This window comes from Solea senegalensis, unplaced genomic scaffold (assembly GCF_019176455.1).
Source record: "Solea senegalensis isolate Sse05_10M unplaced genomic scaffold, IFAPA_SoseM_1 scf7180000014697, whole genome shotgun sequence".
NCBI lineage: Eukaryota > Metazoa > Chordata > Actinopteri > Pleuronectiformes > Soleidae > Solea > Solea senegalensis.
Window position 1 is genome coordinate 1 of NW_025321098.1, and position 121,450 is coordinate 121,450.

A 121,450-nucleotide genomic window follows, 5' to 3' on the forward strand; every position below is an offset into this window, starting at 1 on the left:
TGCTTGGTGACATTTACCTGTTGTGTCTGGGAAGCTGTCAGAGTGGCGGGGGTTCTTGCTGCGGTGATTGTTTCCCCACTTCAGTGGCAGCTCGACAATGTTAGAGAAAGGCCCGACACCAACCTGATTGGAGGCAGAGATCTTCACCAGGTAGACGTTACCTGGCTCCAGCTTCTCCAGCAAGGCCATTGTGTGGCTCCCTGTGAGTGTCAGCAGGATCAGACAGCAAGGATTAGACACTGATGCACATTAACTAACAGAAGACAAGATATGCCATATCTTCCTATAACAGTATCACCTGAAGCTGAGTTTATGTGATAAACAACGCACAATTACTAGTGGTGAGAGTGAAACCTTTATTCAGTATTATACCACATATCTGTGAAATATTCAGCACATTTATATCTCTATAAGTAGTTAACAACAAGAACAACGGAAGCTATGTTACCTTGTGTCAGTACTAGTTCTAACACATTTCCATTAACTTCCTGGGCTTCACAATTCCTACAGCGAAAATGTACTACTCACCCTCCCTCTGCAGTATTTGCCAGTGTCCTGCCATCCAGGCTTTCTGGGAAGCATACATGATGGTGTAATGTGTAACAATCACATTGGGCTCTGTGGGCTCCCTCCAGGACACCAGAGCAGTGTCATCCTCGATCAGCGTTACTCGCACTCCTGCAGGTGGTTGGCTTGGTGCTGTACACAAAGTAATCACATTCATCACAAACATGTAGAGTACAATTGAGTGAGAAATGTCTTTGTCATAGAGGAAACAGAGGGATACTGAATGATTTAACTTGTTACCTGCAGGCAGGGTTCGATGGTAAACAACTGAACTCCAGGGACTCGACATCTGGTCGACATGGAGACGCACGACAAACTCATAGCGAGTGTTTGAATCCAAATTCTGAACCACCACACTCTGTTTGGTCCTGTGAACAAACAACATTCTTAGATCATGAACAGAGAATAACCCACAGCTACTGACAGTATAAACTGGTCAACTCTGAGGTAAACTCATGTTCATATCACCATCAAAAACAGCCAACAATGAGCCATATGCACATGTTATTTACAGCCATGCAGAGTAGCAACCAAATCAGAATTATGTTTTGGAGGCTTTATTTGTTATTCCAGATGTAAAACACTACATTTTTGGTTTTGCTTCTCAGCTTACGTTTGTATGTAGCGTATAGCGGAGGAGTTGTGTGTGCCCACAGGTGTACAGCGGACTGTATAGCTAACAGCCTTTCCTGAGAGGAAAGCAGGACGGCTCCATCGCAGGGATACTGCAGACGAATTGTTCGCCAAGACAGTCACTTGATCTGGAGGTGGAAGAGCAGCTGCCAGTTGATCTCTAGCCGCTGAAATGATACCAACAAAATGTATATTTTCATTATATTTCTCAGAATTAATAAATCTATTGAATTTTTAATGAATTTATCACACGTATACAATGCACTTACACACACATCCTGGAGTGCTAACTGTTTGGTCTGTCTGATATCCATCTCCAGCTTGACTGACAGCCAGAATCTTGATGTGATATTTTCTCCTTGGATCTGAAACAAAAACAAATGGTTTTCAGCTAAAACAACAAACAGAGATGGCTCCAAATACCATTCCAGTAACAGCACAGCTTCCTCCAAATAAATAATCCCAGAGGCTCTAAATACGATGAGTAATTATACTAAAAGCTGAAAGATCGTCATCATCATTAAAACACCCAAGTGAAAAATATCAAATAAAGGAGCTTTTATTTGTAAAAAGGCAAAGAGACAATCTGAGGGTGAGTTTTTAGGTTGTAACTGGCAACCTCTCCTGCATGGACAACACATAGTCTACTGAATCATAATAAGCTCTCATTTATCATGTGTATCTTTGTAAGGAGCATGAGAAAGACAAAGCAGCTCAGTAAAGACAGTAACATGATCAATAAGCCCTATTAAGTTGATCACAAAATGTGATGTGTGCTTTTTTCCAATGAAGTTGTTACAGGTATAAAAACCTGCTGCTGGCACAATGTTGGCTTTAAACACACTATAAGGAGCATATAGGTGAGGTAAAGTGTTTCTTTGTACATATAGTAATTATGCACACACTGCATTAAGGACTGGCTTAAATACTTTGGAAAGATCAATAAGGGGGAATAGGTTGGAAGCCTTTTGCTAAATATGTGCATCACATTTTGTGTTTTTCCCTTCAAACACTACAACTGCCTCAGCCCTTAAATCAGCACATTTTAGTGAGTGTTAAGATTTGTTTTATGTGTCCCGTGTGAAAGGTCAGCGTGTGGGTATTGACCAGTGAAGGTGGTGTGTCCAGGCCTGTTGTGGGGGTTGGGCCAGGAGGAGCTTTCAGCTGCTGGGTTTCTACGCCCATGGGACTGGGGGGTTTGACTGGGGTCACCAGGTCAAGCCAAGATAGAACAGAAAGAATCTGGGTGCAGGACTGTGTTGGAGGAGCCGGGGCCCCTTTTGTTTCCCCTTTCACATTCTTCCTAGTGGCCTTGTGCTTTAGCCTTCAACTTGGAGCAAACATGGCTCCAAATCAGAGACTATAATGATGAGAATAAAACTTGATATTGTAGAATATGGCTGTAATAGTGATGCCAATTGTTACTGTCAATATGGATGCTGAATTGGCATTCCACAAGCAAGCATTTACTACATAAACACTTACATAAACAAGTTAAAATCACTTACTTACAATCCACCATTTCTGTTTTAGTTCAATCTGGGCTCAAAACAAACAGGGCTTAACTTAATAACTAAATATTGTCATTTTTGCACAGTGTGGTTTATAATAAATCTACTACTAAGTATTGCTGTAGGTTATTTGCATGGACAGCAAAGAGAACCAGATTGGGTTGGGGTCACGTCCAAGACTGCTGTCACATAGCTAAAGGTCAGTTGCCTGGTCCAGCTTTGGCCAATCCCAAGAGTCTTCTTTGTGTGTTCCAGGGTCCAGCTTAAGGGGGGCATTGACCAGAGTCTCACAGGGCAGGCCTGGCCCTGGATACAACACAATGGCCGATAGGGTAATTATGCAAACTGCATGATGGGAAACTGTGGTGGGAGGGACATCTGGACCCTGACCTCTAACCCTGATCTCACACAATACTGCAACCAGACCAGAGTGGGCTTCTGGTTAGGCAAGAAGGGTCAGCCAGGACAGAGAGTGAAAATGCAAATGCAGCATCCAACTGCCCACTGGACGATGCAAATCCAACCAATTTGGTCAGAGGGTTAGAGGACTAGATAAGACAGGAGAGGATCACTCACCAAGGCCACTGATGGTGTAGGTGTTGATTTGAGCCTGCAGTTGAATGTTGGGCTGCTCTGGTTGACCCTCTTCATGGTAACACAGCCGGTAACCCTGGACAACCACAGAGTCTGCAGAGGTTTGCCAGCGAGCCACAATGGAGTTGCAGTTAAGCGGCTCAAGTTGAAGAACAGGGGCTGAAGGCACTATGATGGAGGAGGGGAGACAGCATGCATGGGATCAATAAACACACGCATTTATAATATTGCTGAGCAACAAAGACAGACCAAACCTCCCAACAATACAAAACACTGCAGGACACTAGGGATAGAACAAGATGGATAGATGGAACACTGAAAGTTTCAGCTGCCTTAATGAAAAAAAAAAAACTTTACATTTGCACCTGGGCATGTAGTAACAATTGCCATTATACACATTATCCTCAAATCATGAATCATCAATGTAATACTCTGGGATCTACATGTTCTACTAAACCTACAGCTTAACTCCTAAAAACAAGAAATACAGCTTTGGAGGACATACAGCCTCCCCCAACACACCAGGCCATGAAATAAGGCTATTCTGTGTCCTCCATAGATGCCTGAGGCCCTCTCTTTATGACCCATGACTGAGGCCGCTCTAACATCACTGACAGCAAAGGGCAAAGGTTCCTGGGTAACCAACACAAAGACTGTGGGACAATGCAACAAGAGCAAACTGGAGTCATAAGCTGGCCACTCTGCGTGAGCTCTAGTCATCTACTTGGTATTCTAAGAGCAGGAAAGCACTGATGTGACAAAAGCAAAAGCAAATCAGCCACCATACAATTCTGTTACTCTATAGCACATTCTGCATTTGAGAAATGAATTCAAATCTACAAAATGAGAAAAATAAGAGGAAATCTCTATCACCACATAAAGACATGCAAACAAGTTAAATAAGTCCTCTGCAGGTTTACCTTTGTTGCTGGAGGCCTTGGGTGTGCGATGTGAGGTCCAGGCTGAAGGCTCACACCAGCCCACACGGGTGGCTGCAGCCATACGCAGTAGGTAGATGGTGTCAGGCTGCAGGCTCTCCAGCAGATATTTGGTGCTGTTCTGCAGTAGCTCCACAGAGATGACGCTGTTGTCTGCAGCTGAACGATATGATAGTCTGTATGCAGACACCTGACCACGGCTCACCTTGGCTGGCAGTGGCTGCCAGCTCACCTGGATATCAGTTGGGCTGTGGCTGGTAAGAGTCAGCTCTGGGGTTCGTAAAGGCACTGCAGACAGAGGAGAGCGTCACAAACGTGCTTGACACTAATGTGGTGTTGGACCTTGACTGTCATACTTCTATCTATAAACTACACAAAACTAATGTTAGAGAGAAGATTATACAGGAAAGAATGTGGTACCCCCCTTATTTCCACTTAAAATGTCTTCTGTGCACACATCCCTTGCATGCATGTTAGCTTAACTACCAAAGTGATTTACTGCAAGGAATGCTGCAAGTCTCAGTGTTCCGTACTTACCATCCTCCAGGGTATGTTGACTGACTTGGTCCGACATACGACTGGCTCCCATTGGCATATAAGCCACAATGTAGAAGCTGTAGTTTCGAGCTGATTCAAGGTCATCGATGATATAACTGGTTGTGTCATTGCCAATAACAACTTGGTATTCTTCGTTGTTTAGCCCTGACATGCAACACATCAGAAAACACGTTCAGAAGTAGGTCGAGATTATGCAAAGAAAGATGTGTCAGTGTCGTTTCAGAATGGCACTCATATCATCATAACTGCTTCCGAGCCTCTTAAAACTCAACTAAACATCTAATAATGTCTATAATACAAAAGGCAGAGGTCTGCCATTTCATTGATCTGCTGTAAGTTAAATATCTCTTCACATTACTAGTTTGCAGGACCTTTAAAAGCGACTATGTCCCTTTAACTGCAAGAAGAATGAGTTGGGGGTGGACAATGGGTTGGCTAAGCCCATTGTTATTTCAGAAGTTGCCATTCGCAGTCCTCCTTGACCCCGTGCTCTGTGCAGCATCAACAGATGTCCTCCACAAAGCTGAGCTGATCACATGTGACAGAGTGAGGTTGCTCAGTGTGCTCATCTTGCACCTCCTGACACATTAATCCTCATCCATTCTCAACAAATTTGCAAAACCTGAAACATGTTTGACCGTTCACTCCTCTCAGCCTCACCTTCTGCTTTCATGTAATGTATGGAGTAGGCAATGACTTTGTCTGCATTGTAGAGTGGTCTCTCCCAGGCCAGTAAGATAGCAGAGCTCGAGATGGTCTCAGCGTGGACATTTCTTGGTGCACTGGGCCTGTCCTCAGACATGACAACAATAAGGCGAGCCAAGGACAGCACAGAGCCCTGTTCACTCTCTGCCATGCACTGATAGATGGCATCATCCTCAGGAATGATCTGGGTAATAACCAGTTTACTGTGAACCAATAAAAACATAAAAGAAAAATCAGCACAAGACATAAACAGCAACTTTAGTACATAAGATTTTAATAAATAGACTATAATATACTACGAGTATTAAGTATTTGATTGTGGACAATACCTGTTATACATTTTAATCCTTCCATTTAAGTGAACCTCTTCTCCATTTTTTAGCCAGCTGATGTGTGGTGAGGGAACTCCCTCTGCTTGGCACATAAACCTAGCCGTACCTGCTCTTGGACGAGTCTGGCTCTCAGGCCTCTCCACAATGTTTGGTGGCTCTGAAAATGAGGTGCAAGAGAAAAGTAATGAGAACACTATTTCTTACCGTGTACTTATGCTTAAACATTTACTGTGTCGCATGTTGTACACTTAATCTGTCACCATGTCAGATGAACGCCCAAATGGTTGCAACATGTATTAGTTGTGTTTTTCTAGGTGCATCTGTGCTGATATGTAAACTTTTTGAATGCAGTGACTGATTTCAAAGATCCAGATGAAGCTCCAGAATTGGTTGGTGAATTATAGGATTACCCCAGACAGTCAAAGTTTCTTTCTTTCTCTAATGTATCGAGCAAAGCAAAGCCGGGGTGAAGGAAAGCTGCTGGGGTAATCAATTTTCTTTGTTTATACTTTGTTTTCTTAGTTTAATGCATTAATTCATCAGTGAAGTTGCAGTTACTTTAGTCATCTCTGCAGCTCTGTGGTTTTAGTTGTTTTGTAACTATTGATGCAACAGACTGGATGTGAACGGCTACAACAATAGTACAGAGTCAACAATAGATTTAGATGTGCTGTGGAATGAGGACTTCGAATTTGGGAGAAGATGTGGTGTAAAGATCTACGTAGTTTAACTATACAAGTGTTTACAGTACCTAGAACTGTGATGTTGGCTGCAGAGATGGTGTAGTTGCGGGTTCCAGGAGTGGTGGCTCTGCAGAGGTAAATTCCACTGTGCTTGGAATTGACGTCAGCAATAACCAGGTTCCCATTACCCAGCACTTTAGCTTTGTACACATCAATGGGTTTGCTGTCGGCGCGGCTCCAGGAGATTATGGGGCAGGGGTTTCCTGTGGCCACACACTCCAGAACCACAGTTTGGTGACGAGAGACTGTGACATTCTGAGGTCCAGCAATGATTCGAGGCCTCTGACGTGGTTTAGGGCCTGTACCTTCATAGGAAAGGACAATATATTAAGAATAAAATAAACAAAGGTGGTCTTAATAGTATTGTAACCTGGGGTCTGGATAGGGCAGCATCTCTAGGCTATGGGTTTTATGGGATTAAAATATCACGCAGGTAAACTCATTGCCAAAGTCACGACAGGACGGTTCTAAAGTCCAACTTAATTTCTCCTTTATTTGCAAATCCAGCTGCCAAGAAATGAAATATACATATTATATTACTTATAATACTTATTATATTATTACTATATATTTATATGTATATAATTAGCCAATATACTATATGCCATGCACTCTATATATTTTCCCTATTAAACAATTACATATTATAATAAACTCAATGCCAGAATAGAACACACTTAATATGAAACTGTTTAGTCGTAGATGTGCTCTCTTCACCTTGGTTGACGGTCAACGTGGCTTCTCTGCTCTTCAAGCGGCTTCCAATGTTAGTTGCCACACATCGATATTGTCCGGCATCTTCCAACTGCACATTGTGAATTTGCAAAACTCCATTGGGCAAAACTGTGATTCTACAAACACACAAAGGCAACACTTGTTAGACCAGACAGCAGAAACAGAATTAGGCAGACCATTAATAGGATCAGGCTACTGCAGGTACCTGTCTGTCTGTAGTGGTAATGTGCTTTGGTTGAGCTCCCAGGTGATGGTGGCAGGAGGGTTGGCGGTGACTGCACAGGAGAATCGTGCTACTGACCCCTCAGTCACCGCCACAGGCACAGGATGCAAGACAAACTCTGAGATACCTGTGGAAACATTTATTAATGATCAGCAATCTTTGACTTAATGGCTACTTGTTTTAGTAGAGGATCACTGAAGTTGTTGCTTTAAAAGTTTAACTTTATGGTCACACACTAAATATAGCATTTTCTTTCACTTCTGTTAAAACATCATACATTATGCATGCAAAACAATGACTGTGATGGATGTTAACTGCTTCTATGAAAGGAATTGATCTGTGTAAAGCTCCATGATCTTGCTTTTGTGCAGATGAGCTATCAGCCCCACACTGACCAGCTGGGCCAATCAATCCAATCAATGCAAGAATGACACTGAATGATGCATTGTTATAGATGAAAATTAATCAATCTCCTTTGCATAAGAGGGATTATTAGGAACAACTAGGAGCTGAAAATATCTAGAAACAACTTTGTAGCACAAAAGTAAACTTGTGTGTTGCAAAAGTTGTCCAAATTGGATTTGGTCAGTATCATGTCACACTGATGACACATTTTAAAGTTATATACTGTATGTTTTTATTCAAGACTTCAAGACATGAGATTTTTCCCTAGAACTGTAGACATACTGCTAAACCCATAATCCCTCGAGTATTATATCGCTCCAGGACAAGTGCAATGTACACTGATGTTGTTCTCTATACTGACTGGCCTTTATCTTTATGTATTATTTGATTCTAATGTAATGTCTCATAGTGCAATAACACTATCTATCTAAGTATCTATCTATCTGTCTATCTATCTATCTATCTATCTATCCATCTATCCATCTATCCATCTATCATCTATCTATTTTGTTAAGTGCTTGTTTCGCAATAACTAAAACAGCTAAGTTACACTCTGTTTGTGTGCATTAAATAAGTCTTTCAATGATCACAAATTAGAAACCATTCATCTGCATTAGTGAAGAGTACACTCTGTAAGATATGAACAGTGACCTTCATTCATTAAGGTGATAACTCTCTCTCCCTCCCCCTCACTCACAGGAAGGAAGTCAATATCATGTTAAAGAAAATCAATAGCCTGTTCTCCCACTGAAACTCCACTTTTAAATCCTGGGCTTTAGGGGTTTCCAAATTAAAGAGCAATCCTTTAATTTGAGAGCCAATCTCATCAATATTACACATGTGCACCACCAGTTACCCTGTTTATGTAAAGCATGTTGGGTGGTTAGGCTATACCACAGGCAACAGTTGCAGTAAGTTTTGGTTTAGGGGTAAAGCATGACAACCAAATGTAGGGCTGAACAATTAATTATCTTCAAATCGAAAACACAATTTGAAGTATTTTAATCAGAGAATCGCAAAAACTGTTCTATGCCATTTTGATAAATGCGGTACTTCAATGTTAGAAACAATTCATAGCTTCATATTCTCATTTTGATTTTACCTCTCCATCTTGTTTTAAATCTAATAGTAAACACTGAACTGAAATTGATCATTAATCAAATCACAATATATATATGTCAATTAGATATCATTCAGGCCTAACTGAATCCTAGTGGTAAAACACCTGCAGATCTGGTGAGAATCGTGAGAGGTGTTGGTTAGAAGTTCAAACAAGATGTTGTTTGCTCTCATCTGAGAGATAACAGGCCTTTTTCACTGTTGCTGGGGTAAGATATGTAGATGGTGGGTGTGGACTGCACAGACTGGGCTGCTAATTTGGTCACCTCTGTTATAAAGAACAAATCAATGTCTAGGTCAAAACAGCACATAGGTTTCCCTCAAGAGGTCAGAGTTCACCTCATCCCCCGTGCGTTCTATTTTAGCCCAAACTGGACAAGAGATCTCATACAGTTTACTATGAGCCTCAAAAAAGAGAAAGTTGTGACTCTTATGTCATTTAATACCACTGACAACGCTATAGCTCTAAAAGATATATGTGTATGTGTGTATATATATATGTATATATATATATATATATATATATGTTCACAGTAAGTTATGTACTAGTTTTGCCAAAATTGTAAGAAATACTGTAAATCTGTGATATCTGTATGTATATCTAGGAAGTGTTAAAACTGGTGGTCTTGTCCTAAGACTGCAAAAAATCCAAATATTTCTGAATGTAAACATGCTTTCAAATGACCAACACTAATCATTGTGGGATATAAGGCCTGTCCATTCACTGGCCTTTCTTCAACAAAAGGCCTCTGCATGACAGGGCAACAGAGGGACTGAGCCAATGAAAGGGATTGTGAGTTTGGAGAAAGAACAGCAGGGCAGCCATGGCAGAGCAGGACTGTGACATCACAAAGCCTTTCCCTGCTGACCCCTGACCTCCAGGACCTCTGGACAGAAGGGAAGCAAAGGCGAGGCCCATCCTCCACCCCCCAACTACAGCTGACCAAAAACCTTTAACCCTTTCACTGACAAAGGCTGGACCTCAAGATCAAACTTTACTTTTTAGGGTTTTTATGTGATCATCTCACAGGCAACTTTCCCCCCCATTCAATACATTGGCAACAGTTGAAACAAAACTGTTGTGTGACAACTATGTTGCTAAGATTTTATTTCCTGTTTGTGTTCTTTGTATTTATAACTATTTTCCTGCATGATACTTGTATATAACTCTTAATCATTTTGAATTAGGACTGGGATGCGATGTTTTTGTTTTGTATTTACCTTTTTGATTTCCTGCGATTCTATAAGGATTGTGATTTGATTGCAAACTGATTGCAACTTTGATAACTGAGATTTTCTTTTCCTCCTTACACCAAAATTGAATGATACTTTCTTAATTTTTCATCTTTCAAGTTAGATTTCCAATTGTCCACTCGCTATTTTGTGCTGTTAAGAATTAGGACACAATGCTCATAACTTTCAAAACTTCAGTGTTACAGTCAAAATCAGGACATTTTCAGAGGACGATGGTGATCCCTGACACCAGTCCCTAGATCTGAGAAAAGTGACCATGGTAGACCAGGCCCAGTGAATAGACACAGCTGCCCTGTCCACTGATAAGTGGACAAACAAAATGCTCTGAAAACCTGGCCTTTTCTTCTGGGGCAGTCAGGGGCACTCCAAACAAAGGCTAAAAGGCAAATGGCTTTTCAGGGATTCCTCTGTGTAGCAGACCATTCAGCAATCACATAGCCACAATATGCAGTGACAATGCAATCCCACCAGCATGCAAGAGGGAGAGAAGTTTGATTTTTAACATTTTACCAATGTTTCCTGTGCCCCAGCATGCTGTGTATGTTTCCTCAAAACCAGGCAAAGATATGGCACTCACTCACACTCAGTCAGGGCTGACTATTTATGGAGTATTTACAAGCTTTTAGATAGACTCTACATCTATCTTTAACTGTCTCTTAAAATGTCCCTACAGCTGAACTGACAGCTTTAAACCCAAGCATGGCAAAGTCAGACCAACTTCCAGTTACATGGAATCCTAGAGTTAAGAGGCTTTTTTTTTCTCTGTAAAGAAAAAAAGAGAAGTGTGGGCAACATCTGCTTTCCATCTCCAGGTTAATAACCCATGAACTTGCTATTCTAATGCCTTCATGATGACACCACAGACTAGATATCATCAAAATGGTTAACCCAATTTGTTCTAGGTAAAACACAGGAATAAAGATTTTCTTTGCTTCATACTCACTTGCGATAGTCAGACGTGATCTTTGGCTTAGGATAGCTCCATATTTATTCTGGGAGAGGCACTGATAGAATCCTTCATCTGAATCCTCATTGGTTTGCTTTACCTTTGGTATGTACAAGGAGCCGTTTGGCAGAAAATGTATGTGCTCGCTTTCTGCCAACCGAACTCCATTCTTGAGCCACTTGATGGTGACTGGAGGCTGCCCATGAGCCTGACAGTCCAAGACAGCAGGGTCCTTTGGTAGTAAAGTCACATCACTGGGCTCTGTGATGAACGACAACTCGCTGAAACATAAAACACCTGCAGGGAAATAATCAGAACATTAGTCAACTAAACACCATGGACTAGATATCACCAAGTCATGTATACCTAACTTAATTTGATGCACAGTATGTCATTATTAAAACTATACTGCTATAACTAGATAGATGCTCACACATATAAACAGCCATATTTCATATTTATACACATTTGAAACTCACTAAAACATTACTATTACAGGAAAAAACATAAAACATGATGTTGACGTATGTCTTGACACGATGACCAAAGCAACAGCAGGTTTATTATTTTTTAAAAATGAGAAATATTAATCTTAAGGAATCAATCTGCTTCGAAACATAGAGTTGTTGAGCATCCAAAACCAAACAATTAAAAACTAACACAAGGACAGAATCAGAGGACTAACAGTTACGATGTGCGATGATGCTTCAGTAGTTAAGCAGAGCTCGTTCTATGGTCCGCACACTTTCACGATAACTAACAGACAAAAAGACACAAACGAAGAGACACTTACCCGATAAAGGAAGAAACAAAACAAAAAGCAGCCATAGCTGACAGATTTTCATCTTAAACTTGGCCATATATCCGGACTGTTATCTCATTTTCCTTCGCCGCACCGTGAACCGCCGCTCTCCGGCGTGCTGTCCGTAGCGTAGATCCCCAACACTGAACTGAACTGAAGCGCTTCTGACGCAGCAACCACGGTAGCAGCGGGGGCCCGGGGACCCCGCAAACCCGCCCTCTGACGCATGCGCAGTGTGTGTGTGTGTGTGTGTGTGTGCGTACTCACGCTTGCATTTGTTGCTTCTTTTCTGGCATAAACATCACTTATAAGGCAGAACTGGTTCAGTTTAGGGCTGAGATTTGATTTGTAGTTAGGGTTAGACATGAACTGGAAACGGTTAAGATTAGGGATGAAGTTAATGCAGTGTACTCACAAGAGTAGTTGCACAGCTAGCTGTGTGTGTGTGTGTGTGTGTGTGTTTTCCTTATGTTATGGGGAGCTTTAAAGGTAAATTATGTAGTTTAATGTTAGGGTAATATTAAAATATCAAGGTTAGGTTAGGGCTATGCGTTAGTTCGGTAACACTGTAAATTGTTTCCAGAATAAACAGTACATTTCACAAGAAACTGCATCATGTCATTTCACAGGCTTCATAATTCACAGTATATTACTGTAGTTTTGTGTTTTATTGTGAAATGACTAGAAGTCTACTCCTATGATTCTCTTCTGCAGTTGAATACAGTAATTATAAAGAAAATACTGCCAATTCACACTGATATGACATTACTGTGAAATTACACTCAAATACAATATTTGTACAGTACAAATACAACTAAATCACAGTGTGAACTGACAGTAAACAGCTGTCACGTTGGAGCTATGTCCTGCAGTATAAAGTATACAGTTACCTACTATAAAAGTGTAAATATACACAGTAATTTGCTGTGTAAGCAATGAAAGTAGTTTTTTATTGTAATTTATTGTATTGAATGTAAGGTCAAATATTTTACATTGTAAGCCGGAGTAAATAATACCAAGACCTGTTTGTAGTGTTCAGATGTTAAGCAAATTTTTGTTGTTGTTTTGGGGCTTTTTTGTTTGAAAAAACAAACTCCAGGGAGGGAAAGCAGCTAATATAACTTTCAGCTACAAATGACTGACAGTGTGTTATTGGTTGCATTTGAAGAAGGAAGGTTTTCATCCAGAAGCAATATTTATTCTTATAAATGACGCAACCAATCTTGATTTAAAATCCGGAGTCCTCTAGAAGACTGGATAAAATATGTCAGGTACAAATGTGACCAGTCTTATCTGGAGCATTCATTGGCAGCAAAGGTGTCATCAAGGGAGAGTATAATACTGTAAGCATACTATGCATGTATATTCTGCTGCCTGTCTTATTGAATCTCCTCAGCTTCTAAAGTGCTTCTCTGTTTTAGTTTTTAGTGGACAACCCCTTTGTCCTGACAGAGCCACAGTAGATATGCCTCACCATTTAATTCATTTAGTCAAATTTGTAACACACTGAATGAACATGAACAAATCAAGATGCGATATCACAACATCACACAGCATCCATGGAAACACTGAACCTTTGAATGACTGCTTTGTTTCCAGTGTTGCAACTCGGCTCAGTGTTAGACCTTCTTTTTCTTTAGCATGTTCAGGGCAATAAAAAAGATAAACACAGAGAATTGTCAATAAAGGGCCACTGGTAATAAGGTCACACTGAACAGCATCTGCTCCTACCACAGAACCTGGTAATTATGAAGAGGTATTGATGGCTGTAAGTCAGCTGCCTAATGAATTCAGATATTGATCCGGTGACCATGCCTTTTGACAATGACCCTCTCGTCTGCCGGCTCTCATTCAGCCGCAGTACAATGGGCTCCAGCTGTGAGATCAGTTGTGTTGGATCAGCAAAACACTCCTTCTCTGGCTCAGGTGAAATGCAGTCATCACATTTAGCGTGGGAAATGTGTTTATACATTATGAATCTTATTCATTTTAACATCGATGAATTGCTGCGTAAAGATTTTAAAGAATTACTGTCACAAACATGCACCTCCACACTCCACTAACTAATCAAATGAGGAGACCCAAGTGTAATTATGTATTGATTAGAGCTAACTATTGATTTAATCATCCAAAGCCGTATAGTTATAATTCACTGCTCAGAACCAATGGTCAGGTAAATAATAGCATCTTGTAGTTTAAAGGTACTTTCTTAGGCTTTTTGAGTGAGAAAAAACATAAAACAACAAAACAGAAAAGTTGGTATGATTCCCTATAGATGTTAAAATGACACAGTGTGTGTAATGTGAGATAGTCTGTTGTTGTTGTTGTTGTTGTTGTTGTTGTTGTGCACATTCTCCACTAGTTTTAAATCATTTTGGTTGGTTCAGTTTGTTGTATACAAACAGGAAACGTGTTCACATATTCCTCGTGAAATTTGTCGACTCATGTTGACAAATGTTTTGTGGAGGTCCAGGTTAGCACTGTCCTGGCCGGTGATCAATAGGGTTAAGGTCATTAACATGTTATGAATATCACGGGGCCCTGGGAAAGCAAAGCAAAGGACCAACGAGCCGCACTCTGATTGGCTGGAGCGTGACTCCAGGCGAGGCCACCTCCCCACTGACCTTAGAGGTCATCTGAGGAGCCGATGACCTCTAACCTCATGTCAAGAGGGTGATGGAAAGGCTTTGCGTTTGCATGGAGTTGAGTGTTAAAATATTAAAGGTCTGTGGCGTATGACAAACAAGTAAACATCAGTTTGGAGGATAATGTTAGGAGGATCAATACAATGATGACATATACTGGACCTTCCAATCACAACTTTATGTCTTTAAATTCAGAAAAGTCAGAAAATGATCATACTACCAACTTAGTATGTTTGTACAAGTGTGTAATCACTTTAAAATAGAAATCAGTTTATTTTTGTTGCCTTGTTATAAGTATTTTATGTTATAATAGTAATTTGGATTTATAAAGTGCCTTTCACACTAAGGTACTTGAGGCAAGGGTTTTGCTTTACAGAGGTGACCATGTTTAAACAAGCCAGAGCAGATGATGATGTGCTTTTGAGAGGGAGGCGTCCGCTCTGTTTGTTACAATCTGCAGTCTCACCACTAGATGTCACCAATTCTTACAGTGGAGTTTAAACATTTGTATTGGGTATATCTCCTATTGTATGGTTGTATTTTTACGACACTGTTTATCTAAGAAATCAACCAATAAAATTATGAATGTGCACCATGTGAATATTATTTAACTGTAATGACACTAATTCCTGCAACTTTACTTCTCAAATGTTTATTAACTTTAAGAAAATACAAAAATGTATCAGCACATAAACACACAAAAAGAACATTCTTTAAAAAAGTTTATTGGCTTTTAAAACCACTTTAAAAATCTCACCAGTGAGTACTTTCCATTGAAAAAAAGAAGAAACAACGCATTTGCAATATTAACAAGCTACTGTACATTAAGCAGTACACCAGACAACACCACAGAGGAGGGTTTTTTTACTGGTAGAAATGGACAATATAATCAAACAGAGTTGGTTCTGGGTCAGTCAAAGGTGAAGAATCAGCCACCACTTGATGGAGCTCCTGTACACATTAAGAGGTGCATTTCCTTCATTCATATTCAAATATCAGTGCCTCATTGTTTAAAAAAGATGTTCAATTTCTTCACAAAATGCATATAGCAAAAAAAAAAGGAAGGAAGAAAACAATATGTAAAATCAACAGAAACAGTCAACAAAAACATATAGAACAACATTAACTTAGTAAACAGCAACAACAATTTAATGTAACTCAAAAAACTAGCACTGCCAGTCTGGTTAACAGAACCTGCCCAAATCACAGAAGACAGTGGTTACCAAGAAAACAAAGTACAACATAAGTCATCACACATGCGTGCGTACAATCACTTATCAACATAATGAGCATGTAGGTTTTAAAAGGTTATTTAACTTTTGTCCCCGTCAATGCTTTATATTCTCATGTATGAGAATGAGTAAGAAATGTGTATCTCACTGAGATTAATGCACATTTTGCTACAATTAGTCATTTTCTGACAGTTCAGTTAATTTCCGCACTCGTCATAATTTTCTTTTCTTCGGGCATACGTCGTTACATTTGTCCATAAAGATGTGGCAAAGCCATGTGTCATAAAAATTTAGTGCAATTGTGTGAACCTCCAAAGTTTGTTGAAACATGAGTAATCTTTTTTTTTTTCTCCAGTGTCTGCTGAGGCTTAGAGTACAATGTCTGTCACAGAGATGTTTGCAACCAGCTTAACAGTACACAACTTTTTTTTTTTCACCATGCTATTGATCCTGTTCAAACCACATATCACTTCTGCAACCGCAGAGACCTATTATCTTTGTATAGAAAACAAAATAAATCAGCAAGCGAGACCAGACAGCATTACTTATACGACACATTGAGCCAGAAATGTAACACACAACATACAGTATCTTTTGCCGACTATAGATCTGATAAGCTTTTTTTTCTTTTAAATGGCACATACTTAGCTAGAATAATGGCCATAATATAGTGTCTTGATACATCAAATCTCTATGTATCTATCCTATTTACAGATAGAGCTTAAACATGACTTATACAACATTGACAATAGCCAAAAACTCAAGCAAGCATCCTACTGTTAGCACATAGCCTACCTGACTAGCAGTGATGATTTCAACATGCTTTCAGGTCCATGGTTACCTATAAAACATAGGACAGTGACCATTTCACAAATTTACAAACTGTACATTAAGATTTATGCAACTTAATCCTTTCTGTTAAATGCAACATATTTCAGACGCTGCTGCTTGTTTCCCGCTGTTGTTAACGTTTACTAGGAGTGTCTCTAAGTGTAATAATCTCTTATGTTATCCAAACAAACAAATCATCTTTGGCATGGAAATAAGGCTGAATGAATTTCATGTCCACTTGATCTTAAAATGGCATCAAAACATCAACATCAGCCTTTAGCTTTTTACGCAACTAAGCCTTCTCCATACCATTAATATTCTTATCCAAGTTGGGAGTATAGCAATAAAATTTACAATGTGTGCCTGCCATGGTCTTTATGAAATGATAGCATATTAAATTCCTCTAAATCCATCACTTACAGGGGCACACAGGGTGAAGTCGTTTGCCTATACAATACACGTCCGTATTGTAACTGCAAAACAAAAACAGAATAAGAAAGAGAACTGAAAACATCACAGTAACAGCTGCCTTGATATGATGAAGCTCTGGATGGTTCTGAAGATATCTTAACAGTATACTTTATACAGTCTCTTTAAAGATGGCATAAGGCCTTGGACTTTCGAAATAAGGCAGCAGTTGCCGAATCCTTTCAGTGTCGAGTCCACAAAGAGGCCTAAATTCATCATCTCCCAACTGATTCATCTACTCCCTTTATAAGATATTAAACAGTACAAGAAGTATAGGTTTTTAAGAAAAGTTCACTCTCGGAGAATGCTCAGATGTGAATCAGTTTTCCACTGACTTGGTTTATGATAAATGTATAAAGATTATGTCATAAATTCAGCACCTGGCAGCACAAGATGCTACCTATTTTAATATTCAGATATGGCAGGCAAATGTACTACAGCTATTATGTGCATATACTACAATCCCAATATTGTCTCCATTTGGTTGAATTCCAACTGCACTCACTGAAAATACTACACAACAGCATATGTTTTTCTTTTGGTGAAGTATTTTGTGCCAAATTTCCTAACCGTCGCACTTTCATAAGATGTTCCGTCAAATACAAATATTGCATTATCGATTATAACATGGAAGATTCTGTTTCACCAAATGCTCATACCATATCAGATCAGCTGTTGTAAGTGAATGCTGCCACCAAGTACTCAAACGTTGTTTTTTTTTTTTTTTTTTTAGAAATGCTTACATTTCTGGTTTCAGGTGAACAAGAGAAGTGGTAATGTATTGAAACTCTGGGTGACAAATGGAAAAGGCGAGAAGTAACTAAGTAATCAATAGGAGATTTTCTGGTGAGCCTGGCACTTTTAACACAACGGATGGCAAAGTCCAGACAAATCCCAAATCCCAACAAACTTCAGTTTAAGAACAGATATACTTAGTATGCACCAAACAGACAACAGAACAGAAATCATACAGAGTAAAAGATAACATTAGCCCAGCATCTCTACTGTAGTCGGCTGGTCTTTGCTTTCTAGCCAGTCAAAACCAGAGTTCACAGTATCACCGCAAATCTGCTGAAAAAGCGGGTCGTTCTTCAGTTCTTCCAGTGTTGAATCTTCATATTGTTCCTGCTGTTGATTTGGGTCAAAAAGCAGGTTTGTGTCCAATGTGGTAAGGTCAGTGATGCTACTGGACAGATCTGAGGTCAGTCTGATGTCATTTGAGAAGTCAGATGCCACAGCATTGAGTTCTGAAGCTACCTGACCCACTAACTGGGAACTGGGGTTAAGAGCATCGTCCCCCAACAAGTCCTTTACAGTGTTGTTGATGTCCAGCTGTTGTTGCTCATCTTCTACCTCCTGCTGTTGTGTGCTCTGAAGGAGGAGCTGTGGTTGTGTCTGAACAGGATTCTCCTGCAGCTGCTGCTGCTGCGAGTCTTGCTCACCAGGACCCGCTTGTGCTTGACTGTCCACAGTGGGGAAACTCACCTCTTCTCCACTGCCAGTTGTGAGGTAGCCATGCTGCTGGAGCTCAAAGGCAGCAGGGCTAGAGCTGACGGGCAGCGGAGTCTGGTGAGCAGTTCCTCCGGTGAAGCCTGGAGTTGTCTCCAGTATCTGTGTGAGGTTCATACGGGCCGTATAATTAGAGGGGAGGTTGTTTATGCCCAGACCACGAACAGAATCATCCCCTTCAGCTTCCATCTTGCTGAGAAGGACGTTGGTGATTTTGGTGGTGTTACTCTGACCCTGCACGGGCAGCATCTCACTCTGCATCATGATGTTCAAAGGTACAGACTGACTACGCTGGGCCATGTGGACAGCACTGACTGTGTGGCTGTTGGACAGAATGCTGAGCACCTCGGAGGTGATGGGGGAGTTAAAGGGTGAGACCACAGTACGGGTGACAGTGGTAGTGTTTGTGGTTGTAGAAGGGCCACTGTTGCCACTGAAGTTCCTCTGGCGCACTGCAGGACTAACACTGCGACAACGGAAAGTACTGGATGCAGATGAAGTTGATGCTTTGCTGTCCAACGGAGCAGGCACAGCAAAACTTTCCTGTTTAGTGGGGGTAGTTACACCCGTTACGAGTTGCTGCTGTTGTTGTGGCGTTTGTTGTTGCTGCACAGGAGAAATGGGAGTCAGTCGTCCAAATTGAACAGCATCCTGTCTCGACTGAGCTTGAAATGACTGGCCGGGAATTGCAAAAGCATGCGGCTTACGAAACTGGTCGTCTACCAGGTCTTGGTAGCTGGGCAGAATACCAATACTGTGGTTGGACAACGGGCCGCCGGCGTTGCTATTATAGCGGTTGTTGATCCACTCTAGTTTGGCTTTGTCAGGATGCGTTGCCATGGGCCTCTGCATGGGCTTAACGGGGCTACTGGAAACAATACTGGCATCATGATAACCTGTGATACTGGAGTTTATGGGAGTGAAAGCAAAAGGGTTCCTGCACTCTACTGGGCTTGGTGGGACACTGCTGCTGCCAGACAGAGGTGTGCTAATCGGGGTGTGGCGACCCATGGCTCCGTCCACAGGGGTGATGGGAGCCATGCGGGAGCACGGGCTCTCTCTCGTCATGCTGTGCCCAAGCATCATTTCAGAAGTGGGGGTGGGTGTCGGGGTTGGCGTGGGTGTTGGAGTGGGGGTTTGGACAGGAGTGGTACTACTGTGTGCAGAGTGGTAGAAGGTTGTGCTGGCCTGCTGAGCATTGAGGATGGATCCTTGGTTGCTGGATGACTGGCTTTGTAGAGACACTTCAACACAGCTACTGAAAAGTCCCTTCAGCTTCATTTGCTCCTCCATTTGGACTAGCTCCTCCACAATGCTGTCCTGGGTCATGTCATCATCATTGAATGGGAAGTAATCCATGTTGGGCTGTGAGCCAGCAAAGTCAACCATTTCCTGTGTGAGGGTGAGCTGGCCTGAAGTCTCAGGGGGTTGAGCTATAATGGAAAGTTGGTCAGTGGGGGCTTGTTTGTGTTCTGCTGGTATCTGCTGAGCAAACGCCTGCTTACGAAGCTCATCAAGCTGTCCCTCCTCCCAGATTGTGCTCTTGATGTCACTCATCGCAGAGGCTTCATGTGCTCCTGAGTTGGCTGGTATGGCACGTGGGTCCCCAGTGATCTGCTGTAGCAACACCTGATCGGACGGGTTGTTTCCAGTGCTGGTGTCAGTGCTGAGAGAACTGTCTTCACGTTTTGCCACCAAGGCCTGGGGTTTGACAACAGTCTGTGAGCCCTTAGTGTGTGTTATGGGTGAGTCGGACAGTGCCAGGATCTGCGTGGGCCCTATGGGTGTGTGTTTCACAGTCACTTTGCAGGGGGCACTCTCTGGTCTGGCAGGGGTTCCCGGTCGAGGGATCCTCTTCACTGCAGCACTTACTCCAGGTTTTAGATTGTCAACTATAGTCAGTGGCTGCTGGGAGATAAACACCCTTTTTACAGGAATCACATGGGAGTCCACGCCTGGGCCTGTACGCTTTCTGGGGCTCTTGGCATCTGAGCAGGGATCCTTCGATGGTGGGGTAAGAATAGATGACCCGTTAGATGTTGAGTTACCACTGGCGTTCTGATTATCAACAGTCAAGTACAAAGTACTGTCATGGCAGTTACTGTTGCTGTCCTGAGTCCCAGCTACAGCTACCAAAGGAGAAGATGTGGGGTCAATTTTTATCTTAAACCCTTTATCTAGTCCTGAAGAACATTTAACCAGGAAGTTGGGCTCACTGGCTGCCCTGAACTTGGACACTCTCTCCTCTTTGACCCCAGCAGTACCGGACACAAGGTTATTGTCATTTCCAGCTTCAGACAATACTTTAGTGTCAATGGAGAGGTTCAAGGTGGGGGCTAGGACACTGGATCTGACCATAGGAGACTGAGGCATAGCGGAGTGCGCACCATGTGATTGTTGGAAATCATCCGACACAGTTGTGGTAGTAGTCACACCTGCTGATGCAGGACGCACAGTTGTAGTGCTACTGTTACTACTGCTGCTGCTGGGAGCCAGAGCGATCGCCGTCATCTTTACCACATTCACGGAGCTCACATGCGAAGTAGGCATCACAGTTTTTATGGGACTGTTGGTGATGAGCAGGGTGGGGGGTGAGCGCAGCGTGATGGCACTGGAGGCAGAGGGTTTGGGCAGGATTTGAGCATATCGCGTACTGTGTCGTGCCAGACGGTCACCCACAGGACTGGCTGAGATATTCTGAGGAGTTTTGGGAGACTGCTTAAGAGACTGAGTGACCACTTGGAAGTTCACAGGCAACACTTTCCCTTCTGCTGTCCCCACAGGGCTGGGCGAGGTCATTAACTGCCTGCTTCTCTGTACCTGAGAGAAGAACAGTGAGGACATAAAATCACAATTAAGGCACATTTATCAACAAAATATCCCAAAAAAATATCCAAAAAGTACAGAAAATGTTGCCACGCACTGTGACTGGACTGGGGACAGCTGCTACTACAATTCCAATGGTGGGTTGTGGGGAAAGCAAAGCTGGGCTGCCAGTGGGAATGGTGGGCCCGGGGGTACTGGCCTCTGCTCTCTTGACCTGGGCCTCATTGGGCAGGGGTGAGTGGCGCTTCTGCTCCTGTTGTTTTTTCTGGATTTTTCGCTGTAGTTGCTGCTTTGCATCGACAGAGGGAGAGGGCAGGGTCTTCACCTGTGGCTGGAAAGTGTTTGCCTCAGCTGTGGGAATAAACGCAGAAGGAGTCGGCGTCTTCATTCCTGTCAAAAAAAGAAAAATGCAAATGATTACGGTTCAAAGGCTTGCAGCACTACACAATTAGCAGGCAAGGACAATATAACAGTAATATCAAGTATTTAAAATGGCAAATGCTTAATTTTCTTTCTTTTAAAAAAAAACCACCCCAAAACACATTTTACCGTTAATAGCCTTTTCTGTAGGCTGTGTAATTACTATTCTTTAGTGAGGGGGAATTTCTAATTTCCATAAAGAATGTGTTAGTGGTAATAATTTATTGATTAAAATCATTTCTTATGATGATTTAATTTTACACTGTGTTTTAATGGAGCTACATTTCCATGATTTACTCGAGTGTGACAATGAATTTTCTAAGAAATCATCATTTATTTTAGAATTCTCTCAAATCTACTGAGCACACACAAACTGAGAGTTGCAGACCAATTGATGCACCGAGCACAGAAAGCCTAGAAAAAACAAAAACAAAAAAACAGAACTACTTTAAACTTAGATGTGAGACATTGATTTTCCAAGGGAAACACTTTTAACTTTACGGATGTTAAAACATGACGTCCATTACTGATCATCATGAGCCAAACATAAATAAATAATATTTCAAAAATAACACATACACACGGAATACAAACTTCGCCAAATAGATCGGCGGACATCTTTACCTGTGGGTGTTCCGGTCATAACAGTTAGTGCAGCCATGGACTTGGTACCAATGTAATGGCTATTGAGCAAGAAGCGGGCCAGGTCCTCCACGTTGTCAAACTGACGACTCAAGACCTTTTGAGCCCACTCACACACCAGTCCACAGGCCGCAGACCTCATTTCATCTTCAGCGCTTGGCGACTGGCCTGATGACTCCATGAGCTCACACTGAAGTCAGACAGAGCAGAACACTTAGTGGATGACTGTCTGAATAGTTTAGAAGTAAAAAAAAAAAGATATTTGCTTGAAAGTTTAAACTTATGATGACAACACTGACCCCATCACCAGATTTCTGCAGATCCAGGTTGGGTAAAGACGGCATGTGAACAAAAGCTTTCTTCCTTAACCCGCTATAACAGTATGTGAGAAGGAGTTAAGGGATATAAAATAAAAAAGAACTACAGACAGAGAAATGGTTTTAATTCTGACAATAAGGTGAGTTTGTCCAAATGCTTTTAAGAAACGGTTTCTAATACAACTTTTGCAGCAGAAACGTTTTAGCTTTTCAGCTGCGAGGAGGGTCTTGTTGCCATACTTATTGGTAATTAAAGTAGTAAGTAAATGTTTGAACCAATGGTGGGGAGCTGCTGAGCAGCGAGACCAGAGAAACACCCCACAGTGGAGTTGATGCATCTGAATGTAACAAAGAGTTGTGGCAACACAGAGCTTCATTGAATGGGGATCAGTGTACTCCCAAGTACAAGATGAGTCATTGTCATCATATGTAAATGCATGGAAGCTACTAGCAAACCATAGTGACTTAAAAAGCTATATACTAACATCCTAAATACTAAACTCTTAGGGAGTTTTGCCAAAGGAGGAAAGCAAAAATGGCAACAATATATTACACATGCTAAACATTCAGCTCAGAGTTATTGTGTTTGTAATGCACATTACAAATTTACAAGTTTTACTTTTAAGTAAAGAAAACCAAGTGGCTCTAACTGACAGCAGTGAAAATTCACACTTGGCAACAACAAAGTGGACACAGACAAACGGAGTTTATCAGAATCAAAAGGATATTTGGATTTGCCCCTCATGCCCAGACGACGTGCCTTCATGTTAGGAAAGACATTCTTCATGATCTTTCCAAAGTCTGCGGCACTCAGTGGATTGTAGCCGAGATTGTCACAATAGCTCCTGGAAGAGAAGAGAATCAGCCACAACATTTTAGAAGTAACACGCATCACTGATCTCCTCTCCTTTGTTGCCTTCACTTCTCATGACCCCACACTGAAGGTTACACACTCACTTGTACTCATCGTACACCTCCTGCTTTGGGAGGGAGGTCTCTGGGTGCTCCTCTAGGTGATTCCGTATCCAGTTGAATGCATACATCTGTTGAGTGCGGCTTGATGACATGGAACTCTGATCACTAGGATTGATACATAGGAAAAACCATATCTGGTGAGACAGTGTCTTAGACTTGGATGCATCATTTCTTGTTAATACAGAAACTTCAATACCATAATCCAGGAGTGGACGACCCCCTCTCATTCTCAGTCCAAATGGGCAGAATTTGGGGGTTGGGGTGATGAATAGATATGGGGAAACAAATGAAACACAGACAGCTAGGTATAGCAAGAATCTACATTTAACAGTGGTTTGCGTCATAATGATTATCAATCACATGGCCGAAAAAGGAGCCATTATTCTGTATGAGGAAAAAATAAAATCACCAGTGATCAACAACCCCCCCCAAAAAACCCCAAAAATGCCACAATGCAAAAAATAAAAAGAAATCACTTCAATTTGTTTCCATTTCTATCAGGAGCCTAAACTGTGTGTGGTGGATTGAGGCTTGAACTTTGAAAAGCAATCAGACAACAGTGCCAAAAATGCAATGAGAGCCACAACAAAGCAACACAAGTGCATGCGTGTGTGTGTGAGAGAGACAAAAAGGCCAGAGAGCAATGTGGAATATCATGAGTAGTATGTGTGTGTGTGTGTGTGTGTGTGTGTGTGTTAGAGTGTCATACCTTTTATCATTGCCACTGCTGGGACCAGAAGGCAACTTAAGGTAGAGGTAGAGCTTTTCGATGTCTGTAAACTTCTCAACATCTTGCTGCAAAAATAAAAGGGCCAGAGAGTATTTTAATAAAAAAAACAAGTTAACAAAATGCAGACTGTTAAAGATCCTGTGTATCTAATGAGGACTACATATTTAAGGTCCAGAAAGGAAGAATTAGTGACATCTAATGAAGAGACTGCCAATTTCAACAAACAGGACACACCACACAACTTTCGGAGATCACACATTAAATGGCCGAGGCTGATGAGGAATCACAGACCACATGATTTGTCCAACTGAAACCAATTGAATGCACCAAACTCTTGCGAGAGCGACCAAGTTTTTACACTGTCGTCTTTGTCTTCTGACTCTTTTTCATTGGCTGTTGGCACCAAGTGTTTGCAGTTGGGTCGGTAATCAGCACACAATACTTGATTGTGGCCAGAGTCGGCTCAAAAAATGTAAAAATGTTTGATTTAGTGTGACTGAGGTTGGGTCGGTTAGCCTCACACGCTTGCACATTTCTGTGCCAACTAGCCATGCCGACTGTCCCCAACTTGTGCCGACTGTAAATCATGGCTAAAATTGCACAAAAAATCTTGCAGTGTGTCCTCATGTGGGATGTCGCTGATGACAAGCAGAGAGTATCATCTATCAGATGATGAGGTCCTCCTAGATACAGATGTTTTTAAGTTTGATTATGTATTGAGTTTACGAGGGCCATTCTTCTTCATTTGCACAGTAAACGTCTTTTGGGGCTGCCGTAGAAACATGACGTCCTCCGTAAAGCAAGCCTCTTGCCTAAAGTACATATAAAATACTTTCTCCAAGGCTACAAAAATAAATAAATTCTTACCTTAAGGTAATTATACACTTATACAAATATACGTATGGGTAGTATATTCAATTTCTGCTAATACACGCTCTCTGCTGGCCCGTCACACATCACACACTTGAACTTTAAACCAAGAATGAAGTCAGATTTATCTACATAATCTTAATACTGTTTCAGGTCTGATGGCTACATGTTTACAAATGTACTGATACTGGTCAGAAAAATATGGGTGCAGAGAAAATTTGGTTTAGAATTCGGAGACAATCTCAAAAAACGACATATGTATGACAGCTGCGTAGCCGCTTTACAATAGATCTGAACTCTCTGCTTTTCAACAGGTTTCTAAGAATGGATTCCTATTACCTGTTCCCTTTCTATTTGTCTCTGTGTTGCTAGGGGAACAATACTTGAAAGAATGAGGGGGCCAATGAGCAGTGAATGAAAATGCTGTTTACTACACTCTGTCGCTACAAGCATAGAATGAGTCATTCGCTGGGAGCTAAATTTTCCTTTTCCTTTACGTTTTCTTTTTGTTCGATTTTGAAACGACGGCCAACGCGACCAGTATTTGGATCTAAACCAGTACCCTGGGCAACCTCAGATGTGTGATTTTATTTACAAGAATTTAATTTTTTTGTTTTCAGAGTTGTGTCTGAATGGCTCAGAAATGGAAATTGTAAAAACATAAACACAAAAACACCACGAGGCAAGTACTACAACATTGAACCAACAAAATAATTATTTTCTTCATTTTAACCTTTATTCTTACTAGGAAGTCACATTGTTGGGATTAGAATCTCTTCTGCCAGTGAAACCTAGACCTAGTCATTGCACATTTTGAACCAAATTGACCCAGTTCCTTTCGTAAACTTCCTTTTGAAAAAATAGCATTTGTGCACGCCATCATTATGAAGGACATCAGTAACATCTAGAGAGTATAGAATTTAAGATGCAAAATTACCCAAAAATATTGATTATCGGACTGATCAATATCATTTGTCATGAAATTCATAATAAAACTAGATAGATGATATAACATAAAATAAAACTATTGTGAGTTTCTAACATGTAGTTTCTCCGTGTTAACTATAGAGCCCATCAAAGAGACATATTTTGACCCTTTATTCTCGTCCTCAAAGCACTGGATGGTCTGATGTGATCTGATGTGCTGTGTCCAATCATGTTCACGTGTAAACATCACACAGATGCAAAAACGTTTCAACACGACTTGAAATTGAATGTACCACACCTGCGTGCTGAAATCTGCCCAACACCAAAGAGACATACTGACATTGTCTGTGTGTGTTTTTTTTACCTTGCCACATAAAAATAGACAAAAGCTTAATCACCACTTTTGATTGTTGCTGAAAACAACGTGTAGGTGACACTTCAGCTCAAACAAATCCCCAACAAAACACTTTTATTGGCTGGGGAGAGACAACATACAACCCAATTCAGCTGAATGAAGTCAGAGATGAGTTCTCTTAGTACATAATTAAATATTAGTATCATCCTATGTCATATTTATATGTTGTTTTCTATGTTATAGAGTATAAGCAAATGTCAACATGCTGGAGTGGTTTCAGTTGGTCATTTGAACATTAAATAGCACAAACACAACACCTTATCTTATATGAACATGAAAGACGCTTTCATGATGTAAGGGGACAGATAGTCTGTCCTGAAGTTGGACACTGTGTCATGTATACTCACCAATATGCTGTCCACTTTTGATTGTACAGATTTGCTACAATGACAAACAGAGGAAAGCGTCAGAAATCTGAATGAATAGGACTCACATAAAAGACACATGTGCAGGATCCTTAGATAGTTTAATGTTTTCTGTCTTTTTAAGCACTTTTCCCTTGATGTAACATATTATATTTAGGTCGGACCACACCTGGATTTCATAATAACAATAATTTTTTTATATAAATTGAATTACATGCTTTCAAGAGCTGAACAAATATAAATGTGATTGAAACAAAGTGAATTGTTAAAGTCGCCAGATCTTTTTTCCTGGCGAACTGACTCAAGGTCTCTGCACAGATGTGCTAAAGGAGACAACAACCTTCATTTTCACCCCGACGATGCCATCAAGTGCACTCTGGAGCACATTTTCATCAAGGACCAATCTCTCACTGCAGTTGTACCACAGATGATGATGAGCGCAACCTTCTACATGAACATCTAAGAACCATGGTCCTTTTGCTTGGTTTCAGTTCAGGATTTAGTTAGACCATCAGCTCGATCAAGACTTGTGTGTGAATATAAACAGAAACATTTCATACACTTACGCAGGTCGATGCCTTGTCGTAATTTAACGAGTCTTGTTGTTTATGGCTTGTTTTTTTTTAAGATCTGGGCTGCATCCAAGATGTCTTAATACTACTACTCCAAGGCTATGTTCACATCACCAATCACACTCTATATTTACACATCAATTCTGATTAATTACAGATCAGACTGATGGTTCACATGTCTTGCATCTGACTTTTGGCACATGTGAACACTTCCCTATGGTTGTTTGGCTTTGTTGTGCAACTGGTGCATGTCAATAATGACCTATAATAATAAACATTTTTCACTTTGGTCACATGACTTGGACCAACTCAAATTGATATGTGAAAATCAGAATTAACAATTAGATTTTCTGTGTTTATGTATGTGTCACTTTTAGCCTTGTGATGTGAACTTAAATCAAACAGGAAACAACATGTTAGCTTTTAAATGAACCATTTATGTGTCCCAGTTAACACTGACGGTGAGCCAGCAGTGAAAGAAGACTATAACCAAAGCAGCTAAACAGAATTCAGCCACCCTTCACTTTATTTACACACTGTCCTTTGTCACTGTGACTAGTCAAAACATTCGCAGTAAAAGAAAGAGAGTCTTGTGTGATTTATTGAGGTAATAAATTTAACAATCTTGAAACTCAAATAATGGCAGGCAGTTGAAGTCGCAGTCTCGGAGCGAAGTACAGTGATTTCACCTCATGGTGATTTTAGATTCAGTTATTTGTCCAGGAAGATCAAAGCAGGTGCATTAAAACAAGGAAGCAGATGAATCACACTGTCTCACTTACACACATACACACACACAGTACATGCTGAATGTTTATCCAAATGCAAAAAACTGAGGGTTATTGTAAAAAAGTTAATTTAGTCCCTTTTGTATCATTTCTGTTAAGTGTGGATAAAGAATCAATAAGCCTGAGAGATTAGTTGTATTTTGTATTAAAAAGAAAAAAAAACGAGGATTCCTAAAGCCACAGTGGATTTACTGTAATTATATTACAGAGTCATTAACATAAATTGTGCCATTTAATCAAATTCCCACACACACATCATTTTTAAATCTGTGGATGTGTGTGTCGGTGGATCTGTGACTGAGGCTACATGGAGCTGTGTCAGTGGATCAGAGTGTGTGTGTGTATCTATTTTGTATCTGTAGGTCTACGTCTGTGGATCAGTGATATGGTGTGTGTGTGCAGTAGTGTCAGTGGGTCTGTGTCTGTGGATGAGTCTGCTCTGACACCTGTCATCCTGAGCATCAGCACCACTGCCAGACTCGGTGTCATCTGTAACATGGCCTCCCGTGGCTCCACACACTAATAACCACAGACACTCACACAAGCTGCGGTGACCCGTACTCGAGTATTATTGATGCGTGGACACGCCGTGTATGGTTGACTCTCGGTGGTTATCACGGGAGGCAGCAGCACCGTGTTATTTCCACGGGCTTTGTGCAGCCCTCTGCAGCCTCCCTGCTCTCCACTGCTAGATACGCTAATTATGATGCTACAGCTAGCGAGAAGGACAGTGAGGCAGGCGGCGAGCGAGCACAGTGTCCGTCCTTACCAAATTGAATTCTTGATTTTGAACTGTAGCGCGTTGGCCTCGGGCCCCTGCAGTCCTGGCACCAGCGCTGGAAGAGAGCCTAATCCCGCGGCAGGCTTCTGACCAGGTTGTTGTTGATCATCAGCCATCACGATGGAGGGGTGGTGGGGGAGCTTTAACGAGTAGGCCTCATCCCCGGCTGTGCACTGCACCGGACCCACCGCTGCTGGAGCGGCTCAGTCAGCTAGGACAGGCCGCCGCATCCGCCGCACAGCATGGCTACAAACACTGGGATCCGAGCCGAGCAGAGACGCCGAACAGAACCGGAAAGAAAAATAACACCCGGGCATACAAAAGGCATTTCTCTCGTCGCTGCCGCAAATAGCACGCCTGCAGCAACAGCCCGCATCAATTAACACACACAGCAGAGGCGAGGCCGGAAACGTAGCTTTCAAAATAAGAGCACTATGTCTTTAAGTGGTAACCGGTCAGGTTAGAGCAGAGGGGTCTGAGTGTGTAAAGGTCCCAAGAAAAAGACATCGTAACAATTTTAATAATATTTATGATGAACTTTCACATCGTTTCAAAGTAAGAGTGTTCGTTTTGATATTGAACAATTCATAGTTCACAATATAAACGTTTTTATGATGCTAAATGTATTTATTATTAAAATAGGAACATACGGAAATAACTCATTATAACTTGATATTAAATGGCAGGCCACATTAAATTGATTGGGGGGGCGCATGTGATCCGCGCTGCAAGTTTGAGACCTGGGTTAGACATACTGTATGTGCAAAGTGCTTTAAAAACAATGGCACAAATATATTTTATTTGATGATTAACTGCCTACGAAACCAAAAAAACAAGAACAATTTATTTCCCATAGTGACGATACACTCTTTTATCCCAAGTTTAAATCACAAATTTTGCTCCCAGCCAGACTAACTCAGTACTTCTCAAATAGTGGGGTGGGCAGTGAGGTGTCGGGGCAGGGCAGGGCAGGACAACTCATACAGTGGTTTATACAGATAAATAAATCAAAATGATCAGGTTCTCAATAGTATTTCAATTTGTGACAAAAAAAACCCTTGGCAAACTTAAAACATGCCACAAATTGATTAAGTTCATTCAAAGTTGACAAGTTATATAGAACTGTCAACTTGCTAGAAATACCCTAAATTAATTTGTGTTCCGTCCATCCTCCTATCTCACTTATCCTCTGAAGTCTGAATGTAAATATGATGATAAATCATAATCATCTTTCACCGTGACCTTCTTTATTACCACTTCTAAATAATAGTTCCATAAACACTAATTTTCTGTTGATGTCCTGGACTGTAAATGTGTTTTTAAACAGAGTTTTAATTTAAAAAATCCTGACCGGGGTTTGTGGTTTTCCACTATGTTTAACTTGACGCTGCCTGATGCGCCATGCAGTTTCGTTGTCACCCGCCGGGGGCGCTGCTGCAGGAAGCTGGTTGATCAGATAGTGACAATGACGGGTAAACAGCCAGGATGATATCGCTTGACCATGTAAACTTGTCATTTACCAACGAATGTATTGATCTCGATATGTCTGATCTCGATTTTTTTTTAATGTGATCAGATTCTTGCAGACAGAAAAATCCAGAAAGACGAACAAACTGATTTTCCTTTGCTTCTTTTGCTCATCAGGCTGAATATTGTTTTTCCTCCCCTTGAAAGTTGGTGGGAAAAAAAACTAACCAGAGAGCATTAATGAAGTGTCTGTTTCGATGTAAATATGATGCTCATATCAGTAAACCTGCTATAAATGACATGTAATTCACAAGTGGTCTTAATTTGATTATAATCCCTGCTTTTTAATATGCAGATAATTAAGTAATGATCCATGCGCTTCTTTCACGCAAATATCAATTTGTAAATTCAGAAAAATGAAGTCACCAGGTCAAGAAAAACAAGACCTGTATACATTCTGTCATCATGTATATGTTTGCTGCCATCTATTGATGAAAACAGGAACTGACAGAAGTAGACTAAGGACAGGCCTGTTTATACAAGATACAAGATTCATAATTCATAATTCATAAATATTGCTAGTCTTCCAGACAACGGATTTAAAAATGGAAAGGAAATGATGTGTAAATGCACTAAAATGATAATGAAACTAGCTTTAATCATTTTCAATAAATCACATAAAAATGAATTACTGTTGTAAATAAACTGCAGTGCAACTAGAGTTTGTACCTGATCTCATGAATCGCATTTATTCCTCACAAGTGAAAAGATCACATGGAATACATTTACTATTACTATTGAGTACTTCTTCTTTTTAAAGAAAGCTCATGAAAAATGATTTACGGTACTTTCATTTTGATTCAAACCTTTGAACCTACATTTTTCACTCTTTAGGTAAAGCATGAAAGCTGACTCTGTAAATTTGCACTGGCATGAGAACGCTCGCTGCTTTGCAAAAGATTAGATTGTGTAAATAGTTCAGCTACCTAGATGCCGTGGTATAAATGTTTATATTTATCATAGTGTAAGCCATGTGAGTTTGGAGGGGTTGTTTACAATGGAGAGCATTTTCCAATGTGTGGATCTCTACCAAAACCTAATGACTTCTTTTTTGAGCCATAACTCTCATCTCCAGAAAATGTCAATAGAGCAGTGAGCTGTTTCCTAGAGGGCAGATAACAGACACATGTCTTACTGTTAATGGACAAGAGAGAGTCACGAGGTGAAGCATAAAGATCGGAAACAGTAGCTATAAATATATGATATATCCTACAATTATTCCCCTCCCCACACAACATACAGTATCTTAGGCTGGTGACCTGTCCAGGGTGTGACCTGTCTCTCCTCCAATGTCAGCTGTGATTGGCTCCAGCTCCCACTGCAACTCTCAAAGGATGAAATATGCAGTATGTTGTAGATGAGCTCTGCTCTGCAGCCTCCTGTGTACAAGATCCAAACCAAACATTCATTCAGAACCATACTTTTTAAATTTTATTTTAAACTAAAAAAAAACCCCAGTGTAGAACCACTTGATGCTTAAATCGTGAACCGATAATCATGTGTGATGAAATAGATCTTTGCATCAACGTATAGTTATTCACATTTCTCCTTCTCTCCACAACGGGTCACACACATCAAACCCTGTCATTTGCTGACTTGTTAACAACACCTGAGGTGTGGAACGATGACACTTCATCTGAATCTCAAGAAAAACGCTGTTTCCTTGTTAGTCATTGTTTTCTCACTTTATTTCTGACCTTGGGTTGCTTGCTATTCTGGACTGATTTATTTCACTGTCAATCTTCTGTCACTTCTGATTTGGGCTGGAAGGTCTCATCTCTGCCGTCTTTGCCCTTGTTCATTCCTCCACATGTTAAAATTTACACTCCTTCCAAAGTATCATATCACACGATACACACACAGCGTGTCCTGAGACACTTGTCAGCCCACATTTTTCCACCATTACTGCACATGTCACACCATGCGTTGTTGTGCTCATTAAACATACGCAACATTGTTTTCATTTTAAAGACAAAACAAAGATTAACATACAAAATATGTGTGCCGCACCCTCCATCTGTGAGTGACCTTACTGAGGCAGTCAGTGCGTTTACGTGCACGTTAACAGTCCAATTTTCTCCAGACTAAGACAATAATTTGGTTTTCTTACATGTAAACATGTTAGTCTGACTAAATCGAGCTAGTCTTAGTTGGACTAACACACCTGGATAATGTGATTCATAGTCCGATTACTCCTGCATGTATACACTTAGTCGGACTGGAGTCTGACTTGACGTTCTGCACATGCACCAAAATTTCCTTTCCAGTTTTTGACCCGGAAGTAGATGAGACTATGTATAAACTGCAGCGGCGTCTTTCTTCAGACAGCACAGCAACCGCAGGAGTCATCCTCCATCTAATGTGTATCGTGATTAACATGTACAGCAGGTATGAAACATACCGAGCCATCTCAAACCTTGACCTTGACGTAAAGGTCAACAGGAAACTGTTTCAATTTCACACTAGCTTATAGAGAGATACAGCACCACCTAAGGAGGTGGAGTCAGACGTACATGACCGATAAATAATTTTCTTCTCCGCATGTATTCTCAGACTTGGCAAGTTGTCCGCTTGCCTGTCTTATGTGGACTACAGACCTAGATCCATCAAACTTCTAAAAGCAGTAGAATTCACTTCTGAACCTTTCTGTGTGCACTTCTACAAAGCACAAACGTTTGCATCTGTTTCACTTTACTAGCGCAATGTTCCTGTGTCTTGACATATAATTATCACTTTTTCTGTGTGCAGCCAAAGAATGTTGCCAGGCAACACAAGATCTAAACACCACGATACAGGGGGGAGGGAAAAAAGAGAATCATGCAGAGCTGTTCATCTTAATCAGCAAAGTGTGAACTCATTTGACAACGGTTTGAATGTGGAGGACACTAGTTTAAATTTAAAGGTTACGCACTACAGTTTAAAATGTTTTAAAAGACACTAATTCAATTCTGAAGACGTTGCTATATTGTAGTTCAAATATAAAATACTAACACATTTATTGCCCTGTTTTGTTTGTTATGGAGTTATAATGTCGTGACCTGCTTCCTGAATATTAACCTGATCACACATCAGACTGACAGTGACCTAACGCCGTCCTCGTCTCCTCCTCATAGGTGCTGCCGAATGTGGGACAGCAAGGTCACTGTGGTGCAGAGGTCAGTGAGTCTGGCTCGCACGTGCCCCGTTAATCTACAGCCGATCCAATCCTCTTACAACCCCCTCTTCTCTCAGCACTCAGAGCAGACTATAACATCAGCTCCTTGTGTTCAGGTCTTATCCTAAAGTTGTAGATCCTCAGTGTCATGTGAGCAGGTATCAAACACCACAGCCATGGACACATGTACAGCACAGTACAGGCCTGTTGATGCATTCACTGACATAAAATGACTCTTTTTTTTTTACGGGATTGTATCAGTGTAGTTCTGTTTTGTTTTTCTATGTCACAGATAATCTCATTATAAAGGTCAAAGTTCAGTATAAACAAATTAGTTTCATCAGTCTTATAAAACTAATATTATATTAGCTAGTGTTGAATATCTGACTATCTGATGGCTGCTCTGATGGACAGTAGATCATGATAGCAGAAATTACTGTGGTTTAATCAGTCAATCTAAAAAAAAACCAAAAAAACAAAAAACGAAATTGACTACAATTATGATGATGATTTAATTTTATCCATCACAAGATATCAACCATTTGTTGGTTATCTCATATAGTTTAATACTGAGGACATTTTGGACAAGGGTTCCTCAAGCTTTTGGCCAAAGTCGGGAATTCTGTAACACCTAATATTATTTGATGAATTAAACTTTCTTTTTATTTTTATTATGCGTGTTATTTAAAGTTCTTGGGTAATCTCTTTTAATCTGACAGAAATGGATTACAAAACAATTAGTTTTGAGTGTTTTTTTCACTCTAAGGTCCTTGTACGTGCTTATCAGGGAAGAGCGAGTTGAGAGATATTCCACCGCAACATGCAACTACACTATTACATGTAGCTAAATCCTTCACACTGTATTTGGCACACAAAAAAGTCTCCCGTGTCCCATCTGTGGGTCCCAACCCAGTCTCAGGGAATGACTTCTTAAATCTAAAGCAAATAATTTGCAATCATGGTCCAGGATTATGAGGAATTTTATAGACAATTATTATAAAAATATCACCAGATTAATTATAAATTAAAGGGTTCTTCTGGGAATGCCAAACCTAATTATGAGGATGGGCTTGTGTAACAGTGACCTACAATATTTGCACTAAGCAGGTCATTTCAACCATCTTAGCCCCCAATCTAACCGTCATTTTCTCTGCTTTTTCCCTTATCAGTTTAGTAGCAGGGAGAAATATGGGAGTCCCTGGCTTTGACGTCACTTACATAACCTATCCCAGGCTTCAGACTTGTGTTGCAGATTTTATGCAGCACTCTCGCCTCCTTTTTTTCTTGGCATCCTGTGGAAGAGCGGATGGGAAATTCTGATGTCATCAACCTTGGCACAGCGGGACAGAGGAGCATGCAGACCCTCAGGGCGCCATGATTGGTGCCCGTGTATTTGTGCCCCGTAGATGGTGAAATAGATGGTGTGGTGCTGCCCGCCTGTGCTGCACCTGCGTCCCAGCATGCTGATTGATCAGTTTGGTCATGTGGAATGTCACCATCTGCTCCCTAGTCCCACTCACCCCTTCTTGTGTGAATGCCAATCACTGGCAGGAAGATAGTTATTTAAGCCATGTCAAATCAGGCGCATGACGATGAGGAATATGCCAACAACACTTCAACACTTCACTGCCAACAACAGTGTGTGTTGAAGGCATAGTACGCACAACAGCACATTATACAATAAAAGGACAACCATGACTTCAGACTTCAGAGGTTTTTGTTTTTGCTCTTATTTGACAACCACATCGACACAACTTTCTTTTTTTTTTCTGCACCTCAAACATTTTTATTCCATAAAAAATTGACTTTGACTGCAGTGACGGTGTATGTGAATATGTTTTTATTTATTTGCATATAAACATCCCCATTTTAGGTTGAGCGTGACTTCTTATTTATTTCTCATCCATCCTCTACAGTTGCTAATTTTTTTTTTTGGCCTCTTAATGGCCAACAACTTATCAGGGGGCCATCAGCAGTGACATGTTTCACTGTAGAGCGTCATAACCAATGACATTTCAACCATGGGAAAATAAAGATATGCAAATGTGAGCTCATTAACATTTGCATTACCTGTTTGAATAATCACACTCCTGACAAGACGGCAATTAACTAAGATTGATGCAAAGTTCAGGGTTAGGGGACTGTATATATTTGCTTTTGGATCATTTACCCAAGATACGTGGGTGTTGTGCACGCTTTGCTTTGCCGATAAGAGAAGTGATCGCTGTCAGGAGAAAAGGTCATTTAGTAGCCAGTGCTGTTGCCTCCATCATTAGATAAAGCATTCTTTGGATCTTAATTTAATGAAAAATAAACATCTATTCAATGAAAAAGGATTCCCGCAGGATAGATTGTTCTAATGAGGACAAGGAGACTGACCTCCTAACCCAGTTAACACCAGTGTGGACAGTCAGGATTAGGCTTTGACTTTAAGGAAGCCGTGTGGACAGCTCACCGTCAGGTAGATTGGGACCAGTTGACATGAGTGTTGTTTGTTTCTCTGCTGTCAGATCACTTGATTAGGTGCCGTTTGCCTTTGTAAACACTAATCACTTACTAATAATCAGGCTTCCTCAATAGGCCGGTTCTATTAATTTAGTGATGGTGTTTTTGACTCACATGCTTCACATTTGTGCTGATGTAATTATAAAAATATTTGAGATCTCAAAATAATGACGTACTGTCTCAAAATAATGAGAAAGTTAAAGAAAGAATGACTCACTAAATCAAAATATAACGTACTAACTCAACATAATGACTTTTTTTATTTTGTAGATAGTGCTGTACGTCATTATGGTGAGATCATTGTATTAGTAAGTATTTTAAGTTAGTAGTTTGCGTTAGTATAATTAAGATAATTAAATAATTAATAATAAAAAACATTACAAAGACCTAGATAAATTACCAGAGAATAAACGTAATTAGTTTGTACGTCTCATGTTCAAAAGGAGCAGAAAAGAAGTATAAATTTATCGAGTCATATCCCTTCCCATCATATTTTCTAAAAGTATATTAATATTGAATAATATTATAGCTAATACTGTATATTTTGTAAGGCATTCTTTATCAGTTAGTAAGTCATTTATAGTAAATCATCATAAGTCATCTGTATCTATGTAATCATTGTTAAATAGCACTGACTGTGCATTCAAAGCCATACACTGATCATGAACATTTCATCTCAAAAGATGAATTTAAAAAAGATGCCGTGGAAAGACTCCAGGGAAATGTTGGTTTGGCCACAGTGCCACAGTCTCCTGTGGCTTCAGTGTAAACACTGGAGGCTTTAGTGAGACAATGTGTTTAAGATAAATACTTTGCAGCTGCCGCAGTGGGAATTATTTGATTGGATTTTTGTGAGGTTTCCCCAGGACAGTGTGTCCCCACTGTTAGTCTGTGCTGTGCTCTCTTTTATGGTACATAAACTGCATTATACTGCAGCTCAACACCTTGTCTTCTTTAAACTTTCATATTCTGATGAACCATTTCAACATGAGCAGTGTAGGCAGCTGCAGACAGGTCCTTCCAGTTATCATTCAGAAACTGTACGTCGTTGATGTGCTCATGCAGTAGGGGATGGTTCACAGTGAAGTTCAGCAGAGCAGCAGACACTAGTGGACTTTTGAACGCTTGCTCAATAAGAATTCACCCAGACAGTCTACTGTATAAATACACTTTAAGCCAGCTGCTACAGGAGCGTGCTACTCCTCACGTGCCCACAAACTAAAGTTCTATTTGTAAATGTAGGTCAGACGGGTATATGTGGTATACTGTTTACTGGAAACCTTTACCTGTCTAACAGGAGCTAAGCTTCATGGCATCATCATCACTGCTCACTGAAGAGGAGGAGGAGGAGGAGGAGGAGGAGGAGGAGGAGGCATCTCCTCTGTGCTTGTTGTGCTTGTGCTTTCACACCAGTGCAGGATGTCATGAAAAGAGGATGACACTTGAACTACACAACATTTTACGGGAGCCTTGTGTGGTCATAGGTGTGGATTTCCCTGATCAGTTCAAATCAGGTAAATGTTGCCAATTTGCACAAACAGTCAAACATTATTTTAATTTATAAACATGACTGAATTTCCTCCAATAATAATTATTATTATTATGATTGTAAATAATAAAGAGTCAGTGGGGAGTATTATATTATTCTGGACCAGGCTTGAACTTGGAGTGCAATAATGGCATCAACCCTTGGCCACCCCTCTCCTCTGCCTGGAATGGTCCTGCCCTCATTTGCATAAGTTGTGTGCGGGTAGCTGCGTGACCAGCAGGGGAAGGTTAGAAGAGGGAGTACATGTGGACTGTATATACATGAGTAGACACTCGGACAGAGGAGTTGTGTGTGGATTGTCTTGCACTGAGTCGGGCAGAGATATGTACTGTGCTCATCCTGTCTCTGGAAAAGGCAACAACAACAACAACTCATTGATGTACTGCTACAACATGAAATCAGTGAGTACATTTCTTACATGAATATTATTTTTGAATTTTTATCCTCCAGAGGTTAGACGATGCGATGTGGATGTGATGATGCTCTGAAATCCTCTGCTCAGATGTTTCACTTCTGTGATTCATCACAAATTGTCTGCTTTATCTGTCTGTGCACAGTGGTTAAAACCATTTGTTTTTGACTTACTAAGAGATGTGATTCAATTATAATAAAAGTAAGACGTATTGCAATTTACCTTAGTGGGATTGTTACTGCACACAACATTTGCTGGGGCATAGGATTGTTGCACAAGTGCATTTATATGTGTATGACTGAGTGAGAGAATGAGCTGTGTGTTGTTGTTGTTTTTAATATGTCCATAGTTTGTACTCACTGTGTTATTGTCACTGCTTTGATTATGTGATCATGCTTTCTCTTATTTAGACCAAAGTGATTCCAACAGTGAAAACTTAATGCAAGAGTTTGTTTTTCACTGTTTTTCCTTTTTTTAATTGATTTATTTTGTTGCCTATTGTCTTGGAGTTGGGAGTTTACACATTTTCTAACATTATCAAGATGATCACAAATCACACCCACAACCATTACACACAAACACACACATCTACATTAATGTTATAATTCTATCGGGGGGGAAACCCTACAAGTATTCACTCACTCGGTGGTTTTATGTTGACAAACTCATGTTCAAACGCTCCGATGAGATTCATGCTTCCTGTCCCTGAGCACCATGTAGTGAAGCCTCGCAGCAGAAACCATCTTGACATGAAGCAGATTGCTGCTATTTCTATTTGATTTAACCCTGCTATGTTGAGGCAGTTCCTCCACCACTGCAGCCATTATCAAAGGCAGCTTTGATCTCTGTGAGACTAACCATATCCAGACATCGTGGATCACAGAGGCAGAAAATTGGTTGCATGTGGCCATGGTGGAGCACGGCATATAGGCCTTGAATAGCAAGTTGAATTTGCGTGTGCAAGTTTATCAGCGGTTTTAGATCAAAATAACTTAAAGAGAGACTCAAAGAGAAATTTTCAAAATATGAACAAAAAAGAAAAATGAAGGTTTTATCTTATTTTAATACCCTCTCAGTTGTTGTCTTCATTTGTTGGAAGGAAAAAAAAAACCCAACTCCCTTATCATTTGTGATACCATGATTGATGGTTCCCAAATCAATGCTATGCGAAAAGAGGATACCATGGTGACGGCCCCTCTCCAGTGGGGGCCAGAGAGGGCGTGCTGGGACGGGGGTGTGACCATTATTAACGGGTCGCCTGCTATGCTGATGGTAAGGAGGACAATTGGCTTTATCCTCCACCATATGCTGCCCATGGCGGCTCAGACGGGCCCAGTGTCGGCAGGGGCTCCTCTGTTTGGCCTAGCCCACAATCACCATGGGACTCATGCCAGCCAGGGTCATGGCTGCGAGTGTGTGTGTGTGTGTGCTTAAGTACGTGTGTCTTTGTGTGAGTGTGTTAGAGAGCCTGTGAGTGTGCTTGCACGAGCAAAGACTCAAGAGAGTCTTTAATAACCTGCTTTACAGAAGTTGTCGTCCGGGTAACTGACACCCCATTGATGCTGAGCAGGGAGGTTTATTTTCATTTCCTGGGGCACATCAAAGCAATCGAGGGAGGTGCAGGTGCAGCCCAGACCTCTTGGTGTGTTTGAGTGAGTGAGCATGTGTTGATGTGAAGTGTTGTGTGCATATGGACTGTGTGGAGCCAGTTCCTTACATGCAAAGGAAAAAGAAAACAAATAAACCGACGGCGTCTTTAGTTTAGTTCTTTGATCTGCTTGATATTTACAGTATTTTTGCTTTCCAGCAGGAGAGAGAGAGCATTATGGTGAGACTCACTCCTCTGTTTGGATTCTTTCTAAGGGAAAAGCATGAGGAGGCCTGTAATTCAATTTTATTTCGGAGGGAATTGTATCCCAGTCTTCTGAAGCCAGCCGAACCTGATCATGATTAGGGCAGGGCTTTCTCATGGTGAATGGTTGCTAAATCCGGATGAAGAGGTGCATGGATCTGCAGCTTATGGATTATCGCAATAGCTATAAGTGTGCATCAGCTCTCTGCTTTGTCTTCATAATACTGTTGCTTCAGCCGGTGCTCACACTACTCATGCATTTGTGTCAGTAAGATCAGTCTGAGTCATATATGTGTAATTCAAAGTGGTATTGATGTCTTTCCTGATGGTAAAATATACATATCTGTTTTTAGGTTTATGGGCAGTCTCCCACAAACGATGACATCAACCAGAACTTATCTTCACATCCATCCAACAAGGCCGCCACTGGTGTGTTCGCGAGCACCTTCTTTGGTGAGAGACACAGTTTCTGTCATTAGGATAGTTTTGCTTGGTGAATTACTCACTCACACCCAGTGTCTCTGTACAAGTGCCGTTTTCTTTTCAGTAAGCTCCAAAACAGTCATCAGGTATAATCATAAAGCCTTGTCCTGTGAAGATAATTGTGACCTGCTTTGACTGTTATAATTCAGTGGGTCTTATGTCCTGGCCCCCCCCGCTTCTTTTTTTTTCTTATTCTTCCCTAAAGTCGTGCAATTCTAAATCAGGACACATGTTACTGCAACACCAACCAAAATGTATATTTATTACTATAAATGTAAGCTAAACTGTGAGATTCTATGTTACGCCAATGGTTCTGTGAAGCTAAATGTACTGTAGGTACTGCCGTGCACCAAATGTGATAATCAGCCTTGTGACAATAATGTCATAATGACAATGTTACATGTCGATTTTTCTCTGTCCTCTCAGTTTTAGCGTGATAAAAATAGCTGAAGCGGATAGGAATTTAATGATTCTACAGGTTTTAGTCTTTGAACAACGTTTTAACCTGATGATGCCACTGGAGGAAAAAAAAGAAAGTTATTATTATTTGAGCAATGATATAAAAACTAGAGTTAAGATTAAACTATACAAGAGTTGCATCCTATATTTAAAGGGTCAGTGTGACAGACTTAGTGACATCTAACGGAGCGGATTGTAACAAATGAATGAGTCCTCTGCTTACTCCTCTCTTTCCCAAGTGTGTAAAAAGGAACTATGGTGGCCTTCACGTAGCAGAAAGGATGTCGTAGGATGTTTGTTTGCATAGTAAGCTTCCGCTTCACAATGTGAGATGGTTCGTCCAGTCGTGTTGCTGTAGAAACACGGTGGTGCAAGTACATATAAAAGACTTATTCTCAGTCTCTGAAAACAAAACTATTTCATTGTAAATGATGCACACGAAATGTTACATGCTGGACAATGGATTTATACTTTACTGTCAGTGAACGAGTGAAACTTAGTGATGGAATTCAATTGTTTCTATAGAGACTTTCTGTGGAGCGCCACGGTAGCCTTGACTGTTTGGGATGCTGTTCCTGTGCAGGCTATAACATATCGTTATTCATTTTAGAGGGAATGAGCAATTCGCCCGACATCTGGAATGCTGTAAATGGGCTGAACCAGCAGGGCTATGAAGGTGCACTGGGAGCAGCCACAATCCACCAAACACAGCCAGGGAGCTACAGCAACCTGCAACCACCACACAGTCACCTGGTGAGATTTACATTCAAGAGCCTGGGTGTTGACAGCATGCTATTTGGGGTCTCCTGTGTATTTAACTGTGGCTTTTGCTTTACCACTCAGGACTATGCTTCACATGCAGTGATGGCTCCTGATATGAACAGGGCTCTCCCACCCATGTCCACTTTTCACCGCAACTGTACGACACCGCGCACGCCATCCGTCAACGCCTCAGAGAATTCAACAGGTGAGGAAATTGAGAAACTAATCTCCACCGTTTTGTTTCAGCTCAGATTTCTGAGACGTCTTTGTTCTTGTGTTTTATGATGGCTGTTTTTATTTTCTCAGGGAGAGAGGGAAATGTCTCAGGAGGGTCACAGACGGGCGCTACCCTGGGCAAAGCTCTGGCCTCTGTAAGTATCCTCCATCTCAATCCCATTAGACCAACACATCTATGTCTTATTATGTTCCAACAGTCAGACCGGCACATAAACCCAAGCCCCGAGAGTCTCAGAGGTATAATGCAAAAAGGAAATAGTCGTTCCTCCCTGCCAGCAACAGACAAGTGCATATTAACGAAGGGCTACTTTTGTGCTGCTGGATTTTTTATTGGCTGGTGACTAGTAAAATGACCAGAATTGATGAGTTTAGCTCAGGTTACGAGCCTGTTCCAAAGGCTGCGGCAGCAGCTGTAAAACCTTACGCAGAAATGACAAGTTGTGCTTTTAAAATGATGCATGCCCTGCTCTCACCCCTCCCCCACCATCTCTCTCCCTCTGTCTATGGCCAGATTTATTCCCCTGATCACACCAGCAGCAGCTTCCCCTCCAGCTCATCCACGCCAGTGAGGACTCCATCTCCACTGCCGAACTCGGCTGAACCTGCAGGTAAACTGGAGTAGATGTAGCCCAAGGTGCCACACAGAGAGAAATGTGATTTATTTTAATATGTTGATATCTTCATTTTCTGTTTTGGTTGTTTTCTTCCTTCCAGGCACCAACATGTGGCCCCGGAGTTCAGTACAAGCATCCGTCTCCCCGCACTACGAGTCTTCTCTCATATCAATGGTAAAAACCTAAATTTCATATCAAAATAATGCTTAAAGTACACGAAGTATATTTAAACTCGACACGAATATATCATAAATATTACGTACTACAGAAATTAGGCCATAATGAAAGAAACTTTTTTCTTTGTTTATTATATAATTTAAAGCTTTTGAAACACAAATCACAAATTTGGAAAAATGTAAAGAAGCACAGGGGCTCCAGTGCCACCCACAACCCTCATGTGGAGGATAAAGTGGTAGAAGATGAATGAGTGAATGTAGGACTGAAGGAAAAATGCCTTCTTTAGAAGACCAATTGTGTTAGTTTCTTCCCAAAAAACATTTACCAATATACTAAAATCCTAATTACTAAAATATGTGTCATTAGTTATTAGTTATATCATATACGTCTCAATATCCAAAATGAATGGGACTAATATTTCGGTCACTCTTTAAACTCAATAAAAAACAGACTATTAGATTTTCTCATCTTTTAATGACGTCATCCACTTTACTGTCTCTGCTATAACGTCCAGGTCAAACCCTTATGAAACATCAGTGTGAGGAAGGAAATATCCAGCACTGCTTCTTAGCCAGTGTGTTGTCTTTTGTTCGTTTTTTAAATTAATTTAATTTTGTATATTTGTATCTAAATGATCACGACTACTCGGTGCCTGACCTCATCAAACTCGGCCTTTTGTTGTTGTTTTGATTGAGAGACCCCTAGTGGCAGAAATGACCGAGGATTGATCTTCGCATCTATTTCTAAACGGACTGTTTCATTCATTCGTCAAAATTGTGTCTTTAAAATAACTGTGAAGAAACGTTAAGCACGTTGTCGTGTGGTGTCTGCAGTCTCAGGTGGAGGACCGGCTGGACCGACTTGACGATGTGATCCATGTCCTAAGGAACCACGCCGTTGGCCCCACAGCCAGTCTGCCTGCTGACATCCACGGCCTGCTGAACCAGACCCACCACGGCCACCAGGGCTCTGCCAACACTCTGCAGCTCACCTGTCACACTCCAGCCATGGTTAACAAACACTACTTTGAAATGTTGTGTGTGTGTGTGTGTGTGTGTGGACAGTATAAGTGCATGCTGGTATTCAGTGTTGGGAATTTTCCGGTGGCTATATCTGCATGTTTTCCTCATTTAAAGGTTTGTTGAAAAAGGAAACAGAGCACAATGGGAGAGCACTGTGATGTGTCACCCGTGTATGGAGAGCGTAGTGTGATTCCATGTGGGGATGATCATACACTCCCATTTTTTTCATGTTTCCCTTTCAGCAAACCAAGGGGATTTTATCGCAGCTGGAGTGGAAGTATACGCCATGGAAAGGGGTTTTTAGTCTAATCCTTTGGGGGAGGGGGGAGGGGGGTATTAAATTCTCTCACTTTTTATTTATTTATTTATTTTATAAACAACGCGTCCAGATTTAGGGGGAAAATAATTCCTGAAAAGAATTAGTGGTATGTTTAGGGACTATATGTAGTCTAAAGGGAAGGATTAAAAGTGTCTTAGATTAAATTAATTCTGCAGAGCAAGAGATCTGCGCAGGGTAATGTTGGAAATGAGAGGGCAGATGTTGGTGTTGCGACTTATTCATCATTGGTTGGATCTAAGAGTTGTATAGTGTGTGTGTGTGTGTGTGACTGAGCCAGACTCACTGTCTTAAAGAAACGATTTAAGGCTCCACGCACGCACGCACGCTCAACATGTTTTCATGTGCTCTATGCTCCAGTGCCAGAGACTAATGAACACATGAATACTGCTCTGATCTGATGCATTCTTCCTGTGTCATAAAGGTCGATGCTGTGAATATGAACAGCAACCACTCAGTCTTCCAGAGCCGCACACAGAATGGCCATCCATACCCAGCCAGAGAGAGGGTCACACTTGAGCCTATGCAAGGCGAGTTATTCTCTGCGGTATCCCCGTATTTATTTATCTGCACTTTTCAACCTTTGATCTGTTAGGACCTTTTGTTCATTTGTGTGATATCCCCTTACAGGAGGTCTAGGAATTCAGGGTAACGTGGAGCTGAAGATGGAGAGCAGGGAGAGGGAAGAGATGATGCACACCAACCACAGTCACAGCTCCGACAGCCAGAGATCCGACGACGAGAGCGAACTTAAAGCGCAAGAAGACAACAGCGCAAGGGAGAGGTAACGCAAAACAGACGCAAACAGAAATAAATATCTGTGGTGTGAAGCCGGCTGCTGAGAAGAAAAAGCATCTCTTATTAATTGTGCTGATTATGCAGAGTCAGGCCTCTCTGCTGACGTTTATAGTGTGGATAAAAGTATATTTTATTCTTTTTTGGAGGAAAAATAAATACAATAGAAAACAAAAATATATATATATATATGGGATGTAATGACACAGCAGGTTTCAAAGTAAAAGTCTCACTCAAAGCAAAGGCAAGTATTAGAGCCGTCTTGCTGTTCAGTTTCACTAATTTTAAAAGCTGTCAGACCCCCTTCTGTGAAGGACAGCTGTGTCCAGGCCAGCCCATTTAGCTCTGCCTCATATTTCTTCTTCATGTCAGTGGAGCTTGCAGTAAATTAAAGGATGAAAAAGGAGGGAAAAGAGCAGCTGTTGGGGCATACAGTTAACGGTAAAGACACCACGGTAAACACAGATTTACATTACACGTTTGTGGTGATGGTGGTGGTTTTTAACGGCACTTGGCATCCGTAATGTGGCATTACTGCCTTCTTCTGGTTTAATCATCCAGATCATTACTTCTTCTCTTTTTTTTCTATCTCTTGTCTTTGCACACCGTGTAGTTGTATTTGGTGTTTTACAGCAGTTGGCATCCATATTGTGGCATTACGGCACTCTTTTCTCATCTTCCTTTACTTGTATTTCACAATATGCATTTACCATAGTCCGAATTAAATGTTTGCCGTTTTCAATCCACTTTTGAGTTACTGCTTATAATTATCTCCATTACTGATGAGAGTAACTTAAAATGTTATGTAAAGTAGCTCAACCAACAGTTGTAAACACAAAGATTGAAAATGCAGATTAGGTTTCCGATGCTTGATTAATCAACTCAAAGTCAACTTTATGTCTGTTATGCATTTAAAAATAACCAGGGTTGTGCTTTCATGTCTCAGTCAACCAATTTAATATGCTTAATTGTACCAACAGGGAATTTCTGTCTAAATAAAACAGAATAACAAGACAAATGTTGCACGTGTACTAAAAAATGAGTATTGTGCCTGGCCTAAAAATCATAAAAAAGTAAAAGAGTAGATTAGATTAGACTTTATTGATCCCATACTGGGGAAATTCACATGTTGCAACAATTAAAGGACTAAGAATAAAAATAGAACACATAATAGAAAAGAAATAGAACACAATATAATGCGTTAGAACATACCATTGTGTTCTAATTTATTATAATGTGTCTTCATTTCTTTTGCAAAAGTATAAAATATAATGTTAGGTGTTGTTAGGTGAGCCAATGGGAAAAGCATCATAGAAGTCATTCAGATTTAACAGCATACTGTTCAGACCTCACAGATTAGACTGTATGTCCTGATCTCCCTGAGGTTACTTTAGGACAAACCTCGTCATGACATCAGCTCTGATGTCTGAGTGCATGCTTTCTTTTTATTTAGATCTATAATCGAGTTGTGGAATATGTGAATGACCTGCAGCTACAATTTCCTTTTTTACTAAACCTTGTTTGTTCGGAGTTTTATTGAAACCTAAAGATATAATAATAAGATATTAAGATATACATACGACACACATAGTGTCTTTTGGCTAAAATGTAATTATTCATTTGAAAGATGTTTTTTTAATAAAGTCTTGCGCAGATTATTTATTCATTTAGAAGTATTTGCTTGATTACATGAGCTCACTGTCAATGTGAGCCTCTTACACAGAACAAATGAGAACATGAGACAATGTCAGTGACATGGTGTCGGCTCAGTGACCAGCAGAGGGCAGCGAGACCCACAGTGTTACTCAACACAGTCCAGTGAAACTTCCACTTCCAAGTCACATTCTCCTGGTTTCAGCTGAAAACATGGACTAGACAGGTGTAAGCTCGAAATGATCGAAATATCATTTAAAAATAATTTACATATTCATGAGTATTGTGTATTTCTCCTCTTTTTAGTGCCCATGAAGATGAGGACCTGAGTCCAGAGCAGAAGGCTGAACGGGAGCGTGAGAGGAGGATGGCCAACAACGCCCGAGAGCGTCTGCGCGTGCGTGACATCAACGAGGCCTTCAAGGAGCTCGGTCACATGTGTCAGCTACACCTGAAGAGTGAGAAGCCGCAGACCAAACTGCTGGTGCTGCACCAGGCCGTGGCAGTGATCCTCAGTCTGGAGCAACAAGTCAGAGGTCAGTGTGTCACCACTGAAGAGGCCGCTGTGTGTCCATAGCAAAGACAGGATCTATCTGGATGTGAAATTCTTTTATCAGATGGAGTAATGAAAATAAGTTGTAAAATGAAAACTGCTCTGCCTGGGCTTCAGTTTACATAATTTCATACACAACACTTCTGTTTTCCTTAATTTTTTATACTTCTGCTATGAATGAGTGCAATTTTGCTTGCTTATAACATAACGCCATCTCCTTAATGTGATTTAGAACAGTAAAATAATCATTTGTATGTGTTAAATGTACTTTTTTTTTTAAATGCTCGGAAATTGGACATTAATGCTTACATGCTTGAGTTTGATCTTAAAGATACAAGTTGCATGTTGCTCTCTCCTCACCCTTCCATTTCAAGCATGTATTAGAACCTATTGTAGCCTTTAGTTATTATTAAAAAATATAAAGATTTAGTTTGTAAATTGAACCATGGCAGCCACAGTGAAGAAGACCCATTCATGATGTAAATATAAATGGCACATTATGTGGTAATGAAATCAAACTCCAGTGATTTTACACTCCACCAAAAACACATCAATTATTATTATTATTATTATTATAATTCAGAGGTTTATGGACCTCAATTATGTGTCTGTGTGAGTGATGGAAATGAATAATGTTCCTGTTAAACCAGAGACATAGTCAAGTTCTAACTCGGTTGTTTTTTTGAATCCCGCAGAGAGGAACCTTAACCCCAAGGCAGCGTGTCTGCGGAGGAGAGAGGAAGAGAAAGCCTCTGCCGTCATGACAGATCCACAATCGATGCATCTGGCTTTTCATCCCAGTCTGACTGACCCGGGAAACCCAATGGGCCATCTTTGAGCATCTGACATTATCTACATCATCAAGTAGTTAACATAATCTTATACAGTGTGGTAGCAGTTGTGATCTATTTTTGTTTTATTTGTATGATTATGGGTTTAAACTGTGTGTTTTAGATGTATTCAGTGGTGAATCCGGAGGTTACAGAGGTTATTTCTATTTGGTTGTAAAGTGTTTTTGGAAGAGAAATCTTGTTGATAAATTTATTCCATTTATTCAGTCTGTTCAGGGGTGTTGCTAGTGATTAGCAGATTCAGAAGTTTATACATTTTACAAATTGTATGTATCTCTGCTGTGGCCCTTTTTTTTAATACTGGTGTGGTACAATCTCTTGATTTCTTATTTAAATTATTTTTACACCAACCGTGCATGCTGTCCCTCTCGACTTGTCCTGTAAAATGTTTGCTTTTCACGTGTCAGCCTTTGATGCCACTGTGTTTTTTTCCAGATGTTGACTGAAGAGCATCCTGGGAGAAATCCAAGTGTTTTCTCTGAATTCAGAAGTGGAGCGAGCTCGACTCCTCTGATTGTTACGTATGATGCAGTTGAACAATCATCTCCTCCCTCCCCAAACGGACTTCTAACTTTGTGCCTAAACTTAACTCTGAACAGACAAATGCATTGTAAGCTGCAGATGTTTTTTTGTACATATTTTGTATATTTATTATTGATTATCCTTTATGTTATTGTCATTATATGTGAATGGATGAAAAACCCAGAAATGACATTCAGTGTCATCTGCAGGTTTAATTTGTGCAGGGCCAGATATGTTTCTGTCTCACTTTTACAGCGTATCACTATTTACAACATAACATTTGTGATTTCCACTGAGCTCAGGAGGATTGATGTTACCACACGTGTGTCAAAATGACAGATTTCATTTGTCCTGTGGTTTGTGTGTGTGAGTATTGCAGGAGTTTGACCATTCTGTGAATGAACAGATCTCCGAGAATGTTCCTAACTGTGTGGGCGTCATCTGTTGTTTCTATATTTGTTATAAATCCATGTTATAGCACTGTTTTAACACAATGACACATCTCTTTTCTTCCGGGTGTAATTTTTGCTCGTCAGACGTAGTCAAATCTCTTTGCATGTTTGGGTTTTTAAATAGAACTTTTTTGTTTTATTTTCTAAGTTATGTAACTTATCTTTTATACAGATATTGTGAATTTATCCATGTCACTCTTTACCATTTTCATTCTGATTTTACACAAATATGTAATATTTTTGTGCAGATTTGTTAGACGTAGCCACATTTCATGCCCTGAGCAATACAGTATTACAGAATAAATGTCTTGTTTGCATATCACATTGCTAATTAATAATCAAGAATAATCTGAAATACAGATATTGTAACATGTACAGTGTGTACAGTTTAAAGTAGCCTGCAGGCATGTGTCAAAATAATAATGTAGCAATAAATGTTTCCTTTTTAAAATAGCTCATGTGAGTTTTACATGCTCCTACACACTCACACATTTCTTTGTTAGCAATACAGATACAGATTGTTGATTCTAGTTTTTATTAGTTAACTTTGTTTTGTTGCATTTTATAGGACCAAAATCACTTAGAGAGACAACATCATCACCATTATCAGCAATGTCCATGACATTTTAAATCACTAGGTGGCGTTATGACTCCCCTTCAAGACAGAAGGAGAGTCATAGAAAAACACACACATTCCCTGACCTATTTTTAAAAATAACATATTTAACATATATAAAAAATATCATTTTTTTAATTAGCTCGATTAAGCATCATTTAATTAAGAAAATGTATCATGTACACCATATTACTATTAATAATAATGTTGTTTTGTTTTACGCACTTCCGGTAAACCCTTTTATTTTGAAGACCGGACATAGGTTGAAAAGTGCAGGGTATGTGTCGTAAAGTTGAGAATATTTGCGCACTCACATTGCAGGGGCGGTTGATTTGACCACGGAAATACGATGGACGGTTGACTTTACCGCAGTCAGTCACTGGCCGGACACACAGCGGGTAAGTTTCATCTCATATCGATTTCTTCATAATCACGTTTTCCTGAAAGCAGAGATTCACGTCATTGCTCCTGTAGTGACAGCGTAGCTTACTTTGTTTTTAGACTAATGTTCTCTGCGCTATAGTTAAGAGGAATATTTTCTCATTTTTATCCACTTCATCTCTTCTGTTCCATCTAAGATATCCCGCTTCAGTTGTATTTTCACTTGTATTCGTTAATTTATTTCCTTATTGACCAGTTGAAGTGAATATAATAGTGTGAAGTTGATGAAGAAGCCGAAACTACTTCAAAAACAAGTTTTTTGCCACCGTTTGATTTGAATCTGTAAGTTCTAGCGTATTAATGTTTGATAAATGATTTGTTTTAGTTGTTAGGTGTAAAAAGGGCTCCAGGTGACTTGCCAGATTGTATTTAAATCTCTTGGAGATGAATGGAATAATAATGTGCGGTTGGCAAATCAGTTCATTTTAGGGGATTTTTGATGACGTTTAATTGTCTGCTGGAATGGAGTGGTTGTGTAAAGTTGAAAATGGAATTTTCATCAAAGTGGAAACCCACCCAATTTTTCTCTTAATGATTTCTAACTCATCTATGTATCTGTTTTTATTACAAAAGAAACAACATAAGAAACCAAACAGATGTGAGCTATTATTTATGACTGAGATTTAATATTAAGGATGAGCCTATAATCATTATCAGTATTGGTCCAATAACTGGTCAAAATAACCAGACAGATAAAAAAGTTGTTTCTTCTTCATGAGAGAACAATATTTTTTACACACAATTTTTGTCTTTGAAATAGCTTGAATGTGTCTTTAAATGCTAGATAGTTTAAAAGGTCTACAATTACTGTATCGACCTGATATCGATATCGAGTTTGTGATACCGGTATTGGACACAACAATGTGGTTTTGTGACATCCCTATTCAAGGGTTTAATGGTGACAATCGCTGCACGTCATCTCTTATCGTCACATTTCTAATAAATACATACAATGGCCTTCAAAATTTTATGGAAAATACTTTTATGTTAGAGCTAATGAAAAAACCTTTCATGTCCTGTGCTTCATGTACACCGTACAGAATGGCAGTTTTAATTTTGTGGTATGAACATACAATGAAGTTTGTACAACCTGGCAACTCAGACGTGGCTCTTACTATTGATTTACAACATAACTGATATACTGTATTAGTTAATTATTATTAAGTATTGATAAAATCATTTATTCCATTATAACATATACATATTTTTGCCTCTCCATGTAATAATTATCTTAGTAAATGCACAATAAAAGCTGTTGTGTGTGGTGCTGCACAAGTATCCATGTAGTGGACAGTGCTTTTGATAAGATAAGGTTTTGTCCGCAGCACAAGACCTTCACTGTTCTGGTCTCTCAGCCTCACAGTCACATATTTGTTGACATTTTCCTCATGTGTTCTACCATGACGCGGGTGACAACACCTTGGAGACCTTGTCCAGTTGTGGACGTCATGCAGTTGGCTCCGCTTTGACTGCACAATAGTACACAGTCCTTAGGACACTGAAGGAGCTGTTTTCATTGCACAGCAATATCAGGCTGTTGTCAGTGTGTCTTTATTGTGTCTCTGTTGTGGACGAGTGCAGCTGTGTGACGAGCTCCCTGGTTGTGAGTCATTATGCTCCTCCATGGCTCCGACCCCGCTCTAGTGTTTGGTAAACAGATGCAACCTCAGCATTCATCAGTTTTCATTTTACCTTCCCATGCAGGTTAAGTCTCATCCTGTGCAGTTTTTTCTTTTCTTTCTTTCTTTTTACAGGTAAAGTATTTTAGTTATAAGCTGTTAATTAATAAGGAATCCAGGAGAGTTGTCAGGTTGTACATCTTGAATAAATGATGTTAGTGCTAAATTAGTTCATTTTAGAGGACATTCTTATGAACTCAACTATGTACTTTTTTAATTACATGGGTAAAAAACTGCAGTTTTAAAGTGACCTAGAGGTTTAGTGCAATAGTTTTGAGTCTGGCAAAGATCACTGAATATTGTCTGTTCTGATCACATTTGTTAAGTTAATAGAGCTCTGTATGCATCAATTTTCAGATTTTCCCTGATTTTTTCTTTCCCATGCAGGATTTGCCTCCATCAGTGCAGTTTTTTTCTTTAAACAATTTGTTTTTCTTTTGATAGTTCATCTAATTATCTAGTGGAGTCAGGATGGACTCTCACAGACTCAGTGGCTCTTCAGACATCATGATGCAGAGAAGCTACATGCAGCAACACAGTCCCAGAGGAAGTCAGGAGAACATGTTTGGAGTGAGGGTGCAGGTTCAAGGAATCAAAGGTCAACCGTACGTTGTTTTAAACAGTTCTGGCCAGGAGAACCACAGGGACATCTCTGTTATCACTCACCAGACTGGTTACAACCCAGGCATGGTGAGGAGGTCTGTGGACGAGAGACACTCTCCAGCTGAGACACAGAGAGCTGCAGGCTCCTCTGAGTTTCATTATCAGAAACACCCAGAGCTTCTAAGACCTTATGACCCTGACAATAATAACCTCAACCTCATCATTCCACCACAAACAGCCTCAGTGTCTCAATCAGGACTTTTGCCTGACACGACCCCAACTGTTAACGTGACCAAACCCAGGATCCCTCTGCCGGCTGAGGGTCCAGGAGAAGACCAAGTTGAAGTGGCCCGGAGCAAAACACTTCCCGCATTTGGACACGTCCCTGCAAGGTCCCCAAACTCGGTGGAAACAGACTCCATCATATCAGTGGGAAGGTTAATAAGTCAGTTCAACAGCAGCCAGCAGAGGGGAAGGGGTGGCCGGAAGAACAGGCTGGACCTAGAGCAGTGTCGAAGGTCACGGAGTGTGGACAGCAGTCGCACCTCAGACTCCTCCTCATCTTCCCCTTCCTCCAGTAGACCCTCATCTCTAAAGAGCATCAGGGGGGAGACTCCAGGTGGGATGTATCTGTCTGGGTCAGCAGGGGCTCGAATCCAGAGCAGAGAGAGCTCTTTGACAAGCCAAACGAAGGAGAACAAGCCCAGCACACTGCTCAAAGTGCACAATGGAAAAGTGCTTCATACAGAGAAACCATGTAGTAACCAGACTGATGAAACTGATGATAGAGATGCACAGGTAATGAGATCTGCAAAGGAGCACCGTTGGCTTTGTCAATGTTTTATTTATTCGCTGAATATCCCTTAACCAGGTCACTCCTGATCTTCTGAAAGGACAGCAAGAACTCTCAGTTGACTCAAATGAAGACACAGCAAAACAGATGCTCTTCACTTATCTCAAGGATGGGTGAGTCCCCCTCCACATTCAGCTGTCTTAGTTGAACTAATGTTTAAATATTTTGGGAAATAGAGATTTATGTTCTTGCTGACAGATTCGAACATTGAAATAATTTGCTTTTGCACAGTAAATGTGAAGCTGCTTAGCTCAGCAATTTGTGCATAGCCAAAAGGCAACTTTGTTTATATGTCACATCACAGTTCAGGTTGCCAGTTATGTCCAAGTTTGTCTCAATGTGTCAGCTCTGCGATAGCCTGGGGACATGTCCAAGTGTCCAATGCCTCTCACTCAGTGACTCCACCTCTCCTACCCTCAGGCAATATGCAATACAGCTGATCCAACTGATCCAACTAATAAGCTTTAAAGGTGTTGGAGTTAGTGTTTTTTGTGAGTCAGAGTCAGACTAGCTGATTCCCTCCGCTTCCAGTCGACATGAAGAATATTAAGCATATTTACAAAAACATCAAAATACTCTTCTGAAACAACTTAAAACTGTAGCGTGTAACTTTTAAATATAAACAAAATTCAGTTCAACTTCAAACCATTGTCATATCCCAATCAGTTTCACATGATTCTCTGCTTAGATCTTGTGTCACCTGGCAACATTACTGCACATAGTGTGTTTTGTTTTATGTAAAAAACAGATGCTAGTAAAGTAGGACAGCTGCAATCAGCTTGGAGTATGACTTAAAACACAAAGATGTGTCCAGGAAATGTTTGACAAATAAGTTTTACCGCTAAAAAAAAGTCATTTAGAAGTTTGATGGGATAAACATTTCTTACCATCACCTATGCTGCCGCTGTATACACACAAATGCTTCCTCACTCAGGTCTTATAGTATTGCTTGCAAATATTATCAAAAAATCACTTAAAATTAGGCACTGTAGCTTTATAAATGAGTTACATTTACATTTTCAGCTGAGGGCTCAGGCGTGTGCAATGCAGTCAGATAAGCGTGCACTGATCCAGCTGTGTGTGCTCAAAGACACAGCAGTGAGGAATGCAGAGCATGAACTTTTTCCACTGATAAATAACTAATAAGATCCACTAATGCCTGTTTTCAAAAATGTGCCAAATCGGAGCTATTGTATGCCGAAAACCGATCAATAGAAAACCCAGACACATGTTGTCCACATACCAAGTGGAACAGATACTCACCAGCTCAAAAAATGTGTGGTGTGTTCGCTGAGCCTGGACATAATGGGATTTATGGGATTTTATTTACTATCATTACACTATTACGATATTATGATGATTCATGCTTCACAGGACGACAGATGATGACTCCACCACTGAGAAGAAGGTCAACCTGCTTTTCGAAAGGATCAACAAGCTCAAGTGGAGGACTGCTAAGAATGTGGAGGAGGAGGAGAAGGTAAGAGTTGGGATGATATGTTAGCCAGTGTTGGTATTTGTTCAGCATGATTTTGTCTTAACATCCTGTGCCTCTCCTTTGATGTAGAATTACGCTGCTGAGGTGAAGCAGTTGCAGCAGAAACAGACTGTGCTGGAGAAGGAAGTGTCTGACTTAAAGCAAAGACTGGAAACTGAAATGAAGGTACAGTGTTGTCCCATCCTGCTGACTCACCTCCGAACCACTCACTTCCTTTTCCTGTCACTGATATTGGCCTTCATTCTGTTGTTGTGTCATGCAGAATGAAAAGACTCTCGCCAAGGCATGCGAGAAGGCCAGGACAGAGAAAATGAAACTTCAGGAGGAGCTGATCAAAAGTCAGACAGAGCTCAGCAAGCTGAGAGACAGACTGGCTGAAATTGAGGCACAACTTCAGTCTACTAAAAAGGAGTAAGTTTGACCTTTAATTTGACCTCCTGGTTGTTCAGGAAAGTAGCAGTTCTGGAGTTCATACAATCCAATCCAACCCAATCTAACACAATTTTGTGTTAATCCACAACAACAGCTGAAACAATGTGCTGTACATAAAATAAATAAAATATAAAAACATAAAATAAAACAATAACAGGTAAAGTATAAAAACACAAATAAGTCATGCAATAAAACTATATAAAAAAAGATAAAACCAAGAACTCCTACTGGGTCGGAAGCCAAAGAATAAAAATTGGTTTTAAGTGGCGTTTTAAAAGTGGACAGTGAGGGGGCGTGTCTAACATGCTGTGGAAGATTGTTCCACAGAAAAAGCTCTGTCCCCTCTGAGCTTCCGTTAAGATTTTGGTAAACGTAGGAGCATCTGATCAGCTGACCTCAGAGACTGGGCAGGAGTGTAAGGATGAAGCAGCTCAGAGAGGTAAGGCTGGGCAAGACCATTTAAGGATTTAAAAACAAATGAAAGAATTTTGAAATGAACTCTAAAGTGCACGGGCAGCCAGTGGAGTGAGAGGCTAAAATAGGTGTCAGGTTTTCCCTCTTTGGACAAGCTGGAGACGTGAGAGGGACGTCTGACTGACTCCAAAATAAAGTACTTTGCAGTTATCCAGGCGAAGCGTAATAAAGACGCATTACTGTCTCAAAGTGCTTTTTGGAAAGGATAGATTTCACCTTTGCGTACTGTCTGGACAAAAGACAAAAGCTGGACTTCACTACTGTACCAATTTGACAGTCCAATGACTTAAAATCACTGTCCATTTTAAAACCCAGATTTGTGACTGTAGGCTTAACACGCATTGCCAAAGGGCCCAGGTCAACAGGAAGGGTCTCACAGGAGCCATTGGGTCCAAACACTATCACTAACAGAATAGGCATCCTTCCACTTATTCAGACTCATAAACTCATGGAATTACCACACTCTTCAGCTCAATGCTGTGCTCCACGGTCTCTTACAGGGCATGTACAAAGACTCTGAGGTCATTCAGGTTTATTTTAATGTGTGTTCTGATGGAGGCCGTTAAATATAGTCAAATATCATATGGATTTATTGTGCAGATCTTCTCTTTTTATCTAGTCCTATACAGCAGTGTTCTGCAACTCTAAAGCAGGATAAACCGTCTACATGTTTTTCTCATATGTTGCCAGGTTGAGTCAGATGAAGGTAGAGAGAGAACGATCCAGGATGGAGATGAAAGACCTTCAGCAGCAGCTCTCTGAGATGCACGATGAGCTGGACCAAGCCAAACACGTTGAGGTGATAAACACAGAGAAAGACGTTCTCCTGAAGGTAAATGAAATCAGGTGTAGAAGAGGTGCTCCACAAATCAACAGCAGCTGGAAAGCCTCTTCATTTTGGGCTGTATTTGTGTCAGGAAATGGTACAGATGCGCACAGACTTCCAGGAGATGCTGCAGGTGAAGGAGGAGCAGGAGGAAGTGCTGCACAGCCAGGAAAAAGAGCTCAGTTCCCTCAAGGGGACACTTAAAGAAGAGGTGGAAACTCATGACAAATACTTGGCCGCTCTGAAGAATGAATATGAACAGGAACTTGATAACCTGCTCAGGGAATTGGAGCTGGCTAAAGAGGTAACAGGGAAGGCATGCACTTGTTTTGATTAGTCTTCTATTTCAAAAAACTAGAATATGTTTGTTTTCACTTCTCACAATTTTCTCAAACCTGCCCTTTAGAGCAACGCTGTAGTGTGTCAAGAGAGGGTTGAGGCAGAGGAGGAGAAAGGTGTAGTTAAAGTGCAGCTGAAGGAGCTGAGCCAAGAGAGAGACCAGCTGAGAGGAAAGGTGCAGGACCTCAATAAGAAAGTGGATCAGCTGAGCCAGGCAATCCAGGAGGGAAGGACCACGGAGAGACTGCTGGAGCAGAGAGCAAAGCAGCTGGAGGTGAGATGGAGGTGTGGGTGTGTGAAGAGGAGTGTTTTGCAAGTCGAAGTTTGTTTTATTAAAGATGTCCTTGTCTGGTTCCTCAGAGGGAAAAGCAGCAGGTGGAGGAAATGCTTAAGGATGTGAGAAGGACTGAGGAAGAGATGTGTCTGTCCAACCAATCGCTGCTCACTCGGTTGGAGGATGTGCAGGTATGGCAACAGCCATGTCAGTGATGCATAACAAGTCCATTTTCCTAGTACTACATAAGTACATTATTGTTTTTCATCCCCTCTCTCCTTCCATGTTTCCTGTTCTGAAGAACAACTAACAAAGAGAAACAGCTTGGTTAAGCCTATAGCTAATATCATGACATGTTTTTTGTTGAACTCCTAGAGTTTTCCCTCGTCTATTTTTTTCTGACAGAGTAAGTTGACCAAACTCAATCACGAGCACAGGGACCTGAAGGAGAAGCTCAAGGAGGAGAGGAAACAAAGAGAGGAGCTGTGGAAGACAAAAACTGAACTAGAAGATGAGAGGAGGCTGCAGGACCGTGCTGTAGAGCAACTGCAGAGAAAGGTGAGAGGTGACACAAGAGTCCTGTGGTAAAAATTATGCATTTTTGTAGACAAACATGATCCAAAAAGTATGTTATCTTTACCCTGAAGCTCGTTATCTTCCATCCCCTTTTTCAAATGCAAGGCACTCAACTTATACTGTGGAAGCTCTTTGTTTATCTGTGTGCTCAGATGAATAGCATCATGGAAGAGTGCGAGGCGTCCACCGACGTACTTCAGAACCAGGTCGACGAGGCCAAAGAGAAGAATCAGAGGGAGTTGGCTGAGCTGCGGAGGCAGCTGCAGGAAAAGGGAGCAGAGCTGGAGAAATTTCGACAGGCAGCCAAAAAACTGCAGGAAGAGGTGTGGTCACGCTCTCACCCTCTCTCAGATATTTCAGTTTGTAGGTTCAACTATCTTAGTCATCAAAATAAAAGCTGAATCAAACACAAGGCAAAAAGGATTTATATCCTTTGTTTCATAATTTCTTTGCTATGAAGATCCTCCGGGATTGGCTTAAACTTTCCAATTTACACATTTTATCTCAGACTTTATGTGTTTTTTTAACAATGTCCAATAAACATGCCTTGCCTTATCTCGTAGTATGTGTTTACTCAGTGATCTCTGTCCTGTGCTCAGCTCCTTCCTCTGGAGGAGGATCTGCAGCGGTGTCGCAGGGAGCAGCAGGACGCTCAGCTGCGAGTCCAGCAGCTGGAGCTGAAGGTGAGGGAGCTGGAGGAGAAGAACGCGGCCACAGTGGACGACAGAGACCGACAGGTCAAACTCATGGAGGTAAATGTCCCAGACACATGAAACCTGTTGAGAAGTAGCCAGAACATAAAGAATAGTCTAATCATTCCTTGACACAGCACAAAATGTCAAAAAGACATATCAGTTCCATCAACATAAACAATAAACATGATACATTGTTAATGCTGATGTAAACATCTGGTTAAATACAGTATTTTCTCATTTAGCAGACATCGGAATCAAAAGGATCAAAACTTGATGGTGTTTCTCTCCCTGATTCTTAAACCTTGTCTATAACGCAATACAAGAGACAATACAAGACATATTGTTGTAAGAAATGTGTTTATTTGTGTGTTAATTAAACCACAACATATACTGGAGTTATTTGCATGTAAATACCATTAATATACGGTTCTCTGTGCTGTTCACAGAGTCAAATATGCTTTATCAGTGTGAAGTGTTTATCTGTTCAGGTGCCAGTATTTGCACTCACTTGTTCCTGTGAAGTGTAAGGGCACTGTAATGAGCCCTGGCAACAACATCTCACAGCTCAGCACTGTTTGTCTTGCTGATGACAAAACATTGCACTGTGACTCTGGTGTGCTCACTGTTGACATTGCGTATCAGCCGATGAAGCCCATGTTTACTGTGTAAAGTTATCAGACCTGTCTGGGTGTTTGTTCTCAGGGATCTCCTGTCTGTCATTCAGCCTCTTCAAGGGTCAAACACTCACATCTGCACAGAAATGTTTTAATGCTTCATTTCTTTTCTTTTCCTATAAGCTGGAGACAGTGTTCCACCCACACCCAAGTCGTGTTGTTTGTGTTCTCCTCTCTTCTCAGGGACGAATCAGTCGCCTTGCAGAAGATCTCAATGATGAGCGCGGCAGTGCAGACCGTCTGATGGAAAGATTGGACAAAACCAAAGAGCAGGCAGGTTTACTTCCTCCCTTTTTACAAAAAAAACATGAATAACAACCATTCAGTGACAGAGTATGTGCATGTGGTGTGAACACCCAGCCCTCCATCTGTTTTATCATAAACAGATGTAGAGCTGAGTACTCAGATTTCCCCCTTTGACCCTGAAAGCCGCTGATTGGTGCGTTCAGACCTGCTTGTTGAACAAGTTTTGTTTTTATTTCTTCACTCACTTTGTAACTGCCTGAAAACATGACGATAAACTCCTCTCACTTTCTTCATCCGATGCAGTCATAAAGATCCTCAGTGTGTCTGTAAAGTAGGCCGTCATTAGTGAGAGAATTGTGCCGCAGACTAACTAATACAAGACACTGTTTTTGGTGCAGAGTGAAGACAAATAAGAGCTAACTATTATGAGCAACTATTCACACCCCCTTCATTGGGCCTCTGGATGTTATTAGAGAGAGGAACTAGCCTTCAATTCTAATGTGGTCGCTCAGAACAGACGGTACTTCCTCTTGGATTAGGAAGTTAAGCTGGAAACTTTTCATTTGTCCTGGGAAAGCTTGTCCCGTGCTTTGTAATAATGTATGGCCTTCTCTTCAATTAAAAAGGAACGTAACCATACACATGTATATGTTTGTTCTGCCCTTGTTGACTTACCAAACATTCTCGCTTCATGTTTAATGTTATAACTAAAACTGTTTCTCTGTGTGTGTGTGACAGGTGGATCAGATGAGGAACGAGCTGATGCAGGAGCGATCGGTCAGACAGGACCTGGAGTGTGACAAGATGAGTCTTGAGAGACAGGTACTGACCTCTGACCCCATTACTCTGCCCCCACCTCAAGAGACATCCATCCATCCATTATCTACCGCTTCATCATTCTTAGCACAAATTCCACTAATACTAAAGATCACCCTCAATCAGAGACTCCATATACATCTATGATTGTATTAACTTTGGCATTTATTTTAATTCATATTTGCTTGGTTCTAACCCTTAAAAGCTTTGTTATTGCAGTTTAGGCTTGTAAATGTCCTCTGGAACATACCAGATTTATCCGTGACAAAATAAATCTGTTATCTTGATAACTTGTCAACTTTCCATGTGAGAACTGAGAAACTCAATCCCTTTGACCGTGAGCATGAGATGTAGCTGAAAAATCTGGTCAATAGACCTTATTTTATGACTCCCAGGTTAAAGCCTGGGCAGGCAAGGTGTCTGATATCCCTGCTAATGAATTTTCTACTGAGCAAAAACAACATAATAAAAAAATGAAAGTCAGTGGTGAACTGGAGAAACTGCCTCTTGTATGAAATGTGTGTGCCTGTCTGTGCTCGGGTGGGAGGGGCTTAGGACAGAGGGGCACAATATTATTACAATATTTAACAAACTGTTCATGAGAAAAATACATTTTCAGTTTTTCTTGTGATCTTCCCCAAACTACTTTTAGTAGTAAAACTTCCACTGCTTCTCCAAAGCTATACGTTACTCAGCAAACCTATTGTACGTGCCTCACAGATAATCTGTTATTATCGCAGTGTTGTCATTGAAATGTATGTGTAAACTTACTTAAAGATATCCACTCAGGTTTTCTTATTCACATTCAGTTATTTCATTGCATTGATCCTAAAGCCAAACAAATGGGTTCCATGCAATTGTTAAAAAAATCCTTGTGGAAAACCTGCTGTGTTCTTTGTGTGTGACATTACCACCACCTGTAGGTCAGAGGAATAATGTCACACCATGTTCAGGCAGGTCCATTCTCCACAAGAAAAACCAAAAATTTATAAAAACACAGTATATTTGTACCTTATTTACAACATCCTTCATTTTGATCTGTCAGAATAAAGACCTGAAGAGCAGAGTGACTCATTTGGAAGGATCGCAGAGGACCAACCAGGATTCACTAGTCTCCAAACTGAACAGCCGCATCCAGGAACTGGAGGAGAAGCTGCAAGGAGAAGAGCAGTCAGTGTTCAAATATTGACAGATATATATATATTTGAGTCTGTGTTTACTAGTTGGAACACTAGAAGACACTTTGGATAATAGATCCATCAGACACTAGTTGCTCCTATCACTTTCCCTGTGGTCAGAGTGAGAGGATGTCTGGTCCAAATACTATTGCTAGGTGTTGAATTACAGGACGCTGCAGCAGTGATGTGATCTCTTGGTGCTTTTTCCTCCTCGTCAGGGAGAACAACAGCCTACAGCAGGCAAACCGCAAGCTGGAGCGCAAAGTGAAGGAGATGAAGATGCAGGGGGATGAGGAGCACGTCAACCTGCAGAGCCAGAGAGACCAGGTAAGATTAACAATGGCATACAACTGTAAAGAAAGAAAAAAAAAAAGTCAAGCAGTCAGAAACAGCAGTTTCTCACTTTGGTGAACTCTGCAGCTGACTCAGAGGCTGAAGATGGCAAAGAGGCAGATGGATGAGGCAGAGGAGGAGATTGAGCGTCTGGAGCACAGTAAGAAGAAGCTGCAGAGAGAACTGGACGAACAAATTGAGACCAACGAGCAGCTTCATGGCCAACTGAGCACAATGCGGAATGAAATGAGGTGAACCGCTCACCTTCTGCCACAGAGCCTCCATGTTTGATAAAGTTCCATTAAATCATTACATTTAATATTATTTGTTGTTTTCTTTGCATTGACAGGCGTAAGAAGAAATCTCCTCCTCTTATTAAGGTTGTGGAGGACGATTTGAACGATGCGGACGATTTTGGCTCAGACTGATTGAGGAATAGTTGATTTTATAATATTAACAACAAATGCATATTAACAACTCAGGTGTGATTCTATGATGTCTTAAACCACAACATCTAACAAACTGATTCTTGACAAACTCTGACTTATTTACTCAAACTATGTTTTTATTTTGTGTGAGTTAATATAATGCAAACTTCAAATCTTAAGCTTGTGAATAAATGTATTAAACATGCTTTTACCGACATTCAGTCATGTTTATATACTTCCAGAAACTCGAGAAGGTACAATCCTCCACCAAGGCTGCATAGTTTCCTACAGTGTCAGTACACTTATGTATCTGGTGAGGTTAACAATTATGGGAAAAGAAAGAATCCAGATGTGGATCTGATCTCAACTGAAATCAAATTATTTCTACCTTGGGACATCACCACAAAATCTCATCAAAATCCTTTTTTAGTTATGGAAAGAAACATAAACTAAATAAATTCAGTTGTGTGATGTTTCCATGAATCTGTCTCAGTGACGACAAACATGAGTAAAACCAGAAATTTAAAGCCAAATCTCACCTGGTGATTACCTGAACCCTTTGCTGTGAGTGGCTGTATGGTGACAGACACCACTGACATAGGAAGAGTGCATTTGTACAAATGGATCAATGTTCTGTGATGAGAGGCTGAGTGATCGAGCAGTGGTGGAGATTCCACACGAGCACTCTGAACAACTCCAGAGGTTCACGCTGCTGGACATCAGGCAGCACTTTAGACGGCTCTTTGCACCGTGATACATGGAAATACAACACAGGAGAAGCATGAGGCAACGCTGTGCTCTCAAACATGGAATACTCAAGGAATTCCTGGCAGAATTCCTGGGGACGTTTGTCTTGGTTGTAAGTAACTGATCATTCATTCATTCCCACTAAGCATTAATTAAGAAGGTTGACAAGCTTTGGCGATGTATATCCTCCTTGTTTTTTTGGTTGTTGTTCATGTTCATTTCATTTGTTGAGGTCCAGTGAACTTAGACTTCAGATGTTTTAACAACCTTTCTTTTAGTGAGAGATGCAAGTCACACAAATACGAGAGTATGTGTGTAAAAACCTGTCGCTCTCTTTCTCTCCATCAGTTGTTTGGCTGTGGCTCAGTCGCTCAAACTGTCCTCAGTCGAAACACCCTGGGTGAACCACTGTCTGTCCACATCGGCTTCTCTGTGGGACTGATGATGGCAGTATACGTGGCTGGTGGAGTGTCAGGTAAACGTGATTTCACATATTTGTTTGTTATTTATATGCTTGAAAGTAGTTTTTTTATATGTATATAGTACTTCAGATGCGATGCATAACAAAAAAAAAAAAACCACGATGAAAAATTATTATTGACGTTGTCCAGATCAATTACTTGCTCAACTGATCATGATCCTGTCAACTGACTTCAATACATCATCCATTTTCATAATCTAGGTGTTTCTTTTGCATATTCAGCTTCTCTGCTGCCGTGAAATCAAACATGTTGTTTGCATGTGTTGTAATCTCACCGTTGTCACTCGTGGTCTGCAGTGTGTAATAATATTCCTGGCTTCCTGTCCAACTGTGTGCCGTCTCCACAGGAACGAGCCAGCACTCCTGTTCAGATTCAACGGATGTGAATTGACCATTGATCTGTTCGTGCTAGTGCAGAGCCTCTTTGGGGTCATTCATCGCCCTGGGCACGAAATGTCCTTCAAAAGTCCATTGATCACAGGCCCATGTTCACATGTGTCTGTCTGTTTGCTTCCACTGAGCAGCATCTCCAGTTCTATATCAGAAAGAAACGATAGTATTTATTAATATTAACAAAGCCAGATCATAGACTTTTCTCAAAGGTCTTTTTTATTTTAGACTTGTAGTAAACAAGCCATGTGATAAGAGACTGGTAAAAAAGAAAAAAGAAAGAAGGGAATGTTGCTCTTTTGTTTTGTATTTATAGCATCATTTTCAAACAAATGGCCATTATTCTGCTTCATGAACAAACACAACAAAACCCAGCTCTGTCCCTAGGGCTGCTCTCCCTCTGCTGCCTCTTGTAAATTGGACTTCCTTGCTACTAATTAAGAGGATATCATACCCTCTCTGTCCTTTGTCCTCTGTCCCAGGAGGCCACGTCAACCCCGCCGTGTCTTTGGCCATGGTGATTCTGGGCAAACTGAAGATTTGGAAGTTTCCCATCTATGTCCTTGCTCAGTTTCTTGGCGCCTTCGCTGGAGCTGCTACAGTCTTTGGATTATACTACGGTGAATACACCTGAGCTTATACATGCTTACTTAGTTTAGTTTAGTTTTTTTTTTTAATTTGCACATTATGCATAAGAAGACAAATCAAGATAGCAAAGATGCTCAGACTCTTAATAGAAGATACATCTTAATAGAATTAAGTTTCAAGTGTTCTCCTGAACATTAAAAGCTTTTTAAAACTAAAGATGGCCATTTGTCCTCTGCACAGATGCTTTCATGGACTTCACCAGTGGGATTTTGTCAGTGACAGGAATCAATGCAACAGGTCATATTTTTGCTTCATACCCTGCGAGACACCTGTCAGTCCTGGGCGGCTTCATCGATCAGGTGAGCTCTAGTGACAAAGTGACATCAACAACATCCTCTCCACTGTGAATTGTCTGTAGGACTTTGAGTCTAAATTATGCACACTCTGATTCATTTGACTAATGTGACATTGACTGGCCCAATTAGTCTGAGAACACTCCCACTTCTGCTCAGGTTTTGTTTTTACCCATTTAGTGGTTTTAACTGGGAGGCCAAATCTATACTTAACCCCCTTTTTCGGTCTGTTTGGTTTTGGTGCAGTGAGCCAAAAATAACACGACGTCTAACTGTGCTTATGTTAATGTTTCCTGAGTCAGCGAAATGTAGCAATAGCACTTGGAGGTGAGGAACAGGTCATGGTACAGAAATACTTTCTGTTTAAATAATTCACCGCACTTATGATAAACCTTCTCTTGAAGAGAAGAATCTTTTTCGTGTATTTGTTTGCACATACAGATGCATAGACTTGAATATGAAATTAGATTTTTGCAGGAGAGGGAGGAAAATAAAAGCTGGCCAATTTACTAGTGTTTGCTCTTATGTTTTAATGCTGTTATTAATTATGTTCATCATATTAAAAGTATTTCTGTGAAGTCAACAAAACAGCGTTGTGCTTCTTGAGGTGGTGGGGACAGGAATGCTGGTCTTGTGCATCCTCGCCATCATCGACGGTGGAAACATTGGCGCACCTAAAGGCATGGAGCCTCTCGCCATCGGACTGATCATCATGGCCATCGGTGTTTCCATGGGACTGAACTGTGGATACCCCCTGAACCCGGCGAGAGACCTGGGACCCCGACTATTCACAGCTGTGGCAGGGTGGGGGATGGAGGTTTTCAGGTAACTCTACTACTGTATTGGGTCTATTGAGTGAGTTAGATTAAGTAAATGAACAGGCAAATAGTAAAAAGTATGTGTTGCAATGGTCAAGGCGATCTTTATGGAATAGTTTGTATACGTTAAAATATGCTACAATGATTGTCTTCCAAATGATTTATATACTTAACTGATATATTGCATAGGCTTTGGATTTTATGCATGAATTACAGAATGTATAATACTGAAACGTGTGTGAAAATGTTGATTAACTGACAAAATGACGTGTTACATGACAGCCCATTGCATGTCGTACATATAAACAGCATGGTGGATTAGTGGTTAGCACTGTTACGATAAAAATCCTTTAGTGTATGTGTAACTTTATACAAATGTGACATAATGTGTTGTATTAAAACAGATTTTTTTACACAACATCAAATTCATTTAGTCTGTGAGGAATATTTAAGAGTTATGACAAGCGCCATCTACCGAGTTACAGTTACTAGTTACTTTGTAAAAAAGTAACTCAGTTGGTAACTCAGTTACATGCTCCCATTAAGTAAAGGATTGATTGAGTTCCCCTCAAGCCGTCATTTCAGTTCTGTACTGATGCGGAATAATACAAACTGTTGATTAAAATAAACACAAACCTTGACATAGATAAGTAGCATGTTTTCCACTACATATTTGAGGGGAAAAACACGTGTTTTTATCTGTAAAATTTCTGCTTGGAATAATAGCCTGATATTGCTAAAAGAGATCAAAATAAACAATTAAACATACCGTGCTATTGATTTATCAAGTTGTGCTTGGCTATGGGTCTGTCTTTCGAACTCCAACCGCTGCTGCGTGGGTGGAGTGGGTGTGTGCTCGCTGCTGTGACTCTAGGTCTCGGATGCTGCGTTAGCTACCTTAGCTGCTAACTTTGTCGAAGCATGCCGCTTCTCCAGGTGCTTCAGCAGATTGCTGTTGCTGTTGTTCGCCGTAGAAAGTATTTTTGAACCGGGACACAGTCTACAAGTTACCGAAATGTTGTTTTTCCCTCTGCTCTCCAGTTGAAAATAATGTGAATACCTCCACGAGGAGAAACTTATCTTTCCCTACTCGCTCGCCATCATGCCGTGCCCTGACCTGTCCAGTCCTCTTCATGGCGCGTGTTTGATTACGTGTGAGGGCGACAAGTGCTTTGTTTTTCAATTCAATTAAACTTTATTGATCTCTAAAATGTTATGGGAATTGTGTGCCATTGTAAAACCTCACCAAAAGGAACACGGTGTTTGGTAGTATTGAGTGAAATTGGCTCATTGTGTAGTAAAGAAAACAAAAATCCTACATTCAGCACATTGTACACTTATAAAAGAAAACATCAGTGTAATTGTTTTATATTCAGTTTATGTCAAATGGAAATAATTTCACCTAAATGTTACACACTGGGCCTTTAAGTAGATGGTTATTTATTCAGGTGTTACCAAAGTAACCAGATTAAGACCTGAGCTGGTGGCATGTGACAGCATTATATAATGTCACATGCACAGAACAGATGCAGTCAGTGAGTGTAAATGATCCAGTGATGGCTCTGGTGACCTGCAGTGACCTCTGTGCTCTTTACTCTCTGCCGTTTGCAGCACTGGAGACTACTGGTGGTGGATTCCTGTGGCGGGGCCCATGGTGGGTGGAGTGGTTGCGGCCGTTGTCTACTACCTGTTTATTGAGCTGCACCATTCCCACAACAAGTCCGAGAAGCCCCACGGGGATGAGGAGGAGGAGGAGGAAGAGGAGGAGGAAGACGACGATGAGGACAGCAGTCTGAAAGACAAATATGAGATGATCACCATGAGCTAAAAAGACACTCAATTCCAGGACTGACTGTATCAAATCAGCTGTTTTTACTGTCAGTCACATGACAAACACCCAGCACAGCTTCCATCTGTAGAAGGTCAGGCGTCCCCTGTCAGTGTCTCTCTGTGCTAAACCTGGTAAACCTGACTGATCTCAGCTCAGTGTGGTGACAACGTTAAAACCTTCATGCGTCAAAGCGCAAAGAAACAAAGTCAAATACATAAGGAAACGTTATAGATTGAAAGAAACTGCAGCTAGTTGCACAAATGAACCAGCACAGTATCTGTTTTTCAAACCAGTGCTGGACTGTTTCCTCTGCAGTTTTAAGTTTTTGTGTTGAAAATGTCAGTCCTGCTTTACATTGCCATGACTTTTCATTTATGCTGTAAATACTGTATAATAAATATTATCCTTAATTTAAAAAAAAAACTCATGTGGAAACAAGAGATTAATAGTTTATGCATGCCACTTTCCTTTCATCATTATTATTATTATTTTTATGTCACTCTGTTGTTTTGTCTACATTAAAGTTTTTAAAGAGAGCTTTGTCTTCCACTTTATCATCTATGTTGTTGTTTTTTACTGGAAATTGCAGCTAAGCTGAATGAGTTTATTTCCCTCTTAGTATTTTCACCCTTGGTGTGTGTGTCTGTGTGATAAAGTGACATGAGTCATTTCAACAGCTGATCTCTGGATGCAACAACTGCACAGGATGAATGTTATCACAGTGTCAACAGTCAACTTAATTAAATGTCCTTGTGCAGATCAAGGTCACAACGATTTCAACTCTGTCTTTGTCTCTAAAATGCAGGTAGAGCTTGGACACAAGTTTCCGCCCATTTCCCTTTACAAATTAACAAATCCTGAATATATTTTTATAGTTATTGTGATTGTGAATTCCATTTATGGTCAAGAATTATTAATTCATTCATCCATTCATCTTCTACCGAGGTAGCCAATCCCAGCTGACATAGCTGGGACATGACCTGTCCATACACCCTGGACAGGTTGCCACATAGAGACAAACAACCATCCACTCATACCAATTTACCTCATTCCCAAATCTGCCTGTTTTTGGACTGTGGGAGTAAACCGGAGAACCCGGAAAAAGGTCTACGGTGGTGACTGGTGTGCAATTATATCATCAACACCCACATATATGCAAGAAAATAGCTCTTGAGTTAGTAGCTGTCCACCTTAGTGACTGCTATGCATGAAAGGGGTAACAAATATTCTCCCAAAAAGAAGAAATAAACAGCTCAAACATGACTCAACTAAATTGCTTTTGCTGATGTTTGTTTACATTTTTAAAGCCCGTGCATAGATATTGAAGCATGAGATGTATATAGGATTTTTGGATTGTATCAGATTTGACATTATTATTTGTCCTATATCCGATCCAGTGATTTTAACCAGTATTGGATATTGATACCAACTGATACCTAACTCCCGTCCCTAGTTTTTTTACCACATCGAAAATGAATTAAAAAAATGAATGGAGGGTTTATGTACAGATCCCAGTGTATGATTGCTTACAGGGACAGGCACTTACCGGCAGCTCGATGATGGTGATACATGTGCAGGTGCACGTGAGTCTCTTTGCATCTCTCACCTACGACGGCCTCGTTAAGAATGATGTGAGGATGACAAACCAGTGTGCTGATTCAGTGCGAATCACACAGGGAAGCTGTAAAAACAGACAGTTAATGACAGAATGCTCTCTGTGAAACTACACTGCCAACACCACCAGTATGAGGAATGCTGTTTCTCCAAAGCATCTGCTCATCGTTTTCCAACTATACTGACATATTCAGATTAAAACAGATGAGATTCTTTACAACTTATAATAAGAAGTGTCTGTTTTTTCTTAAATCTACGAGACTAAATGTGCAGAGTGGCTATTGTAGGATACCAGACAATGAACCTATCAGTTATTTCTTTGCCTCTGCTGTATTTCCTGTCTTTGTTTCTTTGTTGGCTGTCACTTAGTTCAGTCTGGCTGACACTCAACAGGCCAGTGCCTCGTCTCCAGTCATGCTCTGCCACAGTGAGGAGAGACAAAAGGTGCTGCTCGCTCACAGGCTGTGACATCAGCTCCTTGCACAGAGCTGCAATGCTAAAAATGCACAATGTTGTCCAGGGGTTGGTTACAATGGCCACTGTGAAGGGGAGGATGTTATCTCTAGCTCAGAGCTGCTGGAAAACCCACCACAGCATCAGTGACGAGCACAATATAAATTTACTAGAAGGGAACATTGAACCTAAAGTGTTTTCCAGTTGACGCCTCTCCCTCATGACACAACCAGCGACTGCAGCTGAGGATGAGCATTGAAAATCAATAGCAGGCCTCGTTCCATTGCATGTGCAAATGTGGGTTTCCGGGATGTCATGCACACAATTCTGTGGTTGTTACATCATCTAACACACTCATGAGGGATCGATAAGTTCAGGTGACGAATGACAAAAACACACGTGATTGTCCACACGTGCGGCTGTTTTACTTTCAACCACAGTCACTCGAATAATAAATGTCAGTGCTGATGAGTTCCATGGAACATTTGCAGTTAAGATGTTCAGCCACAACAGCTGCGCCCCCTGCTGTTCACACGCCAACTGCATTTAACAGTAAGTATGATTTACACAATTATTCATTGAAACTAAAACACAACACAGCAAAGTTATATAAAATCAAATCAGTCATGACATTTGATGTCTTTTCTTTACCAAAAATGAAAAAGAAACAAGCTGTACGATTTCTACTTTCCAATTCAATTGACTGTCACATTTTTAACGCTGGCGGATTTGCAAGAAACATTCTGTTTAAAATAGAAAGACAAAAAAACCTTAAGCATCAGCGTAACATGGAGACTTGATAGCCTCATTGAACTGAAGAATGAGTGCAGATTCTTTTCCTAATTTATTTGTCACTTTCAGCTTCAGTAATAGATCAGTATTTAGTAACAGACTTAAAAAAACAACAGACAAAAACATTGCAGCAGGTATTCTGGCTTTTAATTGCAGTTAGTGAAAAAAACAACACTTCCAGTAATAACTCTTTTCCTTCGATCCTTCTCATGTCCACATCTTTCAGAGATGACACCAGTGTGGAACACTCGCTGTTACAAATTTTAAATCTTGTGTCGCCTCTGATTTCACTCTGTGTAAAACACCTCAGCACACACGACTAAAAATTGCACCAAACAATAAAAAAAAAACCCAAAGAGCGTACACGTCACAGACAGTAAACAGGGGTCTATTTTATTTTTGAATGAGTCTTTTAATTAATGCATTTCAAGTACTCCAAAAATTACATCTCTTTGCACAATACAATTTGAATTTTTTTTTTTTTTTTAGTAAAAATGTTCAAAGTGAACAAAAATTTCCGATACTGTATAAAACACAGTGAACATTAAAATCAGACAGTAGTATTACTTTTTAATCTTGTGTTCTTTCGGCCTACATCACCTACCACGTTTCAACTCAATTTGGACATTTTCAGTGCACGTTTATCTAAAAAGGGTTTTTTTTTGTTTTTTTTATACCAAGACTACGAAATGAAAAAGAAAGTAAATTTACAGGCATTATTCTTCTGCTCTTCTACCCAAACCATGCCACAGGAAAACGAAGATAAAAATGAGAATGTAACATTGACTTTCATCACACTGAATTGTTTTTACCATTGATGATGGCGGAGAAAAAGTATCATAGCAAACTCCAGTTCAACTAGCACATATAAGAACATAAATAACTTAGAGGAAAGTTTGTCACATATGAACATCTTTGAACAATTTACTCTGGAATTAGAATACAAAAAATGAAACCGATGTATCAAAATGTAAGTTTCATTTTCAAATGAAATTCGGATTTTTCCAAGTACTGTACAACTTTACATGTAAATTGTCTCGGCCTGACGGCCTACACCGTTTTAAAAAGAGCTCCATTTTTGTACAGATATGAGAAGTTGTAGCAACAGCCGACCTGTGTTTAATTCTTCTGCCTCGTGAAATAAATAATCAACTGTGAGACACACAATATCTTTATGTTCCCTTCAGAGCACACGTGTGATTATTACAACCATCGGAACAGTGTTGTAAGATACTTCTTGAGATTAGTATTGCATGCATTTAAAATAATGATGCTGGGGGGAAAATGAAGTCAGAGTGAATAGAGAAAAAAATTTTCACTGAATATATAATAATAAAAAAATCCCGTGCTTAGTTTGCACAAATTGTTTGGAATGAATCACGTGGTTTTGCACAATTATTATTGTATCATGACCAGATTTATAACATCCTTCAAATTAGTGTCATTCCAGAAATTATCCCATGATTTGCTACACTGGGGAGGGGACAACACACACACACACACACAAGTGAAACAACAAAAATAATCACATCTCCTTCACTTCTTCCATTTTAAAGTGACTCCAGAAACCATGACAGGTGTTTAAAACTGTGCGCAAACATCATCTGCATAAAGTTTAATGGCACGCTGATGTAAACCCTCACTGGGGCCTGCACTCATGAGCTCTGACAGGGATCGAGTCTACGATGAGGTTTGACTGAGCAGGAGAAAACTGTCTCCTGTGACACTAGTGAACACACAGAGGAAGTTGTTAGTGAATAGTGTGACAATACTGCTGCCTTACATTGCTCCTTCCACATGACTTAATACTAACATTATCACCTGTCAAAGTAAATAGTGTTGAGTGACATACAAACATTGCTCAATTAATAGTCACATTTAGTAAATGTGTCCGCATGCCCACATTGAAAAGTTCTTACAGTCACTATCTTGAAGAATAATAGAATGTTTTCTTACATTTTTTTTGTACATCCACACTTAAGTCATTTGTGAGTTCACTTCCACACTTGTGTACGCGAACTCTGCAACATGATACACTCTCACTACTAAGCTACACCACAGCAGGCTTCACTTTCCCTTGTTTTCAAAGCTGAACATGTAGAATCATCACAAGCTTCATTTAGTGGTTATTTGTTTTTCCTGATCAATAACTAAATCATTAAAGACAATGAAAAGGTAACAAAACTAAGTGATGTTCCCTTTCTGTTCCCACGCCTCCATTACCTTATCTAGCTTGTTATGCAACACGAGCAAACATGACGTTAGCGAGACAAACAAGGGTGAGGGAGAAGATGAAGAAAGAGGAGGGATTTTGAACAAAGAAGGCCTAGAATGTGGAATATGGTGCCCTTGTTCGAATCTGGACCCAAGCAAGAGTGAAAGAGATCCACCTGACTGGAAAACTGAGGAGAACTTGATGGCCCTCAAATCCTCACCAGCAACATCCATGGAGCGCCTCACCACCATCATTCCTTCATTTATGTGTTTAGAGTCCTGAGAGCACTAACCAAAAACCAAAAAAAAAGAAAAGAAGTGAAGAATTACACATTTACAGTAGAAGAAATAGTTTGTTTTCACTTATGATACACTAAATATGTACAATCACATGCAGAAGACTGTCTGCACGACAGACCGGAGCCTGTGTCTTTTGCCATTTGACATGTGTGAATCACAAGTGCCGCAAATCCCCTCCGAGTGTCTCATTTCTGGCTTGAATGGCAAAAGAAAAGCACAGAACAATTTACCAGCAGCCATGAGTGTGTCACTCAAGAAGACGTTGCCCGAAAAAAAAAAATAAAAAAAAAATCACAGAATGTACTAAAGCTACACATTATTCCTTTAACTCCTTGGCACTCCTTCAAAAAAACTGAAAAAGAAAAAAGGTGGAAAAAGTTGCTAGATCACACTGCATTGGAAATGGCCGACGGTCGAGTCTACTCCACAAAGAGCCAATCGAGTTGCTAGACAGTGTTTTTCTCTTTCCCACGTGTCTGTTTTGTCTGTAGATGGAGGATATGACGGTGACCAACAACTATATCAGGCTTTTCTTTGGATGGAGTGATGCTTTTGTTTCCCACTGTAGGCACAAGGAGGAGCCAAGGCATTGGGGGAGGCGGGGGGAGTTGCGGGGCTGCAGGGGACTCAGCGTCTCATCTGGCCCATCTGATAGTTCTCTCTGGGCTGACGGTGGTGCCTCTGGGGCTGAGCCTGACGCTGAGGCTGCCTCTGGGGTTGCCGCTGGCCGCCGTGCCCGCCGTGGCCGTGCGGGTGCTGAGACTGGTGCTGCACCTGTGAGTTAGCGTGCTGCTGTGCTCGCCGCCGCTTCAAAGTGCCTTTGAGGAGGAGGAGAAAGGGTTTTTCAACAAAGACAACTCGTTACACAACTGTATGATTGACAGCATGTTCTAAACAAGACAAAACAAAAGACAACAAATACAACATAGGTTTATTAACTGCATCCACAACAGTATCTAGCAGGAGCAAACAATTAAACAATACTTATGCATTTCTAAATATAAACTGAGCTTATTCAGTTGCAGCAATTATTGTGTGCATAAAAATGTTTGAAATAATAAATTAGCAACAAAAAACAAATCTGTTTAGTGGAGTGGCAAATGTTAACTTAAAAAAATATTAATGATCAAGGTTACATCCATGCTACTCTGTGTTCAGATAAAAAATTATCTACATCCAAATAAGCACTTCAGCTCTACATCAGAAGACATCTCAGGTTCACGAGGTGTGCAGGTGTAAAGAAGAAGCTCCGTGGTTGTATGACTAATGGTTAAAAACAACAACTGTGAAAAGTAAGAGCAGGGATTTCTTTCTCAGCTGATAAGTGGAGATGTGGCTGATTCAGGCAGTGAACGTGGGTAACCGTCATCATTTCTAAAGGTCTCCGTTTTTGCCTGTCGTAGCCCTAGATTTTTCTAATTAAAACTTTTTAACTTCTGTCTTTAGGGCTCAAAAATGCCAGGATAATGTAATGACGGGTGTATTTTGTTGTGTTTTTGAATGGAAAATGGAGTGGTATGAATGGAAAATGGAGTGGTATGAATGTAGTTTAAGTTTTTATGAAGGTATGAAGACTCACCTGGAAGTGGTTTGGGAGGGGGAAGTTTGGGGTTACTGCTTGGTGTATGCACACTGCAGATCTTAATAAAACCTGCCATGAGCATGATGAGGGCAATACCCATCAGCAACACTGCCCACCAATGAGCCTGGAGAAGAAAATTCACAAGTTAAAACACACTCGATACAAAACCCTTCGTAATAACTTTAACTTATTATGCAACCACAATCAAGAAGCCGACACATACCACAATCCACTCTGCAATGTTCTCATAGAGCTCTGGGTTAAAAATGGCCTTCTTAAGCCTGGCAAGTGGACCGTCTGCATCCACCAGACGACATTTCATGAACACATCACAGTAGCCCTTGAAGTCGTTGCAAGGCGAGCCGGCTGGCAGCGTGGTCACTTTTTTGTTGAAGAAACGAGCCAGGCGCTCTGATCCGGTGCTGCTGCATGTGTTAGGATTCACTGAGGAGATGGATTGAAGATAATCAAGGCAAAGCTTTCAGCTTCATTTGTGAAGCCCATTTCATACACATGCATGCACACGCGCGCACACACACACGGGCTACTCAACGTGCTTTACATAAAAACAAAATAACAAAGAATGACAACTCTCAAGTAGTTAAAAATACATTGAAGCTGGGAAATGGATAAATGACTTACTCTTCTCCATGCAGCACACATGGCAAAGCTCAGTCTCATCCTTGCCTTCCTGGCTGGCACAGGTGCACGCCTCCAGCCCATATTTCTCACAGATGGATCCCGAACAGCCCTGTTATGATGAAGCATGAAGGCAGGTGAGATCAGGCAGCGACTGGTGTGAAGATGGGATTGATACCACAACCAGATCTTCCATGTGTTCACACACTCACCCCATTGAGGCACACTTGAGTCTCTCCGTGACAGGCGGTGAAGTTGGCTTTGGGCTCAGAAGTGGGACACTGAGCACTGACTCCATTACACATGCCCTGGTGAGCACACTCTGACTCCTCTCTGCACTTGTCATTACGACCTTTGTAACTGCACTCTGGCGTACAACATGGACCCTGGCTGGGACTGGTAGGGAAGACGGGGAAGAGAAGGGAAGTGTTGAGTCAAAAGTGATCACATCAGTGGAACATCAAAAAACACACCAAAACAACGTCCGCGTCTAACCTGCAGACTTTGTTGGGCTTTAACTTGCACTTCTTATTGTCAGGCTGGTTGGCGTCATAGCAACACTGGTCCCTGCACTGATCGCTGTAACCGCAGTCACACTCCTCTCCTGGCTCCACCAGGCCGTTACCACAGATGGGCTGGCCAGACTCTGTTTGGGAAAAAAAATGAATGGAAAAAAAACATACTCATCTTGCATGAATGCTGCAAGCCAACTCTGTAAGACTTAACTAATTATATTAATTGACTAAAGATAGATTTCCCTAACTAATTGTTTATATTTGTATTCCATCAGGTTACATATAGTATTCATATTAGTAGTAAAAAAGTGGTGGGAACTAATAAATGAAAACATCCTCCTGCTAATTTTTGAACACATGCGATACTTCATTTGTGTTAATATATTGTCCTTATGTCTCCTTTTGTTCCTTTCGTCATTTGTGTGAATACATACACGTTCAAAAGAAAGAAATTCACTCATTCAAAGGGGGTAAAACGTACCGACAAAGCAGTTGTTTCTCTTTTTTTCCAGCACCTGGCTGATGTTGCGGACACTACAGATAGAGAACTTATTGTTGTTGAGCTTGTCTCCTGATGTAGCTCTCGCATACATGATATAATTTCCCTTCTCCTTCTTGTCTTGGCTCTTGGATTCTCCCGGGGTGCACTCAGAACCAGAGTCGTGCTGCGAGTGAGAAAGCGAGAAAGGTTAAAAGAGGAAAAGAAAGGCTCGTCATAAATCTCTCCATGAAAAAATGTGGAACATCTAAGCAACTCACCGGGGAGCCAAAGTTGTGTCCTACTTCATGTGCAAAAGTGATATGGGAGACTTTGGGAGGTACATGGGAGGCATAGTTCTGTACAGTGATTATACCAGTGTTGAGCGACTTCTTCTTTCCATCTGAGTAGAGCTTGCTTTTCTCACAGATGCCTCCAGAGCTCCCTGAGAAGGAAAACCACAAGGTTGAAACACACCTTTTTCAAGACCACAGCTAGAAAGCGAAAAGGATTCCCTCATGACAGGAAAAAACATTTCACCAAGACTGGGTAATAATGGACCTTCCGCTCAGTGCAGAGGATGGACTGTTATACAATGGTTCTAAATCTGTTTGTTAGCTTACTCATATCCTGACTTAAAACATGGCCGACTGTTTGCAGTTGCTGATGATACACAGTCCTTCAGTACCTGAGGGGGCTCCAACCCACGCCAAGCCCAGCACTCCATCATCAAAGTCTCTGTCAGTGAAAACATAAGCCAGGCAGTAGTCGTCATGGTTCTGCTCCGAGTTGAGCTCCAGGAACTTCTCCACGCCAATGTTGGAGAAGCGGAATGGGTTGGATTTGTCCCGCTCATCAATGGTTGTGTTTATCTGTGATGGACAAAAAAAATGGTTTCAGATGCAAGGCAGTGATCACACATAAAAGGTAAATTAAATATAATAATAATATAAGTACAAGACCTACCCTGATCCTTTTCACCATGAAACTGATGTTGCGAATGCCCATGAAGTCTGTTCCCTGATAGATGGCATCGATGGCCTTGACGTGACTGGAGATCTGGGATCGTGTCAGAGAACATAAGATCAAGAATCACTGGTTGTGCAAAAATACTATAATACAACATCAAATGTAAGGCTTCAGCTAACGACAATTTTCAAAATCAATTAATCTGTCAATTATTTTTTCAATGAATAATGTGGTACATAAAATGTCAAATGATCAGATGTTTCAGATGTCTGTTCTGTCCACAAAACCATAATGATTTCTTTGTTGTATGGAGCGACAAAAACAGAACAAAAACCTTTTCAATTATCAAAATAGTTGCATGTTGACATTTGGTGTAACTCGGGTTTCTGCCAGTATATTGCAGGCTCAGCCAAGCCTACTAAACATGCTCCTGGGCTAAATTTTGAAATACCATCGTCATTAAGCGCTGAGATTAACACGTGTTGACACAATCAGATTGTGTACGACGGATTTTCACTGTTCCCAATCCCGAGGAGAGATCTGTGTGTCTCAGGCTGTGCAGGGGGGGTGAGGCTAGCTGCCTGTCACACAAACAGAAGCAGCAGGAGCTTCACACAGACACAGATCTGCTATGGCCGAAAGTTCAATGTCCAAAAGTCTGGTAATGTTTCACCAGAAGTGACACTGATAAAAGTCATTGATTCAAGTGTAACAAGACTTTAGTTTGTCTTATCTTTCCATGTTAGCTTATAGGCCACGCTCAGAAATCACAGGGGAGATATTTCCTCCAGGGTAACAAGCAGCTGATAAACATACAGAAACTTGATCTCGCTCTCTCCCCTACAAGAGAAGCGTTGCTGAAAGTCAACCCATTTGCAAGACATGGGAGCTGTTGGTCTACTGAGACCATGTTTTAAGTCTGCATTACTTCATTAAATCCAAATGAAGGATTACATGCAACAAAGTCACAAAATAACAAAAGTGAACTTACGAATCATGGCAACAGTGGGTAAACTAAAAAATTGCACATGGGACTTGACAAGAGGAGAGTACACAGTTTACAAAGTGACACAAGCTTAAATTTCCCTTTGGAAAAGGCTATCTAACAGTGACTAACCTCTGTTTTAGTTTGCAGGGCAGCAAATATTACACAAATGGGGCAAGTTAAATTTAAATGTTGGAAAAACAACAGAGATGCATTAAAAACCATGTGAAAAGCCTGCTGCTGCTGACACCATGTGGTAATGGATGCACTACTAATTAGGTAGTCATCAGCGTAGAGGAAAAAAAGTTATTTGAACTAATAAATGCTGCCGTCTGTAATCACTGATATACTACACTCCTCATCAGATATCACTGCACACAGAGCCTTTACGTGATGCCCAGGGTGATTTTTATTTGCTGCAGAGTTGTATGAATCAACCCTGCACTGTCATATTTTGATACAAATCTAGAATTATAGATGATTAAAAGTGTGCTTCTGGAGTAATATTACAAGACAGAAATTTCTCAGCACTCGCTGTGTAAATCCAATTCCAGCAGCACTGCAATAACATGAGTCAAGTGAATGAGACTACCTGTGTATTACCTGAGCAATGACAGCTTCTCTAGTCTTGTAATACTTGTAGAAGAGGTGGTCAGTTTGAATGAAAAGCTGGCAGGTGTTTCTCTCCGCTTGGGCCATCCTCCTCTTCCTCAGCAAGACAGGGTCGTTCAAGTCCGCTGGAGTATGTAGAGCCTGATGTGTGGTGGAGGGCAGGGAATAGTAGGTTAAATAAAATATGTTTTAATATATAGCATTTTTAACAGTGGGTTAATAAATAATGATGAGGTATTTTTAGGGCTGTGGTTTTCAGTGCCCAGCATGTTCATGGATGGACTGTAACTGAACTGAGGAATAATAAATAATAATAATGATAAACAGAAACATACTAAACATTTAATCACTGATTTTTGATGACTGGTGCTTCTACAGGCTGTGGGTTTAAATTCTCAAACAGGAAGTGCATAAAACTTAAGAATGGTGTATAGTAAAGATCCATGACAGTTTTTCAAACATTCTGATAAGCTACTAATTTATCATACTAAAAGATAGGACAAGCTATTCTCACCAGTCACTGTAACTGGAAACCACAGAGACTTGATAAAAGTTCTCTATGGGCAACTGTGAGTCTAACCTAGTAAAAAAAGAAAATATAAACAATTCTTAACAATGCAAGGGGTCATTGCTACGTGCAATGAAGTTCACCTTGGGTGGTTCTTCTAAGGCAGATGCTTGGTACTTTTTCATCTTTTCAAACACTGAGCTATCAGCACATCCTCCCTCCGGGCCGTACTTGTGTGGGTAGTCTGAGTGAAGGAAGCAGACAACACTGTTTGGATTATGGGAGACATTGTTTGGGACTTAACCCCCTGAGTCACTCTATTTCTGGCACTATTCATGATCAGCTAATGGATGTACTTACACACACTTGAGCCTAGCTTTGCTGTGTGAGCTGTTACTTTCCCAGAGTCATTAGCAATTCTATTCACATTTCTACTTAATTTGCCCCTCAGCCTTGTACTATATTAACACAGATAATTTCAAATTACAGGGTGCCAACCTAATGCAGCATGCATGGTGCTCACTATGAGTATGAGCATTGTAAAGACTGTTAAAATGAGCCAGTAGCCCAAGAGAAAAATTGTGTTAGTCATCTAATGAGCACTCCAGGTGTCTCTGCTCCCTCGGTGATGATTATACCAGCCTGTCTCCATCAGCTCAACAGCCCTTACCTTGCACCTTACTGATCACACTATTATATACATGCATCAAAATACAATGCCCAATGTTTACAGGAAAATTAGCTGTCAAAATATTTGTGTATCTGAACTTTTTTTAGAGACTCACTTATGTCGTCTTCATGGTAGATGACCGAGTGGAAGGGCACATTTTTGCCCTCCAAGTATCTCTCAGCAGGCTCCACATAGTAGATGCCATGGTAGCTCTGAATGAAGCCCTCAAACTGACCATCCACAATAGAGCCATGGGTCAGGGTACCTTTCTCACCTGGGAACCCAAATAACAGAGGGACAAGAGCCACAAAATTCACACAGGGTAAGGTATTTACATTTTATAGAAGACTATAGATCCCAAAAAGCCTGAGGCTGCAATATTGCTTTCCTTTGATTATCAAGAACTGCAATCAAACAAGTGGATTCACATTAAATGTTTAGCCTCACCATAGATTTCTCCAGCGTAGATATGAGATGTATCATACGGCATCTCTTCTCCTGAAACATCTACCTTTAAATCTTGGGAAAACAAGGTGGTATCCCTCTTCATTCGTAAATTGAAATGTCTGAAATGAAAGACAAGACACAAAATAATTAAATATGTTTTTTTATACAGATGTTGATGTTGATTTTTCAAGGGAGCTTAGTTCTGGCCCATGGAAGAAACTATAGGATTCAGGCTCTGATCTGGATATGGTTCACCTTTTAAATGTATTGACACTCAAAGACTGAGCAGCCTTCATGGAGGTTTTCACTGGGTGCGCCTTCTTTGGATTTTTTGTGACTTTGTGTAACAATTCCAATTATTTTTTAAGTTGGTGTGTTAAATGTAGGCGTTTAATTCCACAAAATATATTTTTGCCGTATATCATTTGATATGACAGACATATGGAACAAGTTTACAGTTCTATGTTTCCCTATTGTCTGTTTTTGTGGCTGACCCCTGTATTAGGGTTGTCCGTGTCACCCATATTATTTTATCCCTTTCTGCTGTGGTATACTGGGGTAAATGTGACTTTTTCATCGCTTTTTCCCCCCTTACTTTTATAGTATTCATATTTTACTATGTTTGTATACATTATGCTGTATGTTTCTCATCATATATAAATTAATTATATTATTTTATTTGTGAGGGGGCTCCAAATGTGAATGAGTGGTATTTTTTACATGCTATTGTCATGCTATGATTTGCCAGGGAAGAGAGGCTCGAAATGTGTCTAGCTGGTGTTTTTTTTGTTGTTGTCATTTTTATACATTTTTTATCAGAAATTAAATGGTGACTGCCTCTAAAAGAGTATGAGGCCTGGCCCTGGTGTCTTTCATTTAACACAGACTGTGTGACCCCATATATAGGCTACAAAAGACCAGTAACAGCAGTATAGATAAAAGTATAGCAGCTGCTTCAAACATTTCTATAAAAGATGTAAAACAGGAGCGCTGCATCTTCAATCCCTGTGCCTGTTTGTACAGCTCTTATCTTTTTCTTCCCTATTAAGCAACATAGCCTGGGAACAGCAGGCCCTGCTACAGGCAGGATGATAACCAGCACTTGCCAAGCTCCCAGCCAGATGGTCTTGACTTTGTCATGGAGAGTGTGGGCACTTCCTATCAAACAACTCCTCTTCAAAAGACTGGACAAGGAACCACGACAAAGCCTTTATGCATCTCTCCACTCGACATCTTTACGTGGCAGGGACTCCCACTCAGGTATCAAGTGTAAAATCCAATCATTCAAACATCCAGTCCGATACAAACATGGTTCACATTTTCTATTCCTGTAGTTAACATTAGGCGGGGAATCTTTTTAAATATAGCCAAATAAAAATGTATTGAATAAACGGATGAATAATCTTAAATAATTAGTGTGTTGAGTTATAGGTGATACAGTCAGAAAACAACAATTTCAATTTCATCTAATACGGAAATGTGTGTCATTAAATACATTGTTTTATCCAACCAACACTCCCCAAACAGCTCTCTATCACCCTCACAACTGATATCTTGGATCTTTTACACACAATATAGCTTGGACAATTAATTACCGTGCAATTACTTTTACAATTTAAATGATTATTTTGGGTCCAGATGAGAAAATACAGAAAAAAATAAACAAGATTTAAAATCTGACCCCACCACAAAATGGAAGCAATGGCTCTGAATAGGTTTATGAATCAAATGTAAACAAATTTCAATCAAAACTGTTAACAATGAAAACTTGCTAAATAAACAGATGGATAAATAATGACATAGATGATGAGACAAAAAAGACATAGATGCAAACATAGTTTTACTTTAATTTCTGGTAAAAAATGACAAACCTTCCATGAGCATGAAATTCTAAATGAAGGAACTTGTCTTCATGAGAGAGCGCCCTCTTAGCCCTCTGATGCTTGCTGTGCACAAGCTCAGTGTCGTAGGACAGACCTTCATAGTGACGGATGTACTTGTTCAGGGGATTTCTGTAGTGTCCTGTTTGAAAAGAACAGATGAACTCCTGTTAATAATGAAAGGTAAGGAAAACCAAATTTTATTTTTTCTAGGTTCTGCATGTGACAAGAATGTACATAAACAAAAAAATGAGTGAGGCCATTACACAGGAAACAAAGTATATTATACAAAGTGAACACAAAATTAAGCTTCTTCAAAAATATACATAACGCTCACCCTTGTTAGTGCCCAAAGCTATTGGTTTGTCATTGCTTTGGTGCCACAGTGAGAACATTTCCATGCAGAGTTAAGTCAAGCTACAGTTAACTATGCTACCACTGTGCTTGTCCCATATACAAGCACTAGCGGGACTTAGGCATGGGCCAATATTAGATATTATCGTATATTGTGATATTTGCAATCTTTTTTTAAATATCGTATATCAAATAGCTGCTGCACATTTTTAGACTTTTATTTTGAAAGAAAATCCACGAGGAACTGGAGCACTTCATGCATCATGCAGAGACATGACAAACTTATTTTGTAACCAAGTGTGTGACTATGAAAGCAAATAGATATGGATTAGATGCTCTCATGTAGGTCATTGTGACAGTAATTATGTCTATTTTGATATATTTTAAATACACTTTGACTTTTGAACTTTTCAATCTCTCAAGTAGGGCAGGAAGCAAAATTGCTCCATCAGCTGCAAAATGAGAAGGACGCCCAAAAAGCGTAAAATGGGTTGTTGATGTTGCTTTTAAATTCATTGGCCTTATTTCATTAGATGCTGTTGTTAATAAAACTGAACACAGCATTTGTGTGAAAGCTGTTGTAGACATTAATACGTATCTGTATGTAGTTAATTTAAAATTAATTTAGTATAATTAGACTGTGTTTTTTGAGATCAAAATCAAGTTGATTATTTATAGAATTTGAAAAGAACTGTTGCGGAGGACAGGTGCCACCTACACAAAGTTCCAACTGAGTTGAAGAGACAAAATCAAGTTTTTAGATGACTGGAAGCAGCCACGTATTCAGCAGCCACGTTTTAATGAAACGATTTGCATTTGTAAAATATTTCAACAAACAGTAGTGCTGATTGTCTACTAACCAAACATTTATGATGTCTATTTATTTTCATAAGATGGTCTTCCGGGCCAAAAACACAGCAAAATTACACACATTATCATTGTATTTCTGTTTCTATTACTAATCCATATTGTTGATGAAAATTCCAAAGGTGAGAAGTTGCTATTTTATAGATCAATTTAATATGTTATATACAGATGAACAATATATTATCTTCTCAGTCCTGTTATTCCTCTAGTCCACCTGCCGACGCCGATTTCGGCAGTCCAATTTTGCAATATTACATTTTGGATATTGCCCAAGCCTAGCGGGAATCAGTTTATTCCACTAAGTGTTTCTGCTTCTGCTTAACTAGGTGCTATATGATTAGCAGTTATGGCAGTTAAACAATAGAGTTGTCAAAGTGATCTTTCCTTCAGATGTAAAAACTAAAGCATGGTACACGTTCGGATAATTTTGGTGCCCTAAAAAATGATGATGAAGCAGATACTGGACAGGAAGAGTTAAAACTGTGTAAACAGACAGCAAAACAGCATGGTCTGTATTTTAAAATTCATCTTAGTATATTTATCAAGAAGTCAAAGGATGCCAGATTTGTTGCTTTGCCCTCAGTGTCCCAACATGACCATTTTGCCACCAAATGCAGTGGTTAGGGTGAATAAGATACCTTCACCCATTTCACCTGCTGCTTCACAAGCATTAAATCCTACAAGCCACTTAAGCCCTACTGAGAGTTACTTCAGAAAAATAAAGAATATTCAGTAAATATAGTGGGTCTTATTTGTAGTATAGTATGCCACTGGTACTTATGCCTGAGGACTAGTGAGTCATAAATTACAGGATTGAGTGTGACACATGACAAAGACGGGTAAGTAGACCAGGCCTCCACTACTTCTCCAGTCATATGCATGCATGATCAAATATTTATGAGGCAACATTAAATTTTTCATTGAGGTAACTATGAGAAGTAAACACCATGACTATTTGGAATTACTTATGGTCTACATTAAAATAAAGAAAAATGCAAAGCAGGAGGTCTGATTCAACTACAGTAATCATGAAAACCCATAAAAAAAAACTACACAAACAATATATTCATAGAATAGCACAATCACACATATTTCATGATGTTACTGTCACGAGAAAATATATGAAAAAACATACATTGAAAAGCTGATTTTGTTTCACTGTGATAGCAGCATACAGCAGTTGTACGATCCATGGTACTTATTATTTTTGAAAGCGAGAACTCTCTGGGCTCAATATTTATCTCGACAAACAAATCCAAGCATATATGCACGTTCTTCAATTTTTAAAACTAAAAACTTTTAAACTAAACGTTTTATTCATGTTTCACTTAAAGCTATTCTTACACGTACATAGTTTTCAATATTATATTATTTTTTTTAAAAAGTGCTTGGATGTTTAATACTGTGCTGCTGTACTACAAGTATTTACCAGTTTCAGAATCATTTAATAAAAAAAATGTCCAGATCGAAAAAGAAAACAGAAGAGCAGCACTGACCACTGGCAAAACATAGCGTAAAACTATGTCAGCAAACATGAATTTTAATTCAGTGTGAACTATGAACGTAGGCCTGGCTCAGCTCACCTAGCGTCAGAAGCTAAACCTTACATTTTAACCAAAATATAGAGGTTAGCGGCTACAATTGTAGCTAGCATAAAGCTAACGGTCCGTCAACACGGTCGGCATCTCCATCTTCTCATAACAATGGCTGTCGGCGCTAATACAAGGTAACAAAAACCGACCCGCAGTCGACATTAAGAGCCATGACAACACACAGCACTAACTCGGCAATGCCGCTGTGTTTCGGTGAACTGCGCGAAACCGCGTTCCTTTAGGAGACGTGTGTCATTCGTTAGCTGGAAGTAAGACAGCGAAAAGGGCGCAGTTCTGTTCACAACAAGCAGGCCCCGCTGACCCCTCCTGTTAGCTAACGTGCTAGCAGCCTTTCTGCTCCTCTCAGCCGCAGCTTCGCGGATTCAACACTGTGTGAAAGCTTTTCCCTGAATATGCCTCACTCACCTTGGGTGTAATTTAGTAAATACGCGAAGAGGAAAAGATTGAGAAGAAGCATATCTGATAAATCCATGGTTAGAGCATTGAAGCCGCCTCCACTTTATTGTCCTACTTAGATAGGCGCAGACGCCCTGTGTGTTTATTGCAGCTTCCTCTCATCGCCTCCACTCTCCCTCTCTCTCCCCCTCTCTCCTGCGCCCTGACGTCACACGTAGGCCAGCTTGGCAACCCTTCCCCCAAGTGCAGTGCATCCATGATTGAGGGAGGCCTGCAAGGATTCCCAAGCGTGGGCCGCGGCCTACTGGTGGGACTTGGACATACGGCTGAGGGGCAGCAGGCACCGGGATGAGGTGACTCCTCTTATAAAATATAGTGTATTATTAATACAGATTACAGGCCCTGGAGTTGAGCGCAGTCCATAAGGTTGACATGAACTAATATGTATTCTATCATTACATGTCATTTAGCAGATGCTTTTATCCAAAGCGACTTACAATGGAATTGAGTACAATCAGCCAGGAGTGGAGTCAAACTTGCAACCATTGCGACCATGATGTCTTTCGCACACAGGGTACCGGTCTTAACCACTGAGCCACTCCACCACCATCAATGCAAAAGAACCTCACAAAAACCTTCTGCATTTGATATTAACTTGTATGAACAGCAAAACACATATTCTGGGACTGAGGACTCTGTAATTTAATTTTCTGTCATATATAATTCTGTGTTGCTGCTGGTAATATGTATGGCCTTCTGAAGTGGAAGTTTGCACATGATATTTTCAGACAATTGTTAAACAAAAATGCTATAACAAACCCAAGGTTCAACAACCGCTGTTTTTATTGAGAAAACACAAGTTTAAACAATAATGGTATAAAATCAATAACTGCAGCCCAACTATATTTATTCTTATTAACCAACAAGTGTTTTTGGTAGAATGATGCAGGCAGAAATGAATATTTACAGCCATATTAACACCCTAATTACTTGCACAACAAACTCATTGAGTCGCTGATGTTTCTTGGCAACCCTGTAAATATAGTGTTGGATAAGAAAAGGAAACACCTTCTGTTCGGTGTGGGATCCATTTCTTGTCGTGCATCAACTCTGATTATCTGTAAAATATTTCTGATCCTGGCAGCCAGTTCGAAGAGATGATCATCTCATGCTGTGCCTCTAAGTCTTGGTGTACTGTCCTTTATCATAACACATTCATCAACCAAACATCATGCCACATTACCTAAGCTCAAATAGAGTGGAATTTATTTTATATGGTTGAGATTTGAAGCAAACATCAAAAAATGCTTTAGATAACCAGAATCAGACAGAGCATCCAAATATTGTCATTCTGCCAATATTCATATTTTGATGACAAAATAATTAGAAGCAAAATTTCGTCCGTCACTTCTTCTTGATTATTCCAGGCGAGCTCCTCTGGCTCCGGAAGCCACCACATGACACACTTCCACATCCGCCCCAAGTTTTTGCAGCTCATCCAACCAGATCTGCTGTTTCTGGGAAAGCCGGTCAGTGGGCCCCTTTACCTCCACCAGCTAAAAACAACACAACCCATGTCAGAAAAGCATGTGTGCAGTATATTCAATGTAATCTGACATAAATTAATCAGATATCAGAGAGCATCTGAATCCATACACAAAGAAAAATAAGTAATTCAAAGAATATGATGTTATTCTACCTTGTAGGTGTTATTTGTGGTGTTCCACACCACCAGATCAGGCAAACCTCCTCGACAGTGTCTGTAGTCCTTTGACATTCTTGCTATTACTCCTCCTACGAAGGCTCCACCGAGGCAAGACACCAAAGACTGCAAGTATCAGTCAAAGTCATTATTGTTAATGCCTACATGAAGACAAACATCGAATCCCAATTATTTAATGACACCTGCATATTGTTCATTATCTGTCCTACTGTAACTACATACAATGTAATAAAAATAGCCAAATGTTACTAAAATTGTTAATACAATTATCAAACTTGTACAATGAAAAACAAATCTTATTTCAAATGTATTAATAATGAAAACTCCTTTTTTCCCACTTCCAAAACCCTAATTCAGTATTTTTTGATGCCCCTTTGGCAGCAGTTACAGCTTCATGTCTTCTTTGGCGAGTCTTTACAAGCTTTACACACATGGATTTGAGCAGTTTATCTCATTCTTACAGGCGGATCCTCTCAAGGCCTATTAGAGTACAGAGGAAATGTCTGTAAGCTGACATCTACAGATCTAGTCTCAACATATGCTCTATTGTGCTTAAGACTGAACTGGCCAGCAACTTGCTCTGAACCATTCTATGGTTTTCTGGCTGCATATTTGGGCCATTGTTGTCCCTAAGAGCAAATTGCCAGTCCCAGTTTCAGGTCACTTGCATTTGTGAGCAGGTTTTTTTTTTATTTTATTTGGCTGCATTCACCAGTTTTTACAGTAGACTAGATTACGAGAAGATGGTAGACAAAAACGCCAATTTTATACATTTAAAATTATATCAACAACATAAAATGTGCAAAAGTTGAATAATTCTTAATACTTTCTGAAGCCACTGTATATTTTAGGATTCAGTAAATACCTGTGTGTGCTGAAGGGATGAGAAACGCTCCCAGTTGACCAATGAGCAGACTTTACCCTCCTGTGAGGTCCAGACATCCTCTAACATGCTATGAAGCGTCTCTACAGATGCCTCACTGAGTAACTGAACACGAGAAGTAATCGGCTCCTTTCTATTCTCATAGAAACAGTCGGTGTAAAGATCCAGTGGACAGGTCTGTGAGAGAAAAAATGCAAGTTAAACCTGCTTAGATGTGTGTCTATTCAACAAAACTAGCAGTATATGGACCTTACTTTACCTGGTATGGGTTTCGAAAAACATCTGGAATTCCTTCCATGAAAATGATATCCCACAGGAAAATACCAAACAATGTAGAGAAGGTTGAACCTTCACCATGGATCCCTGGTGATGACAGTATATATATATTGTTCTCATGATGAGATAGTAACTTACCTCATTTTACTTTTTAATAGGACAGTTGTTTACCTTGGTCAAAACCCTGTTGGCGATAATGTGCTAAACACAGTTCTTCCACAGAGCATATTACAGTGGCATCACTGCTCTCTGCCCCATTTGCTGGTAAAAGAAACATGGATTTCCCCGTGCCTCCCTCATGAGGAAACAGCTGCCCTCGTATTGTCACCTGAAGAAAAAAGATAATTTCTTTGACTTTCATACCATAAAAATAAGCTAAACAGCTAAATATTAATATGCAACAGCAAACTTACATGTGTAACATCTTGGACATGAATAGTTGGCATATCTTTGAATTGTAGACGATACTTCTTGAGGCTGGTAGACTCTCTCATCCTAACAGCTCTCTGATGCAGGGAGAGTTTATGTCCTGTTCGTACCAAAGGGTCTGAAAGCCCATCTCTAATAGCACAGATTGCCTAAGTGCAATCACAAAAGAGCAGCAGTCACACAAATGAAAACACAGCACCTATTGTGGAACACGTTATGTGAAAACTGATGAGAACGTCTATAAAGAGGTAAGTGGAATAGAACCAAAGATACTGGTGCTCACACGCTCAGGTTTTTTGAGGTGCTGCTGAAGATTTAGTGCCAGTCTGTCCCACCAGCGCCCTCGGCTGTCAGGACAGTAAACAGACTGCAGCAATAAGGACTGCAGCTCCTCTACTGCCTCCTGTAACAGGAAAATAACCATTTCTACTTTTTCTTTTTATTTGTGACACATACCTCATAGAGTTGAATTAGTGAGTGTTTCAAGTGAGCAAACCTCATATTTACGTAGCCTCTGCAAGATCTCCACCCCTCTGGATAAAAGGCGAGTGTAAGACCATCCTGTAGTGAAGCTGCGCAGGAACACAGGCAGCTCTGCCTCATGACTATCAAACACAATGATAATGTAAATGTTAATTGATCACTAGGGATTTTGCATGTGTGTTTTAGATTAAAAAATAACTTATAAATATAAATTAATTGCTCATTACCTGAAGTCATGGATTTGCTTCAGCTCCTGCCAAGCACTTTTGGCAGCAGTGTACAGCTCTAGGGCTTCCTCCCACTGACCTGCCTGCATAGCTGAGTTCACCTCTTGCAGGGATCGCATTGATGCTTCATATCTGGTGGGATGAATGGAGTAAGGAGCAGTATTTATATTCTTCTGAGTTTAAATGCAAGAAACTCAAATATGTTTGCAGGCCCTCACCTGATCAGGTCTTCTCTGTCCTGGAACACCTTGGCTATACGCTTTATTGTGTAGTCAGGGAAGGTCAGCCGTCCTGAGTTGACCAGCAGGATGGTAAAAAGTTGACTCTGCCCACCAGCTGCCATCTCTTCCTCATCCATGGTGTCCGTCAGAGAAAAGAGGAGAAGAATGCGAGAGAAAACAGCACGAGGACCACGACACAGGCGCACGCAAGAACCAGCAAACTGCTTCGCCCTTTAATATTGGAAACAACCTGAGTGAGATCATTACTGCAAAACAAAGTACTGCTCATACAAACAAAATAGCTATCATCAATCATTTCACCTTCTTAGTATGACAGCCTTGATGTTTTGAGTAGGGCCTAGAGAGAAGATAGACTTTTGCCTGCTTAGATGAAGAAGCCCATCCACAAGCTGCTGTTTCTGAGTCCCAGAACTGCCCAAGTGGAAGATCTTAGCCAGAGCTTTGAGTTCAGGAGCAGGCAGGAGGTCCAGAGCTTCTCCCAGGTCCTCAAGATCATTCTCTTTGAGATTACACAGAGAAATTAATAATGCACATGGTTTTGTTGATAAGAAATTTAAGTAGCATAACGCAGTATTTACTCCCAGCTATACAAGAATGCAATCATCCATTATCTAAGCAGTCATAAAAAATAAATGCAAGACAAATATAAATATGCAGCCTTCAACAGTATACAAATAAATATTTTAGTAATTCCATGATTTAGCAAATTCAAGCAAGTGTCATAAAATATTAAAAGATTTTAGGCATTTTTTTTTACCTGACTGTAGAAAACCACTTTTAACCAGCTCTTCAGCAACAGGTCCCAAATCACTGCATATCTCATCATAATCGAGTTTATTTACTTGAAGCCACTTCAGCTTCCTCTGAAAGAGCCGTACATAGAGCTTCTGCCCTGGGACTTTTGAGAGAGAAGACACAAGTGAACAGTTAAGCCTGATTCAATTTTATTTTCTCAGAATAATTGAGTGATATTATGCCATACCTGATAGCTTCTCAAAAGCATGAACAAGCGACATATCATCTTCATTGAACAATGCTCTGTCATCCTCATTCTCCAGTACAGCCTGCAACACGGCTCGGAAGTTACGGATGTAGTAGGGAAGCCTTGGAGGATTAAAGGCCTCATCAGCCTGGTCAACAGTCATTTGCTGGGCAAACCCAGGCAGTGACTCACTGTCGATGACAGCAGCACTAATTCCATGAGATTCCTCTGAATTTAGAGGGAGGTCTATGTTTAAGGAAACCACAGTTTTGTGCTGGTCTGTATCACTTGTCTCTGCTTTATTTTGATTTGGTAACACTTCCTCTGACTTCCTGTTACTGTCAGATTTTGCCTTCTTTTTTAAATCAGATGCTTTGTCAGTGGAGGGTGTTTTCCTCTTTGCCGGTTGGGAGGAGGAAGGCTGCAACCTTTGAGTGCCCACTTTTCGGAAAACATCTGATATAGAGGCTTTCTGTTGAAGTTTATGTCCTTTTTCTGAGCACGTTAAATCGCCCACTGCTGCTGAAGTCTCAGTACTGATTGTTGTCTGGTCAGTGACTGTTACACAATAATTTGTGTCCTCTAAACTCAGAACGAGGACATTTTCTTTCTGAGAGCTGCTGATTGTCTCTGGAGGGTCTGTCTCCTCCTCAAGATGCTTTGGTGCATGATTATCATCAGTCTGTGTGCTCTCAGGTGCATTGTTGCTCCGTCTAGATAACTTAGAGGAGAGACTTCCCAGGTCAATCTTCCTGACTACAGTTTTACTGTTTATTTCCCGTGGAGCCTGCTGAGGGTTATTCTTCTTGAAATAAGGACTGGTCTTGGTCTCTTGGTCCTCTTCTTCCTTGCTTCTATCAAGCTCTGGGGACTTTGTGGATTTCTTTCTGTGTGACAGCTGCATGCTTGGCACAACACTACTGCTTGCTGACGCAGCACTGCTGTCTCCTCTGTCAAAGTTCTGACATTGCAAATCAATGTGCTCATTGATCCTGAATCTTGGTACCAACAGGCCACACAGAGGGCAGGCCAGCTTAGACGGAGGCTGACTGTTGAAGAAGAAGGAGATTGGAGTCGTGGTGGTGGCAGCGCTGGCAGAAGTCCCAGGTGAAACATGGCCCTTCTTTTTGCTCTTCAGTTTGTTTTTGTTGGCTCTCCCGGTCATGGTGCAGGCGGTTGTGATATGTGACATTCAGGGACTTTTCTGGTTGCATACTCTGAGGTGAATGAACAGCATGACACTGCCGTGGCTCAGTTTAGCTAACTTCAAGCAGACTCCCCTAAGACAAAACACGATTTATTTCATCGTTACATATTGGCAGCTTTAGTGACAGACGCATATACTATAAAAACGCGGACAACACGGATAAAACATGTACATTATAAAACGTATCAGATGTTCAAAGCAGTAGCTAATACACGTACCGGCTACAGAGCAGCTGCATAACAACAACCATCCCGCTTCTCAGACTTAATCAGCAGAGCACAGAACACATGTAAGACTGGAGAATCGATCCCGACTACATCGATATTTTTGATCTGATTTTATTATCTTAGCTATAACACAAAATATACGGTCAACACGCTCATACTATTTACATTAAAATGAGGAGGTGGAACTAGTAGTACTAAAAGATTTTACTTAAGTAAAACTACTATTACTGTTTAGACTTAATTTAAAAAAATACCAGTCTAAAAATGAGCTAAGGTACAAATAAAAAGCTGCTTTTTACGAGTAAAATTTACTTTAGAGACACTGCTCTGTAGTGTAATAATGACACGGGATATAAGTCTCAATTGTCTGTAAATAAACCTCTATAAACCAAAAAAATCTTTAAAGAAGGATGTTGAGTCACTACATTCAAAACATTCAAACATTCAAAACAATCATTCAAAGTGACACAAATGATATGGATTCTATATACGTCATAATTCCCTTCACCATCAAACACCAGCAACAATCGAGGAGTCATTCCCTGCTTCTTCTTTTTTTTACATACACTCTTTTACTTTTACATATGCGATTTAAAATGTTGCAAAAATACAATGCTTCATACAAACAAACATACAAACAAAACATACCTACATTACTTTACACCAGTAAAAGTAATGTTTGACTCTGCAGCTCTGTTTTTGTGTCGAGGAACTGTGAGCAGCAGCAGATCAGTGAACAGCACATGATGTTGGGGGTGGGGGTGTATTCTTCTACACAGGTTCCTGGGCAGCTGTGCGGCTTTTATTCAAAAATCACCATTCCGAGGAGGGGAGCAATCTGATGTGAGCGAGCACACGGGCATTTTACATGGAGGGACGCGGACCGCACTGATGTTGGTGAGTGCCACACTGAATTCATGTGTATTTAGATTTGTTTGAAGATGCAGTAGTGATGTGCACACAAACAGGCCTGATCCCGCCTGCGACAACACGCAGGGCTGAGATGAGGACAATGCTGGATGTGTCACAGTATCAGCCTGTGAGCTGGATGGCAGCATGGTGCAGTCCCAGTGCTTCAAATCAAGGTCGATGTGAATTGCAGCAGCAGCAGTATGATATGATGCTTCCTAATGGTGAAGCCAGCAGTGTGTGTGTGTGTGTGTGTGTGTGTGTGTGTGTTATGTATGTAAGTAAGTAATGAAGGGAGTCGGCTCCATTAGTGCGTGCTACATGCACATCTGATTATCTTATCGATATTTGGCCAGGTGGGAGTGCTGCGTCCACTTGCGAGGAAACCTGAGCCACCATAACAACGCGCCTATACCACCTTCCTCTGCAGCTGCGGCAAATTTCAGCGTAATGGGTTTATTAAATACCACCACAAATGCGTTAAGGGCAGGGCAAAATGCGTAAAACCCGGACGATTCAATTAGAAAGACTCTCATGTCCCCTATTGTTTTCAATTACCAGTTCAGCACCATGGAGAGGTCCTGATTAGGTCTGCGTGAAAGCCACATGGGACGATATTAACATGTCATGTCAAGACTATTCTGACCAAAATAATTGTGTGCTGGATAGTAAGTCATTATTTTTACTTAGTAAGTAATTGTTTGAGATATTTTGTCATTATTTTGAGAAACTGTTTCATATTCTGATTATTTTGGGCCTAGTAAGTCGTTATTTTTGGCAAAATATGAGTGAGATAAGAGAGTCATTGTTTTTGAGTCATTATCATCAGATACTAAGTCATTATTTGAGATCCTCTGTCATTGTGTTTGGGATATTATGTTAGTACCTTTATTATTGTGAGATACTAAGTCATTATTTTAAGTTCGTAAGAAATATGAGATCATAAATCTTTCCTGTCATATTTGCAACAGTGGGCTTTCAGTATAGTTGCTAACTTCAAAGTCTTTTTTGATTAGAAACAGGTTCAGAAAATGCTCCTTCTGTTGATAATCTACCTCCATTTTTTGTAATGTTTTGTTAGGCTATTGTAACATTTTTGGTAATGTAAGTAATGTTTCTGCAGCATCATTTCGGTGTTTTTGGTGAAACCACTAAAAACATAAAATAGAGAGACATGGGGATGGAGAAGACATCTGTTTTCCACCAGCTGTTTGCATTCTTATTAGACAATAACATTATCTATCCATTTGCCAGTGCACAGGATGTTTTGTTGTGCTTTAGTCCAGGGAAAACATTTATCCAGAGATGCTATTAAAAAAGACCCATGTACTTTCCCAACAAATCTGAAGCCAATATAGGTCTTTTGTCATAAATCTGGCCTCCACACTAACCTCATTGTATATTTGTCAAATACACATCTTTGCATGTACTGAAAAGTCGAAAATATAAACAATGATATTAGAGAAAATTAATATCACATGCTGCTGGCTTACAGCAGATTTCCTGTTCTGCAGGACATTAAGACAATACGAGAGCAGACACATCCAGACACCATAGAAAAAGGACTGAGATCTCATGTGTGGGTGCTGAAGGAGTGGAAATCATGAGTGAAAAAAAATTGCAGTTACTTTCAAATGTGGATCGCCTTCGTCCTTGACTTGTTTCTCTGCGTCTGAAGACATTTATTTATTCAGATACAATAGAAATACAATATTTTGCGTCAGTGTGGAAAAGAATCACTGACCATAAATGATTCAAATCTGGTGCAGTGTGGAGTTGTTGTTTTCCCAATATCTTGTTAAAGTAAACAAGTCAAGAGGTTGAATTGTAGCTGAAATTAAATCTTCAATAATTTGTATTTTTACAGTTAGAGACATGCCTGTGATATGTCAGTCACTGGATGGAAATAATGTTCCTGGACATTTCTATTTGTGTGAGGAAAAATGAAGAAGGGAGTATGAATGAACATGTGATATGTCTATTGAGAATGTACAGGTATCATGCAAGCAAGAATCAAAATAATTTAATCTATTAATGTTCACAGGGTTGATGGCAGTGAGCTTACGGGGCCAGTAATGGCTCATGGTGAGAGGCCAGGAACCATTTCCAAAATATTGGCTCCCAGCCCTCCACTGTGCCCCGATTCAAGAGTCTCAAACCAGAGCGAAGCGGAGCAGCAAGGTTTGGTGAGGGAGGTGTCTGAGCAACCACCTACTTGCACCTCAAAGGATTACAGGAACAATGAGCTGACTCCTACTGCTTCTGCAAACCACTTTTACTTAAGTTCTGACCCTAGTCCTGGTGACATGGAGGACACCTGCTCTGAGTATGATAATGTGGGCTCCGATGTTGAGCAGGACTATGATGAGGTGCTGCATTTGAACAGAGAGGGCATGGTAGACATGAGATACTACAAGCAGTACTGTGTTGAGGACGGTGGCTATATGAATCGGTCAGGAGGTGACACTGTAAGTGAGAACAGCAGTGCAACTGACCAGCTGACCGCCAGAGTTCAGCATAGCACAGACGTGTCGTGTGAGCAAACACAATCTGATGCTAAGCCTCATAAGACGGGCCATCGCTTTAGGTCACACTGTGCCCCAATTGCCAGAACTGAAGCAGAGAGGGAAGTGGAAAGGGGCCAGGAGAACAAGTTCTTTTTTGGTGAGGGCGATGAAATAGAAGAGGTGCTGGATGGGGCCAAATTTATAGAGGATTTAGAGGAGTCAGAGAACAGTGTTCAAAGACCAACCAGCCGTTATCCGGCCAATGATAATGAACAAATTAGAAAGGGAGGTGATGAAAGGGAAAGTGAGGATGACGCTCGAGTTACAAGAAACCTCAATATCCAAGGAGCCAGTAGGACGTGTGAGTCATCTCATATGGTTTCAAGGGAGAGGGAGAGGCAGAGTAAAGGACGAGGGAGAAGGGGACCAGGAGAGGACATTGAGCATATTGTTTCTGGGATCAAAGAGTGCACCACCAACAGCACTGAACAACGTCCAAAGACTTCATCTAAGGACTGCAAGAAGGTCGCTGTGCGCACCAAAGCTAGACCCAGTTCCACCAAGCAACATCCTCCTCCACCTCCTCGTCATTCCCATGCTCAATCACCTGCCGAGTCCCAGAAGTCCAAGCCTCGTCGAGAGGCACCTCCTGTTCCCAGACCGAGTCCCTCCCATGCCAACAGCCAGGAGAGTAAAGCTCGGGTCACCAAACCTTCCTTGGTTCCTCAGCACGTACCTGAACAACAGAGGGGGGTTCTTGAGGAGAGGCAGCGGTGGCCAGTGGAAACCCAGCAGGTAACAATGTCAAATAGGGCAGACGTTTCTTAGATCTCAGCTCTTGTAGCTTGTGTTTGTGTCCAGTCCACAATCATTGTGCCACACATTCAAATTCAGAAGCATTAAAACAAGGAAAGTCCAGCTCAACGCATGTATTTGTGTTCCACAGGGTGAGAGGCCAAGTTCAGCTGTGGTGCCTGAGGATGTAGCAGAGCTGCCGAGGATGCCTCACTGTCACGAGCTCAACCCTGCAGAGAAAACTAACACACCCAAGGTGAAGATGCAGTAAAGCTGTAATATAAACACTTGTCTGTTACAGTCCAAAAAGGTTGATACTGTCTTCTTGGCAATATCTTTGAGCTTTTTGTTCAGTCAGAAGTAAGGTTTTTTCATTACCTCGACATGTTTCGACCACGTAGGGTCACGTACAAATCGTTGGTTCAGACATTGCAAAAACAAACAGAGGCAACAGCAACATTACACTAGTGAAGCGAGACGACAGCAAACAGGCTGTAAACTATGACTGAAAACTCAAAGAAGTTTCAGAAGTGAATTCTACTGCTTGACAAAAGAGGTAGGTCAGCATTGAAGGACACAGCATACAAATAATGTTTCATATTTAATATCAGCTGGTTTCTGTCAGAATGTAACCACTATTATATTAACATTACAATATTTGTATTTGAAGTCCACATTCTAAATAATGTTTGCCTTATTTTCAAGAAAACACAGGAGGCCACTTCCTTCCCCAGCTTTGAGGATGGTAAATATGTTATAATATTGTGATATAAAATTATTATTATGAATGCAGCTTGCTACAGCTGTTTGTTTTGCTGCATAGTCCCAGGTCCCTGTGAGCCAGAGGATCTTATTGATGGGATCATCTTTGCTGCTAACTACCTTGGCTGCACTCAGGTGTTGTCTGATAAAAATCCATCGAAGTCTGTCCGCATGTCCCAGGCCCATGAAGCTGTCAGTCGTATCAAGGTAATCAAAAGTATTGACGTCCATTGTTGTGATTTATAAATATTTAAATGTGCCTAAAAGGCTGCCATGCTGTATGCTTTCTTCCAATCGGCCAGTCTTAAAAAAATGTACATGTTTTGTAATCAGTAGAGATTGATTCAATATTTTGTTATGAAAGCTGTACAGTTCCTTTTTTCACCACATGGTGGAGATGTTGCTTGACTTTGACGCCGCATCAGTGATCAGTTAATGAGCTCAGTTTGAGGAAAGTGCAGAAAAATGATTTATTCATGTCATATAAAATTTTTCTTTATTTAAAAGAGCCAGGATGAAGACTCTCAAATGATGACCGAAGTGGACCTGTTTATTTCCACTAAAGCTGTCAAAGTACTGAATGCTGACACACAGGTTAGTAAATGTCAGATCCATGTGTGCTGAATCTACTGTCAGACATAATGAGCAAAGTTTGCTATTGTTTTTGCTTTGTGCAGGAGACAATGATGGACAGTGCCTTGCGTACCATCTCTTATATTGCCGACATTGGTAGCATTGTGGTTCTGATGGCTCGGAGGCGCGTGTCTCAGGCTTCATCAGAGGATTTTCTAGAATCTCCTGATTCTCCCAGTGAAGGGAATACTCAGTACAGAATGGTCTGCTATGTCTTTGAGTCTGAGGATGTGAGTGTTCAACGTTTAACTACGCATACTTTTTTTTAGATTTGGGTTTATGGCCAGGTTTTGTGTTATGATGTTTCTTATGGTTTCCTTGCTGTTGTCAACTATTATAGCCTTTCTACTGAGCAGTTTTCCCCAAATGCTTTTCCTCCCACAGGCACAGCTTATTGCACAGTCCATTGGTCAGGCCTTTAGCGTGGCCTACAGAGAGTTCCTGCGAGCCAACGGCATCAACCCGACCGACTTGAGCCAGAAACAGTACAGTGACATCATCAACTCCCAGGAAATGTACCACGATGACCTTGTCCATTTCTCAAACTCAGACAACTGTAAAGAGGTGTGCCATTTTTTATTTGGCTTCAGGTGAAATGTGGATAATGAATGATGCTTTGCCGTGAACTAGGTTTATCTTACCTTATCTTAATGACGCATCACTTCAGTCCTGGTTGCCCTTCACTGGCTTCCTGTTCATCTTAGAATCGTTTTTAAGATTTTACTGACCACCTTTAAAGCTTGTATGGGGCTGGCCCCTAACTACATTTCAGAGATGCACAGCCTCAGATCCACAGGCAGGGTCGTACTGGCTATTCCATAGTTAAAGCTCAAATCCAGAGGAGAGGAGGAGGGCCACTGAACTTTGAAATTACCTGCCTGAGGAGATAAGGCAGAAGGAATTAAATCATGTCTCAAAACATTTTTATAGACTGGCATTACCACTGACCTTATCATGACCCTTTATGTTGACTCTTATTATTTTACACTTGTAAGCCTTTGTCTTAAGTATTTATTGTAATCTTTTATTACATTATCATTCCGTGTTCCTTGTTACTTTTGTTTGTTTATTGTCTATCGTCTTGTTTGGCTTTTATTAATCTGTTTTGTGAAAGCACTTTGTAATCTCTGTTTTAAGTTATTATTAATATTATTGTTACGTGATATTATACAGTATGTACACCAAAAAGATTCAGAAATACTTTTCCTGCTTTCCAGCTGTATGTGGAGAAACAGAAGGGCGAGAGCCTTGGTGTGGTGATTGTGGAGTCAGGTTGGGGCTCCATTTTGCCCACCGTGATCCTGGCCAGTATGCTGAACAGCGGCCCTGCAGCTCGCTCTGGAAAACTCAATGTCGGGGACCAGATTATGTCCATCAACGACACCAGCCTGGTGGGGCTGCCGCTGGCTACATGTCAGGGCATCATCAAGGTACAGAGCATATCAGGGAGCACTAGATACTTAATGTGATTTGAATTGTTATTTGAATCTGTGGAAATGCCACAGCGTCTTAGTCATCACCTCACAATAAAAGTTATACTCGCACAAATACTGCATTCACTGCTATCGACTGTACATTCGGCTAGTGATTTGTTACTCTGGATGTTACCATTGTTCTTTTAATGTAATTTATTTACAAAAAGATGTACTTATCCTGTGAAATATTATTTGTTTTCCATCATGTTTCCAGGGGTTGAAGAATCAGGTAAAGGTAAAGCTGAGTATTGTGAGCTGTCCCCCTGTCACCACCGTCCTCATAAAGAGGCCTGATCTCAAGTTCCAGCTTGGCTTCAGTGTTCAGAATGGCATTGTGAGTATAGGCCCTTGCTAGTGAGTAGCAGAGCATATGCTCAAGGGGAAGGTTTGTCGACTTCTGTAAAGCGCCACTGATTTTTATAGGGTGAGTGTTGTCCCGCACACTACAACTGTGCACAGTGACAGAATCGTCTTCCCGTCCACAGATCTGCAGTCTGATGCGAGGTGGCATTGCAGAACGAGGTGGTGTCCGTGTTGGACACAGGATCATTGAAATAAATGGTCAGAGTGTTGTTGCCATGGCACATGAGAAGATTGTTCAGAACCTGTCTGTCTCAGTGGGTGAGGTAAGAACTCTTCATGCCACAAGATGGCAGTTTTCATAATAATTGGTGAGGCACACAAATCACTGAGCCATACAAGCATTTTAAAAGTAAACGTTCAGTCATGAAAAAGACTCAGCTTTAAATCTTAATAGAAAGACTTAGTTGATCATAAAATGCTTGATTGAAGTGCATATCTACACATAATGGTGCTTAAATGCTTATAATGATGAGATCAAAATGTGTGTTTGTGTAAATATGACATTGCTGTCACGTCTGGGCTGAAGGAGACTCACTGTTTCCTTCCTTTTTGTGAAGCTAAGCTTCATATTTGTAAAATTGCATTGTTTTTAAGTTAAAAAAAAGATATTTATATCTCTGTCCTGCTTTAAGATTAATAGGAAAGTCATCTAATCTAGTCTACACATCTGACAGCTTTAACGCTCTCTAAACTTGTTTTTCTGCAGTTTATTTCTCCAGTTGTGTCCATTAAAAACCTTAAAAGTCCCATATTTGTCACAAATGTGAGTCAAAGCCTCTTCTGGTGGCACAGATGGGCTGTTAAGTTGACAGTGTGTACATCCCTGTTGGTCTCATCTCTACCAGATCAACATGAAGACGATGCCTGCTGTGATGTTCAGACTGCTGACGGGTCAGGAGACGCCTGTCTACATATAGAGTCCCTGCATGGATTCACCCACTATGTCTGGCAGTATGAGGACGACAGACAGATGACGGACAGGTGGCTCAGTGGGACAAGGAGAATTTATTTTTCTATCATTTTATTTTTTTCGGCCTCTTGTTGCAATGCTGTAAAGAACATCCGGTTCTCATTTTCAGGTTTTGTCTCAAATTACATTGTCATAATGGCCTTACAATGTGGATACTCTGTCTGTAGTTGTGTTTCTGGTGATGAAGAGAAGTAGCTTTAAGGTCATGATTATTTTCCTATGAAGAGATAAATTAGTACATTTATTTTTTATTTAGTCATTTTTATAATGTGTATGGTAAAATGTACTTCTACTGTAAATACTTTGAATTACTCAAGGACTTGATTTGAAAGGCCATATTACTCCTACAGTATATGCATGTTATTATGAAGAATTACTGACCAGGGATTAATTCACAGTATGACATAATTATCTATTACGGTCAATGTTAAAAGAAGATGATAACAATAGCTGTACAAAGGCGCTAATCTACGTATTATGGTGATGCTGAAGGCCAAAGACACACCTATTTTTCAGAAAATATGCAGTATGGGTTATCATTACCTTTACCAGAGCATACAAGAATGTATAAAAATATACATTACTGAATGAATGTAATGTAATGTAACAGTAAAAATACAATCTCACTGCTAAATACTCATTTGTCTTCCGTTTATTAAGGAGGAAAAACAGAAAATACAATAAACAAAACAGCTGCTTCGTGTAGAACTTAGTCAGTTGCACTTTCATCGACTGGTTCCTTTTGTATCTTCACACTTATTTGCACTTGATGTTCCACATGAGGGTCACAGGGGGCTGAAGCTAATCCCAGCTGACATAGGGCGAAAGGTGGGGAGGTCCAGTCCATCGCAGGACAAACACACAGAGACGAACAACCATCCACTCTCACATTCACACCTGCGATCAATTTAGTGTCCAGTTAACCTAAACCCCAATCTATGTTTTTGGACTGTGGGAGGAAGAAGTTCGACAAAAGGCCCTTGATCGAACTGGGATGCACACCTGTGACCTTCTTGCTATAAGGAAACAATGCTAGCCACTGCATCGCTGTGTGTCCCCAGAACCAGTGCCACTCCTCAAAAAACACATTGCCAAATCAGCATCTTACAAAAAGCTACAAAAATCCTACAGAGGCCATGAAAGGTCAAATTAAATAGAAGTGAACTAGTTAACAGAAATATAATCCAAATTATCAATGTATTGCACATCATATGGATCCCATACCACTTTATACAATATAAATACAGCAACATAACAATGAACGTTACAATTCTAATTATATACAGTGTAATCAATAAACACATAACTTAACAGGCTCATAGGTAATAGAAACAAACTCATTCAACAAAAACATCCCCAAATACTGACTGAAAAAGTTATCTGAGGAAAAACCTATAAGGCTTCATAAATGCACCTGAAACACAGAAATAAAAGGGACACAGTTAATGAGCAGTAAAGATAGGAATAACACTTTTTTCAAAAGCCTTTTATCTAACATTTATCAAATTACACAGACATTAAATTAAAAAGTGATTTCAATATATATATATATATATATATATATATAAAAAGTCAGAAATGTCACTTTCATTTATTTTGTAAATTAGGTTTGTGGAACCAAGGACCTAATTTGATGGACTTACCGTGGTCATCTTTGATGTCGATGGTGAAATTGTCTCTCCAGTAAGAAAAACTGAATTCAGGTAGCCCTCCCCATAAGGAACGTCCTCATCTTCATAACTGTCAACACCAACGCTGAAAGCCTCGTTCATCTTCTCTGGCATCAGGAAGTAAAATATCACCACCAGAATCCCAATGACGGTGCACAGCACACCTGGAAATCATCACAGTTAGTAGGAATCACTGTTTCCCAGCAGTGGCAGGCACAAAACATGTATAATCAAAAGCTATCTTTTACCTGTGGCCAAAGCCAGCCAGAACGAATGACTGTATTCTGTCTCAAACGAATCAGTTCCTATGGAGAAAACGCATTGCGGCGCATTCATGATGGTGGAGAAGGAGGCAATGGAGAAGAAGATGAAGGCCGCTGTTGCCATCATCATGTACCCAGCATACAAGATGACCGGCATGGAGAACAGGATATTTGCAAGCATCCACGTGCAAAACGCAGTCCTGTGAGCATGTGCAGCCATTTTATTTTTCCACTGCGTGTCAACGCGTATCTGCTTTAAATTTCAGCGTGATACTTTGAGTTATGTGTAGTTACCAGAGAGTAGCAGAGGCGTATCGTGACGAGTATCGGTATTGAAAGTTGAGTCCACACGGGCTGCCATGGGTGAATTTCTCCGCAATGTACAGGATGGGATTGGGCAAACCTTTCTCTAGAGCTTCCTCATACTCTTCTTCAATAGTGTCCTGCCAGCTGAACATCTCATTGTAGTCAATGGTCTCATTGAACTGTACAACAGGATTCCCTGGGACGAAAAGAAACACATATTCATGCACATGCACAAAGACAGATGGACCCAAATTCATAGAGAGGGAAAAAAAAGATACACAAAGAGATTTGTATAAGACTGTTTCACACTATTAAAGTAGTAGTGTGTAACGATTAAAAATAAACAAATGTATCTCACTTTTAAATCTCTATCAAATAAGCTCACATGCAACTCTCTCTGTGTTTTTCAGCATGGCAGTGTTTACAGACACAGATGACGTTATTTATCCTCTTTCACCACTCACACACGACCATTCATCAAAACACAAATACAGAGTGCATGAGGAAACACTACATGACATGTGGGAGAGAACATATATATTATATTAAAAACACAATGCAGACAATTAAAACCTGTCCAGGCTATAAAGATCCTGTGTCTCCCAGTAACATTCCCACACTATACAGAAATTATTTAATTTTATGTCAAGACCAATGGAGGCAAAGTGTGACGAGTGCAAACAGGTTGGAGTCTGACTGAAACCACAAAAAAGTCTACTACTGCTCAAAAAACCTGGCAGGTTTGACAGCACAAACATCGCCTTAATCAGAAATGAATACTGCCAGTGTATGAATTCCTTATCAGTTACAATTCCACTTCACCACAGTGACAGTGACTCACCCCTCAGGGTGATGTTGATGCCGTACAGTCCGACGTGCAGGCCGATCTCTGCGTTGACCTCCACATTGCTGAAAGACTTGTAGGTGGCGTTCGTGGTCATTCTGGCTTCAGCCCAGTCATCAGTAAAGTTGAGCGCTGCAGAAAAACACCGTCAAGTTTGGTCACGACGCCAGAAAACACACGTGTGATTTACTCAACAGCAATGGTATAAGGTTATGAGACTCACCTACTATCACTGCACCTATGAACAAGCTGATTAATATTCTAAACATCCAGAACAGCCTCTGATTGAAGGAGAAATAGGAGAATAAATGAATAAATACATACGATGTTGTTGTATTTAGCATTTTCAAAATCCTGCAATAGCACTGGGGGAGACAAGAATATGTTTGCAGTCAGTAATAGATTATGTGATGAGTCGCACTCACCGACTTCCCTCTTATCCCTGGAAGAATGAGAAAAAGACTGACAGCTAACACAAGGAACACCAGGATAATGGTGAGCAATTGACCACTGAAGATGAAGGCAGTCCTTTGTTGAGGGTAGAATGGGTAAATGTCATCGTAGAAAGTCATCGTAGCTCCTGATCTTACTGACACAGCCGAGGCTGCAGAGTGTAACAGAGACAACAGTGTTAGTGGTGGAGTTCTCAGTTTCCTCCAGATTGCAGAGATAGCAGCTCCTGTGTCTTACAGTAGATAAGTGATGGGACACTGTGATCTTTTCCTGCTGCTTAACACTGCACGTGATTACATTAAAGCGTAATGCGTGGCTTATGCTATAGGATTTAACATTTCATTTCATTCATTACGTCACAGGTTTGTTTTTTAACTGCAAAGAAGGAAAAGCATCTGTGTGCGGCACATGCTATACATCCATTCTGTGAACAATGTGTGCTCTAAACTTTTAAAAGGAACCTTTTACAGAAAAGGGGAGGAAATGGGAAATTTTCTTACCTGAAAGTTGAAAGACGAGGAGTGAAGGTGAACAGTGGAGTGGAGTGTGGACGTTGAAGGAAACATACACTTCTTTTATAGTCTCCACTTGTGTCACTTGGGGAGGAGGATGCATTTGCTGAAATTCTGAAGAAAAGAGGTGTGATTCAGACATGATGACCATCCCTATCTTGTTGACACGTACAGGTCACATTTATGATAAGCTGTGAAACAAAAGCTTGCTTTGGTGTTGCACCACCCTCATCTGCACTACTGCTGCCTACAGGAGGTAAGACTGTCTCATCTCCTCTGGTCAGCTTTAATCTTTACACTAGGGGCAAAAAAAAGAAGGTGTTTTACACAGAAAAAGTTTGTTTCACCACAAAAAGTCGAATCATACTTCTAATTTATTTATTTATTTGTCAAATACATTATATAGTGTCATATATATATATATATATATATATATATATATATATATATATATATATATATATATATATATATACATATATGACACTGACATTAGACAGAGATTTGTACCAATAGATGTTACTACTCACCTTGTCTGCAGGTTTCAGACGTTTCATTCCTCTGGTCTGAAGACTGAGCTGAGGACCACAGGTCTCTCGCATCAATGGATTTGCGTAAATGGCTTTGGAGTGTGTGCGCAGCGGTGCTTGTCTCGGTGCTCATTGTCCGTAAGTAGACGGCCACTGTATGTAAACTGTGTTTTACAGTTCCTTCACACAGTTGACGCTGAAAATAACTGAAAGCGGAATTGAACATTCTTTAAAACAAACTTCAACGTTTGTTGAACAGATTCTCGCGGTGAAACACTGTGGGAAGTGTGTCGCTTTGACGGCTGGTACAACAGTCTTGGTTATCCACGACGCGGAGCGGTCGGTAAGTTCAGCAGTAACAACTAACAGTAGCAGTTAACAGCTAACAGCTAACAGTTAACAGTTAACAGCTAACAGTAACAGTTAACAGTTAACAGCTAACAGTAACAGTAACAGTTAACAGTATCAGTTAACAGTAACAGCGGGTTTAGATACTCAGAATAATATTTGTTACAAAATGGCTGTAAAAGTTAGTCAGAAACGTTAAATTTGCAGGTTTTTTAATTAAATTAAATTTAATCAGTCCACTCAATATCAAGTTAAATTATTTTTATATGTCTTTTATTTAAAGATATGTATTGTATCATGAATATTTTTTGTTTATTGTAAACTGTATATCTGTCATCCAATTTCAAAATAAACACTTTTATTTTGAAATTCTGTGAAATATTTTCACAACGATTATTATTGCAGTATCATGGTGGACTATTATGATATAGTTTTGGCCTCATATCATCCACCTTGACTGCTTTTCCCCCATACAAGTTTGACTTTTTTCCACATGACCGCTCATTCCCTCCTGACCAGATGAGCCCTTTAGCTGCCCCCTGGTCACCTGAGTTTGAGAACCCTGATTGAAAGTTCAAATCAGACTAGTGTCACTTCAGTATGTGGCACTAAATCTGAAGAATATCCGATGTCTGGCCATGTGATATGACAACTAGAGTCAATGTGGCCTTTTGGCTATATACAAGCGTGCTGCAAAATCTGAAATGTGATAGATATTTGTTAGAATTAAGTCATGTAAAGTAAACTAGAGGGAACCTTCCAAAATCAAACAGTGATTCTAAAGGGTTGCATTCACACTCAAAGTCACATCTCATGTGAAGGTGAAATATTAAATTTGAAATGTGTGAAACTTAATTGAATTCTGAGTTCACTGATTGAATTTGACTGTTCATGTCAACGTAGCCATACAGTCCTAGTGATTTCTTTTGAGGTGCCACAAGGGGGAACCTGCATCTTTCCAATTAATGTCAGGACTACTTCATTTATCGACAATCTATTCAAGATTCCTACTTTTTGACATTAAAATGTTCACTAAAAGTTTTTTTTTGTAATAAATAGTTAATCTGTTTCCATCACATCCATGAGCTTTTAGAGGATCTTGACAAATATGGAAATTTAGACAAATTAAGGTAGAGCATGGACAAAAGAATGTGCTCATTTCAGTTTATGAATTTATTAAAAAAATAGTACTGTGAATTTAAATTATTTTGGTTAGGATAATGTAAATTTGCATTTTGTCCAATGCTTACCGCTGGAAATACACCATGTTTTCCACTGTGTTTGTGCAGGTTCTCACCTCATGCGTCTGGTGCCTGCATATTACTGGGACGGTGTCTACCAGCCTGTCCAGGAGCCACTGCTGCCGAACCCCCGCAGACTGAGCCGTCTGATGACTATGGGTCCGTCCGGTCAGCCCTCTTTACGCAACCAGACTGTACTCTCTCTCTTCTTTGGTAAATTTATTGAAAATTTGTTGCATTGACATACACTAAAAACACTGTTCCATGATTCCTTTACCAACAGGAAACCCGAGTCTATTCTCCTCCCATATTGTATATTGCAAAGCAGTGACTTTAAGACAAGCAATTGGTGAAAAATGCAATGTCATCTTCACTGTTTGTTGTTTGTCTGACACATGTGGCAAACTAATGTAGCAACTGCAAATTACAAAATCAGACAATCATCACATATATTATGAAATATGATATTGAGCTCTCTGGTTTTCCTGGTATGTCAGTGATTGAATGTGCTCCCATTTGATCCCTGGCTTTATCATAACCAGTGTGACAGTGTGATCAGTTAAATAATACACAATCAGTGAAGAGATATTGAAAGTATTAACTTTTTTATTTTTAAATTTGTAAGGGTACCATGTTGCCTTTGACATTTCTGACTCAAGAACCCCTGGGTGTCCACCTGAGTTCATGAACATCCCAGTTCCACATAATGACACTGTGTTTGATCCGACCGGCAATGGAAAGGTGCTGCTGCCCTTTCAGCGAGGACCATGGGACAAAGAGTCCGGACAGAGTCCCAGTAACCCTCGAACACAGGTAGCACAGAAAGATCAGGCAGATCGTTCTGAAAGTTACTTTGCACTATGTCACCATATTTTCCAAACTGCAATCATTTGAGAAAAAACAACTCTGACACATGCAGATCAACTTGGTGACAGCGTGGATAGATGGCAGCTCCATCTATGGCCCGTCCACGTCCTGGTCTGACTCTCTAAGAAGCTTCTCTGGGGGTCTCTTGACCTCAGGCTCTGATTCAAAGATGCCAAAATGTGGAGGTGGGCGCAATCTCATGTGGAGCGCTGCTGACCCATCGACAGGAGAACATGGACCTCATGACCTTTATGGTGAGACAACATCAAGCTCTGTTTTGTTTTCACTTTTTGACGTGCTAAAGACCATTTTCTGGGTTATATTGGCCCTTTAAGGCTATTTCAAACTGTAAAAAGGACTGAATGAGGTATAATCTGTCAATTATTACCCTTATGAATGAAACCAAGTGAGGTAGTTTACAAGGTAGGAGCTGCAATGCCTATTTGGCAGGTGGAAATGTAAATTGTGTGTATTGCACTGGCCTTTTAAGGTTAGTGTCTCACCCTAATACGCACAAGACACACAGCGATGCAGCAACACATCCAAACATCACTGCATAATTACACACTGATTGATGAGTGTAAAGAAGCTAGATGCTAACGTAAATTTTGAGGTTTTGATCATCTCATAAGAAAAAAACTGAAATGCAAAATAAGCTGCACATTATTCAGTGAGGAGTCTAACCAGTCAGGGACACTTTATATGAGCTGGGTGATGCAGAAAACTCCACTGAACTGATTGCCACTGTGTGTGTGTCTGTCATTAATTGAATGAAACTCCATGAAGCATAATTACCTCCTTACCTGACGTGCAGAATGATTAAGAAGTAATGGCTGAGCTTAACCCGAACCTCTGACCCGAACCTCAATAAATCTCACCGTTTATGGAAATACCCTGTCCTGTTGATACTGCAGGCTGCTGAAAACAAACAGCAACCATTGCTTCTTCTTCATTATTTCGCTGAGGTTTACTTACAGGGTTGCAGCCTGCGAGGCTGAGTCAAGAGAGGCCCCGTCTGACGTGTGTAATGGTCCTTTAATGACTGTGTAAATGGCTTGTCACACTGACCGCAGTAAATCCCTGTCTCTATAGCAAAGAAGATGCCACACAGGTGTCATGAAACCAGTGTTTTGTTGCTTGTGTTGTTAAAGGTGTGTTGTTATTATGTGGGGCGGAGGCGGAGGATCTCCTTCTGTTGTCACCGTTCTGTTGGCACATACTTATCAACAAACAGCTAAATTATTATTCCATTAGCAGCCAGAGCTCCTTATCAACCAATGCAATGAGAGTGTGAGAGGATGTTAATAAGGAGCAGAATATCCATGGCTTTTGGGACAGTTTTTTTCTGTAAAACATGTCAAATACACATAAATGCCTCTTCTCTGTTTGTTGTGGATGTTAATTTACTTGATCGAATCAAATAATCCCCTCTCTTGATGCCATCTTTTTTGTCTAGAGTTGGGAAACGCCTGGGCCAATGAGAACATGTTCACGGCAGCAGAGGGGATTATCTGGTTTCGATACCACAATTATGTCGCCTCCAAACTGCTTCAGGAACACCCAGAGTGGTCAGACGAAAAACTGTTTCAAAATGCCAGGAAGACCGTTGTGGCCACATTCCAGGTAGAGGGAAAAGTCTCAGTGTAATCCTCTCACTGCACAGGTGCTGGTTTAATTTGCACTCTGGGAAAAAATGATGGTTTATCAACCCCAGGTGGTCATGATTTATGGGTGAAATTGATGGTTTTAGTGAAAGGATGAGTGGATCATCTCTGTCAGGAGGATTTGCAACATTGCACACACATTTCTTTCTGTATTAAACAATAGTCAAACTATTAGCAAGCATTATTTTAAATCACATAAAATCTAGAAATCACATTTTATGTTGGAAGAAACTCACCCCAAAAAAAGAAGACAGGATATATTTTCTAAACTAAGTTAAACGTAATGTGACACAACTACAGTAACCTTACTTTTTTCTATTCTCCAAACAGAATATTGCCGTCTATGAATGGCTGCCTGGATATCTTGGAGACAAAAAGCTTCCTGCATACCCAGGTAAGAGTCAGCCACAGTACATGTGCGTACAAGTGGAAGGGAGCGAGTAATGCACCGCTGACCACAGGCCATCGTAAGTTGAGCTATCGTTGGTGGTGTTTGACAAATATGTGCTTTGTCAGCAAAGCATCAGTCTGAGTGTCCGTCTTCTGCTGAATAAGCACCCGCAGCTGAAGAAAGTTAAAGGGCCATCGGTCAGATGACCCCATCGGCCTTAATCTCTCTTCATTTTTGTTCTTACACCACATTTGTTGCCTTACTTTGACTGTTTGTGTAATGGTAGATGTTTGCATGCACAAGGTCCAGCTCATCTTAAACACATTAAAAGTATTGTCATTCTATGTGTGCGGAAATATCTGTTCACAGGTTACCAGAAGTTTGTTGATCCGGGGATTTCTCCAGAGTTTCAGGCTGCTGCCATGAGGTTTGGCATCACTATGGCCCCACCTGGTGTTTACATGAGGTAGTGAGTCTTCTCTCCCAGGGCTCATTAGGAAAAAGGAAGCTCACTATCATCGATGCTCTGATGGCAACATTAAAATACTGTTACTGTGTTTCAGTCCATGCCATAAAATCCTCTTCCTCTTTTTTTTTTGGTACAGAAACAGAACCTGCCACTTTCGTGACGTTGTCAACATAAACGGCAGCTTGTCGCCAGCGCTGCGTCTTTGTAACAGCTTTTGGAAACGTCAGGTATTAAACAGTCATACTTTTCAATTTTGAAATGAATGATTTGACTGTAAAATGACGTGTGTGTCCATTTAAATCATACACGTGATTATTACAAGCAAATCTTGTGTCCAACACCCTGTGACTATAAACGAGAGCAGATGAGATCATGTCATCATGTGTCTCTTGATTTGCAGAGACCTAATATGAAAACAAGCCAAGATGTAGACGATCTCCTCATGGGCATGGCTTCCCAGATTGCAGAGAGAGAAGACAATGTTGTTGTGGAGGACCTGAGAGGTCTTTAGTCCATTCTATTCACTGCCTGTTTCACTCTGCATCATCCATTGATATTTACTAAAGTTCTAAATGAATATTTGCTGCTCTAATCTGATTTGAACTTCAATAGACTATATGTACGGACCCCTGAGGTTTACCCGGTCAGACCTGGTGGCCATGACCATTCAAAGAGGACGAGACTTTGGCCTTCAAAGTTACACTGTGGTCAGAAAAGCCCTGGATCTGCCTCCTGTGAGAACATTTGAGGAGATCAATTCTGAACTGAACCAAACCAACCCACAGGTGAAAAAAAAACTGCAACTAGTCTCTCAAGGAAAAATAAATTAAAGTGTAATTGTGAAACATTTTTGTCTCCAGTTGCTCCATGACATTGCAGAACAGTATGGCAGAGACATCTCCAAACTGGAGCTCTTTCCCGGAGGACTGCTGGAGTCCCTTGATGGTCCAGGTCCAGTTTTCTCGGCCATTATCTTGGACCAGTTTGAACGAATCAGAAATGGAGATCGCTTCTGGTTTGAGAACAGACAGAACGGGTAAGCTCCCCTCCAAAGCAGCAGTTTGAGCTAAACTCATACGTTCATAATCATATGAGTCAATTAGTTTTTTGCTTATTGTGGCTGTTTTTCAGTTTGTTTACAGATGAGGAAATCCAGGCGATCCGCAACGTAACATTTCATGACGTCCTTGTTGCTGTTACTAGCGCTGAGGAAGCTGATATACAAGATAATGTGTTCTTCTGGATGGACGGTACTATATATATATATATATATATGTATATCTATATATATATATATATATATATATATATATATATATATATATATGTATATATATGTATATGACATGTTATATAACATATAACAAGCAAACTAATATCAAATGTAATGGATTACTAAAATAAAAGCAATCCCTGTGTTGCTGTAGGTGACCCTTGTCCTCAGCCCGCACAGTTGTCTGAGTCGATGCTCCATCCCTGCACTAATGCTACCAAACTAGATTATTTTGATGGGAGCGAAGCTGGCTTTGGCATCACTATCGCTGTTCTGTTCCTCTTCCCCGTTGGTCAGTATCACAGTCTCTTTTTGCTTTATGTCATAACGTTGATGTCATTCACCAGCAGTTTGATGGTTTTACTCTCACAGTGAGTTTGCTCGTGGCCTGTATGGTGGCATATCTTCGCAAGTACAGGTACAGGAAGTTTCAGAGGAGAAGACAAGCGGGCGCCAAAGCCGAGGAGCAGCCTTCAGGCATCACTGGTATGAGTTCATGTATAGTGACACACACATCATTCACTTTGGTGTTAAACCATACTGATTATACACATTACTGTTTTAACATTAGACAGATGCTAGTATCTTGAACCATGGTTGCAATTTTGCTCATATAGATAAGCTGAATCCATGTTATATTCCTTTATGTATATATGATGGTAAAAAAAATGAAATACCTTATTCTGCTTCCGCTTGTCTCAGCATACGAGTGGCATGGCCATAAAAAACCTTTGAATCCAGTCAGTGTGGAGTTTAATGAGGGGGGGAGGCTGCAGGTTTTTGATGGATGTGGCTCTTCTCTACGCCACCTCACTCTGGGCAACCAGGAGTACCTGGATGTCCATCTTTCCAACGACCGTCACAGTAAAGCGCTACTGCTCAAAGTAGCTAAAGAGTACGACCTGGTGAGTTCCATCTGAAAATAAGTAACTGTACAGGCAACAATCTGTGTTTGTGTGTGTTTGCATTTTTGGGAGCGGTACATATTTAACTTATCCAGTCAGTTTTACAAGATTGATTCAGGAAATGCATAAGCCAACACTCTGATCTCCCAACGGTCCTGTTTACTTTTCTCTGATGTCCTCTGTTTGCATGTGCAGGTGCTGTTCTTTGATGACGAGATTAAACGTGCAGCATTTATTAAGCATCTGCATGAGGTGGTGACAGACATCAGACAGGACTTTAAAGTGAAGGAGATGAGAGAGAAGGAGCTGCTGAAGATGGCTTTGACCAAAGAGCAAAGGGCTCAGATTGTTGAGACTTTCATTCGACACGCTTTCTCCAAGGTGCGTGTGGTCAAGCCTCTGGACGTCTCCCTCGTCCTCACTCTGTTACCGTGGCAGCAGCGTTGAACTTGGCCACAAAATGCCGTCACACCTTTTTTTTTTGAGGTCAAATTAGGTCCGGCCTCAACTAATCATTGGTGTTGATGGTGACCTCATCTATGATGACAACCTCAGCTGACGTTCGTGATATTACTGACACAAGTAATGACTCTGTCCCTCTGCTATGCAGGTCTTGGAGATAGAGAAGTGTGACGCTGGTGACATGAGTGGAATTTCCCGTGAGAAAGCCAGAGAGGTTCTGCAGTGTGAGCTCACAGCGTCAGAGTTTGCTGATGCACTGGGCCTCAAGCCTGGCTCTTTATTTGTGGACTCCATGTTCGCACTAGCTGATGAAGATAGGAACGGTTACCTCTCCTTCCAAGAGTTTCTTGATGTGATGGTTACCTTTATGAAAGGTAAAAACCTTGACTTGACTCTGGTACGATGCTTATGTCGTAGCACAGTGCAGCAAATCTCAAAATAATAAAATACATGTATCAAAGGATTTTGGTGTTGGGGAAAGAGAGTGAGATTATTTGGGATTTGTGAACCGTATCTCATGGTTCAAGTTATTTATTAGGTGTTTATGTAAGGGAACATACATAACAGAATCAGAGACCAGTGGCAAATAAAAACTCAGATAAACATCATTACAGTTTTTATAGACCATGTTAATTTTAGTCAGTTCAAAATGATGGATATGTCAGAGCAGTAAAGAGTATGTATTGTTGATGAATTGTGTTTTCACGCAGGGACTCCTGAGGAAAAATCCAGACTGATGTTCTCCATGCATGACATTGGTGGAAATGGCTTCTTGTCAAAAGAAGATTTTGCCAAGATGCTCAGGTCAGATCACCTTAAAAAAAAAAAAACACCTTATCCAAGTGTCTTGTTTTCTTATTTGTGGTTATCTGTTTGGCCACGTTCGTCTGGCTGTTTGTTTTGAGATGTGGGTTATGGCCCAAGGAAGACATTCTAATATTTTGGTGGTGATCCAGATCCAGGTTCTGCTTTATTTTTTATTTTACCCTGGCTAAATAAGGAAGACACCATGGGAAACTGAGCGTCCTTGGCAGTCATTTGCACTCTTTTAGCACTTTCTCTACTTCTATTCTATTTTATATTTATGTTCATCCTTTGTGCTGCAGGTCTTTAATTGAAATCTCCAACGGTACCCTGTCAAAGACGCAGGTAGAGGATGGCATCAAGGCCATGATGGAGGAGACAGGTGTTAAAAACAAGGAGAAAATCTCATGGGAGGACTTTCATTACCTCCTGCGTGACCACGAGACGGAGCTTCAGTTTGCTCAACTCAACGTCAAAGGTTGGAGAGGGTGTTTTTCTGGAAAAATCTCCTTTTTTACCCTCATTTTTCCTGACCTTGTGTGATTAATTAGTGAATGTGCTGTGTGTGCAGGGATGGAGAAACAGGGGAAGAAGCGGCTGAATAGAGACCAGAGAGTGTCCTTCATCTCTTCTGCAAACAGGCGAGAGAACAGGTCGAACAGGCTGTAATTCATCATTCGGTGTACTAATGCAACAACTACTGCTCATCCCTGTGGTGGAAAATAAAGATTTGCTCTCACAGATCAACTCATATGATATTTGTTCCCATTTCATTTGCAGGAATGTGAAGACAGAAGGACAGGAGCTACGCAGACGTCAAAAGTACGTTTCTTGCTTCAGTTAAATCAGTTTTCTGAACGAAGAATGAGGAATATGGAGATGGATTGAATGTTGATTAACACAAATAGACCAACAAGTTTGACTCTTAGTACAGTAGCTGTTTGTGGTTTCTGCCATGGAATGTTTTATTTGCAATTGGCAGATAAAATTTGTTTCATCTATATATTGTACAGTTCAAACATTTACCTCTGTTAAGTTAAGTTCTGTGCAAACATAAGGTGCACCTTCTGTGGTATTTATTATTGGGCCACAGGTCATACATTGTCTTCTAGCGGGAAAAGTGAAGTCCAGGAAGTAGGTGGGTATAAATAAGATTAGTCTACTTGTTGCTTGATTGATAAGGTCAGTGAACACTTTGCTGGGGGGTTAATGGTCTCAGCTACCAGTTTGAGGTCTCTTCAATAGAACATGATGTCATTTTGTAATCTTTGCTCCCATTTAGAGGAAAACAGAAATGTTACAGCATGGCACATATTGGACACTAGTGATTGGCTGCAGGTAACATCCAATAGGTGCCATGTTGCAGGTGATGTCAGTGAATTTGTTGTTTCAAAATAATGACATGGCAAATCTCATATTACGTCCATATTCATATTAGGTCTATGACATAGTAAAATGTTTCACAGCTGTAAGTGTAGTTGATTGGATCTGAACATTTTCAGGTCAAGTGCCAACACTCCAAATGTCTACGTGAAGCCCAAGCGTGAGCGGTACATAAGGAACCCAGTCCAGCAGAAGATCCAGCATTTCAAGCGCTTCATTGAGAATTATCGACGCCATATCGTCTGCTTCATCGTCGTGTTTGGCATCACAGCTGGTGTGGCAATTGAAAGATGTTACTGTGAGTGTTACTCCCACACTATGCCGAGTTGTTGTATTTATAGTCCAACACTAATACCATACGTTTGACCTGGATAAAAAAATACTGTGTGCAGACTACGGGTTGCAGGCTCAATCAACAGGAGTCCCAGAGACGTCAATGGTGGGCGTCATCGTCTCCCGGGGCTCAGCCGCCGCCATCTCCTTCCTCTTTCCCTACATGCTCCTCACTGTGTGTCGTAACCTCATTACACTGTGCAGAGAGACTTTCCTCAACCGCTACATCCCCTTTGATGCCGCCATTGACTTCCATCGTTGGATGGCCATGACTGCTCTTATCCTGTCAGGTTGGTAGAGAGACAGTGAGAGCTGATTGAGGAATTTCTCATCTATTTATGTTATATTTTAATCCTTGTTCATATTTCTGTTCTTGCTGTAGTTGTTCATACTTTGGGCCATGTGGTAAATGTCTACATCTTCTCCATCAGTGACCTCAGCATCTTGTCGTGTCTGTTCCCCAAAGTCTTTTCCAATAACGGGTAATGCTTGAAATATTTGCCTCCTTTTATTACATACTCTGAGATTAACAGTTGTTTTTTAATTTAGGTCTGAACTTCCTCTGAAGTGGTGGTGGTGGTTCTTCCTGACTGTTCCAGGTATTAGAGACTGACTTTAGACCTTCAGTGGTTACAGTACATGGGCTGTTAGTGATACTCCTCCATCATCCTATATTTATGCTCGACTTTGTCCTTCTCACAGGAACGACGGGCGTCTTGCTTCTCCTAGCTTTTTCGTTCATGTACGTCTTTGCCTCACACTATTTCCGCCGCATCAGTTTCCGTGGATTCTGGATCACACATTACCTCTATGTCGTCGTGTACATTCTAGTAAGTCGTTAAAAACACCACAGACACCCTCAGCAGTGATGGAGAGGCAGGTTTACCAGTGTTGTGATGCTGACTTTGTTTTCCTCCAACAGACAGTTGTGCACGGCAGTTTTGCTCTCCTCCAAGAGCCACGGTTTCACATTTATCTCATCCCTCCTGCGCTGCTTTTCTTGCTGGACAAACTAATCAGCTTGAGTAGGAAAAAGTTGGAGATTCCAGTGGTCAGAGCTGAGCTGTTGCCTTCAGGTAATCACAACTCTCGCACTCTTCTCAGGCTTTACACGATTTTGCTCTCTGCTACTGAGATTCCTTCATCTTTTAATGAAGTAATGTCATTTCTATGTGCATTGCGCGTTTCGATTTCTCACCCCTCTTTTCTCCCCCCCGACCTGTAGGTGTGACACATCTGGAGTTTAAGCGACCGCAGGGCTTTGCGTACCGGTCGGGCCAGTGGGTTCGCATAGCATGTCTGATGTTAGGCACAGATGAGTACCACCCGTTTACACTCACATCAGCCCCTCACGAAGAAAACCTGAGCCTGCACATTCGAGCTGTGGGGCCCTGGACGAGCCAGCTCAGAGAGCTCTACTCTGAAGAAAGCTTGCTTGAGACTGGAGCCTATCCAAAGGCAGGTCATTGTGTTATTCTGAGTGTGTGTGTGTGTGTGTGTGTGTGAACAGGTCCAGCTGCTGTTTAATTCATTGTCTTTTCATCATATTAACACTCATATTTCATTGAATCACAAGCTGTACTTGGATGGGCCGTTCGGTGAAGGCCATCAGGAGTGGATTGACTTTGAGGTGTCTGTTCTGGTGGGAGGAGGAATCGGAGTCACACCATTTACTTCCATCCTCAAAGACCTGGTATTCAAGTCCTCCATGAAGTCTAAGATTCAGTGTAAAAAGGTGACATACAACACATTTTTTTAAAATCATTATATGTCACTCTGTTAAAACAACACCACGCTAACAGCCACTGATTGTTTGAAGGTGTACTTCATCTGGGTGACGCGGACACAGCGTCAGTTCGAGTGGGTGTCAGACATCATCAGAGAGCTGGAGGAGATTGACACCCAGGAGCTGGTCTCAGTTCACACTTACATCACTCAGGTGGCTGAGAAGTTTGACCTGCGCACCACCATGCTGGTGAGAGGCACAGTTGAACACGCATACAACTTCAACCCTGTTCACACCTGGTGTTGACATCCGTCCTGAGTGATCTGATTACAGCACTAAGTACCACCTCAAATCCAATCCCAAAAACACACATTGGTTTGCTTTTTTTTTTACACTAATCAGTGCTCATGTATTGATTTATTTGTAGCCACTGCCACAACATTAACACAATATTACAATACATATTTTTACCTATTTGAACATGTTTGTGCGTATTTGAAAACAGGGCGGGGGAAGCAGTGGCTGAGCTCATGCTCATGTCACAGTACAGTCATACTGTAAAACGTCACTCTGTGAAACATCACTCAGAACAGATGGGAGTTATTTATTGTAAGAGTTAAGACTGAAATGATGGCTGACCAGGAAGTCTGGGTCTTTTTTTGTTCTTTACAGAAACAGGCTTTAACCTTTCACCTACATTCGGTGCGTTGTTAATGAATAATTGATTGTCCCTTTTGTGGACAGTATGTGTGTGAGCGCCACTTTCAGAAGGTGTGGAACCGCAGTCTCTTCACTGGCCTGCGATCCGTCACCCACTTTGGACGTCCACCCTTCGTGTCCTTTTTCAGCTCACTGCAGGAAGTTCACCCTGAGGTCAGCCCCCCCACCTTTTTTCCTGCTTCAGCTACCTTTGTGATTGTCTGAAACGTTGCTCAGTACACTAGTCTGGACAAAAATCAATTATTTTGACATAATAACATTCTTTTTTTTTTTTTATAGGTGGGTAAAATTGGTGTATTCAGCTGTGGACCGCCTGGACTGACCAAAAATGTGGAAAAAGCTTGTCAGCAGATGAACAAGAGGGATCAAGCCCATTTCATGCATCACTACGAGAACTTCTGACGCGTCCTCCGTACTGCACTGCTGCATGTGCTAACAGAGGGAACAGGTAGCCACTTTGAGAACAAGTCACTCATTTAATGACATGACACTCTTCCACACACAAAAACAGGTCTTATGTTAGTGAATGCTAAAGTCAAAAATGTCTTTAAAATTCTGCTTATTTTTAATGCGATTTCTTTTTAGTCATGAATATCATTGTTACAATAACTTATATAATCATTTAAGGATGGGTGTTTTCTTTCATATAATACAATATCGCATAAATGTAGGATTCATTTTTTTCAATTAGTGATTTTTCTGTTGCAAAATATTCTGTTTCAAAAGATTAGATGTTTCTTTGTTATGAATTCCTTGTCTTTAGTGTAACAAATAAAGAAGTAATACAATTTTACAGTAAAAGTTGTATTTGTGACTCTTTCATGACAATGTCAGTGTTTCTTTTTGTCTCACAGATAAAACAATAATTATCAAGGTTTTGTGCGTTCACTAAATCCACCTTCAAATGCCACCAGCTTTTGATAACCTCACCTTCACGGAATTTTTTTTTTTGCGCCATCCAGACGAGGAAGAGGAACATTAAATTAAACATTGCAGATTCTCTAGACGTGGTGCAACAACACATTCATTCATCTCCCCATGTTAAAAATGTGTTTCCTTTTCAGATATCATACAGTGGAAGGGTGTGTGCAGGGATTTAACGATCTGAGTTTCAATGACACAAATAAAAGCTTATCTGCAGTGTCACAATCAAGGAGTTACACAGAAAATAAATAAAATGTGCGTGACTGTAATTATGATAACCAGGAGCCACCCTACAAACTGACGATGAGCACGCACATGTAGCATTTCTGTATTTACATTTGCGCAGTGAAGAAAACACCCTACACATATTTTTAAACTGGCTAGCTATTTTAACCACAGCACCTGCTGACCCCTCCTCACCTCAGCAGGTGTAATGACAGGTAAACAACCTAATAACAACATCTGACACTTACACAAAACCTGCTGGATCGTAATTTTAATTAGAGTAACTTAAAAGAGAACTTTACCGCTTTGGCACTTCATTGCTATAACATCCTGTACTCCTGATGGACAGATTAATAAAAACAAGCAGAAACAAAGACATGATCTTTCCTATGTCCTATTTTTTTTCTCCATTATTGTGTGTTTGCAAGTGCTCTAAAAGAAAATTAGCAGTAGGAGGAGGAAGTACAGTATATGAGGTAAACGTGGTCAGGTTGGTGTCTCATCTGGTTAATGGTGGGACCACTGGCAGTGTCACATGTCCTCTCTCACTCACACAGTCAAAAGTCATTGTTTTACCTTTGTAATAGAATGTATTACAAAAGATTGGCAGTTTTATGATGGAATATATCATGGTTCCTCGTCTCACCTTGTTTGCTGCCACATAAGTCAAAAAATAAGTTCTGTCATGAAGCCAGTGAGTTGCACGAATAAACCTCATTCATCAACGTGCACCAACGAGCACCTGTCAAGTCAGCCAAAGATCATTATTTCGGAATGTATTACCAGTTATTGATAATCATTGTGTAATTGTGATGATAACCTTTGTTCTAGCATATGACCATATTTTCACCCATTGCAAAACATTCTATTTAAGGTCAATTAGTTTTCAACGGTCATGTGCAAAAACAGCATGTGTTAGTTGTGAGGCTTTGCCAGCGACGTCGGATTTGGAACTCTTAAAAATAATGAGCTTATTATAAAGGAAATAATGTTCACAGAAAGAGGTCTAGTTGTCAATTTAACCTAATACACGCATTTAGAACTGTCCAGGGTGTACCCCGCCTATCGCCCGATGTAGCTGAGATTGGCACAGCACCCCCCGCGACCCTCTGGTGGAGGATAAAGCGGTTAGATGATGACTGACTGACTGACACGCATTTAGTCATTTTAAGCGTGGACTAAATGCATTACTGCACGTAATAGGATTACATAAGTGTCTCATTTCATCGATTAATAAATGAATCAGGTCAATTAAACCAGCACAACTTGGTAATTGACTTTATTGCTCTGGGCAGATGTTGCCAGCCTCAGTGCAATCAATGAGGTTTGTGCTACATCTTCTTATGGAATTATATGTTATGAATAATTATTTATTTTGACTTATGTCCGAAAGTAAGATTCTGGTCTCAGTGCTTTGGGTTTCTCAAGCTAAAAGGTGTGAATCAACAGAGAGAGGTGGAAAGAATACTCTTTTGATAAATAATAATTTTGACTTAAGTAAAAACTGGTCTAAAGATTTACTCAAGATAAAGTAAAGAAGTAGCTTGTTGAATTGTTTTTAATTAAAGGTAAACCTTTACAAATTAAAGTGCTGACAAAAATCAAATTTGTAAACACATAATGTATCAGTCAAACTGGGTCAAAGGTCACAAATGTCACTCACTCAGGGACCTTAATTAGCGCCAATTAACCTGTCCTCGTCATTCACTGCCAAAGTTTCCTGCGTGGGATTTTTTTACTTCTTTTTTTTATTTCATTTTTTAAAATGTTTTACTCAGTAACGGATGTGATTAAAAATGTAGAGAAGAACAGTACTTCCAGAAAAACATACTGAAGTAAAAGTAAATTTACAAATTAAAAAAATGACTTTACACAAAAAAACCCTACTCAATTACATTAACGCAAATATATGTAATTCATTACTTTCCACCTCTAAAAGCAACTGACACTTCTTCATTGTGCTGTGGCACCACATTGAGATGCAGAGAAGAGACACTTTATGGTGAAGTATTTGTATAATGTAAAGGTTAAGTTCTTATATTCAGGGACACAATGCCTGCTCACTGCACCAACTCTTTTATAGTCTTCCTTAATAGTGAAAATATAATTGCATGATACACTTTTTATGTTATAAGGTAATAAGGTAAGTTCTCTCTCTCTTACTATCCATATCGTATGCTTTGTTTCCACTGCTGTATTTCTGTTTCACTTTGCACGGAGCATCTGGAACAAAAACAATAAAAATAAAGTATTTTGATTCTGATTCTGATTCTGATTCTAATTCTGATTCCTTAGTAATAAAATTAATAATGATATTAGTGGTGTATATTTATACATGTTCTAACAGTGTAACACTGAATTTTAGTCCACTGTACAAAGGTCAACTTGTGTGATTCAGCAGTTCAACAGACGAATGCATCGCATCCTGCTGACGATTTAAACTTCCGCCTTCATTATTGAGCAGATTCATTTAGTTGGATATGATAAATCATTCACTTGTTTTAGATCACGTATCCAAACAGAGTGAGTGAATGAATCATGAGTGAATAGTAATTATGAGTTATTCATTGCTGGTGACTGTATTTGATTGTAACAGGTAGCTATTTGACTGAAAGGACACATGTTTGGCTTTATTTCTTGCACCACTGATTGTTGATGTACTTGTTGTGTAAA

At 40.5% G+C, this 121,450-nt stretch overlaps 9 protein-coding genes and 1 long non-coding RNA gene across 18 annotated transcripts; 5 read left to right on the forward strand and 5 right to left on the reverse strand.

Moving 5' to 3' along the window:
• Nucleotides 1-17: 17 nt before the first annotated feature.
• Nucleotides 18-12,199, reverse strand: LOC122761377 (protogenin A-like; the record flags this gene model as incomplete). Its single annotated transcript, XM_044016604.1, has 15 exons — nucleotides 12,057-12,199; nucleotides 11,261-11,560; nucleotides 7,522-7,666; nucleotides 7,299-7,432; nucleotides 6,590-6,886; nucleotides 5,836-5,995; nucleotides 5,462-5,709; nucleotides 4,781-4,945; nucleotides 4,226-4,531; nucleotides 3,288-3,473; nucleotides 1,470-1,565; nucleotides 1,181-1,367; nucleotides 808-935; nucleotides 529-699; nucleotides 18-200 (listed from the first exon to the last, which is right to left on the reverse strand). Coding segments are annotated over exons 1-15 (2,773 nt in total), but the record flags the coding sequence as incomplete, so codon positions are not given.
• A 3,220-nt stretch (nucleotides 12,200-15,419) lies between these two features.
• On the reverse strand, nucleotides 15,420-29,756 carry LOC122761369 (DNA-binding protein RFX7). Of its 2 annotated transcripts, XM_044016592.1 has the most exons (10): nucleotides 29,367-29,756; nucleotides 27,220-27,253; nucleotides 24,640-24,725; nucleotides 24,127-24,165; nucleotides 23,913-24,035; nucleotides 23,684-23,800; nucleotides 22,938-23,022; nucleotides 22,621-22,828; nucleotides 21,674-21,966; nucleotides 15,420-21,570 (listed from the first exon to the last, which is right to left on the reverse strand). In XM_044016592.1, the coding sequence occupies exons 1-10, from the start codon at nucleotides 29,492-29,494 to the stop codon at nucleotides 18,229-18,231; spliced, it is 4,455 nt and encodes a 1,484-aa protein (XP_043872527.1). In that variant the 5' UTR covers nucleotides 29,495-29,756; the 3' UTR covers nucleotides 15,420-18,228. The 2 variants fall into 2 exon arrangements, with proteins under 2 accessions (XP_043872527.1, XP_043872528.1); XM_044016593.1 differs by lacking the exon at nucleotides 24,127-24,165.
• Nucleotides 29,757-38,363: 8,607 nt separating this feature from the next.
• Nucleotides 38,364-49,747, forward strand: LOC122761380 (transcription factor 12-like). The gene is made up of 13 exons (XM_044016621.1): nucleotides 38,364-38,514; nucleotides 40,731-40,830; nucleotides 41,930-42,072; nucleotides 42,163-42,286; nucleotides 42,388-42,452; nucleotides 42,830-42,926; nucleotides 43,033-43,106; nucleotides 43,943-44,119; nucleotides 44,893-44,998; nucleotides 45,099-45,252; nucleotides 47,223-47,452; nucleotides 48,165-48,333; nucleotides 48,756-49,747. Exons 1-12 carry the CDS (start codon nucleotides 38,374-38,376, stop codon nucleotides 48,305-48,307), a joined length of 1,554 nt encoding a protein of 517 aa, XP_043872556.1. The 5' UTR covers nucleotides 38,364-38,373; the 3' UTR covers nucleotides 48,308-48,333; nucleotides 48,756-49,747.
• Nucleotides 49,748-50,213: 466 nt separating this feature from the next.
• LOC122761373 (cingulin-like protein 1) lies at nucleotides 50,214-62,492 on the forward strand. 2 transcript variants are annotated; one of them, XM_044016599.1, is made up of 19 exons: nucleotides 50,214-50,308; nucleotides 52,475-53,431; nucleotides 53,505-53,599; nucleotides 54,861-54,966; nucleotides 55,054-55,149; nucleotides 55,247-55,395; nucleotides 56,581-56,722; nucleotides 56,808-57,020; nucleotides 57,123-57,329; nucleotides 57,416-57,520; nucleotides 57,735-57,887; nucleotides 58,058-58,228; nucleotides 58,505-58,657; nucleotides 59,458-59,547; nucleotides 60,259-60,342; nucleotides 61,382-61,506; nucleotides 61,733-61,841; nucleotides 61,935-62,098; nucleotides 62,197-62,492. In XM_044016599.1, exons 2-19 carry the CDS (start codon nucleotides 52,502-52,504, stop codon nucleotides 62,273-62,275), a joined length of 3,171 nt encoding a protein of 1,056 aa, XP_043872534.1. In that variant the 5' UTR covers nucleotides 50,214-50,308; nucleotides 52,475-52,501; the 3' UTR covers nucleotides 62,276-62,492. The 2 variants fall into 2 exon arrangements, with proteins under 2 accessions (XP_043872534.1, XP_043872535.1); XM_044016600.1 differs by having other exon boundaries at nucleotides 53,532-53,599.
• On the reverse strand, nucleotides 58,963-66,779 carry LOC122761375. Of its 2 annotated transcripts, XR_006358549.1 has the most exons (5): nucleotides 66,422-66,779; nucleotides 63,779-64,038; nucleotides 61,348-61,820; nucleotides 59,766-59,844; nucleotides 58,963-59,514 (listed from the first exon to the last, which is right to left on the reverse strand). It is a non-coding gene; the product is annotated as an uncharacterized LOC122761375 (long non-coding RNA). The 2 variants fall into 2 exon arrangements; XR_006358550.1 differs by lacking the exons at nucleotides 63,779-64,038; nucleotides 66,422-66,779 and adding an exon at nucleotides 61,918-62,021.
• LOC122761374 (aquaporin-9-like) lies at nucleotides 62,741-68,019 on the forward strand. The gene is made up of 6 exons (XM_044016601.1): nucleotides 62,741-63,134; nucleotides 63,371-63,497; nucleotides 64,376-64,513; nucleotides 64,722-64,840; nucleotides 65,442-65,659; nucleotides 67,264-68,019. Exons 1-6 carry the CDS (start codon nucleotides 63,033-63,035, stop codon nucleotides 67,478-67,480), a joined length of 921 nt encoding a protein of 306 aa, XP_043872536.1. The 5' UTR covers nucleotides 62,741-63,032; the 3' UTR covers nucleotides 67,481-68,019.
• A 2,448-nt stretch (nucleotides 68,020-70,467) lies between these two features.
• LOC122761376 (disintegrin and metalloproteinase domain-containing protein 10-like) lies at nucleotides 70,468-85,562 on the reverse strand. Of its 2 annotated transcripts, none has more exons than XM_044016602.1 (16): nucleotides 85,381-85,561; nucleotides 82,133-82,283; nucleotides 80,262-80,380; nucleotides 79,930-80,088; nucleotides 79,288-79,388; nucleotides 78,628-78,777; nucleotides 77,037-77,129; nucleotides 76,759-76,942; nucleotides 76,352-76,515; nucleotides 76,074-76,257; nucleotides 75,573-75,723; nucleotides 75,290-75,473; nucleotides 75,081-75,189; nucleotides 74,662-74,882; nucleotides 74,436-74,562; nucleotides 70,468-73,674 (listed from the first exon to the last, which is right to left on the reverse strand). In XM_044016602.1, the coding sequence occupies exons 1-16, from the start codon at nucleotides 85,445-85,447 to the stop codon at nucleotides 73,484-73,486; spliced, it is 2,355 nt and encodes a 784-aa protein (XP_043872537.1). In that variant the 5' UTR covers nucleotides 85,448-85,561; the 3' UTR covers nucleotides 70,468-73,483. The 2 variants fall into 2 exon arrangements, with proteins under 2 accessions (XP_043872537.1, XP_043872538.1); XM_044016603.1 differs by lacking the exon at nucleotides 70,468-73,674 and adding an exon at nucleotides 73,938-74,359 and having other exon boundaries at nucleotides 74,402-74,562; nucleotides 85,381-85,562.
• Nucleotides 85,563-86,196: 634 nt separating this feature from the next.
• On the reverse strand, nucleotides 86,197-92,720 carry fan1 (FANCD2 and FANCI associated nuclease 1). Of its 3 annotated transcripts, none has more exons than XM_044016596.1 (14): nucleotides 92,699-92,720; nucleotides 90,617-91,896; nucleotides 90,392-90,532; nucleotides 89,935-90,133; nucleotides 89,611-89,844; nucleotides 89,393-89,524; nucleotides 89,179-89,287; nucleotides 88,966-89,085; nucleotides 88,667-88,831; nucleotides 88,425-88,581; nucleotides 88,237-88,340; nucleotides 87,960-88,154; nucleotides 87,071-87,199; nucleotides 86,197-86,927 (listed from the first exon to the last, which is right to left on the reverse strand). In XM_044016596.1, the coding sequence occupies exons 2-14, from the start codon at nucleotides 91,806-91,808 to the stop codon at nucleotides 86,790-86,792; spliced, it is 3,015 nt and encodes a 1,004-aa protein (XP_043872531.1). In that variant the 5' UTR covers nucleotides 91,809-91,896; nucleotides 92,699-92,720; the 3' UTR covers nucleotides 86,197-86,789. The 3 variants fall into 3 exon arrangements, with proteins under 3 accessions (XP_043872531.1, XP_043872530.1, XP_043872529.1); XM_044016595.1 differs by lacking the exon at nucleotides 92,699-92,720 and adding an exon at nucleotides 92,042-92,111; XM_044016594.1 differs by lacking the exon at nucleotides 92,699-92,720 and having other exon boundaries at nucleotides 90,617-92,087.
• A 67-nt stretch (nucleotides 92,721-92,787) lies between these two features.
• LOC122761372 (amyloid-beta A4 precursor protein-binding family A member 2-like) lies at nucleotides 92,788-101,104 on the forward strand. The gene is made up of 12 exons (XM_044016597.1): nucleotides 92,788-92,947; nucleotides 95,004-96,261; nucleotides 96,413-96,517; nucleotides 96,967-97,006; nucleotides 97,085-97,230; nucleotides 97,531-97,617; nucleotides 97,701-97,886; nucleotides 98,041-98,220; nucleotides 98,874-99,086; nucleotides 99,346-99,465; nucleotides 99,617-99,757; nucleotides 100,340-101,104. Exons 2-12 carry the CDS (start codon nucleotides 95,035-95,037, stop codon nucleotides 100,409-100,411), a joined length of 2,517 nt encoding a protein of 838 aa, XP_043872532.1. The 5' UTR covers nucleotides 92,788-92,947; nucleotides 95,004-95,034; the 3' UTR covers nucleotides 100,412-101,104.
• A 3,607-nt stretch (nucleotides 101,105-104,711) lies between these two features.
• Nucleotides 104,712-118,399, forward strand: duox (dual oxidase). Of its 3 annotated transcripts, none has more exons than XM_044016589.1 (34): nucleotides 104,712-104,768; nucleotides 105,054-105,180; nucleotides 105,302-105,385; nucleotides 106,680-106,844; nucleotides 107,257-107,444; nucleotides 107,551-107,752; nucleotides 108,955-109,121; nucleotides 109,493-109,556; nucleotides 109,923-110,019; nucleotides 110,159-110,249; nucleotides 110,423-110,525; nucleotides 110,635-110,807; nucleotides 110,883-111,058; nucleotides 111,154-111,272; nucleotides 111,450-111,587; nucleotides 111,668-111,781; nucleotides 111,998-112,200; nucleotides 112,396-112,581; nucleotides 112,811-113,036; nucleotides 113,373-113,466; nucleotides 113,769-113,944; nucleotides 114,038-114,131; nucleotides 114,247-114,288; nucleotides 114,969-115,147; nucleotides 115,242-115,472; nucleotides 115,565-115,664; nucleotides 115,732-115,781; nucleotides 115,885-116,012; nucleotides 116,105-116,258; nucleotides 116,408-116,640; nucleotides 116,759-116,917; nucleotides 117,002-117,157; nucleotides 117,653-117,781; nucleotides 117,908-118,399. In XM_044016589.1, the coding sequence occupies exons 2-34, from the start codon at nucleotides 105,117-105,119 to the stop codon at nucleotides 118,028-118,030; spliced, it is 4,608 nt and encodes a 1,535-aa protein (XP_043872524.1). In that variant the 5' UTR covers nucleotides 104,712-104,768; nucleotides 105,054-105,116; the 3' UTR covers nucleotides 118,031-118,399. The 3 variants fall into 3 exon arrangements, with proteins under 3 accessions (XP_043872524.1, XP_043872525.1, XP_043872526.1); XM_044016590.1 differs by having other exon boundaries at nucleotides 114,038-114,119; XM_044016591.1 differs by having other exon boundaries at nucleotides 114,038-114,107.
• Nucleotides 118,400-121,450: the final 3,051 nt, after the last annotated feature.

Bases quoted from the DNA above. Each gene is read 5' to 3' on its own strand.
- LOC122761372 (XM_044016597.1), top strand. From the start codon at position 95,035: ATGGCTCATGGTGAGAGGCCAGGAACCATTTCCAAAATATTGGCTCCC. The intron at 99,087-99,345 runs GTACAGAGCATA...TCATGTTTCCAG, and splicing joins CATGTCAGGGCATCATCAAG to GGGTTGAAGAATCAGGTAAA. The intron at 99,466-99,616 runs GTGAGTATAGGC...TCCCGTCCACAG, and splicing joins TCAGTGTTCAGAATGGCATT to ATCTGCAGTCTGATGCGAGG.
- LOC122761373 (XM_044016599.1), top strand. From the start codon at position 52,502: ATGGACTCTCACAGACTCAGTGGCTCTTCAGACATCATGATGCAGAGA. The intron at 58,658-59,457 runs GTAAATGTCCCA...CTCTCTTCTCAG, and splicing joins GACAGGTCAAACTCATGGAG to GGACGAATCAGTCGCCTTGC. The intron at 59,548-60,258 runs GCAGGTTTACTT...TGTGTGTGACAG, and splicing joins TGGACAAAACCAAAGAGCAG to GTGGATCAGATGAGGAACGA.
- LOC122761374 (XM_044016601.1), top strand. From the start codon at position 63,033: ATGGAAATACAACACAGGAGAAGCATGAGGCAACGCTGTGCTCTCAAA. The intron at 63,498-64,375 runs GTAAACGTGATT...CCTCTGTCCCAG, and splicing joins CGTGGCTGGTGGAGTGTCAG to GAGGCCACGTCAACCCCGCC. The intron at 64,514-64,721 runs GTGAATACACCT...TCCTCTGCACAG, and splicing joins AGTCTTTGGATTATACTACG to ATGCTTTCATGGACTTCACC.
- LOC122761369 (XM_044016592.1), bottom strand. From the start codon at position 29,494: ATGGCTGATGATCAACAACAACCTGGTCAGAAGCCTGCCGCGGGATTA. The intron at 24,166-24,639 runs GTATGACACTCT...TCTGCCCATTTG, and splicing joins AGCAGTGGCAATGATAAAAG to GACTGAGAATGAGAGGGGGT. The intron at 21,571-21,673 runs GTGCGTGGCAAC...TTCTTCTCTCAG, and splicing joins CTGTCCCCAGTCCAGTCACA to GTACAGAGAAGCAGGCAGTT.
- LOC122761376 (XM_044016602.1), bottom strand. From the start codon at position 85,447: ATGGATTTATCAGATATGCTTCTTCTCAATCTTTTCCTCTTCGCGTAT. The intron at 79,389-79,929 runs GTGAGTCTCTAA...TCCTTCACTCAG, and splicing joins CTACCATGAAGACGACATAA to ACTACCCACACAAGTACGGC. The intron at 76,943-77,036 runs GTAGGTCTTGTA...TGTCCATCACAG, and splicing joins TCATGGTGAAAAGGATCAGG to ATAAACACAACCATTGATGA.
- fan1 (XM_044016596.1), bottom strand. From the start codon at position 91,808: ATGTCACATATCACAACCGCCTGCACCATGACCGGGAGAGCCAACAAA. The intron at 88,341-88,424 runs GTAAACAACTGT...TGTCATCACCAG, and splicing joins CCAACAGGGTTTTGACCAAG to GGATCCATGGTGAAGGTTCA. The intron at 86,928-87,070 runs GTAGAATAACAT...TGTTGTTTTTAG, and splicing joins CCACAAATAACACCTACAAG to CTGGTGGAGGTAAAGGGGCC.
- duox (XM_044016589.1), top strand. From the start codon at position 105,117: ATGGATTTGCGTAAATGGCTTTGGAGTGTGTGCGCAGCGGTGCTTGTC. The intron at 105,386-106,679 runs GTAAGTTCAGCA...GTGTTTGTGCAG, and splicing joins TCCACGACGCGGAGCGGTCG to GTTCTCACCTCATGCGTCTG. The intron at 111,782-111,997 runs GTATGAGTTCAT...CGCTTGTCTCAG, and splicing joins GCAGCCTTCAGGCATCACTG to CATACGAGTGGCATGGCCAT.
- LOC122761380 (XM_044016621.1), top strand. From the start codon at position 38,374: ATGAGTAGACACTCGGACAGAGGAGTTGTGTGTGGATTGTCTTGCACT. The intron at 42,927-43,032 runs GTAAACTGGAGT...TCTTCCTTCCAG, and splicing joins GAACTCGGCTGAACCTGCAG to GCACCAACATGTGGCCCCGG. The intron at 44,999-45,098 runs GCGAGTTATTCT...ATCCCCTTACAG, and splicing joins CACACTTGAGCCTATGCAAG to GAGGTCTAGGAATTCAGGGT.